Source organism: Orcinus orca, chromosome 11 (genome assembly GCF_937001465.1).
Source record: "Orcinus orca chromosome 11, mOrcOrc1.1, whole genome shotgun sequence".
NCBI classification, from domain to species: domain Eukaryota; kingdom Metazoa; phylum Chordata; class Mammalia; order Artiodactyla; family Delphinidae; genus Orcinus; species Orcinus orca.
This window is the reverse complement of record NC_064569.1, coordinates 55,105,477-55,220,999: the sequence shown is the minus strand read 5'-3', so window position 1 is coordinate 55,220,999 and position 115,523 is coordinate 55,105,477. Positions and strand designations below refer to the sequence as shown.

The 115,523-nt window shown below is 39.7% G+C and overlaps 3 protein-coding genes across 8 annotated transcripts; all 3 read right to left on the bottom strand.

Annotated features, from left to right (window-relative positions):
• Positions 1–18,488: 18,488 nt before the first annotated feature.
• SLC35E3 (solute carrier family 35 member E3) lies at positions 18,489–47,872 on the bottom strand. 3 transcript variants are annotated; one of them, XM_004286889.4, is made up of 5 exons: positions 47,238–47,872; positions 46,301–46,411; positions 42,230–42,388; positions 38,260–38,342; positions 31,090–33,530 (listed from the first exon to the last, which is right to left on the bottom strand). In XM_004286889.4, exons 1-5 carry the CDS (start codon positions 47,637–47,639, stop codon positions 33,344–33,346), a joined length of 942 nt encoding a protein of 313 aa, XP_004286937.2. In that variant the 5' UTR covers positions 47,640–47,872; the 3' UTR covers positions 31,090–33,343. The 3 variants fall into 3 exon arrangements, with proteins under 3 accessions (XP_049550969.1, XP_004286937.2, XP_033265468.1); XM_049695012.1 differs by lacking the exons at positions 31,090–33,530; positions 38,260–38,342 and adding an exon at positions 18,489–19,782 and having other exon boundaries at positions 47,238–47,829; XM_033409577.2 differs by lacking the exon at positions 46,301–46,411 and having other exon boundaries at positions 47,238–47,829.
• Positions 47,873–49,007: 1,135 nt separating this feature from the next.
• LOC101285742 (NPC intracellular cholesterol transporter 2-like) lies at positions 49,008–49,900 on the bottom strand. Its single transcript, XM_033409575.2, has one exon. It carries the CDS (start codon positions 49,873–49,875, stop codon positions 49,426–49,428), a length of 450 nt encoding a protein of 149 aa, XP_033265466.1. The 5' UTR covers positions 49,876–49,900; the 3' UTR covers positions 49,008–49,425.
• A 771-nt stretch (positions 49,901–50,671) lies between these two features.
• Positions 50,672–95,970, bottom strand: NUP107 (nucleoporin 107). Of its 4 annotated transcripts, none has more exons than XM_033409570.2 (28): positions 95,821–95,970; positions 93,986–94,077; positions 93,383–93,469; positions 92,607–92,725; positions 89,089–89,233; positions 83,989–84,092; positions 81,473–81,600; positions 80,723–80,771; positions 77,560–77,631; positions 76,804–76,892; positions 74,992–75,070; positions 73,019–73,132; positions 68,865–68,955; positions 68,652–68,728; positions 66,708–66,767; positions 65,510–65,655; positions 65,334–65,382; positions 62,205–62,274; positions 61,766–61,884; positions 61,024–61,062; positions 60,574–60,724; positions 60,137–60,249; positions 59,102–59,204; positions 58,481–58,641; positions 57,702–57,827; positions 57,201–57,314; positions 51,602–51,769; positions 50,672–51,233 (listed from the first exon to the last, which is right to left on the bottom strand). In XM_033409570.2, the coding sequence occupies exons 1-28, from the start codon at positions 95,826–95,828 to the stop codon at positions 51,126–51,128; spliced, it is 2,781 nt and encodes a 926-aa protein (XP_033265461.1). In that variant the 5' UTR covers positions 95,829–95,970; the 3' UTR covers positions 50,672–51,125. The 4 variants fall into 4 exon arrangements, with proteins under 4 accessions (XP_033265461.1, XP_004281921.1, XP_033265462.1 ...); XM_004281873.3 differs by having other exon boundaries at positions 92,607–92,722; XM_033409571.2 differs by having other exon boundaries at positions 95,754–95,907.
• Positions 95,971–115,523: the final 19,553 nt, after the last annotated feature.

Below are 115,523 nucleotides of genomic sequence, written 5' to 3'. Positions count from 1 at the left end.
GCCCTGTGTTCTGAAAAAATCCTCCTGGCAGAATTAGTAGAGCAGAAACAAAAGGGCAGAACTGATAGGATTAGTCTTTTTCTTCTAATGGAACCAAAAAAGAAGGGCAGAAATGAAGTGATAGGATTTGGAGTGTTGGGGGAAGACATGAATGAGGCAAGGAGTCTATCTTTCAAGGAATTGATACTGAAAATTTACCGAGTGTTACCAAGCACTCCCCAAGGCCCCTATTGGTGAACAAGATGGTCATATTACCTGCCATCATAGAACCTAGCAGGATGACTCTGAATTTACACCCAAAGAGAATAATGATATTGCTGACCGAAAGTCTAGAGGAAATGCAGTTGAGGAGTTGTTCGAGTTTTAGATGATGTACCACATAATGAAGAGTTCAGAAGCTCAGGCTGGAGACAGAGCTATCAAGGTGATGGTTGGCTCCACACTTAAGACCTGATGAGTTCCCCAAAGGAGAGAAGAGACTAGACTGGGATAAGGCAGCAGGAGAACAAACAGCAGAGAATGAGAGGAATGACCAGAAGGCCAACCAACACAGGACCATATGGTGGTGTCTCAAAACCACAGGAGCCAAGTAATGGTACTGAATACTGCAGAAGTCAAAGAAAATGAAGAATGAGAAAACACACTGGATCTGGTCACTCTAAAAACAGTTCCTGTTGTTTGTGACTTAACCGTTATGAAAAGATGCAGACCAGCTGCTGCTGTTGCCCTGCATTCCACTGCTGTCCTATGTCACTCTGCCCTTGCTGTGCTTCCTGGAGGCTTCTCTGGGGGCATCTTCTGCTTAATATTTCGTAGCATTGTTCTTGACACCCTCCTTTGTTCTAAGAGATGGAGATACCTTGAGCATCTTTATGTTCTTGGCACTTAAACTCTGCACAGTAGACTTTTATGCTGGTCCAAGAGCCATTTCATACTTTCATTTATTAATGACAACTGACTAATCTTTAAAGAATGGTAGAAAATAAACAAGATTTATCTCAGAAACAATGTTTAGAATGCTAAAAGTTTTGCAATATTTATGAGACCATCTAAAATTACAGAATTAGTTCAAATTCCTCATGTATTTGCAGACATCTGGAGATAGTGTCATTTAAAAAGCAAAAACCCAAAAGACACAGACCTACTAGAGAATGGACTTGAGGATATGGGGAGGGGGAAGGGTAAGCTGTGACAAAGCGAGAGAGTGGCATAGACATATATACACTACCAAGCGAAAAATAAATAGCTAGTGGGAAGCAGCCGCATAGCACAGGGAGATCAGCTCTGTGCTTTGTGACCACCTAGAAGGGTGGGATAGGGAGGCTGGGAGGGAGGGAGACGCAAGAGGGAAGAGATGGGAACATATGTATATGTATAACTGATTCACTTTGTTATAAAGCAGAAACTAACACACCATTGTAAAGCAATTATACTCCAATAAAGATGTAAATTAAAAAAAAAAAAAAGCAAAAACCTAGCAAATGTGGCTATAAATACAGGGTTTTTATTTCTATTTGGAGAATTAATCAACTAACTTTTTGTTTATTTTGGCAAGATTCAAGGATGCAGAAATATTCACAAAACAATTAATATCCAACGTAACCACTGCCTATAATACACATTTGTCATTTCTGCTTTGGATAGATTTAAAAAAGGGAACATAAAAAAAGTTGAAATTCCCCTATTCTCATTCCTAATCCCATTCCCCTCCCTCTCTTGAGACAATCATAATTATCAACTTGATGTTTATCTACTGAGTCCACGTTTTTATACATTGACTCTATAAACAGTAAGCACAATAGACCATATATACATACATATAAAAGGAATTGCTGAGCCATAGGGTATTAATCTTTATGGTAAGTTTCAATATCTAACAGGGAAAGCTGTCCTTATCTTTTTCACTATTGTTTTGGCTCTTCTTGAATGTCACTTTTAGAATCAGTTTGTCTAATTCATAAAAAAGAATCTTACTGGGATTTTGATTCAAATTGCATTGGATTAATAGATTAAATTGACATCTTTTCAGTTTGGATTCTTCCCAAATGAGAACATATCGTATTGTTCCTTTCTTTTCAGGTCTCCATTTTACATCCTTTAATAATGTTTTATCATTTTCTCCCTAGGTCTCTAGTATCTTTGGCTATTTTTTCTGAGGTAATTTATAATTTTTATTGCTATTATAAATTATATCTTTTTTCTGTTTTATTTCTAGTTGGTTATTTTTGACATATGGGACAATTATTGATTTTTGTATTTTGATCTTAGAGCCAGCAACACTGCTGCATTTTGTTTTATAAATGTAACTAGCTTTTCAGTAGATGCTTTTGAACTTTCTATGTAAATAATAATCTCATCTGTAAAAATCATCAATTTGTCTCTTCCTTTCTTATGTATATATATGTGTGTGTGTGTGTATATTATATATATATATATATATATATATATATATATATATATATATATGCAGTTGTTTTTTGTTTTGCCAGGCCGCGTGGCTTGCAGATCTTAGTTCCCCGACCAGGGATCAAACCTGGGCCCTGGGCAGTGAAAGCACGGAGTTCTAACCCCTGGACCGCCAGGGAATTCCCTTATTTTCTTGTCTTAAAATCATAAAAATTATTACTTCAGGGAATAGTAGCAATGATAGTGGGCATCCTTGTCTTATGCTGGACTTCAATAAAAAATGCTTTTAAAGTTTGATGTTTGCTGTAAGTTTTAGGTAGTTGCCCTTTATTACACTATAAAACTTTCCTTCTATTCACAGGTCTTTTAATTTTTAAAATATATGAATAAGTGTTCAGTTTTATCAAATACTTCTTTATGAATCTGGAGATGATCAAGTGTTTTTCTCCTTAATCTGTTAATATGGTAAGATTATAGTGATAGATCTGATAATACTGAATCATGCTTGTATTTACTCAGATAAACTCTACTTAGTTATTAGTTACTTAGGGCTTTTTGTCTCTTTTTTAAAGACACTGATGAATTAAATTTGTAACAAGAATTGTGCAACAGGATAATATGGAGCATAACTGATATCCTGTCCTCAGAGGTTACCAGAGGCTACAGTCCTTAGAGGATTTCAGTGGGGATATTGTCCTGTTGAGAATAGTTACTCAGTTCTCCAAGACTAAGTTCAAATTAGGCCCAGTTCTTGACTTGAGACTCTGGTTCCCACAGGGGCAATACAGGTTCAGCCAGTTTGATAACCTTTACCATTGAGAGTTTAAAGGGAGGATCATGAAAAAGAGCTCACCTTTTGGAGGAACAGAGAGTTTATAACATCCCATACCCCCAACTAAATCTGAAACTTGTGATCATATCTTGTCTGGAAGTTGATGAACCACTCAACTGGCAGAAGAGACATAGTGAGTTTGAGTAGCATCCTCTGCCTTGCTGTGGAAAGTTTGAAGGAGTTTCTCACAGGTCAGTGGTCCCTAAGAAGATGGCAGGGGTGTTAGGAGTTTTACTGGTAGCCCCTAAGATGGACACAGCCTTGTAATAGAACCCTGGCAGCAAAAGACTGTAGGATATGTATGGTGGAATGTGCTCAGTTGGGGCAAAAGAAATTGAACTTCGTTCAGATCCCCCCTGTCCAACTTCCCGCCAGGACCAAGCCATAGGACCCCTTTGGAGAACTAGCTTTTGGACACCTGCCACATGGAGGGAACTGATGTGATGCCAACTGGTATTAAACAGGAATCCAGGACAACCAACAGAAAGGGGACAGAAATGTCTCCATCATTTAGCTGGGATTGTTCATATAAAGGAACCATGATTATGTACAACTCATATAAGGGAAACAAACTTCAAGGGCAGTCATTTTCCCCTCCTTCCACCTTCCCAACCCAATACCAAAGGAGTAATGTAGTGGTTCTCTATTGCTGTGTAACAAATCACCACAAACAGAGTGGCTTAAAGTAACACAAGTGTATTAGCTCTCAGATCTATGTATCAGAAGTCCAAGTGAACTCAGCTGGGTTTCTGTGCTCCAGGTCTCACAAAGTCGAACTCAAGATTGGCCAGCTTGAGCTCTCATCTAGAGGCTCTAGAAAAGAACCTGCTCTCTAGTTCATTCAGATTTGGGCCCATATTCAGATTGTGTTGATTATAGAACCGCGGCCCCCTTTTCCTTGCTGATAGTGGGGGCCACTCTTGCTTCCTGAAGGCTGCCTGCATTCCTTGACACATGGCTCCCTTCATCTTAAAGGCGGCAACAGTATTTTGAGTCGCCCTTATAGAGGCATATCTCATTTTATTGTGCTTTGCTTTATTGCATTTCACAGATGTTGCCTGTTTTTTGGTTACAAATCAAAGGTTTGTGGCAATCCTGCATTGAGCAAGTCTATCAGCACCATTTTTCCCACAGCATTTGCTCACTTCATGTCTGGGTGTCATGTTTTGGTAATTCTGGCACTATTTCAAACTTTTTCATTATTATTATATATGTTATGGTGACCTGTGATCAGTAATCTTTGATGTTAATATTGTCATTGTTTTGGGGCGCCACGAACCGCACCCATATAAGAAGGCAAACTTAATCGATAAATGTTGTGTGTGTTTTGACTTCTCCACCAACCAGCCATCCTCCTTTCTCTCTCCCTCTCCTTGGGCCTCCCTATTTCCTGGGACACAACAGTATTGTAATTAGGGCAATTAATAACCCTACGATGGCCTCTAAGTGTTCCAATGAAAGGAAGAGTCACACATCTCTCACTTTAAATCAAATGCTAAGATTAAGATTAGTGAGGAAGGCGTGTCAAAAGCCAAGACAGGCCAAAAGCTAGACCTCTTGCACCAATCAGTTAGCCACGTTGTGAATGCAAAGTAAAAGTTCTCGAAGGAAATTAAAAGTGCTACTCCAGTGAACACACAAACAATAAGAAAGCAAAACAGCCTTATTGCTGATATGAAGAAAGTTGTAGTGGTCTAGATAGAAGATCAAACCAGGCCACAATATTCCCTTAAGCCAAAGACTAATCCAGAGCAAAGCCCTAACCCTCTTCAATTCTATGAAGGCTGAGAGAGGTAAAGAAGTTGCAGGAGAAAAGTCTGAGGCTGGCAGAGGTTGGTTCCTGAGGTTAAAGGAAAGAAGCTGTCTCCATAACATCAAAGTGCAAGGTGAAGCAGCAAATGCTGATGTAGATGCTGCAGCAAGTTATCTAGAAGATCTAACTAAGATCATTAATGAAAGTGGCTACACTAAACAACAGATTTTCAGTACAGATGAAACAGCCTTCTATTGGAAGAAGATGCCATCTAGGACTTTCATAGCTAAAGAGGAGAAGTCAATGCCTGGCTTCAGAGCTTCAAAGGACAGGCTGAATCTCTTGCTAGGAGTTAATGCAGCTGGTGACTTGAAGCCAGTGCTTATTTACCATTCTGAAAATCCTGGGGCCCTTCAGAATTATGCTAAATCTACTCTGCCTGTGCTCTATAAATGGAACAACAGTGCCTGGATGACAGCACATTTGTTTACAACATGGTTTACTGAATATTTTAAGCCCACTGCTGAGACCTGCTGCTCAGAAAAAAAGATTCCTTTCCAAACATTATCACCCACTGACAATGCACTTCATCACCAAAGAGCTCTGATGGAGATGTACAAGGAGATTCATGTTGTTTTCATGCTGCTAACCCAACATCCATTCTGCAGTCCATGGATCAAGGAGTCATTTTGACTTTCAAGTCTTATTATTTAAGAACTACATTTCATAAGGCTTTAGCTGCTATAGATAGTGATTCCTCACAATGAATCTGGGCAAAGCCAATTGAAAATCTTTTGGAAAGAATTCGCCATTCTGGATGCCATTAAGAACATTCATGATTCATGAGATAAGGTCAAAATACCAAAATTAACAGGAGTTTGAAAGAAGTTGATTCCAACTCTCATGGATGACCTTGAGGGGTTCAAGACTTCAGTGGAAGAAGTAACTGCAGATGTGGTGGAAAAAGCAAGAGAACTGGAATTAGAAGTGGGAGCCCGAAGATGTGACTGCATTGCTGCAGTCTCATGCTAAAACTTGAACAGGTGAGGAGTTGCTTCTTACGGATCAACAGAGAGTGGTTTCTTGAGATGGAATGAAGATGCTGTGAAGATCATTGAAATGACAACAAAGGATTTAGAAAATGCCATCAAACAGCATTATGTGCTGCAGAGAAATGGTTCATGAAGAGAAGAGTCACCAATGTGGTACCTCACTGTGGGCGTATTTTAAGAAACTGCCACAGCCATCCTAACCTTCAGCAACCTGACCCGTCAGCAGCCATCAACATCGAGTCAAGACCCTCCACCAGCAAAAAGACTACAAGTCACTGAAGTCTTACATGATGGTTAGCAGTTTTTAGGAATAAAGTATTTTTAAATTAAGGTTTGTACATTGATTTTTAGACATAATGCTACTGCACACAATACTCTACAGTATAGTGTAAACATAATGTTTACACTCAGTGGGAAACTAAAACATTTATGTGACTCATTTTAATGCAATATTCACTTTTCTGCAGTGCTCTGGAACTGAACCCACCATGTTTCCAAGGTATGCCTGTACTTTGAATCTCTGACTCACCCCTCTGCTACCAGCCAGAGAAAACTCTGAGCTTACAGGCCCCTATGGGACTTCCCTGGTGGCACAGTGGTTAAGAATCTGCCTGCCAATGCAGGGGACATGGGTTCAATCCCTGGTCCAGGAAGATGCCACATGCCGCGGAGCAACTAAGCTCATGCGCCACAACTACTGAGCCTGCGCTCTAGAACCCGCGAGCCACAACTACTGAGCCCACGTGCGGCAACTACTGAAGACTGCGCGCCTAGAGCCTGTGCTCGGCAACAAGAGAAGCCACTGCAATGAGAAACCTGAGCACCACAACAAAGAGTAGCCCCCACTCGCCGCAACTAGAGAAAGCCCACGCACAGCAACCCAACACAGCCAAAAATAAAATTAAATTTAAAAAAAAAGGCTCCTATGATTAGAATTGGCCAACCCAGACAATCTCTCTTTTGCCATGCGATGTAACATAATCATGGCCCTGCTGACAACTTGATTTCAGATCTGGCCTCCAGAACCCTGAGACAATAAATTTCTGTTGTGCTGAGACCATCTAATTTGTGGCACTTTGCTAAGACAGCCATAGCAAACTAATATAGTTAGTTTCCGAGACTTACCACTCAGAATTATGACTACTGTATTTTGTATTGAGTGAAAAATTATGGTACAACTCAGAACTGAAAAATCTGGCTTAGGCAGAGATAAGTGTCTTTGAATGACAGGTCCACACGGACTTCAAATTAAAATCTCATGAAAGTAGTACTGCCTTGCAGGACTGTGAAGTAGTCTTTGATGGCATTAAAATCATCCTCCCAGGGCAAGTTGGGGTGGTGGTTGCCATGCTCAGTGGATGCCTTGAGTGGGTCAGAGAATTCCTGCCCTGGAGGTCAGCAGTCTCTGCTTGACTACTCACTTTAAACTGTTGCTGGTTGCTGAGGTGTTTGCTATTGTCTCGCATCTACAACTGGCTCCAGATGATTCCACTGTTGATGCTCAAAGTGGTTAAAAAGACACTGTGCCTTCTCCATGAAGAGGAACTGCCTCATAGGCACATGGACCTTCAAGTTTTTCCTCATGTGGCCAAACCTAGAAGGGGAAGCCAACTTCTATTTGTCTAGCTCCTAATTCAGGTCACCCTAACACTTGTGGGCTTCTTTTTTTTTAATGCCATGATATTTTCTGTTTCTTGATTGTGAGCCAACACTATCACTTACACAGATTATGTCAAACATTTTGGGTCAAACTGTTCCCTAGAACCCAAAATAAACAGCAGAAAGTTAAACCAAAAAAGCACGAATGACCCACCTTGCAGTACATGCTCAACAGAGGATAGCTCAGGATACTCATTGGCTGAGAGTCTTGGCAGCATAGTACACTTACTCTCATTGGCTGGAGCAAACAGGACAACTGCCTTACCAGCTCTAATTGGCTGTGACCATAGACGGCACTGAAAGGATGAGGGAAATAGATCTGTAAACAATATTGTAATGGATTATTATATAACTAATGAGGTTGAAAATTTAACTCACCCCAGCTCAGACAGGCAAATAAAAAACAACACTTTAATTTTGCCTACAATTATTTCTGAGGCTGTACTTGGAATTTAATAGGAAAATTAATTAAATGTCCAATATTATTTAAATCTGGTTATTTAAATCATTTGAACAGTGTCCAGTCTCTTTTATTTTACTATTTTTAAAGGTAAGTCATAATTATTTTTTTTTATTCTTGAAGTATAGTTGATTTACAATGTTGTGTTAGTTTCAGGTGTGCAGCAAAAGTAATTCAGTTACACATACATATATATCTTTTTTTTCATATTCTTTTCCCTTATAGGTTATTACAAAATATTGAGTATGGTTCCCTGTGCTATACAGTAGGTCCTTGTTCGTTATCTCTTTTATATATAGTAGTGTGTAATCCCAAACTCCTCATTTATCCTCCCCCATTTCCCCTTTGGTAACCGTAAGTTTGTTTTCTATGTCTGTGGGTCTATTTCTGTTTTGTATATAAGTTCATTTATATATATATATTTTTTAGATTCCACATATAAGCGGTATCATATAATATTTGTCTTTGTCTGACTTACTTCACTTAATAAGATAATCTCTAGTTCCATCCATGTTGCTGCAGTGTCCAGTCTCTTTTAAATAGAAATGTTCATAGGAGCTTGTGGTATTTAACACATTTAATTTCAATGATTAGTCATGCAATAAATAGTCTGGTTTTAAAAAATAAATAGGTAGGTAGGTAGATAAATAGAAATGCTCATCTTTCTTTTAGATCTCCCTCATCCCTTGCTTTTCTAGGTTGGTATTCTAGTATTGGGGTGGGAGTGGAGGTGGTCCTGGCACGTGTTGTTCTGTCAATTCTGCTCACATCTGTTGCTTTCCAGCCGGCTGATGTCCTTTGACCACCTGGTTATTCCACAGTCTGTTAGTTTCTGATGCCACAATCTAGAGCTTATAGCCCCAACCCTACTAATAAAGTCTAACCCTATTCCCTTGCTCTGTGAGCCCCTTGGCTTTATCACTTACTCACTGCTTAGATTTGGGGGCTCCCTGTTTATTTCTGGTACAAAAGAAAACATCTCTTTCTTGATTTCAAGTTATGCTATATATGTACTTGTGTGTATTTAAATTTATATTTATATGATTTAAATTTTATTTGATGTTTTATGCAGCATCTCTAAGTGTTTGAAGGGAGTATACATATTTCATCTACAGCAGTTATTAATCAGAAAACAGACTAAATTTTGAAAAATAAAATTAAAATAAGTAATACACAAATTATCTTTGTTAAAAAAGGGGGCATCATTATAGATAAGATCAAATCCCCGTCAAGTCCCACCCACACTCCCGTCCCTCATAGAAATATATCTGTAACTTGCTTTTTTACCCAACTGCATGCTGTGGAGAGCTATCCAGGTTGGCGCAGACCTACCACACCCTTTAACTCAAACCACCACATACACAGTTTGAGTGTACACGTTATAAGCCATTCTTCTATTCATGATTCAGTGTTTCCTGTTTCTCCCTATGAGGAACTCTGCAATGGACATGCTTGTACATGTTTTCTTGTGCACAAGTGCCAGTGTTTTTCAAAAGTAGAGACTAATATCTGGAATGGCTGGCTCACAGCATATGTATATTTTTATTTTATTCAATATTGCCAAATTTCCCTGTTCAACATGGCTCTGTCAGTTTTATATTCCCATTAGCAGTGTGTATGTGTGTCTTTTCACACCCATGTCAACCCGTTTTATTAATGGCTTTAATTTTTGACAGTATAATGGTTGAAAATTATCTCAATATTCTAAATATAATCAAATTTTTTTGATAATTGGTGACATTCAGCTTCTTTTTATATGTCCATTGGCCAATTGTATTTATTTTTCTATAAGTAACTTATCCTATGATTTTTTTCCATGTTCCCCTTGGTTTATTTGAGTTTTCCATTTTTGTAGGTGTGTCTTATGGATCTAAAAACTAATCTTTTCTGCATTATATGTATGGCAAATATTATCTCCTAATCTGTTGCTTGTCTCTGAACTACACTTAAACATATTGGACATATTATTGAAGGCTTATGATGCCTTTTGTAGTAGAGAACTTTTACATGCTTTCAAATTTATCCGTCTTGATGCAGTCAAACATATCAATTTATTCCTTTACATCTTTTGCATTTAGGGCCTTCTAGCTTCCCAGCCATAAACATATTCTCCTACGTTTTCTTCTGATATATTTACGGTTTTGTTTCTTTACATTTGGGTCTTTAGTCCCTCTAGAATTTATTTTCCTGAATGGTGTTAGGCAGAGAACCTAACTTTAGCAAAACAAATGATCAACTGTCCCAAAGCCATCTACTGAGTTGTTAGAACTTCCCCACTGAAACTGACTCCATCTTTATTGTACATACCTCTCTAACTTGGGTGAAATAGCCATCTGCAGGCATAACCCACACTATGAAAAGGCTTACACGTCGACTGCTGAAACTAGGCAAATACACCAGACTTATTTAAGAGAGCAGGATGTATCCTTAAAATGAGAATAGTAACTTAGTTATTTCAGAGCCTCTCTGGAATAATACAGTTGTCCCTTGGAATCCACGGGGGATGGGTTCCAGGACAGCCCCACACCAAAATCCATGGATGCTCAAGTCCCTTATATAAAATTCTGTATTTGCATATTATCTATGTGCATCCTCCCACATAACTTTAAATCATCTCTATATTACTTGTAATACTTAATACAATATCAACTATGTGTAAACAGTTGTACATACAATCTGATTGCTATGTAAAAAGTTGCCAGTGCACGGCAAATTCAAGTTTTGCTGTTTGGAACTTTCTGGAATTGTTTTCCCCGAATATTTTCCATCTGAGGTTGGTTGAATCCCCGGATGCAGAACCTGTGAATACGGAGGGCCAACTCTATATAGTAAAGGAGGGTTACATTTATATACAGGAAGCATATAAAAAGGAGAAACAAATAGTAAGAATTTGATCAATTCACTAGAGAAATACATAAAATTTTCCAGGCCTTTCCATAGTTTGAAAGAAATAGCTTTCTACATTAGTCTACTCCTTTCTCTCTGATTATATGCCCATTAAACTTTCAACTAGCTTATCCAGTTTCATAGGTACCTTGATGCAAAAGGAGGGGATGCCCATAAAGAAGAAATGAGAAAATCTATCTTTCTGAACTGAAAAATTGATACTCTGTTGTACAAATCAGTCCTTTAAGAGACTTTAATCGTGTAGTTTAAACAGGTCAAGCCATACAGTTTTCTGGAATTCTAATTCTGTGGTTTTATCTCCAGTGTTTGCATAGTGCGTGGTATATAGAAAATACTCAGTACATTTTTTGAATGAATGGATGGCTAAAACCATCACTGTTGTTTGGTTAGGTTAACAGCTGAAATGCTATGACTCATAGTCGTTTCCCCCCCTAGTATTACCGTGTAAATGATTTCTTTCTGCAGTAGAATACAGGCCTGCAGCTTGAAGTAGAGCTCATCACATTCAAGGCAGACCGCAAATACCTCATTCATTTACTCACTCATACAATAAAAATTAACTAAGTACCCATTAACCACGGTGCTACGCTCTGGGGAATACAATTAAAAAAACAAAAACCACCACAGTTCTTGTATTTAACCAGAGTGGAAGGTAGAGGGAACTGCAATTGCAGGTAGTTGAAGTTCTAAGCAGCAGATTGAACACAGTGGGGAAACCAAGCTATCTGCACTCAGAAATGAGAGAAGACTAGCAGTCCTTAACTGGAGAGGACCATGGACCTCCAGGGTTCCACTCATTCAGCTTAGGTTCATGTGTCAAGTACAAAGTTAAAAACTCCAGGCCTTCCCAGAAGACTGGGGAATCACACAGATTAGCGGACCAAGAACTGTTGGACATTTAGGTGCTTTCCAATTTTTTGCTATTATCAATAGTTCTGTGATAAACTTCCCTAGACAAACATCCTTGTGCACATCTTAACTTCCTGCAAGTGGATTCTTTGGGTCAAAGAAAGGCTATGTCAATTTACAGTTTTATGAGCACTATAAGAGGGTACTTGTTTTCCCATACCCTTGATTACTAAATTTGGAAAGATACAGAGTTCTAGGTCTCTGTGAAAATGAAAACAAAATGTTTGCCAATTTTATATGTTGAAAATTTCCATTTACCTTTTCATTTCAGAACTATTTTCATCAGTTAAAAAAACTTGTATGGTGTTTATAGAAAAAGGAATTCACTTTACATTATATTACAATGATTGCTGGAGTCTTGTTTGTTTGTATTAAAATTCCTGAGTTGATGGGACTTCCCTGGCGGTCCAGTGGTTAAGACTTCATGCTTCCAATGCAGGGGGCGTGGGTTCAATCCCTGGTCAAGGAACTAAGATCCCACATGCCACTCGACCGGCCAAGAGAAAAAAAAAAAAAAAAAATTCCTGAGTCGAAGCAGAAGTGCGCTTTAACTTGTGGGTTTAAGGCAGAGGTGTCTTAGGAGGAAAAAAGATGGAAAAGGTTAAGACAAAAATGTAATACGATAAGAAATGGAGACAAAAAGAGCAAAAGTGAGAAAGGAAAATGATGGAGACATGAGAGGGCCTGACTCCTGCCACCATGTGCCCTGCTTGTACTTGCCCACTTTCTTGTGTAGTTGCCCTGTCTGATGTTTTCGGTTCAAACATTGAGCAACTACAGCTTTCTTTATCATTAGAGGAGGAAATGAAAGAGCAAGCATAATTACAGGCTGAGGAGTAATTACTGGAGCCAAAATGAGAAATCAGCACAGAATGTTTCTTTAAAGGGAAAATCCACATGTTGAGACTTGCTAAATCATCAGGATTCTAGGGCTCTGACCCTCTGACGTTAGTCATTCCTTCCTTTTCAACGGTTCCCTCCCTAGTTTTCTAACTGGTCGCTGTGTTGTTAATAAACACAGCAGGGCCCTTCAAATCTCTTTGAAAAGTCTGAGAATGAATTCAAATTCTAATAAGCAGCATTTCTGAACGTTGAAAAAGAAATCAGTTGACTACTTACTTTATTTCTTTCTTCCTCTTAGGATTTTCCCCCTTTAAGGGAATTCACTGAACTAAAATTTAAAACTTTGAAGAGGCTTTAGTTTTAAGATGACAGAAGAGGAAGTTTCTCTATAAATAAGTTTAAGGTTTAGAAAACCAACGGTAGCAATGGCTCCCTCTAACTACCAGAAAATGCTACAATCTAACCGTGGTTTTGTTTTCGACCTTAGAGGCTGTCATTTCTTTTAAAAATCTTGGTCAGGCTGTTTTCTATCTTTCATCACCTTACTTAAAGTGTCCTCATCACTTTTAAGTTATTTAGAGACATAAAACTAAATACGTCACATAAAAATAGGAACAGGGACTTCGCTGGTGGCACAGTAGTTAAGAATCTGCCTGCCAGTGCAGGGGACACAGGTTCGATCCCTGGTCTGGGAAGATCTCACATGCCGCGGAGCAACTAAGCCCACGAGCCACAACTACTGAAGCCCACGAGCCACAACTACTGAGCCCGTGCTTGGCAACAAGAGAAGCCACCACAATGAGAAGCCAGCGCACCACAAAGAAGAGAAGCCCCTGCTCGCCGCAACTAGAGAAAGCTCGCGCACAACAACGAAGACCCAACGCAGCCAAAATTAAATAAATAAAAAAATAATAAAAATAGGAACAAAAATTAATAGAGTAATTTCAAAAAGTACATTTCTGACTATTTTTTAAAGTAGGGCTGGGGTAGGGGGATTAGGGAGATGTTGGTCAAAGGGTAAAAACCTGCAGTTAGAAGATGAGTAGGTTCCGGGGATCTAATGCACAGCACTGTGATTATAGTTAACAATATTGTAGTATATATTTCAAAGCTGCTAAGAGACTGGATCATAAATGTTCTCACCACGAAAAAGAAATGATGATTATGTGAGGTGATGGAGGTATTAGCTAATGCTATGGTGGCAATCATACTGCAATATATGTATCAAATCACATGTTGTACCTTAAACTGACACAGTTTTATATGTCAATTATATCTCAATAAAAATAAAAAATAAAAGCAAGTTAAAAAAAAACCCAAAACAAAACAAAAAAAAATACAAGATAGACCAATGGATATCTATTTAACAGAGTATTCCATCACTGAAAACTTTCCAAACAATAAGTGCTGGAGAGGGTGTGGAGATAATGGAACCCTCCTGCACTGTTGGTGGTAATGTAAATTGGTACAACCACTATGGAGAACAGAATGGAGGTTCCTTAAAAAACTAAAAATAGTAGCAAGCCCACTCCTGGACATGTATCCGGAGAAAACCATAATTCGAAAAGATATACGCACCACAATGTTCCTTGCAGCACTATTTACAATAGCCAAGACATGGAAGCAACCTAAGTGTCCATCGACAGAGGAATGGATAAAGATGTGGTACATATATCTGTATACAATGGAATATTACTCAGCCATGAAACAAGAATGAAATGATGCCATTTACAGCAACAGGGATGGACCTAGAGATGATCATACTAAGTGAAGTAAGTCAGACAGAGAAAGACATACATCATATGATACCACTCATATGTGGAATCTAATTTTTTTAAAAAAGATACAAATGAACTTATTTACAAAACAGAAACAGACTCACAGACACAGAAAACAAACTTAACGGTTACCAAAGGGGAAAACGTTGTGGGGGTGATAAATCAGGAGCTGGGGATGAACACACGCACACTACCATATATAAGACACATAACCCACGAGGACCCATTGCATAGCACAGGGAACTCTGCTCAGTACTCTGTAATGACCTATGTGGGAAAAGAATCTGAAAAAGAATGAAAATATGTATGTGTAGAACTGAATCACTTTGCTGTACAACTGAAACTAACACAACATTGTAAATCAACTACACTCCGATAAAATTTATAAAGAAAGAGTATTGTAAACCTAAAGAAATAGGAATCCAGTTCAAGAGGCAAAGCGTCTATTCGGGATCAAAGAATTGCAATTTGGGGTACCCAGATTTAGACAGAAACCCAAATAGGGTCTTGATTGCTGGAGAAGGGCTCAGGGTTTTTACGGGGAAAAGAGAGGAAGATGAGGTAAGTTGTTTTTTAAGAGGAGTTCGTTGGTGTAAGATGAGGTAATCGATCAGGTGAAGTGTTCATTGGTAAAAGATGAGGAAAAGCTGGCGGTCTCTAGGTCAAAGTCCATTGATATGTCCTAGTCCTTTCAGCAGAATATTCTCGTTTCTTTGCTGACTTCTTGGATTGTTGGCAGTTTGGTCCAGTTCAGAAGTCAGAAAAACAGGACATGCAAGGCAGTTCCTCTGCAATACCTGCTCCAGATCTATTTTAAATGGCTCCACTTATGTCATCTTCCATGGTATCAATTTACTTGATTTGTGATACGTTTCTACATCAGTGGATGTTTAAAAACATTTATTTCTAAAATTTCAGTAAAGCCAATATGACTTCAATTGTGGAAACAAGTCCCTTAAAATTTAAACGCCAATTTTAAAAAAAGTAGAGTCCTTATCACAATTAAAAATAAATAAATAAGGTTAAAAAAATAAAAAGGAAAGTAGGATCTAGATCAGAACTGTGTCCAGCATAGCCATTTAGCAATAATGTGGAAAGGAAAGCGACCATGACCAGCTGTGTCAGGAGTCTCTTGCATTGCCACTGCAGCCCTCTCAGCCAGGCATCAAAATATTTTAAGCAGGAATTTGGCTGTGGTCCTTAACTCATTTTTTTTAAACAAATATTTATACAGTGCAAGATGTCTGAAAGACAGCCTGATCAAAACATACAAAGTCCCTGCCTTTTTGGAGCTTGCAGGGCAGTGAAGGAGAAAGGCTATAAACAAACAAGTAAATATATAATTGCAAATTGGGATGAAGATTTGGAAGGAAAAGAAATGGATTCTTAAAAGAGAGACTAACAGAGGGGCATCTGGATGTAGATGTAGACACAGCCTTCCTGAGATCTGCATTAGGGGAAGCTGTCTAAGCAGAGGGTGGGGAGAGCTTTGCAGGAGACAGAAAGAAACTCTGACAGAGACACCATGAGTAATGATCACTTGATTACTCAGAGAGCTGCAGCATTTGGGGACATGTTAATATTTTCTTCTTCATATATGTGTCACTGCACAACAGTTTAGTATTTTGCATAGGGCTATGTTCTCTGGCCTTTAGACTGACAGCTCTGCACAGTGTGCTGCATGCAAAGGACTCTTGACTCACGCTACCCACTGAATAAAGGACTATTTCTTTGAGGCTGCCTAGTTGGGAAAGTCCCCTTGGTTAGATTGCTTCACCCATGGATTTTGCATTCCTAGCATCTAACAGAGTGTCTGCCATAATCAGTGCTCAATAAATATTTGTGGAATAGTGAATAAAAGACCAAGTGGATGAATAAATTTTCTACTACATTCAAATGTCTATTTCCATGTGTCCAGTGAAACCACTCATTTAGTCATTCAGTCATTAAATGAATAATCAATGAACAGGGCGTGCCAGGCATTGTGCCAGGGCTGGGGGTACAAAAGTGAGCAGAAACAGACAAGACCTTGCCCTCGTGGAGCTTATAGTCTACATATTACAAAAGTCAGAGGTAGAAAATTAATCAAGCACATATTGTATTTTCTTTATTGTCAGGAGAGACTAGGCACAGTGTCACACGTGGATTTAGTCACATAATTTCCAGAAGCCCAGAGCAGGGCTCCTTGGTGAGTTGAAGCCAGAGTCTACTATTCAGGCTAAGGTACAGATGGTGAAACCCTAGACTGGGGTTGGCCTCTTATAAGAAACACGGTTCTGTTGCAATCCAGAGGACAGAGTGCCCACAACCAGGGAGTAAGTCTGATTTCAAGTGACAGCGACTTTTGGAGCCAGGTTCCACCCTTCGCCCAGTGCCTGCAGATTGGGGTGGCGATGAACTGAGAAGAAGCAAAGCAGAGAAGATTCCACAAAGAGAGGATTAGAGAGATGCCACGGGTCAGCACCAACATCTCAAGAATGTGCCATGGGTGGTCTCACTGCCCTTGTTTCCAGGAAGGTTGCCCTTTCCCATCAAAGTTGACAGTTAGGTCCCCTTACTGAGGGCTGGGGTGGAGGTGAGGGAGTGGAGGGGTATCTCAGGCCAGGTTTGCTCCTAGGAAGGCAATTACTTCCTGCTTCTCTGCATAGATTTGGCAGTAGGACACCATCCTTTTGTAACCTCCCTATCAGACAACCACGGAGGTTAGACTAGTCACTCAACAACCAATCTGCACAGAGGAACTTGTGCTGAGTAGACTGCTCAGCTTCAAAGCTCACTGCTCTTTGTTTATATCGCATTTAGAATAAAACAAAAGCTTCATAAAGAATCAATGTATCTCGGACTGCTCACATTGAGAGAGAAAAAAATTTTTTTAATAAATTTATTTTTGGCTGCGTTGGGACTTTGTTGCTGGGCACCGGCTCTCTCTAGTTGCGGTGAGCAGGGGCTGCTCTTCGTTGCGGTGTGCGGGCTTCTCATTGCGGTGGCTTCTCTTGTCGCGGAGCACGGGCTCTCTAGGCGTGCAGGCTCGGTAATTGTGGCTCGCAGGCTCTAGAGTGGAGGCTCAGTAGTTGTGGCGCATGGGCTTAGTTGCTCCGCGGCATGTGGGATCTTCCCGGACCAGGGCTCGAACCCGTGTCCTCTGCATTGGCAGGCGGATTCTTAACCACTGCGTCATCGGGGAAGTCCGAGAGAGAAATTTTTAGGAGAATTGTTCAGAGAAACTCCTTTCACTGAGCTGATGGCTACTGTTCCTTCCTCAAATGATAGATTCCTGTCTGTGACTTGATAGCTTCTAGTTCTCCAGACCCAAAGTAAAGAGGGATACATCAGATATACTACACACACACACACACACACACACACACACACACACACACACTATGCATTTATGTGCACTAACAAGAAAGTTTTACCTATTGAGTGATTGTTTTCTAAAAAAGAGGCTCTAAAGATTACAAGTATAGGTTCCATGGCCATACTGCCTGGTGTTCTAGCTCTGACACCAACTCTCCCATTCTCTGCATGCCTCAGTTTCCTCATCTATAGAATGGGGATAACAGGATTATTGCAAGGATTAAATAAGTTAATACATATACTGTTATTATTGTTTATGAAAATAACATGGGAATCCCCCCTAAAGGAATTTTAAGGGCCATAGAAAATAGTGCTGTTATCCAGTCCTGACTGCCTTCTTTCTTGTCTCTCTCAAATGCTAAGCTCTTTCTTGCCTCAGAACTTCGGCCCTTGCTGTATCATCTCAGAAACCTCTTCCCCAGTCTTGTGCATGGCAGACCCCCTTTCATCCTTGAGCTCCGGGCTCAGATGTCACCTCCTCAGAGGGGCCTTCTTAAAAGCAGCCCCTCCTCTATCCCTCGAGACTATCACATTCTCCTTTTTTTTTTTTAATTTGGCTGTACTGCACAGCATGCGAGATCTTAGTTTCCCAACAAGGGATCGAACCCGTGCTCCCCGGCAGTGGAAGCGCAGAGTCCTAACCACTGGACCGCCAGGGAAGTCCCCTACATTCTCCTTGTTTATGCTCTTCACAGAGTCGATCATGCTCTGAAGTCACCCCTGTTTACTTCTCTACTTGTCGATCGTCTTCCATCACTGGAACTTAAGCTCCACAGGGGCAGTGATGTTGTTGTCTTGTTTGCCATGACATCCTGAAGGCCTCGGGCAGTGGTTCTCAAAGTATGGTCCATGGACCCCCTGGAAGGGTCTTGTAAGGTCAAAAGTCTCTTCATAATAATAGTAAGACTTCCTTTGCTTTTTCACCGTGTTGACTTCTGCCCTGATGGTGCAAAGGCAATGGTGGGTAAAACTGTTGGCCCCTTGGCATGAAGTCAAGGCCACGGCACCAGCTTTACTAGCAGTCATTATATTCTTCTTCACCTCCATGTACTCACAGGAAAAAAAAAGCCAGTTTCACTTACAAGTCACTTAAGAATGTCCTCGAAGAAGCAGTCAAAATTATTTATTTTATTTAGTCATTACCCTTGAGTACGCGACTTTTCAGGATTCTGTATGATAAAATGGGAAGTACACATAAAACACTCTGGCTGTACACTGAAGTATGTACATTGGTTATTTTCAGGAAGAACTCACTCCTGATTGAGTTATGAGCTGGAGTAAAGTGCTTTTTTCATGGACATAATTTTCAGTGGAAAGAACAACAATATATCATGGACAGGAACACGGAACTAAAGATGTGGTTTTGAGAATTACCAGCTTAGAACTGATAGTGAAAGAGAATGTCTAATAAGTATCTGACACTGGTTTACCCACTGGCTGACAGACAAGTTTTCTGCTCTCAAGGAGCTTCCTTTTTGTTTTTTTAAATTTATTTTTAAATTCTTTTATTTTTGTCTGTGTTGGGTCTTGGTTGCTGCATGCGGGCTTTCTCTAGTTGTGGTGAGCGGGGGCTACTCTTTGTTGCGGTGCACGGGCTTCTCATTGCGGTGGCTTCTCTTGTCGCGGAGCACAGGCTCTAGGCGTGCGAGCTTCAGTAGTTGTGGCTCGCGGGTTCTAAGGCACAGGCTCAGTAGTTGTGGTGCACGGGCTTAGTTGCTCCGTGGCATGTGGGATCTTCCCAGACCAGGGCTCGAACCCGTGTCCCCTGCATTGGCAGGCGGATGCTTAACCACTGAGCCACCAGGGAAGCCCCTCTCAAGGAGCTTCTAAGAGAATAAAGAAAGAGTAGAGGTCAGGATTGAGGTTTGCTGAATATTCGAAGCTAGGAGCAAGGAAGAAAAAGAGAAGTCAACAGGAAACCACTTAGGAAATGCATTAGTTAAAGAAACATTTCTGCAAGCAGTATTGCTTATTATTAGCAAAGCAGAGCGGTTACGGGCTACACGCCAAAATGTTCAGACAATCCTCTTATAACTGTAACTGTAATGGTTTTATCCAGCAAAATGAGATTCTACTCACACTAATACTACTTTAAAGGATCTTGCTTTTCTTCCTTTAATAGAGAATCCTTGCTTGCCCAGAGAATTCTCAATACGAGAACATCCTGAATTAATGGGCAAGTGTCAATACCACAGGTATCCCTAATTATGAACACTTCGTCAGATTCACAATAAGAATGACAATTAATTTTTCATCCCTGTGTCACATACATCGTTGTATTCATTCCAAAAGTGACTTAAGTAGATGTACTTTGCTGTACAGCAGAAACTAACACAACATTGTAAATCAACTATACTCCAATAAAAGTGAATTTTTTAAAAAGTGACTTACATTTAGAGTGCAATCACAAACCTTAAACTTTTAAAAATAATCCTCTTAATAAACTCAACTTGCATTTTTCTTCCCCAAAGACACTGGCCACAACCAGAGTTTAAACAAGACTTTCTCCCGTCGTCCATGTTGTGACTGTGCATGCCTTCTGGGTTAGCCCAGAGTCTGAGGTTGTTGAGCCTGAATCAGTGCCCTATGAGGCAGATGCTGGAGAAAACAAGTCTCATTTTCATAGGCTGAGGGCAGCAAACTGCATTCCTTCAACCTCAAGTGTCATGGAGAAAACTCTTCCAATTAGAAAAGAAGGCTCCCGGAAAAGCATATGGAACATTTTTAATTTTATTTAAAATTTTAGAAATTATGCATTGAGATTTTAAAATAAAATTTTAGAACTAATTTAAATAGAAGGAGTAACAGATCTAGGACAACCAGCTGTTCCACATTAGGAATAATATTAGAAATTGGGGCCAGAGAAGTGGCCCAAAATGTCCCTCTTGGTCACTCCATGTTTAGCAGCAACCCCTATTTATTTATTAATCACATGTATGTATGTATGTATGTATTCATTCTTTTAATCTTCCTGAGAAGTTCTGTAAATGGCTTCACCATTTCCCTCCTCCTGAGCTGTTTTCCTCACGCTTTGCTTACATCTTTTCTGGTTCCAGACACATATCTTGGGTCAGAGAGTCCACTCCTAAGACTTCTAATCTCACCTGTAGTGACTTCCAAAGCCTCCTTGAAGCCACAAGATCACCTGGTTCAACACCTGTACCTTGAAATCTGATCATTCAAGATTCCAGTCCAGGGGGACTTCCCTGGTGGCACAGTGGTTAAGACTCTGTGCTTCCGAGATAAACCCACGCACATATGGTCACCTTATCTTTGATAAAGGAGGCAGGAATGTACAGTGGAGAAAGGACAGCCTCTTCAATAAGTGGTGCTGGGAAAACTGGACAGGTACATGTAAAAGTATGAGATTAGATCACTCCCTAACACCATACACAAAAATAAGCTCAAAATGGATTAAAGACCTAAATGTAAGGCCAGACACTATCAAACTCTTAGAGGAAAACATAGGCAGAACACTCTATGACATAAATCACAGCAAGATCCTTTTTGACCCACCTCCTAGAAAATGGAAATTAAAAAAAAATAAACAAATGGGACCTAATGAAACTTAAAAGCTTTTGCACAGCAAAGGAAACCATAAACAAGACCAAAAGACAACCCTCAGAATGGGGGAAAATATTTGCAAATGAAGCAACTGACAAAGCATTAATCTCCAAAATTTATAAGCAGCTCATGCAGCTCAATAACAGAAAAACAAACAACCCAATCCAAAAATGGGCAGAAGACCTAAATAGACATTTCTCCAAAGAAGATATACAGACTGCCAACAAACATATGAAAGAATGCTCAACATCATTAATCATTAGAGAAATGCAAATCAAAACTACAATGAGATATCATCTCACACCAGTCAGAATGGCCATCATCAAAAAATCTAGAAAGAATAAATGCTGGAGAGGGTGTGGAGAAAAGGGAACACTCTTGCACTGCTGGTGGGAATGTGAATTGGTACAGCCACTATGGAGAACAGTATGGAGGTTCCTTAAAAAACTACAAATAGAACTACCATATGACTCAGCAATCCCACTACTGGGCATATACCCTGAGAAAACCATAATTCAAAAAGAGTCATGTACCAAAATGTTCATTGCAGCTCTATTTACAATAGCCAGGACATGGAAGCAAACTAAGTGTCCATCGACAGATGAATGGATAAAGAAGATGTGGCACATATATACAATGGAATATTACTCAGCCATAAAAAGAAACGAAATTGAGCTATTTGTAATGAGGTGGATAGACCTAGAGTCTGTCATACAGAGTGAAGTAAGTCAGAAAGAGAAAGACAAATACCGTATGCTAACACATAAATATGGAATTTAAGAAAAAAAATGTCATGAAGAACCTAGGGGTAAGACAGGAATAAAGACACAGACCTACTAGAGAATGGACTTGAGGATATGGGGGGGGGAAGGGTGAGCTGTGACAAAGTGAGAGAGAGGCATGGACATATATACACTACCAAACGTAAGGTAGATAGCTAGTGGGAAGCAGCCGCATAGCACAGGGAGATCAGCTCGGTGCTTTGTGACCGCCTGGAGGGGTGGGATAGGGAGGGTGGGAGGGAGGGAGACGCAAGAGGGAAGAGATATGGGAACATATGTATATGTATAACTGATTCACTTTGTTATAAAGCAGAAAGCTAACACACCATTGTAAAGCAATTATATTCCAATAAAGATGTAAAAAAAAAAAAAAAAAGACTCTGTGCTCCCAATGCAGGGGGCCTGGTTAGGGAACTAAATCCCTGGTTAGGGAACTAGATCCCACATGCATGCCACAACTAAGAGTTCACACGGCACAACTAAGGAGCCCACGAGTGCAACTACGGAGCCTGCCTGCCAACAACTAACGAGCCCACGTGCCGCAACTAAGGAGCCTGTGAGCCGCAACTAAGACCTGGGGCAACCAAATAAATAAAATAAATATATAAAAAAAGATTCTAGTCCATTCTCAGCATTAAGTATCCCAAAACAATAAAAGATGGCTTAAATTGTTTGTTTGTTTATTTATTTTTAGGCCATGCAACGCGGCTTGTGGGATCTTGGTTTCCTGACCAGGGATTGAACCACTGGGCCACCAGGGAATTCCCTGTTTTTTTTATTTTAATAAATGCACACAAAACAAAAGGCTCTTCAACCTACCAACCATTTATAATACCATCTCTGTTAATCTTTACTGTTAAAAGTAAAGGTTCCACAAGCACTTGAAAAGAATGTGTGTCCTCTGCTTGTTGAGAAAAGGGTCCTCATGAAACCTATTAGACAACTTTACTCTCAGGCCACTTGCTCTATCCGCTTCTGATAGAGGTGTGTTAAAAATCTCGATTATCCTTTTAATTTTATTATTGCTTGTTATGTTGTTCATGATTGCTTTCTCTCTGTTACACTTTTTCTTTGCTTTTTTTTTCCCCCCTCTTTTCCAACTTTCTGTTGAAGAGATGCAAGGGAGGATCTGGATGCCTTGTTCCAAACTCCTGCTCTAATGGAAAAAAACCCAGTAACTTCTGGCACACATGTACTTTTTGAAAGTGGAGAAATAGATCTAGCCCCTCATGCACTCTCCTGCTTTGCCTACGTGAAGTCCAGAAGTTTGTCAAAGGATGATGAGTCCTCATCCTTCACCTGTCACCTCTGCGTTTCTGGCCCTTCCTGAATGGAAGAATGGAATACAGGAGCAATGAAAGACAGGGAGACTGGGAGGGTGAGGCAGAGCACAGGCAGCTCCTGTAGTTTTTAGTGGATAATTCAACCTTGGATTTTAGGGATAGCTCTTTTATTCCTCCTTCTCTCTCCCTCTCTCTGCTTTCCTTCCTCTAAAGTAACATTGAGGTTTAGGGGGAATTCTTCAGGGAATTAATAAAAGCTGCTGTAGGGAAATGCATTCATTCATCTGTCAAGTATTTAAGTCCCTGCATTTGTATATATCAATGAATAAAACAGATCCCTATCTTTGTGAAGCTTACACTCTGGTGTGGGGACGGACAGTAAACCATAAATATATGACTATGTTAAAATGGTACAGTATAAAGTTACAAGTTCTATGGAAAAAAGAAAAAAGTATAGGGCAGGGTAAGGAGAGTCCAGATTGCTGGGAGTAAGGGTGAGGTAGGCCTCATGGAAAACGTGAGGTTTTGAGGAAAGACTAGAAGGAAGTGAGTTAGCCACACAGACAACAAAGAAAGAGCTTCCCAGGCAGAGCTGGAGCAAACACCCCAAGCTGTGAGCACGCCTGCAGCGTGCAGGGACAGAGCGTGAGGGCCAATGGCGGGGGGCAGAGGAGGGGCTGAAGGGTGAGAGGAGATGAGGTCATATGCTACATAGCCCTGAGGCCGCTCCTTGGATTTGGATTTTTGAGTAAAATGGGGGCATCACTGCTGGGTTTCAAGCAAAGGGGTGACACGACAGGACCTCTCTGGCTGCTGTATTGTGAACTGTGGGGAGTTAGGGTAAAAGTGGGGAGATCCTTTAGGAGGCCATTGCAATATAAGTGGAAATGGATGAAGAGATTGGATTCTGGATCTGTTGGGAAGGTAGAGCCAACCAGTCTGCCAGACTGGGCAAGAAGGTAAGAAAAAGAGAAATGTCAAGAATGACTGAGATTTTTCATCCGAGCAAACGGTAAGGGAATGTTGCAGGAGTGGGTTTGGGGTGAGGGAAGATCAGTCTGGTTTTGGGTGTGTCGGTTTGAGATATCTATTGGACTGCCCGGCGGAGATGCTGAAGAGGTCATCAGACTAACGAGTTGTGTATGAGATGCTCCAAACTTTCCACCGCACATGCTCTTCTTGTCCCTCCACTAAACTCCAAGACTCTAGTGGGCAGGGGAGGTCTGGAAATTCAAAGCCCCTAAGAGAAGACCTGCGGTAAGCCAAGTAACCGAGAGGAGGCCAGGCTTTAATCACAAAGCTCCTCATAACCAACTCACCTCAGGGCCCAAACTCCGGCCATCTCCTTCGTATTCTCCCCACATGGGTGGAGGCAATCCTGCACGAACTGTTTGAAGACCAGCTTTTTACTTTCAGTCCACTGCAGAGTGATACTTTTGTAAAAGACAAAATCAAATGCCTGGCTATCATAGCAGTACCAAACTGCTATAGAAGTTTCTCAACACTTATTCTCAATTTCTTACTTACTTTGTTTGAACAGGTAACAAACTGCTCATGGGCTGGCACTGGTCCACAGACCATCCCTTGAATGGCACTGGCCTAGAGGACTTTTATGGCCCGCATGATCCAGGAGTAGTTCATAAACCCTGCGATGGTCATTCTTTGAGTGAACTTCCTTTCTAGCAGGTTCTAGATGTTCATCTTGACTTCCTGATTTCTCTGACCCCTTAGGGCAGGGAAATTCAGACTGTCCCACTTGGATGTGCATCTTCACACCGGGAAAAAGGGGGAGACCAAGGTTGGGTTAGAATGGAGATAAACATGACAACATTCAAGAACCCATGATGAGAGGCCATACTTCTCCAGAGCCACACAGTGCTGTGTCAGGGGAAAAGTGGACAGAAGTTTTAGCTCATAGTTTCCTTGGCAAAATCCCTGAGTTTCAGAACAGCACTGAGCTTTTTCGAGGTGTAAGAAATTCGCAGGCTTGACACCCCTGTGAGGAATGCTGTTTGAGTACAAGCGCTGCATGTCCTCAAGATGTTCTTTGATTACAGAAGAATGGTCCTCTGTTTGGCTGAATTCTCCATGACAATCATTCTGCGATAATAAGCAGACATTTCCTTTCAGCACAGAGGTTCTCACCAATGTCCATAGCCCTGTGTGTGGGCACTGGGAGACCCTCTAGCGAAGCTCCCTCTTCCTATGGTTTTATGGAGGTCCTGGACCATTATTAGAGTGAGTTTTTCCTAGGTCCTCTTATTGAATATCTGTAGAACCTTCAAATTGATGCCTGGCTCCAAGACCTAGGCATGACCTTGTAGTCATTGGTGATACTGCTTCCTTCATCTACCAACTCAACCTGAAGAACTGGGGGAAGTAGTGGGGATGAGGTAGTGACTGAAGAGGTGTAAGGTTGCTGGGGCAAGGGGAGCATTGGGTAATTGGGGATGACCACAGTCAGGGAACACAAAGAGGATGGTGGAGGGCAAGGTAGGCCACCTCCCACTTGGTTGGAAAGTTTGTTCCTGGTTGGAACTGGTTCACTCACCCTAAGCCAGCAATAGCCCCATGTTTGGACCCCATTCGTGAGTCCCCAGGTCCATCAGATCATTCCCTCTCTTCCATCCACCTCACTCGCTGGGGTTTGGTGCTCTATGGAATGCAAGGATGGCTGGCGTCAGGCTAGCCACTAGCCTATTTTCACTTTTAACCAGTTAACGTTTACTTATTGCTTCCTGGATTGTAAAATCTATCAGATAGATCAAGTCCTCCATTTTTACCCCTTTTTACCCTCAAAAGTTCACTGGCATACTTTTAGCTGCAAGTATCAATTAAAAGTGGCTTAAACAAATCAGGGTTTATTTCCATCTAGAATAAGAAGACTGGAGATAGGCAGCTGATGACATTGCTTAAGCAGCTCAGCACTTCTGGATCAGGTTCCTTCACCGCTCCTTTACCAATCAGCACAATTCTAGATATCCACGTTCTGTGGATGTGGCAACATGGTAATAAGAGAATTTAGCATGTCTAGCCTCTAGAGGGTAGGTGAACAAAAACAGGGATAGGTATTTGGTTAGGAAACCAACTGTGTCTTCCATAGCATTTTTGCTTATTTTTCTCCGTATAATGTTTTGGTAAATTGAATAAAGCATTCTGTTTCTAACAAATATGGCCATGGCGTCACTCCATAATTCTCTAAGAACTCCCGTCCCAAGGTTAGTCTTGCTTCCAAACTCCAGGCAGAGAAAAACCTGGAGAGTCTGCTCATTCCTGTGGTAAACTGCAGTTCTGGATATCCCAGGAGATCTCAACAGACTAGTTGATTTTGAGCCTCCCATCTCTTGGGTTAAGGCCCACCCATCACTCTCCTGCACGGAACTGCTGTCTCTAATTTTAAACTGAGAAAACAGGAATTGAGAAAACAGGAAACTGACTTTTTGCAGGGAGTGTAAGAACAAACAGGAAAAAAATGAAGACATTTGGTTGATACAGATCATTTGATTTTAAAAGGGAAAATAATCTCATGTAGGTAACAAAAAAATTCAAAATTTAGAAGTGAATATGAATCTAAAACTGCTCTTAAAAAATAAAGTCCTATTTATTTATTAAAAAAAATTTTTTTTGACCGTGCTGTGTGGTAATTGTGGTATTGGTATTTCCTAACCAAATACCTATTCCTGTTTTTGTTCCCTGACCAGGGATCGAACCCATGTCCCCTGCAGTGGAAGCATGGAGTCCTAACCACTAGATTGCCAGGGAATTCCGATAAAGTTCTTTTTAAAAAAGGCATAGTCCTGGTTGGTTAAATAAATATGCAGGCTTGTTCTTGTGGTATACCTAGTATTTATGAGATAGTTTTAGTTAAATAGAAAAATGTGAATTACTATGCTTTGGGCGATGTGCTGTTTGCCAAATTAAAAACAGTATAGCAAAAAACATCCTCCAAATACCCATAAATAATTAGTTGAATTGGCAATAATTCACCTCCTAGTGATTTCATGTGAAGTGTAAAGCAGACTGGATAAATCAAATGAAACCATGTCTTCTAATACAACAAATATGAAAATTAATGTTTTGCATAGACTTTTAAAAAACAATATATGAGTAATGAAGTGCATATGAACAAGAAAACAGTTCACATAAGGACCAAACAAAACCTTTCTCATTAATTTAATCTAACATGCTCTCAATGTAAGTGAATGAGAAATTACAATTTTTATCTGAAAAAGCAGATCAGGGGATTTTGAAGATGGAGGGTCCCTTGGAAATCACTTGGATCCAAACCCTCATTTTATAAATGAACAAACTGAGACCTAAGAGGCAAGGGAGTTGTCCAAAGCCAAAGGCCACCCTGGTCAAAAAGGCAGAGTCTGGACTGGAAGCCACGATCCTGATGTCTAAGCCAGCCCTGCTCCCAAACAGACTGGCCTTTCTCTTGGCAGGTTTCTTTCCCCTTTGTTAACCTCAGCAGTGACAGAGACAAGAAAATGCGTAACTAATCACCCGTTAGTGGGCTTGCAAGATTGTTTTTTTCAAAGTATGCTGGTGGTTCGCAAAAGTTAACTGTTGATTTTATTAATAGCAACCCACATTTCAAGTATATTCAGGAGCCAAAAACAAAACTCCTTTTCAGAGTAAAAGATCATCACTGTTACAGAAGTATGTGCACTTCCTCCAGGGTTACGCAGGGATATTTGGTGCTTTACAATTTTAATCCTATAATAATAAATTAGCATTATGAAAAAAGTCGTAGACTCACACACAAAAAGCCCCCATTCATGTCAAGCAACATTCAATATTGCTTGAAATATTGCAGTTCTGCAATAGCAACAGAATTGTCTATACCCTGGGATCCATTTCCTTAACTCTCACACACTGACCACTCAGCTTTCTCCAACCCACTTTTTGCCTCCATCACGCCACTGAAACAGCCTTACTAAGGTCCACAGTAAACTGTCAATAAATACAGTAGTTATTTTTCTGTGCATGTCTACCCTGACCTCTCAACAAAACTGTCACCTTTGGCTATCCTCTCTCCCATTATATCATCATCCTTGTTTTCCTCCTACCTCTTTGACTCTTCCTTTTCAGTTTCCTTTGCAGAATTACCTACCACTGCCAGTAAATGCTGGAGTTCCTGAAGGCTCAGTTGTAGACTTTTTGCATTATACTGTCTTCCTAGGTAAGCTCATCCTGGTCTATGCTTTCGTCCTCATCAGGCATACTCCAGTAACTACCCATTTATATCCACTGCAACCAAAACTCTCCTGTCCCCAAGAAGACATACAGATGGCTAATAGGCACATGAAAAGACGTTCAATATTGCTAATTATTAGAGAGATGCAAATCAAAACAACAATGAGATATCACCTCACACCTGTCAGAATAACCATCATTGAAAAGTCTACAAATAACAAGTATTGGTGAGGGTGTGAAGAAAAGGGAACCCTTGTGCACTGTTGATGGGACTGTAAGTTGGTGCAGCCATTATAGAAAACAGTATGGTTCCTCAAAAAACTAAAAATAGAACTCCCATAGGATCCAGCAATTCCACGCCTGGGTACATATCCAGAAAAAAATGAAAACTCTAATTTGAAAAGATCCACAAATCCCAATGTTCATAGCAGTACTATTTACAGTAGCCAAGATATGGAAGCAACCTAAGTGTCCATCAACAGATGAATGGATAAAGATGTGGTGCGTGTGTATACACACACACACACACACACACACACACAGAGACATACAGAAAATGGAATATTACTCAGCCATAAAAAAGAATGAAATTCTGCCATTTGTAGCAATGTGGATGGACCTAGAGAATATTATGCTTAGTGAAATAAGTCAGAAAAAAAAAGAATGTATACAGCAAAACAGAAACAGATCACGGATATAGAAAACAAACTAGTGTTTACCAGTGGGGAGAGGGAAGCGGGGAGGAGCTCCTTAGGGGTATGGGATTAAAAGAAAGAAACTACTACGTATAAAATAGACAAGCAACAAGGGTATATTGTATAGCACAGGGAATTATAGCTATAACCTTGTAATAACTTTTAATGGAATATAATCTGTAAAAATACTGAATCACCAAGCTGTAAACCTGAAACTAATATTGTAAATCAACTATACCTCAATTAAAAAGAAAACACTCCTGACTTCTAGACTTGTGTATTTGATTACTTGATTAATAATTGGATTTCTCAAAGATGCCTCAAAATCGAGATGGCTACGTAGGAACTCGGGCTCCACCCTCCCCACCCCAACCGTCTTCTCACGTTTCCTACCTCAGAGAGTGGCACCATCCTCTATCGAGCTGCCCAAATCAAACACGTGTGATTCTTGACTTCATCCCCTCCCATGCCCTCCATTTCCAATCCATCTCAAGTCTACTTGATCCCGTCTACTAAATCCTCTTGATCTACCCACTTCATCATCTCACCACCACCCCTTCAAGCTATCACGTCTCCTAGCATCTCTCTGGTTCTCTTCCAACTGTTTCAAAACAAAGGGGTCGACCGTGATGACGTTCAGAACACTCTCTTCTTGCTCTTACTGGATGCCTAGCAATGTCTACAAGGTATTCTATGGTCCGAGCCTGGCCTTCCTTTCCAGTCTCGTGTCATACCACACCTCCCCTTCCCTAAATGTAGCCGCTATGCTCCATCCTTTTTGCAGTTCTTTAAACTCATCATAAACTCCTCCAACCAATGGGCCTTTGTATGTGCTATTCCCTTTTATCAGAATGCAATCCCCCTCTTTGCTTAGCTAACTTCTATATGCCCATCAGATTTCAGTTGAGTTGTTCTTTCCTCGTGGACGCCTTTGCTGACAGCCAATCCTGGGCCAGATTCTTTTGTTACATGCTCCAGAGAACCACGTTCCTTTTACTATTTGAGTTTGTACTAATAAACTCACATTTTAATTTAATTAATGTCTATCTTTTCTGCTAGACCAATGTTTCTTAAGATCATAGGGAACACAGGAGTGTCTTTGCAGTGTCTAGCACAGTATTTGGCACAAAATATATGTTCAATAAAACTTGTTGAATGAATGAAATGATCATTGTATTCCTGATGTTAGCAAGTATAATCCAGTTCAAGTTTGGAAACAGAAATGCAAAACAGAATCTATCTAATAAATCTGGTCTTCATTCGTTTAATCAGACTTTCTCCTTTGGCCATTCTGCATATTCATTCACCCAACAACTACTCACCGATGGGGTCAATGTGGAGTGTCGATTAGTGCTGTCGCTTTTAAGTAGATTTTTTTAGAAAAGATGACCACTGATTTGAAACTAGCAAGATTTAAAAAGTATTTTTTAAAATGCAACAGGAAAAAGCTTGCTTCATTTCATAGAAAAAGATTTCTCCTTTATGTTATTTTAAAAGGGAGATGAGGATTTTGTTTCATTAGATGCTGCATATTTGGGGGCTGGACAGGCCACTGTTACCCCTGCATATACACAGATGCCATCCTTCTTCTGCCGGTCCTAACATGCGACTTGAAAGTAAAAACATCAGGTTCTCTTTATTTATAACAGGTAACAGCTGAAGTCCAGTCATCGCACATACAATAAAAAACAAATGCAGTTATATCCGTAACAAAAGGACAGCCAGCATGCTTTCTTCCATAGCACTGCATTTCTGGTTTGTCTCTATGGTTGGTCCTTATGGTCTGGTACATTTTTCCCCCAGGAATTTCCTTTTCAATGGGAAGATGGTCTTCAGGGCAAAAACTGTTTATCAGACTCTAGTTCCAGGAGTACATATTTTATTCACTTATAAATACGTACCCTCTCATGCTGTCTTGTTCCAACCTTCCTTGCATTCCTATTGACATCAGTCATTTATTATAACTCTCCCCCAACACTGATTATAAATCCCCTCCCCAAATTGTATTTACAGTTAAGAAGAATTTGTACATGGCACAAATCAACTCAGCTGTTAGTGCACAGAAGTCGCATAATCCTCTGAAATACTTTTCTCCAGCTTTGGGGAAATAATTATATGTTAATTTAAACATACACAGAGAACATTTCTTAGACAAACATAACTCCTGAGGTCCATCTGGCAAGACAATCTGCTTTGTATTTCTTAGCACAATAAAATGTATCTTTGGAAACAGAGAAGAACCAAAAGTATTTAAAACAAAAACAGAAAACCACACATAAAAATCACACAACAGATTGACTGATACATTGAAATTCTGTCAAAATAAGATTTTCAGTGAGGCTTTTCACTTCAAACAGGCCAGGAAAAAAATAATCCTAAACGGCATATTTTATACACGTGGCTCTTTGTCCTCCTACGTGTTGTGTTCTCACCTGAAGTTTCTAAACAATGTTTAGAAAAAGAATTATTTATTACAAGAGGGATTACCTGTTTCAGTCGATTTATGGTGAGAGGTTATCAACAACTGCTTTGAATTCTCAAATGTCAAAAGTTGGAAGGCACAAGTAGATTTTGCAATTAAATAGGTGGCACGATTATTTCCTTAAGTATCATGTATTTCCCCCATGACATTTTTTTAAATTATCCCTTTAAAAAACTCATGGAACTTGTTAAATATTGACTGTTTCTCTACTTCTCTCTCAAATCTTTCCTCGTATCTTCATCAAGCTTCTGCTTAGTCTTTGAGTACATTTGCCTTGACTTGCTGCTCAAGGATTTTCCTCAGCCCCCTTAGAAAGGCTGACATAGTTCACTCCAAATCCTTCAGTACCAAAGAAAGCTCCGCGGATGCCTCACACGTGGCGGGTAGGGAATGACAACAGGAAGGTAGTCTTAAGAAATTACCAACACAAAATGCTCAGAGGCCAGAAGAACAGTCACCAGGATAAGAAGAAACCTGCTCAATTCCTCCCGTAGTCCTTTCTTTGAGCCATTTAAACATGGAGCTGTTTTGTTTTTTAACTTCATGTATAGTTTCTAGAGTCCACCGAGAGCTCAAAACAAGAAAATACCTACAGAAACTGTAGTTTTTTGGATAACATCTAACTTCTTACATCAATTTTCTACTAGAGAAATGGTACTTTTAGCACCGGATTTTGGCTTATGGTCCCCTTTACTACACTTTGCTTTCTAGAAATGTTATTTCCTATCTATAAATGAAAAAAGCAGGAAGTTATACTAAAACAACGAAAATATCAATAGAAATGCTAGCTTTAAATTCTGACTTGAATACTTTGGCCTAAATTATAACTGGGCTCACATTGGGGACCACCTAAGAGCAAGTAGGGGAGTCCTACGTGCCCTTCCTTAAAAACCACTACACGTTTGTAGTACAGTGATCTGAATTCCTTTGTCACCATTACAGAACTTTAATTTCATGTACTTCATTTGATATAACCAAACATTCTGTGTACTTCATAGAATCATCTTTGAAACGAAGCATGAGCCATGTTTTAGAGAATTACGTTTTTTAAAAAAGGTACTGTAAAAGAGAAAGTCATATTTATTTTATTTTTACTTAAAATTTTTGGCTGTGCCACACGGCTTGTGTGATCTTAGTTCCCTGACCAGGGATCGAACCTGCACCCTTGGCAGTGGAAGCGTGGAGTCCCAACCACTGGACCACCAGGTAAGTCCCAAGAAAGTCATATTTATGAATAAAATTTCCTTTGCTTAACTTCTTTCAAACCATCATTTAATGTATTTTGCAATATAATTTTTGTTTCATCTTTGAAAGTAACTTGCACACTTAATACTTTTTTTTTATCTTCTTCAGGCGACTTTCTTTTCTCTATGAAAACCTAATTAAGGACGTTGCATCAATTTACTCTTACTTCCTTCCTGTTCACTGAGTTTAATATGGGTATAGGCAAGAATGCCAAATAGTGTACATAACATGCCAAGACCCTGATTAATGGACAATGGATCCTTAAATAAAACATATCCTCCAAATAAAGTAATGCAGAACTTGAAGTGTCCAAACATGTTATAGCTGAGGTTTTTGGATAAGGATAAAAAAGAACAAGCCAGATGTTATATTCACACACACATACACACACACACACACATACACACACACACACACACCCCACGAAGCAAAAGCTTCCTGTGCCTGGAGAGAAGTGCACGAAATGCAGACTAAACGGCGGCCCCACCCCTGCCCCCATCGCCCCGCCTCCCACCCCATCTAAAGAACAGGAACTTCAGTGAAGTGCTGGCTTGATCCTAGCTTCTTCAGGTAGGTTTTAGCAAGTAATCAGTGACAGAAGACTGCCTCAACTCTCCTTGTTGACCTCTGCAAAGAAGAGAAAAGGGGCTGCAGTACAAGGGTGGGGAAGGGATTCAGAACAAGGTACAGAGAAGGTCTTTTGTAGAGCAATTTGTGATGCTGTTTCATGGCACCATTTCTAAACTTCCCTTGGCAAATAAGGTGAGACGTGAAAGGTGCCAGATGGCTGACACAAGGTCAACACAGCCAGTGCGCTTAAGTTTAAGAGGGAATCGGGGACAGGGGATGGAACACCACTGAGCACCAATACATGCCAGGCACTACGCCAGGTGCATATATAACACCATTTCATTTAAGCATCACATTTCCCTTCACTGTGGTATCACTCCTCCCATCGACAACTGTAGAGGCTTGAGGATTTTAAGTAACTTAGATCACAGAGTTAGTAAGCAGCAGAGCCAGAGGCCAAACATAGATGGGTCTATCTAACTCCAAAGTCCATGTTTGAGATGAGCAGACTGCCAGTAACTTGCTGCTGGATTAGGGTGTTTCCAAATCACTGTTCATTTAAAAGACAAACTAAAGACACACAAATGGTTCCTTTATAAATTATTCTCTTCCTGTATTTTAGATAGTTTTTTATATATGGATTAGTACTTTATTGTTTTTCAGATGTCTGATACGTACCCATCTACTCTTCCCAAACACAGTACTAGGAAGAGCTGCCACTCTGCCTCAGCATCACTGTGAGGATTAACCAAGCTAATATACGCGAGGCTTCGAGCACCCAGGAAGCACCCTATGGGTCAGCTATCAACAGCAGCACTTACGCATAATAAACACCTGCCAGGTGCTGGACGCATTCTCTCAAGCACTCACCCAACTCTGTAGGTACCACAACCCCCGTTTCATAAGTGATATGAGTGAGACCCGAGATCCACAAGTCACGCAGGCCCACAGGCAGCGGCGGGGCCGGGATGGCACACCTGGACCTGTCCGACCTCAAAGCCCAGGCTCCCTCCTCTGTTCTGAGCCCAACTAAGCAGCTTGGAAGTTGCTTCCGAGCAGGAGAGCATGGGCTGAGTCACCGGGGTACCTGTGCTGGCCCGACTCGAGAAGGGTAATTTTCCTGCGGGATGGAGGACCTTCCCGAGGACGTTAATTGTAACCATAATAAAGCAGGCTTCATTTTCAATTGCGAGCTATCTTCAAGTGAACGGCTCCCGCACTTCAGCATTTCCTTACTCCTCAGCCTCGCTTTGAAGTGCTCATGATCTGTTTACAATATTTACATGAGAGGAAAGGCAAATTTAAAGAAATGCTTCAGTGAATCCTTTTGTAAATTAGAAAAATAACACAGAACAAAACAGGTGCAATCTATACCCGACATCTCCAATTCCTCTCTCTAATTCTCCACTCTGCTCCGGTCAGCTTCCACCTGGACACGCTGAAGTTCTCGTCAAAACCTCCACCTCACCACACCCCTTCCTCCATCCCTTTCCAGCCTTCCTCAAGCTTGACCTGTCAGCGGCCTTGGACACAGCTGACTCCTCTTCCTCCTCACTTGGCTTCTACACCCTGTCCTCCTTCCTTCCACCTTGATCACTCCTTCTCTGCCCCTTCTGCCTGGCTCCTGTCATCTCTCCAAACTCTAAACACCGAGGTGACCCAGGACTCGGTCTTTGGGCACCTCTTTTTCTTCCACTTGTTTGCTTGGTAATCTCAGCCAGGCTCACTGCTTCAAACCACAACTACACACTACTGACTCTCTCCGGAATACCTCCAACAGAGACCTCGACCTTGAACTCAGATTCTTTTTACCCAAAACTGAGCACTTGGTCTTCCTCCCCACCCCCAAGCCTCCTGGGGGCTGTCCTATTTCAGTCCATGGCAACTCCACCCTGCCAGGTGCTCAGGCCCAAACTGGGTGGCAACCATCTTTCCTCTCTCATTCTCCACATCCAGTCTGCCAATAAAACCTGCTGGCTCTACTTGAACATATATCCAGAACCCGATCACTTCTCACTATATCCACTGCGACTGTCCTGGTACCAAACCGCCATGGCTTCCTGATGGTTTCTCTTCTTCTCTTGCCACTTTCAGTACAGTGGTTTTCCCAACCGGGGGTGATTTTGTCACCTGGGCAAGGTCTGGACACAGTTTTGGTTTTCATAATTGGGGAAAGGGATGCTACTGGCGTCTAGTGGGTGGAGGCCAGAGATGCTGCTAAACGTGCTCCAGTGGACGGGACAGGCCTGTCCACTGGACCAAAAAGGCCAATAGCACTGAAGTTGAAAAGTCCCCCCCGCCCCGGGTCTGTTCTCAACACAGTAGCCCAGAAGGATCCTATCAGAACAGACAGAAAATCATGGCATTTCTCTGCTCAAAACTCCAACGCCGTCCCCTCTCACTTGGTGTAGGAGTCCTCGTGTGAAAGTTCTGCTCAGTCAGGCCCCCTGTTACTCTTCAGGGACAAAGAACCCATCCTTTGTTCTTCCCGCTCCAGCCACACAGGCTTCTTGTTCCTTCCAGCCTCTCACCTGCTGTCCCCTCTGCCTGGAACGCTACCCACCCTGCTCTGCACAGAGCAACCTCACTTCCTTCAGGTCTTTCCTCAAAAGTACCCGTCTTGCTGAGGCCTTCCCAACTACCCTCCGTAAAACTGCAACCCTGTCCCCAACATTTCACATCCCCTTTCCTGCTTAACCTTTTTCTCCTTATCACTTAACACAATCTAGCCCTGTATATGCCCATTTCTTATTTTTCTTGTTTATAGCCTGTCTTCCTCCCCAGAATTTAAGCCTGTGAGAGCAAAGGTTTTTGTCTCTTCGGTTCACTACTATATCTCCAGTGCCTGACAGACAGCAGATATTCAGTATGTGAATATTTATTAAGTCAAAGAACAGTTTATAGGGGGCATTCAATAAGTATTTGTTGACTGAATGAATGGATGCTCTTAATCAGGGCGCATACTTGGATGCCTTGACCCAGCAGCATGGTGCATAAATCCTGGGGCTAGACTACCTGGGCTCAAATCTGGACACCACACTTCTCAGCTGGGTAACTCCAAGTAAGTTATTCAACCTCTCTGTGCCTCTATTTCCTCTTCTGTAGAATAAAATGATAGAATTTATCTCTTCGAGCTGCTGTAAAAACTAAATGCTTAATATACACAAGATGTTTGGAACAGTGCCTGACACAAAATAAACATTTATTAAGTGTTGTTTATTTTTTAATTTTTAAAAAACGCTCTAGAGTCCGTGAGCCACAACTACTGAGCCCACGTGCCACAACTAATGAAGCCCGCACGCCTAGAGCCCGTGCTCCGCAACAAGAGAAGCCATCGCAATGAGAGGCCTGGGCACTGCAAGGAAGAGGAGCCCCCGCTCGCCGCAACTGGAAAAAAGAAAGCCCGTGTACAGCAACAGAGACCCAACGCAGCCAAAAATAACTAACTAACTAAATAAATTTTTTTTTTTTTTGCACAGGCTCCGGACGCACAGGCTCAGTGGCCATGGCTCATGGGCCCAGCCGCTCCGCGGCATGTGGGATCTTCCCAGACAGGGGCACAAACCCATGTCCCCTGCATCGGCAGGCGGACTCTCAACCACTGCGCCACCAGGGAAGCCCTAAATAAATAAATTTTTTTAAATTATTTATTTATTTGGTTGCGCCGGCTCCTTAGTTGCGGCATGTGGGCTCCTTAGTTGTGGCATGCAAACTCTTAGTTGTGGCATGTGGGACCTAGTTCCTGGACCAAGGATCGAACCCGGGCCCCCTGCATCGGGAGCAGAGTCATAACCAATGCGCCACCAGGGGAGTCCCCAGGTATTGTTTTTTAAAAAAAATTATCATTATTATCACTGTTATTTACTGATAGTGGGCAAATATGCTGCTTTTTTACTTTGTTGACATCTCGGTGTTCACTGATTAAAAGCAAAATGTTAAAAATGGGCAGTTGAGTTTGATTCAGACATTCAAGTCATGACTCCACTTCCTGATTTGAAGTAATATTGAGAAAAGCAGGCACACCTGTAGCGAGACAAGTACAAAAACAAGCTCAAAAGTCAGAGCAACTGGTCTGAAATTATTTTCTGTTATTTGGATTAACCACACCTTTACTTTATTATTATCGAACTATCGAGAACTGAAAAGTGATGGAAAACATAAGTATCCACCCCATTATTCAGTCAACAAATATTTATTTAACCCCACTATGCACAAGGAATGGTGCTCTATGTTAATTCTGATAAGGGAAAAGGTCACCTATTCAGAAAATTCAAAAGCATTTATCATACAGAAAGCTAACCCATTTCCCCAGTTCACAGTTCTTTAAATTTCCACAGACTCTAGTAAGAGACTAAAAATAACTCATTCTACTCAATTTAGGCCATGCAATAGAAAGTGTGAGACTCAAATAAGGAAATCAATGTGACAGAGTTTTGGAGAATATAAAAGACTACACATTTGTAAGTTGTTAGGAAAAGGATACGTGACTGGTGAAGTGTTCCCAATGATCCAATAAATCGATAAGTTCACCATGAAAGCTATTACTCCAGAGAGCAGGACCATCAGCTACAAATAAACCAGAAGAATCATTAATGCAAAGCAGCTGCAATCATTGCAATCATCAAGTGAAAATACACTTCATCAGGCACTTCTATCAACCATTAAAAACAAGATTTTTAAAAAGAGAGAATCAAGTTGGGAGATAGCAAGAACTGAGGGTTAAAGAGCAGAATGAGTAGTATTCACAAATGTAATTTTGTCTACAAAATGCAATGGAAAATTCTCCAACAATATCCTGCCTCTGAATGTAAATCTCCAGATTCATTTTTCTTACCTATCCAAAGAAAAATTATTTTGTAATAATTTCTTATTATAAAAGTAATATATATTCATTACAGAAAAATCAGACAATAAAGATGAGCAAGAATATAAAGAATTCTTTTTTTCTTCTAGTTTTATTGAGATATAATTGACATACAGCACTGCGTAAGTTTAAGGTGTACAGCATCATGATTTAATTTACACACATTATGAAATGATTACCACAGCAAGTTTAGAGAACATCCATCATCTCATGTGAATCCAAAATTAAATAATAGAAAAATAAATAGAAAAAAAGTTTTTTTCCTTGTGAAGAGAACTCATAAGGAATTCTTTAAATCTCAACCACTCACCACTATTAATACGTTGGTATATATCCTTCCAGATCTTTTTTCCATTGAATTGTTTATATTTATTCTTATTTAAATTCAATCAGTAGGCATTCATCAGGTATCTATAAAACTAGGCCAGGCCTTGTAAGGAACACAGTGGGTTCCTGCCCTCAAAGATCTTAGAAACTGCTTGAGCACATGATAAAAATCTTGATAATCATAGCTTATACTGATATAGTACTTATTACGCACCAAGAATTGTTCTAAATATTTTACATATATTAACTCATTTAATCATTGCAAACAGCCACGAGGGAGTAAAATATCTTCCCTTTTTACAGACAAGAAAACAGAGCACAGAGAGGTAAAGCAATTTGCCTATGACACACAGCCAGTAAGAAGGGCCAAGGTACTGGAGTCCCTGCTCCTAACCTGCTCTGCCATGCTACCTCTTAACCACATGAAAGAGAGAGTGCAATACAAGATGAACAGCTCAGGCAAGAAAAGAAAATGAGTCCTGAGCTCTACCTCGTTAATAGGCAAACAGACGATAGGTTTTGTAGGACTCTAGACAGGAGATGTCCTTCTGGGCTGTGATAGCAAGAACAGTCTTTGGATTTCAAATGCATGTTTTGATTAGAGAAAGAAATAACAGGGGCAGGAAACAGTATGGGTCAAAGCATGGAGGCGTGAAAGCCCAGGTGTGTGCATGGGATGGCGAGTTAACCGGCTGAGGCGGGGGACCAAAGCAGCTGTACCACTGTAGACACACACAACATTCTGGCTGTACCACTGTAGACACACACAACATTCTGTCCACACGTATCCCACAATTTCATTGTAAAAGTTATAAAAACATTTTCTATTTCTGAAATAAGAGAATCTAGAGAAAATATTAGTTACAATTTGAATTAGTAAGAAGTTTAAATTCCAAAGAAAATGTCATATTTGAAGATTCTTTCTGTCCCATGTGGGTTTTCTGTTTTTAAACCAGTGCAGTCAGAAGAAGCCCAGGCCAATTGGATTTGCAGCCTATTTAGGTAGAAATAGTAACACCTTACTTGTTTTACAACAGTGAGTTCCATTAAATTTTCAACTAAGAGAAACTTGCTCCTTAAAGATTTTAAAAACTGTTTCTAGAAATGTGTCCTTGTTAATTTTATTGAGTTCACAGAATGTCACATGCCTATTTCTTGATGACCTGGCACATCATTAACAACACAATTACATGCTCTACTTTGAGGCAATGATGCCCTCTAGGGACAAGAAGGAATGCAGGTGACTTTCCCTTATTCAATGGCCTCAGACTGGCTATGCTCTTGTTTCTTTGACCTTTTTTATGGCCTTTCTGCTGAGGTCCTCATTTTCAAATCTGTCAGAGGGCCAGTCACATAAAGCCTCTCCCCTCCTAGTCTAAGGTGCTCAAGCTGCAGTGGTTGATAGGCAAGATGACCAAGATGGGTAACTTTCGTAAAAGTAAGAGGAGATATTACCTGAGAGATGGTCCACTGATTTCTACCTTGGGAAAAAAGCGCAAATGCTAAAGTATATGAATTCGAAACAACTATCAATCTGCTCACAGGCAGCCTCGCAGGGTGGTTAAGAATGTGGACTTTGGATCTAGAATGCATGGATTCAAAGTCTGGCTCTGCTGTGGACCTTGAGTCAGTTACTTAACGCTTTGTCTCTCAGTTCCTTCATCAGTAAACACCTAATAAAGTTGTTATGAGGATCAAATAAGTTAATATTTGCAAAGAGCTTAGAATAGTGCCTGGAGCAGAGTAAGGGCTATGCAAGTTTGATAAATCAACACCACCAGCAAAAAAGATGTTCCCACTGACTGTGTTAAAAGTATGGGAAGCAGGAGTTCCTTTCCTAAATAGGGGGATTATACTTTCTAACTTTATTAAAAAAATGTCCCCAAAGTACAGGTCCCTTTGATCTGGCAATTCCACTCTAGGACTCTATCCCATAGAATAAAAAGTACCAGTACATGAGGACACATGTACAAGGATGTTTACTGTAATACTGTTCATAGTGGTTAAGAACTGGAACTATTATACAAGTACTGAAAGAATGATTTGAAGGGATTTTCATGGGACATTGTTAAGTGAGAAAAGCAAGATACAGAAAATCATGTGTAATATGATCCCACTTCTGTAAAAAAACCAATGTGCAATTTATGTGTACATACGTGCATGTGTGCCTATGTATGTTGTATGCGTTTACATGTGGGTATGCACAGCACGGAGAAAAACATGGAAGAACAAACACTAGAATGTTAACATGACTTATTTCAAGGGACAGGGGTGAGGTAATGGGATGTTGATGTGTGTATGGGTAGGAGGGCTGAGGAAAAGGAATCCATGATAAAAGCTGCATATATAGGGAATTCCCTGGCAGTCCAGTGGTTAGGACTCCACGCTTCCACTGCAGGGGGCACGGGTTCGATACCTGGTAGGGGAACTAGCATCCCACATGCCATGCGGCGCAGCCACAAAAAAACCTCCCAAAGGGCTTCCCTGGTGGCGCAGTGGTTGAGAGTTCGCCTGCCGATGCAGGGGACAGGGTTCGTGCCCCGGTCCGGGAAGATCCCACATGCCGCGGAGCGGCTAGGTCCGTGAGCCATGGCCGCTGAGCCTGCGCGTCCGGAGCCTGTGCTCCGCAACGGGAGAGGCCACAACAGTGAGAGGCCCGCGTACCGCAAAAAAAAAAAACAAAAAACCTCCCCAAAACCCAGCATATATAATACGGTTACATACATATGAAATTAAACATACACACACATGCGTGTGTCTGTGTATATGAAAGAGATCCATGAAATGATCATCACCAAAACAGTAAAGGTGTTTATCTTAGTGTGGCAGGATTTGGGGAGACCTTCACTTTATAATTTTATGTATGTTCAAAAATGCATACAATGAGCATGTACTACTTATACTATTACAAGAAAATCAACAAAGTTATATTTTCATTATTTAAGAAACAAAAAAAATGCCCAAAGTATTGGTGGGCAATAGCCTGGCGGGCTCAGCACAGTAACCAGACATCAGAAGACCTGAATTCTAGTCCTGGTTTGGCCACTGACTGGCAATTTAACCCTAAGCAAGTCCCTCAATCTTTCTGTGCCTCAGTTTCTTCATCTAATGAATAATCCTTACCTTGCCTCCCTTAAAGGGTGATTATAAAGACTAAATGTGAGAATGGATCTGAGCTAGTGCTCTGAAAACTAAAATTACATTAATAATGGAGAAATTATTATTATCTTGTTTCTTAGACACCAAAACAATTGTAACTTACCAAAGCAGAGACTGACCAGGGACCAAATATTCCTCCTTCTGCGAACACCGGCTCAAAGAAGGGCACGGCGACCAGCAACATGGCAGATGACATCGGGGCCTGGTAGTACAGCAGCTGCATCGAGTTTACTTGCAATTCATGCTGTTTGGCTCCTACCCACTGAAAATTAGGAGAGAGAACGAGTTAGGCAGAAAAAAACAGCATCACTCAACAAACAAAAGATGCAACTCTAGCCACAAACGTGGGAATGTGAGGCAGGGCGGGGGGAAGAGGAAATGCCTAATGAGTCTATAAGATTTCAAAGATCAATAATATATATGTATATTATATTAAGCTCCCTGGATGAAAGGAGCTTTATAAATTCAATGTCTGATAATCTATTTTCTTCTCAATTATAAAGGAGAAAAAAAATCCTCTCTTCCCTCCTGATCCGAGTAGATGGGGAAAGCCAATGCATACCGGGGCCCACAGGCATCAGCGATCTTGGGAAAATTAGGCAGGAATGGAAATTTCTAAGCAGGATAATATTTATAAGCAGGATAAGCAGGAATACAGATGCAGTGTCAGACTTCATTTCTTTCTAAAAATGGCCCCCAAAACGAAGACTGGGGGGCAGGGCGGACTCTAATTACAGACTGACAGAAACCTCAGTTATCCCAGGTGGCTGCCAATATGTGCGGCTAAAAAGGTACGTGAGGTCTTTTCATTCACTTCAGAAAACCCAATCGATGGTCGAAGGAACTTTCCTCTTTATGGCTGACGTTTCGGTGGGTAATCCCACACCAATACTCCTCAATAAACTAGATAATCACAAACTTTAAAAGACTATCCTTCGGTAGAACCAACACCCCAAAGCCTCAAATCCCATCAGTTCTCAAAATGCTTCACAAATATAACTGAAAAGGAGGCTTTAAAGAAAGCTTGATAGGACTGTCTGAATAAGATCTGGCAGGAACAGCCAGGCTTTTGAATAACTGCTCCTACATAATCCTCTTTCCTGTAGGTCCGGGTATCCTGTTACATAAACTCTAAGTCTATAGAAATTCACCAAGACAAAAATAGAAGAGCGAGAAATCTGAAGCATACTCCTGTCAGCCTTAATGAGAGTCTGCTGTGAACATGAAGGACAGAGAATTGATTCTTTTGCTTGGGACACCGCAGCAAGCAAAAATGAATGCAGAGGGGATGTGCACAGCCCTGTGTTGCTCCAGCAGCCTCTCTGGGCAGCTGTGTGTCTCTGACACAGGACAGACAGCCTGGAATGGTGGTGACTCTCAGGCCACCACCTGCCCTCCCTGCCATGCAGCCTGGCTTCTGCCCACCAACCCTCTCATGAAACTGCTCCCCAAAAGGGCACCTTCACCTCCAGTGGCCACATCGAAGGACTGCCCTCGGTCCCCTTCCGGCCGCAGCCCTCTGCAGAACCTGCAGATTTCTCTTGGAAGAACTTGACTGCTGGTTCGCGCTGCTTCCTCGCTCACCTGTTCCTTCACTTACTACCTGTAAGGGAGATGTCTGGCTTTCCTCTTTTTTCTCCCTCACTGATCTTTTACTATCCGCTGACATCTACAGCTCTGACCTCCTTCCCTGAGCATCCTTTAAGTCCCACCTTCAACAAACAGCTAACTAGCCATCTTCAGTTATATCACCTGAAGGAGCTTGTTTAAGATTAAGCGGATTAATTCCTTCTCCAAATTAGCTCCTCCTGTGTTGGTCCGATAATTAATGATATAATCTCCTCCAAGGATCAGACTCCTTATTTTCCTCATTCTCACATTCAGTCAGGTCCTACTAATTCTTTCTCCAAAAGGTCTCTGAAGTCTATTCTTTCCTTTCCACGTCCAGTACCACTGTCCTTGTTCAGGCCCTTCCTGTCTTCCCCTTAAACCATGGAGCACTTCCTGACTGCTCTGCCTGTCACCCTGTCGTCCCTCTTATTCATCCTTCACTGCCACCAGAGTGAAGTTTCTAAAACACAGGGAGTGATCAAGTCACTGCCCATCTGAACTCCTCTCCTGGTACCTGCAGGATAAAGGGCACACTTCCTCAGCATAACACTCAAAACTCTGCCATCTGGTCTCACCCACCCCTCAGCCTTGTCTTTCCACCACGCAACTACAGTCCAGTCCCACCAAACAAATCAAGTTCTCCAAAAATGCTCTGTACTTTCACACATCACTGCAAAGAAAGACCTCTGCTCTATTTCTTTGCTAAGCGAATTCCTGTGCATTCTTCAATTTAAATTGTTAACCTTCCCATAAAATCTTACCTCACTACCGCCCTCGTGCAGAACTACCCCTTCTTCCCTGGTGCTCCTCAGAACTTTCCTCATACTCTGAGCTATACCACTTGTTATCAGCTGTCTCCATGTGTTTCTGCAATGCTGGATTATAGCTGCCCTTTATCTTTGTATCAAGGTTGAGCATAAAGCAGAAGAAATGTCTTTTGAATGAATGAAGGAGTCAACCATCTTTCTACCACTAAAACTAATAGTTGGTCACTCATCTCTTAATTCCTTTTAATGCCCTAGCAGTATAAGAAGAAATAACTTAGAAATTATACCAGGTTACAATGGGAAAATACAACTTTCCTTAAAATGAATTTTGGGAGGGAATACACCTATTCTGTACCAGTACTTTTACCATTTACTGATAATCAAAAACTCTGCCCATGACTTAGTCTATAATCATTCCTTGGTCAATCTCATTTCAGATATCTACCTGAGAGATACAGAATCCTTTGATTCCACCCTATAGCCATTTTGAAACTTGTGTGAACAAAAACGGTCATATTGGCATGGGCAGTGAGTACTCTGAATTGAAGCGATGTGTAAGGAATACAAGAAATTCTAACGTTCAACAAATGAAATTTCTTGCTGTATCTAATAAATAATCCATACTGGGTCAAAAATAAAGTCCATTTAACAAAAAAGAGAAATACGAATATTCACTGACTGTATCTAATTAAAAAATTTAACTTTAAACTCACTGAAGTATGCCCAAATGCAATTTTCTTAAAGCACAAACCTGAGCTTCCTCTGATTTCTCTCTGCAGTAAAAGACAGAATATCTTGAGGCCAAGTGACAAGATTGAGCGGGTGCCCCACCCTCTCATGTCACTGCTCTCTTTCATTTAAACTGCTTCTCTGCCACTAAGAAATGTTTTCAACCCCAGAATTTTCACATAACAATGTTTCTGAAATGACCAGTACTAGAAAATTTAAGATGCTAAAGCTGTATTATTAAACTCCTAACATTCATAACAAGAATGCCTTAGTTTATAACCAGTGGACGTTTGTGAAAAAAGTAAAACTGGTCACACATTTTGGCTCTGATTCCCCATACGCAGGCACTGGAAACCACAATTTCCAGTTCCAAGTCCAGTCCAAGAGAAAACACTGTTTCACTGTACCCTTCGCCATTCACTATTCTTTCCTCCAGTATATAAGAAACAAACAAAAATACTTGTTGAGATTTTATGGTAATGAAGTAAGTGAATCCATGCACAAATGTCAAATAAATGGCTGTTACAGGCAAGTTACCGCGCTAGTGCAATTGGTGAAATACCCATTGCTATAAAATATTGACGGAGAAAAATGATTAGAATATACGAGCTGTAACAGCAGCATATCTTCTGAGGCAAAGATTTATAAATCTCAAATTTTCCTTTCCTGTTCAAATTTTTGCACCTGTACTCACTCCTTCACAGTAATGTCATAATTAAAGAGTAAATGCTAAATACAACCAATGGACTCAATCCTCAAGTAAAAAGTCTTACTATTCATTTTGTAAAGATTTCCCAGAAAATAATATACCATCATCCCAAACTCAGACTGTTAAGCATGGGTAATATACACTTACAAACAGGTAGGGAGGTACTTGGTGAGCATCATACACCCAAGTTTCTCTGTCTCCTTTCTTCTCTTCACCTTGAGTCAGACAATTTATGCAATTATGCTTTCTTCCCAACAGTCTATTGTCTCTATACTGTATTGTCTAAACCTTGGGGCACAGCTTCAAAATTTATGAAATCTGCTAAAAAGGGCACATAAAGAAAAAAAAAATTACCAACCACTTGATAAAGGGATGTAACTAAAACACCAAGAGCAGCAAACACCGTTCCAAGGAAATTAAACTTCACATCGTAATAAGAATTTAGGATTACACCTACAGTTATAGGAATCTGTAAAGAAAAAGAGGTAAACGTTGTTCAGATTAAATTTATGAGACATAAAATTAGTATTCCTTTCACAGTGTCTTGAAAGGTTAATCATAAAAACATCATTAGGAAACAATGAACCTCTATAAATATTTTTTCCATTTGAAAAAAAACGGACTGGTAATCCTATTTCTTCAAAATGAAATATGATAATTCTATATTTACGCTCACATTTAATTCTATTTAAAGTAAAATTCTGGGTAAAATGAGTCGATGCATTGCACTTTGCAAGAAAATACCACATGCGTGCACATAGTAGTAAATGGACCCCCAAACCAGTGTCTAAACAATATATAAACATATAACAAAAGCATTAAGATTTTAAATGCTGTAAGTTATGAAGTGCTAAAATTATTTTAGTCTTATTTAAAGACGCTGAAGCCTCTGCAGTATGTCGCCGCAAACATATCCTGAGACTTAACATTTTACGTTTATCATAAACGTTTTTCAGTTTGAGCTTTTGCACTTAATCCCATACAGATTTGCATCACCCAACACAGCTTTCTTTTCTTACCGATCATAGCATTTAAGGATTTCCATCAAACAGTAGTTATTAAAACTCACACAAGCACACTCTACTGGGCTAAAAGCCCAACAGAGCGCCAAGATGGCTTTTTTTCACCTTCCCCAAATAAGCCTGAAGTTCACTTGCTCACAAAGGACTCGAGTGGATTTCCAGATCACGGGAAAGAGCGTGGTGCAAGGTTAACCATTCAAATTTCCCAGCGAGAAAGACTGTCCAGGAGGTGGGTTGTTAAGAGGTGCGCCTCGCCCAGCTGAAGCTACTCACCAGCGTGAGCTGTATTTTGGTGGAGAAGGTTTTCTTATAGCAGAAGGTCTGGATGACTATGATCACCGGCGTGGTCATGGCCTTGGCCAGCTGATAGGTGCCTATGGTGTTGTTCTGCAGAGATAAGTTGGTGAAGACCACGAAGCCACAGAAGCTGAGGGCCAGGAGGAGAAGCTTGGAAGGCGGCAGACTTTTAGGGGCAAACATGTCCAGTTTCTGGCAGATGTACAAGCCCAGCCAAGTTACCACGAAGTGCACCAGGGTCAGGCTCATGTTGGGGAAGCCGTAGTGGACATAGATCCATTTGTTGAGGAACACGATGCAGATGGACACCAATAGGTTGAGCAGGAGCCCGGCGGCGATGCGCCCTCTGCCTCGTACTCTATCGGCCAGCGCTGCCATGACCCCCGCGGAGCCGGGGCCCTTCACCCTCGGAAAGGGGCGCCCGGCCTACCTCCAGCTGCCCTTTGCCTCCTCCTCCGCCGCCGCGTCCTCGCAGCCCCCGGCTTTACGGTCCGGCCGGGGAGAGGCATGCAACCTCTGGGTCCCTGGCAAGCTGCAGCCTCAGCGGATCACACATGCTCTGCCACCGCCCATTCAGCCGGCGACTACGCGGCAGCACGTCCCGCGCGCTCCGCCCCCTTCCGCCCTCGGTCACGTGACTCGGGGAGCCCGCGCTTCCGCCCTTGAACAGTTCAGGAAGCGGCCTCTACCTGCGCAGGCGCGTTGAGCTCTGGGTGCGGAGAGCTGCGTCCTTGGTCCACTACCTCCTGGGTTACCTAAACCTGGCTGCGCCAATCTGGGACCCCTTTCTTGTTTGGTATTTTCTGTGTCGGTTGAGTAGACTTGCTAGGTATTCTTGGTGCTGAGCAAATTTAGCCCTCGCCAAACAGGGGAAAGCATTACTTCTTGAAACCATATTTTTAGACATTTTATTTTAAAAATCCAAACATAGAGAAGAGTAGACAGTATGATGAACCCTCATATACTCATCATGGTTAGTAAACTATTAAGATTTTTTTTTTGAATAAATGTTTGGTTTTTCATCGTCCTAGAAGTGTCCATTTTACTTAGATGTTCTAATATACTTGGTCAGAGTTGTATATGGTATTCTACCATATTTTCAATTTATTTCATCTGTTGTCACATCACTTTACTTATTCTAAACATTATGCATTTGAGTGAAATTCCTGGGTTAAAGGGTAGATTGTTGTTTATAATATTTGAAAAGGTCAATAAAATAGACAGTTATCCACAAGAATAGAAATAGTCAAAACTTTCCCCAAAGATTGTACCATTTTACATTCCCCAGCAATATGTCCCAGTCACAGTTGCTCCACATCCTCCCAAACATTTGGTTGTTAGTCTTTGATTTTAGCCATTCTGATGGATGTATAGTGGTATCTCATGGTTTTAATTTGCATTCACCATTGACTTGAGCACTTTTCACAGGCACATGGTTAGGTATGTCTTCAAGAATCATCTGTTGTACTATTTTGTCCACTCTTTAAATTTTTTTTGGCCTTTTTATTATTATTTTTTTTGCTAATCAAGTGATGCATTTAATGAAAACCACCTAAGATAGTAAAGGAGACATGAGCTAACTGCAGAGAATTTCTGTTGTAGAATACTTCCCCTCCACTACCACGCTGGACACCACTGCAGAGCAAGTCATGGCCAGTGAAGCAGCGGAGCTGGATGTGAGGAAGCTCATTGGCCAGATGCACTGAACTCAACGAGGCACGTGGAGATGAGGAACTTGCAGATGTAATATCCCAGCTAGATGGATGTGGTTTGGAACCCGTGCTTTGCTGCAAGGGCTAGTAACCCTAGGGCAAGTTATCCAGTATCCCCCAAGCAGCCTCATTTGGATCATGTCTGGTTAGACCCTCCTTATTCCAAAAGCAAAACCAAACCAAACCAAACAACTCCCCCTGAAGACAAATCAATCCCTACAGTCTCACTTTCTCTTCCTTCCTTCAACCCTTTTACAAAGGATAATACAGGGGCGACAGTTCTGAGCTCTCAGGAAATAGGGTCTTAGATGCTTTTGGAGGTTGAGGCTAGAACGGCAGTCTAGAAATTCCTTTCATCTTATGGCACTGATTCAGTTTAGACTTGATCTCTCCTCCTCTCCCTCCACCCGTGCTCTCTCACCCCCAGACGGACATATTGGCATCAAATAGCTCTAGCTTTCAATCTGTACTGGGATTTGCCAGCAGAAGAGACGTTGGTCGTTGTCATCCGTAAGTTCCCACTCCACCACCAGTTTTATAGAGGGGTATTCACTCTTCACGGGTAGTTTATTCAAGTAGCTATAGGTCTTGTCTTTTTCAATGGGGCAGCTGATTCCACTCTTACAACCGTCAGGCTCAGGAATAGGAAAGGGAATGGCGAAACCCATCACAATGCCATGCACCACGGCTTTGCTACTTTGAGACTGAGTGCTACTGGTGAACATGACATTGACACTGTAAGACTGTCCTTTGTGCAGTTGGCAGGGTTGGGTGGAGTATGGATTCACATTCACTTCCTTTATAACTCCGACCCCAGAACCGCAGTCCTTGAAATGCACCAGCTCGGCCAGGGCAGAGGCACTGAGTGCCAGGAACAGGAACGCGGCGCCCAAGAAATGCATCGCAGCTAAGACTGCAAGCTCAAGGAAAAAAGCATAAGAGTTCTTTATATATGCTGGACACGAGTTTTTTTAGTCAGTTATCCTTCTGCAAATATTTTCTCCCAGTCTGTGGCTTACTTATTTTCTTAATGTCTTTGAAGAGCAGAGTTTTATATTTTGATGGTCTAAGTAATCAATTTTTTCCTTTATGGTAATTGCTTTCTGTCTCTTGTATAGGAAATCTTTACCTACCCTTGGGTCCCAAAGATATTCTCTATTTTTCTTAAAGGTTTTATGGTTTCAGCGTTTATATTCAGGTTTATAATCCATTTACATCATGTTTTCTCTTAGAGTCACATTCTCTCTTTTGGTCATCTCTCATTTATAAGTCCTACACTCTAGTCAATTCAACATAAATGCTGATTCATAAACATGCATTTACCATTTGTAGGCCTTGCTTATACTGATTTCCTAATCTGTAGTGCCCCACCCTTCTTGTGCTTGTATCTCTGTCTTTGCAAATTCAGTGCATTACCCAGACCCCAGCTCAAATGCTACTTCCTCAGAAACCTCTTAGCTGGAAATAGTTTCTCCCTGCTTGGATTACTTGTATTTTAAAATGGCATTTAAAAATATATTTATTGTATTTCCCCTACTGGAAGGGCTAGATGAGATCTTACTCACTGTGTATTCCCCAATTTATTCACTGCTTGCTGTGTGCCAGATACTATTCTAAGTCTGTACATGCTCTGACTTATTTTAGAGCAGGTTTGCTGAATGAGAGTTAATAAACTAGAAACGTCATCAAAATAAATAGCATAATATTATTTTAGAAAACATTCTTGCTATGTTCATCTAATTAACTGTAATATTTTAAAAACACCAAATTGTATGATGAGGACTTATACACCTGGCTTAAACATGTATCTACTTTCCAACCTCTTTAAAATTTCAGAGTACTTATGATCACAGGGAAAAAGGATAACAGGAAATTTAATTTCTTATTACATAATAGAGGGACGTTCCTGGAATTCATATGAACAGAAAATTTTAGTTTTTATATAGTTTTATTAATAAACACCAGGAATTATATAATACATTAAATTTTCAAAGTGTCACCATAATATTCTTAAAAGTACAAAAATGCCTAAATTTCATAAACATTTTCCCCATAAGGCAAAAGAAAAAACCCAGTAATTACAAGTATATATATTTTACAGAAAAACTTCCATTTATCATGGAAATTACTGAGATTACAAACAGCAGACGAATTATGACTGAATTTCATATCCTAATGGATCAAGTCCCTGGTCTAGGAGCATTAGAGAGGATTCTCTTAACTTCTGTAGCAATTTCCTTAGTTCTTCCTTAGAAAACACCTGATTTTTAAAAAAGAGAAAAATGTTAAGAATGAGAACAAAAAAGAGTGTGAATTTACAGTCACCTAATCAACCTGATTAGCTTAATGCAAGAAGAAATTCCTCTTTAAGGTTTATGTAGCCAGAGGCCAGTATATTAGGATAGCCCAGGACTTCAAAGCTACTTCTCTGGACAAGTCTATATACTTCAAACTGCTTAGAAATGTATACATATTTTGGATAAAAAAGCACAAACATTAAAACTGGATCCCTACTTTAAGAAAGTCTAAGAACATCTAAAGAATATAAACACATCTCACAAACCTAAATATTATTACAGAGGTTATCAAATCACTAAAATTTAAAAGTGCAAATGCTCTAGAACTTACCAGATACAGCTTGTGGCGCTCAGAGGATACCATATCCGCTAACTGCAGGCATTCCTGATACTGACCGGTACTATGCAATATGGTGTGAAGCAGAAAACACAACATTGGCAGACAAAGCTTTCTCAGTAAAACCATTTGATATGTTCTTTCATGGTCTTCCTCAGCATCCTACAGACAGACATCAAGTAGTCATTCTAACAACTTTAAGCTAAATACCCTTACAAAAAAGTCAATGAATCAAACCAAAAAGCAACAGGTAAAAGCTAAAGTGTTTCTGTAAAGCTTATCATGCTAACTAAAAATAAAACAAGGCAGGGTTTCTATCATGGTATCTTCAGAGGAGTCAGAAGTCTGAAAATGAAAACAGAATGCTTCTGAATTTGTACTTACTATGTTTTAAATAAAAACATGCATAAAAGGAAAAACAGAGACTAGAGCAAAAATCAGAACAGAAAATAATAACCATTGCCCTGGATATATACAGAAGGAAACACAGATACCAGGAGGACTGAGAGGGCTCTTCATACCACCAGCAGTGATTCCTGGTGGGAAGAAGCATCAGGATGAGGGGAGAGGTACACAGGGAGGACAACTTCATTGCACATATTTTGTTTCTTTAAACAGAGAATGAATTTATGATGTCTTTGTATAATTTATTAAAAATAGAAAAATTAAAAGAATCTGGGGGGCTTCCCTGGTGGCACAGTGGTTGAGAGTCCGCCTGCCGATGCAGGGGGCACGGGTTTGTGCCCCGGTCCGGGAAGATTCCACGTGCCGCGGAGCGGCTGGGCCCGTGAGCCATGGCCGCTGAGCCTGCGCGTCCGGAGCCTGTTGCTCCGCAACAGGAGAGGCCACAACAGTGAGAGGCCCGCGTACCGCAAAAAAAAAAAAAAAAGAATCTGAAGATTTGCATGGGACAGAACTAACAGATACATGAGGATAACACTGTAGAGAAAACAGTGAGCATTTCTTTATAAGTATACAGGGGTCTTTCTAAAAAATTTTGTGGGTACTAAGAGTGCAGAAAAAAGAACAGACTTTTTTTTTTTTTTTTTTTGGCGGTACTTGGGCCTCTCACTGTTGTGGTCTCTCCCATTGCGGAGCACAGGAGGAAATCCATAGGACTCATAGTGTAAAACAAAACAGAAAACAGGACAAGCAAAAATACCAACTGGTCCTTTGAAAAGCCTAATAAGACACCTAATTAATTAAAAATTTTTTCCTTATGACAATATTAATCACTAAAAATCTCTTCATGTGAGAGACTATAATATTAAATTGCTAAAACATTTTCAAAGGTAGATGTAAGTGGAGGTGTGAAGCAACAGAATGTAATCCGGAAATTATACCAAGGAATAATTGTACTAAATCTGACATAGGTCAGGTTTCCACACATATGAAAAATTAGTGTCAACCTTTTTGTCCTGTTTTGAGATATAGATACATAGAAGCAAATATTAAAACGCATGCTTTGTATGTTCTTAGCTTTAAAAGGGAAAGCACCTTCATTTATTTTCTCAAATAGGAACTTACTACCTTTGGAGGTGGATTTAAAACACCTCAAGGTCTTACTCATAATTCATATTAGTGAATCCTACTAGGGGCCTAGTAAGAATAAGAAGACTGCTTCTTTCTGGGTCACTCCATTTGTGCTCCAATGTACTCTTTCCCCCTATGTTAAAGAAGCAAAGTACCCCTGGCCCCTAGACTCCTTTCCACCTGCTTATTGATAACCTCGTTTCATAGGATGGATTCTGGCACCTGCCTCTCCGAAATCCTGTTGCTGCCAAATATCAGGGTATGATCTCTTCTGCTGACTATAGGCGATTTCCATACCAGTGGGTTGGCTGCTATCAACCGTCAACCAACCAGAATCATGCCTGATGGGCCCAGCAATTTGCCACAAGGAAAAGGGAATAAATTGCTCTGCTACAACCTATGATATTTTTCTCATCTGAATAAAAAATCCTGTAAATTTGAAAAATCCTGTAAATATATAAAACAAAAAGATTCTTTCCATCAGGGACATGTAGTGCTTTATATGTGAGAAAAGCTCATTAACTGATATGTGTTGATGTGTTTATGTACATATATGTGCATATATGTATATGTCCTATTTAGGATAGGGGGTTTGGGGGTGGGGCAGGGTCTCTAAAGAGAGATGACGCTGGAGCAGACTGCTGAAGGAAGGAAGCCATCCATGCAGATATCTGGGGGAAAAGAGCACTCTAGGCAGAAGAACAGCAAAGAGGCCAGAAGGCTAGAGCAAAGTGAGGGGAGAGCAGTACGATACAAGACTGGGGAGGCAGTCAGGGCCAGCGGATGTGTGATCTTGTAGGTCAAGAAAAGAACTCTGGGTTTTATTCAAAGTGTACCGAGAAGCCATCAGAAGGGTCTGAGTAGGAGAGTCATACCTCTTTGATTTTAAAAGGATTACTAGCTGATCTCTATGAGGAAGGGACTGCGTAAGGAAGAGTGGAAGCAAGGGAAAGACAGTTAAGGCTTCAACTAGAATGTGGTTGAGGCAGAGGTGGCGAAAAGTAGGTAAAGATGAGCTGCCTCCTCCATTCCCCCTGCCATCCCTGTGTGCCACCAGCCTTCAACACGAATGGGCCCGTTCTGCAGTTATGTAAAAAGTGAGGTACAGGTGTAAGAGTCAGCATACAAGGCCAGGGCTTTGTTGAACAGCTGTGCCTTGCACATGGTGCTAGCCAGGTGAGTGAGTGGGGGCTGAAATCTAATCCATGCTCCAGTCTACAGGTCATGTGCACTTGGCATGGAATCTATCTGTGTAAGAGAATGGATACCATTTCCTAATTTTTATACAAGTGATATAAGTGCTATCAGGAGCCCTGAATAATTTCCTGCTTTGCTGAGTATGTAAGAGTATTAAGCTAAACTCAACTCAAAATATCATTATTTATCATTTGATTGTTCAAGAAATCTCTTCTTGTTTGGATTAGATTTGAAGACATGACTGAGACTGAATATGGATTTTTAAATGTTCGGTAAAACAAAATGGTATCATTCATAGCCTTCCACTCCTACTCTATTTTTAAAACACTCCAGAGTGTCTGTTTTGTGACTTTCACTATCTTTTTTAAAAATTTATTTATTTGGTTGCTCCGGGTCTTAGTTGCAGCAGGCGGGCTCCTTAGTTGTGGCATGCGAACTCTTCGTTGTGGCATGCATGTGGGATCTAGTTCCCTGACCAGGGATCGAACCCAGGCCCCCTGCATTGGGAGCTTGGAGTCTTAACCACTGCACCACCAGGGAAGTCCCTAATCTAAGATTAATTAATACTTAGAATAACAAAGATTTATGTATAAATAAGGCATCAAGTCTTTTCAAACCTTAAATACCATTTAATTAGCATTTTGCAACACTAAAATTTTATCTTCGTGAGCAGCAGCATGAAATAGAAGAGAAAACCCAAGGAACCTGCTAAAGGTTCAAAACTATTTATGAAGTCAGCAGAGTTACTGTATCAGGAATAGTAGCAAATAGGGGCTCAAATCTAGTCTCCTGTCCCTAATGTTTTTGCTTCTGGTCAAAAAGGGAAGCCAGAGGAACTAGAAAAATGTAGTAGCAAAAACCAAAACAAAACAAACAATAAAAAAGGAGTGATGATCACTTCTCAACCTTTCGGCTAAGATCAAGTGTGAAAAAGGAGTGACTATACTAAGATTCAGGGAATGCAGAAGGGAAGATACCAAACATACTCCTGTGATTTTTCTGTTCAAAATAATATACCTAATATCCAAGAATCCAGCATTTACAATCCTTGGACAGATCATCAGGTCTGCAGAGGTAAAACTGAGTTACTCCATGTTTCTGTCATGCCCCATGAGCAAGCCTCAATGCCTTTCCCTCACACCATTATTACCTGCAGCATCCTTCCTTTCTCCCACCTCAGCTCATCCAAATTTACCCAATTCGTTCAAGATTCAGTCAAATGCTACACCTTTCAAGCATTCTGTCCAGATCTCTTCCAGGTAGAAGGAACCTTTTCTTTTCCTAAGCTCACAAAATTCTTCATCTGTGCTTTTCTTATGGTATTTATTACTTCTGTAACTGGTTTCTCAACCCAGGCTACACATTAAAGCTCTCCAGATAGGGCTTCCCTGGTGGCGCAGCGGTTGAGAGTCCGCCCGCCGATGCGGGCGACGCGGGTTCGTGCCCCGGTCCGGGAGGATCCCACATGCCGTGGAGCAGCTGGGCCTGTGGGCCGTGGCCGCTGGGCCTGCACATCTGGAGCCTGTGCTCCACAACGGGAGAGGCCACAGTAGTGAGAGGCCCATGTACCGCCAAAAAAAAAAAAAGCCAGCCAGCCCTATCTCAGACCAATTAACCCAGAATCTCTGGAAGTGGAACCCGGTATTTTTTTTTAGTATTTAAAAAGATATTTTATTTGAAAATCATTTCAAACAAACTAAATTACAACAATAGTACAAAGAATATCTCAATACCCTCACCCTTTGTTCAGTCTTTCCCCTGTTTGCTTTATGATTTGCATCTGTATGTGTATCTATAAATACACATTTTTTTAACCCTTTGAGGGCAAGCTGCATAATCATGTTCCCTCACCTCTAAATACTTCAGTGTTTACTTCCTAATAAAGAGAAGTTTCTCTAATATAATCACAATGCAGTTAATGATGTCAGGAAATTTAACAGTGATGTAATACCTTAACATCACTGACTCAACACTCTCCTTTATAGCATCTTTCTTCCTCCAATGCAGGAGCCAGTTTAGGATCACATACTACATTTAACTGTCATGTCTTTTCAGGACTCTTTAAAAGTTTTTTTTTTAATACAATTTTTAAAGGCAACATTCCATTTACAGATATTACAAAATACTGGCTATATTCCCCATACTGTACAGTATGTCCTTGTAGCCTATCTTACACCCAACAGTTCCTACCTCCCCCTCCACAACCCCTATGTTGCCCCTCCCTCCCCACTCCCCACTAGTGGTAACCACTAGTGGAACCAAACCAGTATTTTTTAAAAGTTCTCCAGATCATTTAAATGGACAGCTCAGAGAACCACTGCTTTATATATGTCTTACTCATTCTACTAGACTTATCTTCATATCCATAAATTGAGTTGAATACATATATAATTAATTTTTAGGTCCAGAACTTTAAAAAATTAGATTTGGGACTTCCCTGGTGGCACAGTGGTTAAGACTCCACGCTCCCAATACAGGGGGCCTGGGTTCGATTCCTGGTCAGGGAACTAGATCCCCCATGCATGCTGCAACTAGGAGTTCACATGCCACAACTAAGGAGCCCACTGGCTGCAACTAAGGAGCCCACCTGCTGCAACTAAGAACCAGCACAATCAAATACATAAATAAATATTTTTTTAAAAATCAGATTTTACTATCCTAAGTGAACATATTAAATATGGAAAAATAGTTTACCCAAGAGTCAAACATTCCTATATTCCCTAACTAGTATTTCAGGTTAAATTATGGGATGTTTAGTTATAAGTACAAAGGTTATATAGGATCTGTAGCTGCTCCTATTCAAAAAACTTTTAAAAAAAGACATTATTTTTGCTTTTAGCTATAAACAATGCACACAGCTTACCTCTCTAACATCCACCATCCACCCTCCATCAACAAACAACAAGACATTGTACATTTTCTCCTTCACATCAGCAGTTAGGGCATCCAAATGCCCTTTCCAAATACCATAATCCATCTGCAAAACAAACATAAGGCAGATATATAACAGACTATAATGTATCTATAAAGTACAGACAGGAATATACATATATGGAACATCACTCTAAAGAGTTGACATTCAGTAAGCCAAATATAAAAACAAACATCGACGGATCGCAGTTCAATAAAACGCTAAAATGTTAACCATGTAAATGAGCACTATTGTCACCTGAAGGTATGTTTCATGTTTGGTTAATTATCTACAGAAAAGTAACTAAAGGGATGGCTTTTTTTCAAAGTAGAACAGTAGTAAGGAAGATCACTTGTTATAATAGGAATATAACTGCTGAAAAAATGATCTCTTTAAATATATGACATGTATTTTTGAGATGCAATAGACATGTCTCATCTACATTCAACTTACTTCATATTTCTTTTCTTTGTGTTCATGAGCCACTTTCTCAGTAAAAGTTGCTTGAGGTGTCAAAGTAGGTTTTTGTGGAGCTGAATTCATATGCTTAAACCACTCATTAAAGGTTTCATGGGCTTCCTAAAATGCAAAATAAAAGAGAAATACAAAACAAAAAACTGTTCACATATGTTCAACAAAGTTTTTAAAAATTTGATTCTTAGAAATAATTTTTCAGTAGCAAGAAGTAAAATCGTTTAATATTTCTTTTTTATACAAAAAAAAATCATGGTGAATAAGTGTTTTGTTTGTGATGTTCACATATTTACTTGTCTGTCTTCTTGACGAGCCTATTAGCTTCTAGAGGGCAAGGATAGAAAGACATCCAGAATTAGTCCTAGAACCTAGCCAATCACTTCATTATTTGTTGAATGAATTTTGAATGAGTATGTTGTTTAGTCACAATACAGAATATCTTGCTTTTTTCAGTTATTGCCAAAAGCAGAAATGTTAAAGTTGAGAGAAGCATTCAAAGAATCTTAAGAAAACATACATTTCAGACATCACACACAATCTACCATGTGAAACGTTCTTAGTTGGTTAGCACTGATTAGAGGCTCTTGCAAATGAAGACCAGGTCTTGTCTTCAAAGTTCTTATGGATCAGTCAGTCCCACAGTCGCAAGGGAGCTAAGATAATGAGTCAATCACCACTTCTGGAAAAACAGTTCAAGGTCTGAGAGTGAATCAGGAAAGTCATCATAAAGAAAGGTTTTGTGGTTTTTACCATCTCACCAAGTAAGCTCTAATGCACAAGTGTTCTCGGATAGCGTTATCATCTTCAGCAGGAAGTGGGCTCTCCATTCCTTGTTCCTCCCACTGGTTATAGATTTCTGCTATTGAATCCTGAGGAATTTTCACAAATACTTCTTTTGCAGCTTCGTGCTTTTTTGATGCTGTGAAAAAGATATACAGTTTTTCAATACATATGGATTTCCGTGTAATGGTTTCTAAAGGAATCAAATTATTGGTTTGCAACTTTCACAGCTACCTGTAACCATTTCATGTCTCAAGGTACTTCTGTTAAAGGTCTGGGTGATCTCTCTACTTAATGGCTGGGCTTTTCCTTATCTCAATGTAACAGTCACAAAAGGATTCATTAAATGCAATTACTTTTACATACTTTTCTGTGTCTTAAAAAAAGGCAATTCAATTTTTTCAAAGCCTTGAGATTATATGCAAAATTGAGTAGGATATGAAAAGTCACTATTAAATATGTTTTGTTTCACAATACCAGCTGTAACAGTGGCAGTTTTGTACGTTACCCTACTGGAAGGGCTGGAAAAACAAACAACAAAGTTCTAGAACAGAACAAAAACTTAAAAAAAAAAAAAAGAATATAAAAATACAGCATACCCAAGAATTTCCTCATTATGGCATTGCCTTGTTTTAGTGCTTCCGCCCTCTGTGATGGGTCAAATACCAACCAGTCAATTACATCGATTTTTAAACGGTCCTCCTATTCATTTAATTGGAAAAAAGAAATGTCAACTGTGTTTTTTCTACGATATTCTACAAATTAGTAGAACCAGCTTATGTCTGTACTTCTAGTGAATATTTTCCCTCAGGTTATACAAAATAATGAAAGAAAATAGCTTTTCTTAGTTTATTTTCACATTTAATAGCTCTCTATTAAATTATAGAAAAAACTTACTGGACTGTGAATCTGGAATTATATATGTGATGTCCCACCAACTTAATCATGTAATTCCTTTAAGTGCTACTCTGAAATTTTTTTCTTTCCTAGATAAAACTTTCTATTCTTTTCTGAAAATAGGAATAAGTAAGCTACATAAAAGTTAGTGATTGATCGGGACTTCCCTGGTGGTCCAGTGGTAAAGAATCCACCTTCCAATGCAGGAAACTAAGATCCCACATGCTGCAGAGCAACTAAGCCCACGTGTCTCAATGAGAGAGCCCGTGTGCCGCAGACTACAGAGCCCATGCACTCTGGAGCCCACACGGCATAAACAGAGAGAGAAAACCCACATGTCACAACTAGAGAGAAGCCCACGCACCAAAACGAAGAGCCCACCCGCCCAACGAAAAGATGCCACAATGAAAAGATCCCAAGTGCCGCAACTAAGACCCGACTCAGCCAAAAAACAAAAAAAGTTAGTGACTGATCAAGTATCTAGAATAATCTGATGAGCAAAAATCCAATGCTCAGGTTTTTTCCATTAAAGAAACTTCCCTTAACATAATACTACTATTAAGCAATTCCTTACACAAGACCTTAAGTTTGCTGCCAATTTTTATAACTTGGCTGACAAAGAAAAATTCTTTAAAAAAGAAAGAAGCCAGAGTATTTTAAGGTAGAAGTTCACAAAAGCATAACATGAGGGATTATCAGGAGTTATATAACACACCTCTCTCTTCCCCTCACGTTACCTCAGTAGTGCCAGTATCTAGGGCTGGGGCCAGGTCATGATGACTGAATTCACCATTATCTTTCTTCCGAATATTCTCAACTACGGTTTTTGTTATAGTTGCAATATCCAAATCTAAAGAATTTTTTGAAGAAACAAAAACAAGAATTAATCGTTCACACTAATATCCTCTAAACAGTCACAATGATTTGGTAAATTTGGGATAACACTTCTTTAAAAATATGTAAAATATGAAAGACATTATAAAAGAAAATGCCAAAATTAAAACACGAGTTACAGTATAGGTTATTTCATTCCTAAAACAGAATTTCACTGAAAACCTCATTCCTTTTTCACCCCGTAAAAGAAATAGGATTTAAAACTAGAAGGCTAAATGTTACTAAAGCCAAAATGATAATCTGCCTACAAAGCCCAGAAGATGTTCTCAACCATTTTTACCTGCTTCTTTAGCCAGCTCCAGGCAATGGTGGCGCTGTTCAAATTCTGTAACACCTTCCAAAAATAATGCATACTGGGCAACAGCGAGGTCTTGAGGCAAATGACAGGTATAAAATGCTATGAGATTTGTATGTTTCTCATTTATTAAAAGCTAAAAAACAAAAAAAGGATCAAAGTATGTCAATAATTAAACAAGTTCTAGGATCAACAGTGCTTTTTAAAAAGTTCACTTCAAAATTTCAAATATATTTAGGAGAGATTCATACAGATATAGATTTGTGCTGCTAAACAGAATTTTAAATTCCAAAAGAAAGTATTTATGACAATTAAAAGACCTTTATGGATTTTGATGACTCTCCTGCCACTAGATATTAAAATATTATCATTCTGATTTTTGTTTTCATTAAAATGGTAAAAAAATATATATAATTGTGGTTTCTCAAAGTTTACCTGTATGTATGTCTTTAAAACCTCAATGGAAACTTCTTCCTTCATAGGAAAAAAGATATAATTATTAAATTATAAATACAACTGCTTATGTGTACCAGCAATATATCTAATAAAAATTCCGCTATAATGATTTAATGACTTTTAATACTTACCACTGAGCAATAACTACATGCAATAACTAAGTGCTTAGCAAAGTTCATGTATTGCCTTACCCTAACTCTTTGTGGATAGTTACTGTTATTGTTCACATTTTACAGAGGAAGAAACTAAGACCTAAGGAGATTTACCCAGAATTACACAGCTAGAAGCTGCTGAGTAAGAATATGAATCCAGGATTCTTACTCCAAAACCCAAGCTTTCAACTACTGCATCATTCTGCCTTCTACATGTACTCTGACCAAAGTGTTACCATTTAGGACAGAAGAAAAAGAAAAAAGAAAACAAAGGTTTAAGATCTCAGAGAACTTAGTCTGGCTCAGTTACCTTAGCTGGTTGATTTAGAGGTGGGTTCTGATGAGGATTAAAGTTATAAATTGTCCAAAACCCAGGTAACCACCAGCATTCTGCAGCCACAGATTAGAACCCTAACAAGTAACCTGCAGTGAATTATCATCGAGTGACCATATGAGACTATGGTCACCATTTCCAGAAAACAACAACCAAAAAGTAGCATGTTTTCCTGACAATAGGTGTATAAAGCATCAATCTTGCAGAGAAGGGTATACAGCTCATTTTTATTTACTTTGGTCTGTAGTCCCAGAGTGCGGAAAAACAAAATGAGGTGAGTCATGAAGCGAAGGAGGTGTCCAGGTAGATTGTTTCTGCTTTTGGAAAGCCATTTGCTAAATTCATCCATCAGACCTATAAGCAATCAAAGCAAAGATGTAACAATAGGGATAAAAATCAAAAGAAGAGATATAAACACTATCCAAGGACATTTACTGTATTCCTATACCACTACCAGTTCACTATCTCATTGTTAAGAACCATCATATAAAACAGACTCTGGATTAAATTCAAACTTTATTTTCTAAAAATTAAGTAAATAGTTGCATTCAGATATGTTGATATTTATAGAGATGACAAAATGTGGTAAGTCATATGCACTGTTTTGATAACTTTTTACAAAATTACTAAAGAAAACAAAGAACTCATACAAGGTGAAATAAAATATATCTTACCATCAATGTCTCCCAGGATAAGGAATTTTTGAACTATATGATAATGTTCTTGATTCTCTTCCAGAACTCTCTGAAAAAGTTTTTACATTTTCCATAAATCTACTATGGTCATTCTGCAGTATGTACTCATTGGTAAGCTAAAAATGCAACTTTTGAAGGAACATATACAAAGAAAAAGCTGGAGATGAAGGGTCTTAGGAGACCAAAATAAAGTAAAACATGAGAAAGATACTGCCCTTGGAAATATATACTCAAGGCTCAACGTTATCTTTGAAAGCAGAGAATTGCGATAAAACAATTTAATCTCTGTGAATGTTAAGAAACTTTTATTTTTTATATTTTACTATAGTTTTCCTTGGCAGTCCGTGGTGAACCAGAAAAGAAGGGCACATGTGACCAAATCAAAATAAACTGTAAGATTTCCTTCAACATAAACAGTGGTTCTTGAAAGCATTCTTTGGGTATTCTCTTCTGCAAATGGCACCAAAAGTAACAAAACCAATCAAAATAGTGATTAGGCACAGAGCAGACAAAATTTACAAGTAACCTGCTGTTGGATTTTTTTCTGAAGCAAATAATTCATATATTTTTGGTCAAATATATTTTGATTTTTATTTGTCTAAATTTTCTTCCAGTATTTTTTCTTTTTTACATTCAAATGTTTGCTCCCTCTGGAACTGATTTTAATACATGGCATGAAGCAGAGATCTAGCTTTGTTCTCTTCCAGATGGAAAGTCAATTATGTCCATACCATGTATGTAAATAAACCATCCCTCTTCCTCTGAAAGGAAACGTCATCTCTGTCATCTACAACTATTAAGTTCTCATATATATTTGGATCTAATATGGATTTTCATATTCCGATGATCTATTTATTCCTGTGACAATTCGATACTGTTTTATTGTATCTTTATATTGTTTTATTATTGAGGAAGGCAAATACCCTATTAATTATTGTTCTTTTCTCGCCATTCTCACTTATTCTTCTACTTGGAAATTTTCTGTTCAGAAATAATGCCCCAAAGCATTAGGTTTCAATGTTAATTTTGGAATGGCTGAGATTTATATCAAATCACCTCATCCAGGAATGTGGTATATCTATTTATTTGTGTCTTTCAATAGGATTCTATAGTTTTTATGAAGGTCCTCAAACCCTTGGTTAATTTTATTCCTGGGTATCTTATAGTTTTGGTCAATAATTTAAATGGGACTTTTGCAGGGAGCTAAATCCTTTTCTAACTAGCTGTAACAATTACAAAAAGGATATGATTTTTTTCATAACTTTGTCTTGAATGTAGATACTTTAAAAATTCTCTTATTAATTCTAGTAACTTACTGCATCTTTGAGTTTCTAGATTTACACTCTCATCATATGTAAATGCTCCCCTGTTTCTACATTTGTATCTATTCCTTGACTTTCTTGTTTTATTTTCGTTCATTGGAATCTCCAAAACAACAGGCTAGCAAAAAAACACTTGATAGAGAAAGCACTACATTTTTTTTTACTATACAAAGAACTCTTATACAATAATAAGGAAAAAATAAAATCCAACAGAAAAATAGGTGAAAGCTCTAAATAGGAAATTCAAAAATGGTCAATAAACAGGAAAATTTGCTCAGCCTTATGAATAGACAGGGAAATATGAGAAGAACAGTGAGTTTCTATTTCCCAGCTAATCTGATGGATTGGCAAAAAATAAAAAAAACTGTGATATCTGGGACTAGTGAGAATGCAGGGAAATGGCCACATTAATAAATTACTTGTAGGAGTATGAATTAATTGCTACAACAAGGAAATTAACTTAATATACATATACCCTTTAACCCAATATTCCTGCTTTCAGGAAACTTGTAAAGAAACAGGACTAGTAGATAAGCATAAAAAAATAAGAATAAATAAATAAGAATGTTCACTGCAGTGCTAGAAGCAACCTAAATATCACCAAAAGGGGAATGATTAAAAAAAAGGATACGTCATTCTACAGAACATTATATACCTATTAAAAATAATAAGTTAGGCTGTTAAATCTATATCCACTAACTCAAAGACAGTATCATTAAATGGGGGGAAAAAAAGCCATAGACTAATGTAGGTAGAATGATGTGAAAAACAACCTCAAAAACCAAAATCCTATACTGGAATATCTACATTATCTACATATATTTGTAAGATTATGGAGAAGGATATGTAGGATACATATCAATGTTTTATCATCTCAGTGAATGAGAATAACCATAAAGAGGTTGGGAGGAAGTTTTATAAAGGCCTTACTTATACATCTTTAGACTATTTTGTTTCAAGTACATACTTTGGTTATTTAAAAAAATTTTTAAGAATATTACTTTAGGGGCTTCCCTGGTGGTGCAGTGGTTGAGAGTCCGCCTGCTGATGCAGGGGACATGGGTTCGTGCCCCGTTCCGGGAAGATCCCACATGCCGTGGAGCGGCTGGGCCCGTGAGCCATGGCTGCTGAGCCTGTGCGTCCGGAGCCTGCGCTCCGCAACGGGAGAGGCCACAGCAGTGAGAGGCCTGCGTACCGCAAAAAAAAAAAAAAAAAAAGAATATTACTTTAGGGCTTCCCTGGTGGCACAGTGGTTGGGAGCCCGCCTGCCGATGCAGGGGACACGGGTTCATGCCCCGGTCCGGGAGGATCCCACATGCCGCGGAGCGGCTGGGCCCGTGAGCCATGGCCGCTGGGCCTGCGCGTCCGGAGCCTGTGCTCCGCAACAGGAGAGGCCACAGTGGTGAGAGGCCTGCATACACCCCCCCCCAAAAAAAAAATAATATTACTTTAAAAAATACTGGATTATTTTGAGATCTAGGAAAAGAAAGTCTTGCTAATTTGCCATTATATATTTTAATTTTTCAAAAAGAAAGGGATAAATTAGCTTACATGCATACCATATATTTAGATGAAACCAATCCTAAACCAAATAAACAGAAATGATGTATCATTTAAATATGCAGTTAAGTTTTTTCTTTTTAAAGAATATCTCTTATATGAATAAGAGGTGAGGAAACGAAAAGAGAATATAACAAGATTTCACATACTTTTGTGCCTTTCAGCTACAGTGCACAATGTAACATTTAGTTTCGTATTCCAGTTATCCTAAAATATTAATATTTACCTTTTTATCAGTAGCTTGAAGTTCTTCAAAAACCTTTTCTAAAGTCCAACTTTGAAAGAAAGAACAAGGAAAGGGATAAAATAATGCTAATAAATAATATGAACAAAGACTACAAAATGAAACTTCACAGAGAATACTACAAATCCTCATGATGAAAAACAAACCAACTCACTCACTTTGCCTCCAAATATTCTCTAGGGAGTTCTTCAGTTTCATCTAGAGTTATTACTGATGTCCGGATCTCCTGTTCTACCAGACTGTCCACCATCACCCGAAAGTAGGCCCACACTGTGTCTTCCCAGGTGTCACAGACAGGAAGCAGCTTTACCCCATTCCAAAACAGAAACATGCAGACACAGCCAACAAAAAAGAAAGGAAAAGCAGTTACACCCACTTATATGGACTATAAAGTCACTATAATGACATAAGACATTGTGTATTGTAAAATATCATACCAAAATAACCTCCTCTCTCCACCCCTCAAACCACATCTCCTTTTTTTTTTTGGCTGCACTGCACAGCATGAGGTGAGGGATATTAGTTCCCCAAGCAGGGATTGAACCCGTGCCCCCTGAAATGGAAGCTCAGAGTCTTAACCAATGGACCGCCAGGGAAGTCCCTCAAACCACATCTTCTAAGAAGTCTGAACTATTATGATTTTTTCCATGATGAGCACACAATAGCATCAATTTTCCATGCTGATATAAGATGGTGTTTCAGTGTTATGGTAACATTCCTCAAAACCGCTGTAAAATGTAGGGGGTAGTAGGAGTTGTGAGCAGCACACACACATGTGTGAGACAATTCAGTCATTGTGCCTTTGTGGAACACTTCTGGATAAAGCTATGGGAACCATAAGTCATCAATAAATGTGTATTGGAATTAAATTTACAATTCTTAGAAACTGAAATTTGATTTCATGTATCAGACCATCATTTGGGGGACTTCCCTAGTGGTCCAGTGGCTAAGACTCCACGCTCCCAATGCAGGGGCCTCAGGTTTGATCCCTGGTCAGGGAACTCCATAGATCCCACAAGCTGCAACTTAAGAGTTTGCATGCCGCAACTAAAGATCCCATATGCGGCAAAGAAGATCCCTCGTGCCACAACTAAGACCCAGTGAAGCCAAATAAATTAATTAATTTAAAAAAAAAAAGTAAGATTAAAATAAATAAATAAATAAAACATCATCTGGTGTATGAGATACATCAAACTAAGTACCTCAAGTTACTATTCTATTTCATGATTATCTCTATCATTGCTATTCTTAGTAGCTTAAGCTTATACAATTATTATATATGGTTATATATATGACATATATTATATATAATTTCATTCCATAGAAAAAAAAGAATTATTAAAATAAATCGCATACCTGCTTGAGATTCCCACTTAAAGCTGCATAAATTGCTCTCTCATATCTATTAAAAAGCTCCTGAAATATAATGAATATAAATAAAGTTGAACTACTGTTTTTCTTAGTATGTCAACTTTTTCATAATCTGGAAATCTGCAGTGTCTTCTAAAATGAACTTATTTACCCACCTGACAGTTTCTAAACTTTAGTAAAAGATCTAGTAGGGGAATAAGAAGGAAGGACCCCTTAGTTTGATATAGCCAATGCTGAAATCTTCCTGAGAAGTCAAATATCTAAATTTCAAATACAGAGTGAAAGCAGATTCAAATCTAATGGATACTTTGATTATTTATTATAGGCAAATTTTATTCCAGATAGACTCTGTATAGGTGTTTTCCCCTATGAAGTTTCTAAATACCTAATACTACCTGACAGTGACCTAAGAACAACATCCAAACAAGGCACACTTGGAGCCTGTCATGCATCAGTTTGCATCAAATTCCTAAGTAGAATTAATTATGTTCATCAAATTATCCCATTTTACTTCTGAATTCTATTAATGACATTCCTGTTTTCTCATCGTCCAAACAAGAGACTTCAGAGACTCTCACTATACAACTGAGTCCTCCTCTGCGTTGTTTCCAGTTTCTGGTCCTGACCATTTTTGTTCCGTTCTTTTGTACTCTCCATATTAACCCAGGGCAGGCCCTTATTACTTAGTGTCTGAATAACTCTGACAGCCTCCTAACTAGTTTCTCAGTCTTTAGTTCATTCAATTTTAAGCCTATTTTCCACTGCCATGCTAATTTTCTTAAAGCACTGCTGTCAAGTGCCCTCAAGGTTTTGATGGCTCACCACTATCTATGGTACAAAGTTCCCATTCCTTAGAGCAGCACTTGAGGACCACCACTGCCTGCTCTTAATTTACGTTTTTCAGTCATCTTCTCATTACATTCAGTTCTGCTACAATGCTTGTTTTGAAAATGTGAATTTGTTCCAATGCAATTGATTTATCAAGGAATGATTTGAACATAATATAAACTTCCCATTTCCTTATGCACAATTTTGTGCACAAGAAACATTAGCTGAATACTGAAAACACCTAAATGAACCAAGCCACTTGGAAATACACAAAACTGACACTCCTCAAACATCTACCAGCTACCTGGGCTCTCCAGGTGTATGATAAGCTAAATCCATCCACATCAACTGTTACAATTTTGTTTCATTTCAGATAACCTCCTTCTATCACCTCTCAATAACTCACAAGCTGTAACCCTCTGACACCTCATTCCACAAGCAAACTCCAGTTCTTTTTCAAGGTAAACTGCCATATTTGTTGCAGTATTTATGCGTTTATTTAACAGTGTGACACTGTGCTATTTTTATTAAGTTTTTAACTTTTTATGTGTCACTGGTGGTTTTTAAGTACTGTGCTCTTAATTCTATTTTCCCTAAAAGCCCTGTGGATTTTCTCCACAATTTGTCATGCTGTAGTGATTTTTAGGAATGCGTAGGTGGTGTCATGACAGAACTGACTATATTTCCTCTTGTGAGCCTTCTGCTCCAACCTGGTAAACCTACCTTCCCTTGACTTTTCCCAACCTAGGCATCCTACCGACAATTCCTTTCTCTGCTTTTCATGCCCAACAACTCAAATCCTAGTAATTTTTAAAAGATCGGTTCAATTCTCTTTGGAAGCCAGCCCAGTGCTTATTCTGTGACTTCATCTGCTACCTTTTTTTGTATTTTTGCCTTATTTCAGTGCTTAATTCTTAGTACTCAGTGTGTCTGAATAACTCTGATTCGTAAAGCCTGCCCTGTTCTTCAGTTTGATTGGAAGTTCTTCAAAAACAGGAACTTTAGTCTTAAACTACTCTCAACATTCCATAGCATCTTCAGCAGGCCTTCAGTGAATTATGAGTAAAAATCAGTATCAGTAAATATTTTATTATATCTTACATCTTCTGCCATTCTCCAACAACTTATTTTCCAAATGCATCTATATGGATTCCCTTCAACATGTTCTAATTCTGTTCCTATAAAACAGTAAAAGAAATAAAGTTTATAGCTTAAAATGAGATCTCCTAAGTTCAACAATTTCTAAAAACAAAAGCTATACTTCACAAAATTGCCATTTAGAGCTAACTCTCAGAATAAAATCAATTAAAATACCTCCGTTAACATTGGGGTCATGATAGAGCTTCCAGCCTTCAAGTGTTGCAGCTCTCCATGCCTGACCACAGCGTTTGCAGAGTCGTTGTGCCTTTAGAAACAAGAAACAGTGATTGGTCATGTAACCAATGCAGTACTAAAGAAGTACTTGTGCCTTATAGAAAAGTACAAGCAATTTATGAGGATTAGATAACTTATGGCATAGATGTGACAGAGGATGGTGTAGACAATCAGTAATGGCGTTTCACTTCAGCCATATGCATGTCTTTCTGTGGCCTCTGCCCGCCCGTGGGCCTGCCTGCTTGCCTGCCTTCCTGCCTCCCTCCCTCCCTCCCTCCCTCCGTCCCTCCATCCCTCCCTTCCTTCCTTTCTTTCTTTCCCTAATAATCCATTTGCTCTTTGATTCTGGGCTTACCACTAGGTGCCCACGGTGCCCACAGGCATGTAATTCTGCTAGAGACAAATGGGCTAAAGAGGCTGATGACCCTTGATTTATGTAAAAGTATTACAAAAACACTGTTAGTCTCTATAATGACAGGGTGCTATTGCTCATTCAGCCCATAAAGATGATATTTCTTCATGTTAAATGTGACCAATCAGATGAGCTTGATATACCAGTGAGATAGAAACATGTTTGTTGGTCCATCATCTCTTTAGGAACCATCTCTCCCCATTTAGTTCATATGGTTTGAATAGGTCATATGATTCCATCTCTGAACTCAAGGATTAGGCATGTGATGTAACAAGAATCACTCCCAGGACCCTGCCAGAGATATTGGGAAAGAGAGACACTCCTTTTGCTGGGGTTGCTAGCTTGCAGGAGGATGTAAGGCTGGAGCTGTTGGCGGCCATCACGGACACAAATGGCTTCTTGAGAATGAAGCCACAGAGAGGAGTGTCAAGAGCCTGGGAGAGACAGTATCCTAATGACATCTTCTAAGTCCCCGAATCCTGCTTTTATAACCAGATATAACCCTCTATACTTCTCTGTTCCATGAGACAATCAATCCCCGACCTGTAAGTAATTTGAGTTGGGCTTCTGTCATTTGAACCTACAGAATCTGATTAATACAACCAGTTAAGGGACTTCCCTAGTGGTCCAATGGTTAAGACTCCACGCTCGCAATGCAGGGGGCCAGGGTTTGATCCCTGGTCAGGGAACTAGATCCCGCATGCTGCAACTAAGAGCCCACATGCCACGACTAAAAGATCTCACACGCCACAACGAAGATCCCGCATGCCATGACTAAGATAAGGCACAGCCAAATAAATAAAAATAAATAAATAAATATTTAAAAAAAAATTGAATCAGTTAAAAAGTATCATACCCAAAACATCATTTTGGATTTATGACTTTTAAAAATTATGAAAGCTATGTAGCAACATGGAAAAATATTTTTAAAATATTTGATATGCTACCTAAAAAAGGCAAGAACAAAATCTGAATGCAAAACCTTAAAAACATTTTTCTAAGTGAAATTAGCCAGACACAAAAGAACAAATATTGTATGATTCCACTTACATGAAATAGCTAGAATAGGCAAATGCATAGAGACAGAAAGATTAGGTTACCAAATGCTGAGAGAAAGGGGAAATGGGGAATTACTGCATAATGGTTATGGAGTTTCTGCTTGGGGTGATGAAAAAGTTTTAGAAACATAGTGGTGATGGTTTCGCAACACTGTGAATTTAATTAATGTCACTGAAATTTACACTTGAAAATGGTTAAAATGACAAATTTTGTTATATATCTTTTATCACAATGAAAAAATCAATACTGTAATATACCAAAACTATTGACTTGGGCTTCCCTGGTGGCGCAGTGGTTGAGAGTCCGCCTGCCGATGCAGGGGACGCGGGTTCATGCCCCGGTCCGGGAAGATCCCACATGCCACGGAGCGGCTGGGCCCATGAGCCATGGCCGCTAAGCCTGCGCGTCCGGAGCCTGTGCTCCGCAATGGGAGAGGCCACAACAGTGAGAGGCTCGTGTAAAGTGAAAAAAAAAGATGTACCAAAAAAGGCTTGTAAGTAAATTTTAAAACCCCACTATCTGTGATTATGTAAAGGTAGTGGGACCTTGAGAGTTTTTATTTTTCAAGACTTTCAATAATGTGATCATATTTTTGTTTTGTTTTTAAAAATACATCCTTACTTGCCATTGTGATTCCTAGTATCCTGCACATCACCTGGCAGAGTGGCTGGGACTCAAATATTTTCTGAACAAATGAGTACGTGTTACTTCTTTTCTTTCTTTCTTTCCTTTTTTTTGGGTGGGGGGGGGCGCTGTGCCACCCACGTGGCTTACAGGATCTTAGTTCCCCAGTCAGAGATTGAACCCAAACCCTCAGCAGTGAAAGCTCAGAGGCCTAACTACTGGACCACCAGGGAATCCCCCTTCTTTTCTTAATTAAAAAATAAGAATGATGTTTAATAATCCAACACTTACTACTATAAAAATTACTTAATATATGCTAGTGGTTTGTAACACAGAAGAACAAACAACACTTTGAGCTAACATATTTCTATCTAAAGAACATTACCAAGAGTACAGCAAAACAGGTACAGCATAATATCTGAAGCTTGAAGCTCCTATGCATCAGACTACCTCATCTAAAAAGTCCACAGAGGGCTTCCCTGGGGGCGCAGTGGTTGAGACTCTGCCTGCTGATGCAGGGGACACGGGTTCGTGCCCCGGTCCGGGAAGATCCCACATGCCTCGGAGCGGCTAGGCTCGTGAGCCATGGCTGCTGAGCCTGCGCGTCTGGAACCTGTACTCCGCAACGGGAGAGGCCACAACAGTGAGAGGCCCATGTACCGCAAAAAAAAAAAAAAAAAAAAAGTCCACAGAGCCATCCAGTAAGCTGTCTGATCAGATACTTCACACCTTACACACAAGACCTTAACTATCACAAAGGAGGTTACTTTTTTTTTTTTGGGTACGCGGGCCTCTCACTGTTGTGGCCTCTCCTGTTGCAGAGCACAGGCTCTGGACGCGCAGGCTCAGCAGCCATGGCTCACGGGCCCAGCCGCTCCGTGGCATGTGGGATCTTCCCAGACCAGGGCACGAACCCGTGTCCCCTGCATTGGCAGGCGGACTCTCAACCACTGTGCCCCCAGGGAAGCCCCTACTTTTTTTTTTTAATAAATTTATTTATTTATTTGTTTTTATTTTTGGCTGTGTTGGGTCTTTGTTCTGTGCGCGGGCTTTCTCTAGTTGCAGTGAGTGGTGCGCAGGCTTCTCATTGTCGTGGCTTCTCGTTGCAGAGCACAGGCTCAGTAGTTGTGGCACATGGGCTTTGCAGCTCCGCGGCATGTGGGAATCTTCCCGGGCCAGGGATCAAACCCAGGTCCCCTGCATTGGCAGGCAGATTCCCACCCACTGTGCCACCAGGGAAGCCCAGGAGGTTACATATTAAAGAGGTGAAGTTAAAAGGAAGAAATTTGAGGGGACCATAGTCTTCAAATGCTAGACAGTATCAACTAGAAGAGCAATTAGGGTCAGACTTATTCTTAACTCTTAAAAATCCAAACTAGAAATAGGGGCTTCCCTAATGGCGCAGTGGTTAGGAATCCGCCAGCCAATGAAGGCGACACGGGTTTAAGCCCTGGTCCAGGAAGATCCCACATGCCGCGGAGCAACTAAGCCCATGCACCACAACTACCGAGCCCGCACGCCTAGAGCCCGTGCTCCACAACAAGAGAAGCCACTATAATGAGAAGCCCACGCACCGCAATGAAGAGTAGCCCCTACTCGCCACAACTAGAGAAAGCCCATGTGCGGCAATGAAGACCCAACGCAGCCATAAATAAATTTACTAAAAAAAAAAAAAAAAGTCTTCATTGAATTTGTTAAAAAAAAAAATCCAAACTAGAAATAATGGGGCTATGCCTAGGGTATGCAGTACACTAATGGGAAGGCAAAGTTGGACTTCTTACAAAGGATTTTCTACCAGAGTTGTGCAAACTGAAGTGCACTGCTTTCTGAAGCAATGTGTTCTTTATTACCAGAAATGTTGGAACAGGAGTTAGATCCAGAAATACTGTGAAAAAGATTACTGCATTGAGGAGGCATACTCAGTGGTCACAAAGATCCTTTCCAACTTACAGTCTGTGACTTTTTGATATTGGACAAGCAGGGTATATACATCATTTACCTCTTCTGTCATTCCAGCACGAATCAGAGTGAAAAGATATTTAAGTAATCTGACTTCATCTTCTCTATCCAGATCATCAAGGGGCATCTTCTGTCTTATGGGAGCATCAGGGTCCTACAAAAATTAATTAATTAATTAAATCATCAACTATAAATTCTTTATATGCACATACAATGTAAACATCAAGAGATGATAAATGTCTCCTGAATTACATACTGAAATAAATTCACTGAATTTACTCAAGTAACAAAGGGAACAAAGTGTCACAAGTGTCCCAGATAGCCACATAGCTGTCTGTTGCCCATTCAAAACAGACTCTGTTGGTCCACAAAGGTGCATACTTCAGTCAGGCAAGCTGGAAACAGCCCTAGTCCAGCCCAGCAGCTCTAGAAATTCTACTCATAATTCAAGCTGACTTGAGCTTTACCCTGTTGTAGCAACTACATGGCCCAGTTAATCCTAAACAGAATTAGGCCTAGATGGAGAGTGAGCAGAGGAGAAACTGCAGGAATCACAATGCACTCTGTGACTAGAAGGTGCTTAGCTGGTTCTTTCTGAGAACATACGAGAAGAGAGCCCAGTATGGGACTAATGCTATACAAAGCACACCAACACCCAACAAAAGAAATTTTAAAACAGATTTCTAATAAATACCTCCACCCTCAGTTATTCCTACCAACTACCTTTCAAGAATAAAAAGAAAACACTGGGGATAACATAGTGTCCTCATTTTTGTGGCAAAGAGCACACATGATCTACATCAGCGGTCCCCAACCTTTTTGGCATCAGGGACCGGTTTTGTGGAAGACAATTTTTCCACAGACGGCAGGGGGGGTGGCGGGGGGAAGGGGATGGTTCAGGCGGTAACGGGAGCGATGGGGAGCGACGGGGAGATGGGGAGCGACGGGGAGCGGCAGATGTAACTTCGCTCATTCACCTTCCGCTCACCTCCTGCTGCGTGGCCCGCTTCCTAACAGGCCGCGGACCGGTACCAGTCCACAGCCTGGGGGTTGGGGACCCCTGATCTACATGATGAATTTCAGATTAAAAGCTATTTTAATGTAACTTTAAAAGAGGAGTAATTCTTATTCCAAATGTTACTGAGTAATATGATTATCAATTCAAAAACTGGAAGGCATAATAGGTCAATTGGCTAGTTTCACAAATATTTTGCAGACAGATATAATCATTCAATTTTGGAACAAATAGTTTCTTTCTGGCAAAAGGAAATCACCACTTTCCAGATGTTAAGGGTAAATGATTTTTAGTTGCTTGCTACAGGGGTAATTTTGCTACAATTTATTACAAGAACTTTCAGTAGTTTCCAAATAATTTTCATCAAAACACACTTTTGTTACCAAATGGAATTTTACCTATTTTTTCGACTGTTACTTACTTCTCTCACTTTTCACTATAAACATTTAATTCACATGCCTCCACCTATCACAAAGTTCTGTTCCTTCATTTCTACAATAATTAGACTCCCGTTCTTTTCAAATCCACTATTACTCCTATAACTCATATCCTAGAATGACCCTTCTAACCTCAAGCTAATTCACAAAGCTTTATTTTTTTCCCCTGCTTTCTATATAAAAGAACTTTCATAGGTCACCACCTTACAGCTGCAGAGTCAAACCTTGCTATAAAGTCAAAATTAATTTGTTTTAATGCTGGCAAATCAAGAACACTTTCTATACTTCCTTTTACAATTTACAATCAAATTAATTTGTTTTAATGCTGGCAAATCAAGAACACTTTCTATACTTCCTTTAACAATTTACAATCTATAGGCCACAGATGGGTTCAAATATATGCCATCAAATTCAAACGCAACTTAGTAATTTTTAGAGTTAAACAGTATATGCAGTCCTTCTGGAAACTAAAACAAGGATCCAAGAAAATAAAAATTCTCAGCCTTTAGGAATAAAAATCACTTAACTCTGAAGGCAACTTCCATTTCAAAGAACACTTACCAATTCAGTGACAAGAGGACGGACACTTCCTATGTAAGAAGAGAGCTGCCGCTGTTTCAAGGTATGCAGAGTATTTTCCCTGAAAGAATAAGTACAACTTTTTTTTAAACGAGGAATTTTAATAGGTCTACTTAAAAAAATCAAGTCAAGGAAAGAGAGTACAAACTCAGAAAAAACATGCAAAACGTTAATATAAAAGGGCATTTTCGCTCAGATGACTAATGATGTTGAGCATTTTTTCATGCCTTATTGGCCATTCAACTATCTGCTTTTGTGAGGAATCTGTTCAAATCTTTGTCCTTTTTAATCTGGCTGTCTTCTTGCTACTGAGTTGTAGTTCTTTATGAACTACAGGTTCTTTACGTTTCTTCCAGTCTGCGGATTGCCACCAATTCCTTTTCTCAATGATGTCTTTTAATGAGGCTTTAATTTTGATGAAGTCAAATCAATCTCTTTCTCCTGATTACTGCTTTCTGTGACAATCACTTATTCGCCAAGTCACAAAAATGTCCTCTTATGTTTTCCTCTAAGAGCTTTACAGTTTTAGCTTATACATTGGGGATTATGATCCATCTTGAATTAACTGTTGGGTACAGTGTGAGGGAGGTATCAAGGCTAAGCTTTGTTCACATAGATATGCAGTTTTTTCCTGCACGGTTTGTTCAAAAGACATTGCTTTCCCCACTGGATTGCTTTGATGCCTCATTAAAAACCAAATGACCACAGAAGTGTGGCTCTGTTTTAAAAGGATTCTCTATTCTCTTCTATTGACTGGCAAGAAAAGGAGACTAACTCGTAAAAAACTTGTAAAAACCTTAACAGGACATATTAACTTAAAAAATTTTTTTTCTGAAAATGAAAATTTCTCTTTCTCTCAGAAAAACCACAACCAAGATTTAAGATTAAAAAAAAAATTTGGTAGCACTAATTTCCTAGTTAAGCAGAGAAAAAAACAATTGATTTATAGACTTGATACATATATAATGTTACTGAATTCAAAGGCAAACTGAACTTTTTCTTTAAGTCTTGAAATAAACTGTCCCTTTAACCTAGGGGTACTTGCTTTCTGGTTTCAAGGTCTTACAATAATTTAGAAGCACTGAAGGATGCAGGGAAAAGCAATTAAAAAACAAAAACACATACAAGTAGCTAGAAACATGGGAGAATTGTTTTCCTGATAATCAATTATGATTATTAAGAAAATATGGCAAAGTGATTGTTTGAAAACTTGAATCAGACCATGTCATTCTTTTATTCTCAAGGTCTCCCATCACATTTAAAATAAAGTCCCAAACCCTTACCTGGGCTACCTGTAAAAGTCCTATATGAGCTGGCTCTCTTCAATCTCATTTCCTACCATTCTTTTCTTTGCTGTGCTCACACTGGCCTCCTTGTGCAAATACTTTACCTTCTTAGAGTCTCTGTAGTTCCTGTTCTTGCCCTGAACACTTGTCCCTCAAATTTTTGCATGTCTGGCCTCCTTTATTTCTTAAAAACCTCTTACTCTTATTACCTGTTACTTCCTTAGAGAGGCCTTCCCGGGTCACCTCTTCTACTTAAAGTAACTCCCATTACCATCCTCTATCCATCAACTCTGATTCTTATTTTTCTTTCAAAGCTCTTAGCACCCAATAGGATATATATCTATTTGCTGTCTAACTCTCCTATACAATTATAAATTCCACAAAGGCAGAGTTTTTATCTGTTTTGCTCACAGACTGAGTTCAGTAAGAACTTAATAAATATTTGTTGAAAGATGAATAAACAAAACCAACATTAAATGACTTCAACAATAAAAGTTTAGTGACTTACCAATATACTGACTTTGCATAAAACTCAATATTATCCGAAAAATCTCCAATCTCATCTTTGGCAATGCTCTCCAACCAATCTACCACCAGCTAGGAAAGGAGGGGAAAAAGAGTATTAACTATAAAATCTGTAAGTATTTTATTTGAAGTAGTATTACTACTACCATTAATTTTAAAAAAAAAGGTTTCTAATTCAAAAATACCAAGTAACCATTTTTTCTATCACTGTTTTTACTTTTTAAAGATGTATAAATATTATGGCAAAAGGTATTTTCTATAGGAATAATACAGTTTTTAACAGGCTATTCCTGGAAATGGTGGGGCTATTATTTGAAAATAAAAAACAAGGTTCTTAATTCTTTTTAATTATAAATTAAAAGATCAAAAAGAAAAAAATTAAGAAAAAAGTTTGAGTTAAAAAACTTCAGGGCTTCCCTGGTGGTGCAGTGGTTGAGAGTCCACCTGCCGATGCAGGGGACGCGGGTTCACGCCCCGGTCCGGGAAGATCCCACATGCCGCGGAGCGGCTGGGCCCGTGAGCCATGGCCACTGAGCCTGCGCATCCGGAGCCTGTGCTCCGCAACAAGAAAGGCCCGCGTACCGCGTACTGCGTACCACGTACCAAAAAAAAAAAAAAAAGGCCCGCGTACCGCAGTGAGAGGCACGCGTACCACAAAAAAAAAAAAAAACTTCATTTCTTTTATGTCATTTACCTTTCTCCATATTTCACCAAAAAAATGTAAAAATTCTAGTCATACCTGACTTTGTCGGACAAGAGAATCTCTCTGAAATAATGCTTCCACAACTGCTTTTTCACTGGCATTAAGAACCTATAAAAAAAAAATGGTGGAAAGAAAGAGAAGAAGATCCTCAAGAACATTATTTCAACAGAAAGGTAAGAGAATCTGAAATAAGTATATTTAACCACCTACAACCATTTTAACATAGCAAATCTGTATATTCACCTTTGAAAAAATTTTATAAGTAAGTTTCAAACTGCTAGATCAATGTGCAGCTGCTCTTACTTGATATTTTAATTCTTGGTTATGCTTAAAATTTTTAAGTTCTATTTCCCCAGAGACGTTGTTTTTGGGAAAAATAAAATACAAAACAAAATGAAACAAATTATAATAAAGGGTAGGATGCAGTCATGGGGCATATTAGGAAATTAACATTTAAAAACTTTAGGACTTCCCTGGTAGCGTAGTGGTTAAGAATCCGCCTTCCAATGCAGGGGACATGGGTTCAAACCCTGGTCTAGGAAGATCCCACATGCTGTGGAGCGGCTAGGCCTGTGAGCCTGTTCACCACAACTATTGAGCCTGCGCTCTAGAGGCCACGAGCCACAACTACTGAGCCCACGTGCCATGACTACCGAAGCCCGCGCGCCTAGAGCCCGTGCTCCACAACAAAAGAAGCCACCGCAATGAGAAGCCCGCGCACGGCAACAAAGAGTAGCTCCCGCTCATCGCAATTAGAGAAAGCCTGCACACAGCAACGAAGACCCAATGCAACCAAAAATTAATTAATTAATTAAAAAAAAAAAAAACAAGGTACCTTCCTTCCAACTGGCAAAATCAAATGATTGATGGCAGAGTAAACATTTTCACACACTGTGAGAGTGTAAACTAGTACATTTCATTAGGAAGGCAACATGACAAACTCTATCAAACTTTGTCCCAACAATTCACTTCCAGAAATATAGGAAATACTCAAATATGTAGGTAAGTGTGAAGAATGTTCATTGCATTATAACTGTAGCAAATATACTGGAAACAAATATGTCCAGCAGAATGTCTGAAAAAAATTATGGCACATTTATACTTTGGCATACTATGAAAAAATAAGGTAAACGTATACAAATTGACATGAAAAAAACTAAGAAATACTGATGAATAATAAAAAACTCTCAGTATAAGGTATAAATGAAATCATACTATACAGTAAAAAAGAAAAAAACACCAAACCAACCCCACCACCACCCAAAACTACATATATGTATAGAGCAGGGAGACTAGATGAAGTTATTGCCATAATTCCTGCAAAAAATGATGAAGGCTTTGGCTTAAGTGGTGGCAAGAGGAACAGAGATGAGAGGTCAGAGTTGGAACAGAAGAGCTAAAGTGAGCAAGATCTGATGATGGACTAAATTTTGAGATGAGGCAGAGAGCAGGGTCTAAACCCTGGCTACTCAGAGTGTGGTTTACAGACCAACAGCATCAGCACCACCTGCGAGCCTCTTAAAAATGCAGAATCTGGGCTTCCCTGGTGGCGCAGTGGTTGAGAGTCCGCCTGCCGATGCAGGGGACGCGGGTTCGTGCCCCGGTCCGGGAGGATCCCACATGCCGCGGAGCATCTGGGCCCGTGAGCCGTGGCCACTGAGCCTGCACGTCTGGAGCCTGTGCTCCGCAACGGGAGAGGCCACAACAGTGAGAGGCCCGCGTACCTCAAAAAAAAAAAAAAAAAAAAAAAAAATGCAGAATCTTAGGCCCCTTCCCAGACCTACTGAATCACAATCTGTATTTTAACAAGATCCCCAGGTGACTCATGTGCACAGTAAAGTTTGAGAAGTGCTGGCTTAGGGAACATTCGGGTTCCTTGGAAAGTTGGCTATGGTGCCATCCACTGAAAGACAAAAGTGGGTTTGACTTTTGACAGGTTGGAGTTACAGTGCTTGAAAATTATTTTGCTTTAAAAGAAAGAAATACGGCTGACCCTTGAACAATGCAAGGGTTAGGGCACTGATCCTCCTTACAGTCGAAAATCCAAATGTAACTTTACAGTTAGCTCTCTGTACTGCTCATTCCTCTGTAACCGAGGTTCTGTACCTGAGGATTCAACCAACTGCAGATCATGTAGTACTGCAGCATGTATTTAGTGAAAAAAATCTGTGTGTTAAGTGGACCCACACAGTTCAAACCCGTGTTGTTCAAACGTTAACTGTAGAAGGTGCTGACTTTTGAAGGGGGGCAACATGGCTGAGTTCCCCTGGGTCTGCTGGGAGGAAAAGAAAAATATGTAAAGACCATTTACAGACTGAGACAGAGCTGGGGGACTCATTCCCTTCAGGCTCTATCTTCTCTCTGCTTGGAGTCTCTAGGAGAGAACAAAATATATTCTAGCACTGCAGAGAAGTTTGCACAATTTAACAACTTGACTAATACCTTTACTAGGACCCAAGTCACTGAATCCTGCAACATTTCACCCAGACTGCATTAAAAAAAGGCTTCTGCTGAATGGCCTGAGGGACAACTCCCTCAAATTACCTAGGAGGTCAATGTTTGATTTCGAGGATAATGAGGCATAGCCTTCATTGTCTTGGAGGATACTTTGTCTGAAGGAAGGCATCTCTAGAACACTGTGGTTGACCTTCTCAAGGTTTAACTAAACATTTCAAAATGACATTCTCAACTTGATCTTCAAAAAAAAACCCCACAGGGCTTCCCTGGTGGCGCAGTGGTTGAGAGTCCGCCTGCCGATGCAGGGGACACGGGTTCGTGCCCCGGTCTGGGAAGATCCCACATGCCGTGGAGCGGCTGGGCCAGTGAGCCATGGCCGCTGAGCCTGCGCGTCCGGAGCCTGTGCTCCACAACAGGAGAGGCCACAACAGTGAGAGGCCCGCGTACCAAAAAAAAAAAAAAAAAAAAACCCCACAAAATTGTATGTGTATATATGTATAAAGATGCAGAGAAAAATGTCTGGTAGAATATGTACTAAATTGTTAGACTGAACAGTATGAGGGATAAAAGAGAACTTTAACCTTTTACTCTATAATGTAAATCAATTTTGATTATTGTATCTTTACTTGTAAAATTTTTTAAATGAAGAAACTCTAGATGGAGGATCAAAAATCAAATTCTACTACTAAAAACATTTGAATTTTAAGCATTTATAAAGGAAAAAATTTAATATAAAACTTACAGTAATTACAAACATACTTTCATCTTCTAATGCAGACTGTATTCTGTCTCTGGGGAAAAATAACACAAAATGAAAAAGCCTTATTTCATATGAGTAAATGAAATCACCTTTTTAAGCTAGATACATGCAGAAACCTGCATTCCATCCACTGTAAACAAATGAGTTTCCAATTAACTTAGCCAACATGCTTTTAAAAGCAAAAATCAAGTAGTAAATGCCTTCTGAATCTAATACTGACATCTGAACAAAAATGATATTTACTGAAGAGACAAACTGCAAAGTCTTTAATGGCTACCTGCTAATTCATACACCTAACTTTTTAATATAATGTTTTCACAGGGCCCAAATGAAAAAATATAATTTTCTCTCAAGATTTTCTCATTAGGATGAGAAAGTAACAGAATGAGAGCCAAAACCAAGGAGCATCTGAGAGAAGAAAAATTTGGTTAACTTCTCTCAAACTTCTACATTACATAAAGTGTATCTGTCAGTTCTTTTTCTTAATCTATCCTCTTCTAAATATTGCCGTATTTTTAGCACTTTCCTTAAATCTTTACACGTATCCAATTTTTGGTAGCTACCAGCTTTATGATTAATATTCCCCTTTCCTCGTTAACTCACTTCTGACAACTAAGGCATCAGGAATGATAAGTATCACAAAATGGCAGAACCTATTTCCAAACACATCTTACTCTAACTTCCAAGTTAATCTGCCAGTTTATTTCTCTTTGAAGTCCTACACAACTTTACCTATACAAAGAAGCCAGCAGCCTCCATGTGACCATCTCCTGTTGAAGAAGCCAGAGCATACTGGCTGTTTTTGAAAACTTTTGAAGTCCAGGTGTTGCTCGGCTCACTATTTTACTCAGTATATTCACCTGAATTAAAAATACAAATGTAATAAGGTTTTCTATAATTTTGAGTCACAACTTTGTATTCTTCAAGTACGTAGTGCTAAAACTATTTATATATATTTTATATATGTACATATTTATATTATAAATTTTTCCTGTCTATTGTCTTTTTTAAATTGAGTGTAATATAACATTCCCACTAGAAATGGCCTTAATTTGAAGTAAGGTGTGTTTATGTGAGTATATATGTTTAACAGACTCTAGAGTTCAGATTCAACAATAACAGCCATGAGTGCGTTTTTCTCCTTGTACATCAACCCAGAAGATAAGCTAAATCTAACCTACACCCAACAAAATCATAACATGAACCAACAGAGCAGCAATGAAAATTAAAAATAAGGTATCTTCAAGTTTTATCTGAAAAATTTATACCATATAAAAAAATCAAGAAAAATATTTTCCTAAGACTGGTACCAAAACATTGTCATTTCTAACCAAACCTTAACCAAAATCCCTCCTTGCTGTAAAACAGTAGTTCTTAACCATTTGAGGACTTTTTGCAGAAGTCTAATGAAAGATATGGATGTTCTTCACAGAAACACACACCAAATTATTTAATAGGAGGTTTAAGGACCCAAGGTAAAAGAAACCTTTCTCAAAGGTTATGAATATTACCTCCTTATCAAGGGCAATTAAGAAACAGGATTGGTCTCATTCAGAAAATGAAGAATCACTACCAAAACAACAGGTTTCCCCACCCTTTAAAAAGTATTCACAAAATAATGTTACTTCTGTCTTAAGGCCAGTGTTTAATAAAAGTATTATCTGTATTTCTCATTCCTTTAATAAATTCTCTATTGGAATCCTAACTCCAGTGATTCACTAGGTGATTATTATTGTTTTTGTTATTTAATGAAGCTACTGCTTTTATAATGGAACAATTCATAAATTGATTATTGAACTAATATTAAATGCTCAAAAAATATTGGCTATTACTATTATTTCAATTATTCTTGAATGCAATAGTTTCTTGAAGTCCTTTCCTTTCCTTTAGAAGAGACTTAATTTTTTAAGCAGTTTTAGGTTCACAGCAAAACTGAGTAGGAAGTACAGCGAGTTCCCATTACTTTCTGCCCCCAAATACACACAACCTAACCCCCCACTATCAATATCCAGTACCAGAGTGGTACGCTTGTTACAGTCACTGAAGCTACATTGACATGTCATTACTACTGAAAGTCCATAGTTTACACAAGGGTTCACTCTTGGTGTTGTACATTCTATGGGTTTTGACAAATGTATAATGACATGTATCCCTCATAATAATATCACACAGAATAATATCACTCCAATAAAAAACCACTGTGCTCCACTTTCTATCCTTACCGCCCTTTGAACCCTGGCAACTGCTGATCTTTTTATTCTCTTTAAGTTTTCCCTTTTCCAGAATATCGTCTAGTTGCAATCACACCATATGTAGCCTTTGCATATTGGCTTCTTTCACTTAGTGATATGCATTTCGGGTTAATCCTCATCTCTTTATGGCTTGATAGCCCATTACTTTTAAGGGCTGTATAATATTCCACTGTCTGGATGAACCACAGTTGATTTACCCATTCACTTACTGAAGGACATCTTGACTGCTTCCATATTTAGGCTATTATGAATAAAGCTGCTATAAACATCTATGTGCAGGCTTTTGTGTGGACATATATTTTAAACTCTTTTGGGTAAATACCAAAGAGTATGAATGTTAGGTTACATGTTAAGAGTATGTTTAGTTTTGTAAGAAACTGAGACACTGTCTTCCAAAGTGGCTGTATCATTTTCCATTCCCACCAGCAATGAATGAGAATTCTTGTTCTACACCCTTGCCAGCATTTGGTTTTGTTAGTGTTTTGGATTTTGTTCATTCTAACAGGTGTATAGTGGCATCTTGTTGTTTTAATTTGCTATTTCCTAATGATATATGATGTGTTTTTTTAAAATTTTTATTTTATATTGGAGTATAGTTGATTTATAATGTTGTGTTGACATATGATGTTAAGCATCTTTTCCCATACTTATTTGCCATCTATAGATCTTCTCTGGTGATGTGTCTGTTTACATGTTTTGTCCATTTCTCAGTTAGATTGTTCATTTTCTTACTGTAGAGTTTTAAGTTCTTTGTATATTTTGGGTTTTCCTTTTTCAAAGATGCAGAATCCTTTTGTCCTTAAAAGAAATATTATATGGACTCTCAACATGTAAAAAGCAGAGGTGCTCTGGCCGACCTTCTAACCATGCCACACTTGTCACTACACCCCAAGACATCCTCCTTAAATATAGTATAGAAATTCACAAGTTGATGCTGTTCAAAAAAAACTTAAAGAGTACTGAAGTCTGACCAGCAATGCAGTGAAATTAACTTACCTGACTACTACAAATGTTTTCATACTCTTCCACAAGGTCAAAAACTGTAGTTGAAGAGTGCTTCAAAAAAGACTGCAGGAAATCAGAAAACATACTCATGGATGCTAGAACACATTAAAAAGAAAAGGAACAGAAAGAGTTAAATGACATACTTCTAGGTAATTCTGTTTGTTTTAAAAACTTAAAAACATAGCTACAAATCTTTTTTTTAAACTGCTATATTTTTAAAAATATATAATTGTGGTAAAATATACATAACAAAATTTACCATTTTAACCATTTTTAAGCGTACAGTTCAGTAGCAGTAAGTACATACACAGTGCTGTGCTACCATCACCACCATGGGACCACAGAACTCTGCATTTTGCAAAACTAAACTCAGGATAGCCAAGGCAATCCTGAAAAAAAACTAAGCAAGAGGCATCACACTTCCTGATTTCAAACTACACTACAAAGCTATAGCATTCAAAACAGTACTGGCATTAAAATAGACACATAAACCAATGGAAAAGAATGGAGAGTCCAGAAATAAACTCCTACATATATGGTGAATTAATATTTGACAAGGGAGCCAAGAATATTGAATGGGGAAAGGATAGTTTCTTTAATAAATGGTGCTGGAAAAACTGGATAATCGCATGCAGAAAAACAAACTCAGACCCCTATCTTACACCACTCATAAAAATGAACTTGAAATGAATTAAAAACTTAAATAAGACCTGAAACTGTAAAATTCCTAGAAAAAAAAAGTAGGGAAAAAGTTCCTTGACACTGGTCTTGGCAATACTTTTTGGATAAGATACCAAAAGCACAAGCAATGAAAGCAAAAAATCAACAAGTGGGACTATATCAAACTAAAAGGCTCTATACAACTAAACAAACAATCAACAAAATGAAATGGCAACCTATGGAATGAGAGAAAATATTTGCAAACTATATACCTGATAAGAAGTTAATCTCCAAAATATATAAAGAATTCATAAAATTCAAAAACAAACAATCCGATTTAAAAATAGGCAGAGGAGGGGCTTCCCTGGTGGTGCAGTGGTTGAGAGTCCGTCTGCCGATGCAGGGGACACAGGTTTGTGCCCCGGTCCAGGAAGATCCCACATGCCGCGGAGCGGCTGGGCCTGTGAGCCATGGCGGCTCAGCCTGTGCGTCCGGGGCCTGTGCTCTGCAACGGGAGAGGCCACGACAGTGAGAGGCCCGCGTACAGCAAAAAAAAATAGGCAGAGGAACTGAACAGACATTCCTCAAAAGACATACAAATGGCCAACAGGTACCTGAAAAGATGCTCAACATCGCTAATCATCAGGGAAATACAAATCAAAACTACAATGAGATATCACCTCACGTCTGTTAGAATGGCTATCATCAATAACACAAGAAATAACAAGTGTTGGTGAAGATGTGGAGAAAAGGGAACCTTTGTGCACTATTGATGAGAATGTAAACTGGTTCAGCCACTATGGAAAACAGTATGGAGGTTCCTCAAAAAATTAAAAATAGAACTACCATATGATCCAGCAATACCACTTCCGGGTATATATTCAAAGGAAATGAAAACAGGCTTTCAAAAAGGTATCTGTACTTCCACACTTACTGCAGCATTATTCATAACAGCCAAGACAGGGAAAAACCCTAAGTGTCCATCACCAGATAAATGGATAAAGAAGTGGTATATATACACAACAGAATATTATTCAGCCATGAGAAAGAAAGTGATCCTGCTATTTGTGACAGGACAGACCCTGGATAGACCCTGAAGGCATTAAGTAAGATAAATCTGACAGAGAGAGACAAATACTGTACTATATCACTCATGAGGAAATCTAAAAAAGCCAAACTCATAGAAACAGAGAGTGGAATGGTGGTTTCCAGGGACTAGAGAGTGGGGGAATTGAGAGATGTTGGTTAAAGGGTACAAATTTGCAGTTAGAAGATGAGTAAATTCTGGAAATCTAATGCACAGCATTGACTATAATCAATAAACCTGTATTAGTTGAAAGTTGCTAGGAGACTAGATCTTAAATGTTCTCACCACAGAAATTATGATTATGTGATGTGAAAGTACAATGGAGGTATCAGCTAACACTAATAATATGCAAGTGTATCAAAGCAATATGTTGTATACCTTAAACTTACAGAATGTTATGTCAATTACACCTCAAAAAAAAAAAAAGAAAAAAAAATCCTAAAACTATAACTCCCCATTCTCCCCTTTCCCTAGACCTTGGCAACCATTATTCTACTTTCTATGTCTATGAGTTTGACTACTCTAGGTGCCTCACATATGTGGAATCATACAGTATTTGTCCCTATGCCACTGGTTTATTTCATTTAGCATAATGTCCTCAAAGTACATTCACGTTGTAGCATGTGTCTGAATTATATGCCACTGTAAGTATATACCACATTTTATTTATCCTTCATCCATCAATGGACATTTGGGTTGCTTCTACCTTTTAGCCATTATGAATAATGGGGCTACAAATAAGGGAACACAAATCTCTTTAAAATCCTGTTTTCACTTCTTTTGGGTATATACCCAAAAGGCAGAATTTAGGTATATACCCAAGAGGCAGAATTGCTAAATCATATGGTAACTCTATTTTTAATTTTTTAAGGAAGCACCACTGTTTACCATTTTACATTCCCACCAACAATGTACAAGAGCTCCAATTTCTCCACATCCTTGACAACGTTTGTTATTTTCTGTTTGTTTGGGGTTTTTCTGTTTTTGTGGGGTTTTTTGACAGTAGCCATCCTAATGCGTTCAGGTGGTGTCTCGTGGTTTTGATTTGCATTTCCTTAACGCAAATTATTACTTAATAATGCAACATTACAGATGTTGAGCAAATTTTCATGTGCTTATTGGCTAGGTTTTTTTTTAAATTTATTTTTGGCTGTGTTGGGTCTTCCTTGTTGCACGCGGGCTTTCTCTAGCTGTGGCGAGTGGGGGCTGCTCTTCCTTGCAATGCACGGGTTTCTCATTGTGGTGGCTTCTCTTGTTGCGGAGCACGGGCTCCAGGCGCGCGGGCTTCCGTAGTTGTGGCATGCAGGCTCAGCAGTTGTGGCTTGTGGGCTCTAGAGTGCAGGCTCAGTTGTTGTGGCACATGGGCTTAGTTGGTCCGCAGCATGTGGGATCTTCCCCAACCAGGGCTCGAACCCATGTCCTCTGCCTTGGCAGGCGGATTCGTAACCACTGTGCCACCAGGGAAGCCCTATTGGCTAGTTTTATATCTTCTTTGGAGAAATGTCTATTCAAGTCCTCTGTCCATTTTTCAACTGAGTTGTTTGTTTTCTGTTATTGTTGAGTTGTAGGAGTTCTTTCTACATACTGAATATTAATCTCTTATGAGATATATGATTTGCAAATATATTCTCCCACTCTGTGGGCTGCCTTTTCACTCTATTGATTGTTCTTTTGACACATATTTTGATGTAGTCCAAGTTATTTTGTCTTTTGTTACCTACAAGTCTTTAAAGATTCCAAAATGTATTATTCAGTAGTCTGTTGACCATTACTACAAAACCATGAGCCAGATTTTGAAACATCTGAATTATATTTTAAGTACACCATAACAAAGTAGCTGAGAAAGTTACAATAGATACTAAAATGACATGTTTTACTCAGGGAAAATACATACACTCTACTACAATACTGTATAATATTTAAGGCCTCAGCCATGGTTCACACTAAAAATGAAATATTTTATAGATTAAGTACAAAGTACTTTTGAGTCACTCAATATTTGAGTACTTATAACTGGCAAATACTACAAAGAAGCAGTGGTCACCAGAGAGTTAAGAGAAGGGCTGTGGGACTTCCCTGGTGACGCAGTGGTTAAGAATATGCCTGCCAGTGCAGGGGACACAGGTTCGAGCCCTGGTCCGGAAGATCCCACGTGCTGCAGAGCCACTAAGCCCGTGCGCCACAACGACTGAGCCTGCACTCTAGAGCCCACAAGCCACAACTACTGAGCCCGCGTGCTGCAACTACTGAAGCCTGCACGCCTCGAGCCCGTGCTCCGCGACAAGAGAAGCTACCGCAATGAGAAGCCCGCGCACCGCAACGAAGAGTAGCCCCCGCTCGACGCGACCAGAGAAACCTGTGCGCAGCAACCAAGACCCAACACGGCCATAAATAAATAAATAAATAAATAAATTTATTCGGGAAAAGAGAGAGAGAGAGAGGGGCTCTGGAATCAAACTGCTTAGTTTCAAATCCTGGTGCCATCACTTCCTAGCCAGGTGAGCTCACACAGGTCACTTAATCCTTTTAAGCAGCAGTTTCCTTTCCCTGAAAATGGAAACAGTTACTGTATCTATTTAATGGACCATGAAAGGAGTTAGTGTTCATACAGTGGTAAGCATACTGACTAGCACTCATATATGTTAGCTTATAATAATAAAATGAAGAAGAACCTATGTCATAATGTGCAGGTACAGAGACACTAAAAGCAGATTTTTTTCCCAAAAGGGAATGGTGATAACCAACGTAAAGTTAGGATAGTCACGGTACTGTTTGAAGAAACAACACTAGCATCCAGGCCAAATAAAACACGTCAACAATGTCAGATAAAAATTAAACCAAAAGAAAAAGAGAAGCTCTTTCAACAGCACAAATATGGAAATAAAAATATTAGAGACTAGTCTAATAACCTAACAGGCTACTACTTATACTGAAAGATTAAACGGCAAAATGCCGCTCCAACTGAGAACTAACGTGAGGTTCTCAACCTCCTAGAGCTACATCAAATGTCGTAGCCATTACCATAACTCGTTGGCTTAACAAAAAAAATTTTTTTTTTTTGCGGTACGCGGGCCTCTCACTGCCGCGGCTTCTCCCGTTGCGGAGCACAGGCTCCGGACGTGCAGGCTCAGCGGCCATGGCTCACGGGCCCAGCCACTCCACGGTATATGGGATCTTCCCGGACGGGGAACGAACCCGTGTCCCCTGCATTGGCAGGCGGACTCGCAACCACCGCGCCACCAGGGAAGCCCCCAAAAATATTTTTTAATGATGTTCAGGAATAGGAGATAATTTCCTTGATCTTAGTAAAACGACAAGCTACTGTGTTACAAACGAAGTTTTACCAGCTTCTCCAGGATCGTCCTCCCGTAACATAACAGCACTGAGAGTTACATCCTCTGTTACACTGTGGGGCTCTGTGTTTGTGAAGAGCCCTGCACGCTGTGATGAGAATGCAGCAGCCCAATTACTGTCATCCAGATTAGTTACCTGAAAAAATAAAAGGAAGATACAGAAAAGTAATGTGGTTATTGCTGCTGAGTGAATGAAGACTTTAATACTATTAAAACCTTTTAAAGACCATAAGTATGTGTTTTTCACTTTTAAAAGACAGCCATGGGGCCATTTTATTAAGGAAATCATGGCTTTTTTTTTTTGGCCATGCCATGAGGCATGTGGGATCTTAGTTCCCCAACCAGGGATTGAACCTGCGCCCCCTGCGCTGGGAGCTTGGAGTCTTTACCACTGGACCGCCAAGGAAGTCCTGGTGCGTTTTTTTTTTTAAAAAAGGCAGTATATTCCTTCTTTTTAAAATTTATTTATTTATTTATTTTTGGCTGCGCTGGGTCTTCCTTGCTGCACACAGGCTTTCTGTAGTTGCGGTGAGCGGGGGCTACTCTTCGTTGCGGTGCGCGGGCTTCTCATTGTGGTGGCTTCTCTTGTTGCAGAGCACAGACTCTAGGCGTACGGCCTTCAGTAGTTGTGGCATGCGGGCTCAGTAGTTGTGGCTCGCGGGCTCAGTCGTTGTGGGCTCTAGAGCACACGCTCAGTAGTTGTGGTGCACGGACTTAGTTGCTCCACAGCATGTGGGATCTTCTGGAACCAGGGATCAAACCCATGTCCCCTGTATTGGCGGGCAGATTCTTAACCACTACGCCACCAGGGAAGTCCCAGTCCCAGCTTTTTAGTTTTCTTCTTTGTACTACTCCATACTTTAAAAAAAAAAGCCAATAAAGATTCCATTTTGTAATATTTAAGCTGATATTAATAAGTAAACTAATACCAGCTTTAGTTCTATTGCTCTAGGACTAGTTCAAATCAATTTTTTTAATTTTGGGAAATAGTACAGGATGAATGATCCAGTTTCTACAACAAATAAATGGTAAAGAAAAAAAGAATGATGGAGGAACTTATAGATTAAAATACTTAAGAGACATACCAAGCAAATGCAATGTGTTGAGCTTGTTTGGATTCTGATTTGAGCAAACTGACAACTGGGCTTCCCTGGTGGCGCAGTGGTTGAGAGTCTGCCTGCTGTTGCAGGGGACATGGGTTCGTGCCCCGGTCCGGGGGGGATCCCACATGCCACGGAGCGGCTGGGCCCAGGAGCCGTGGCCGCTGAGCCTGCACGTCCGGAGCCTGTGCTCCGCAATAGGAGAGGCCACAATTGTGAGAGGCCCGCGTACCGTAAAAAAAAAAAAAAATTGACACAACTGAAGAAGTATGAACACTTAATGAAATATGTATTGTAATGGAAAAAGTACACATAAAATGGCTATTTGAAATCATAAAGGAATTACTCTGTGTGTGTGTAGGGAGGGGTTAGATGTGTTAACAATATTGTACTTACGTTAAAGAAAGCATCCTTATGTTTCAGAGATACCTACTGAAGTATTTATGGATAAAATGGTATGAAATCTGGGAACTATAATGTGGGAGAAATGCTTGTGGGTATAGATGAAACAAGGTCAGCCGTATGCTGATAACTGTTGAAGGTGGGCAATAAATACATGGAGGCTTACTCTACTATTGTATTTTTGGACATATTAAAAAATAGTAATAAAAAGCTTTTTTAAATTTACTTAAAATCTAGGCATGAGCAACAATAAAAATGTACCTTTAAATCAGTCTCCCCAAGGAAAAATGCTAAAGATGGGTGCTGAGGCCCTATATATTAGTGAGGTAGTAACTATGGGCTGAGGAGAGCTTAGCTGCAGCTACTGAAGACTGATTGATAGTTTACTCCCTTCTGGATACTAATCATCATTATTATAAAGATCAAACTGAAAATCTTACACAGCAGTGATATCCTGCATTCAGAAAAATACTCTGGTCCATAACCAAATCTTGGCAGGTAGACACATGGTAAAATCAACATAGCAAATAACTGTACTTCCTTCAGGGCTATCTAAGACCACTTCTCACAGCTGATATTAAAATTGGCAAAACAGGGACTTCCCTGGTGGTCCAGTGGTAAAGAATCTGCCTTCCAATGCAGGGGATGTGGGTTTAATCCCTGGTCAGGGAGCTAAGATCCCACATGCCACAGGGCAACTAAGCCCATGCACCACAACTACTGAGCTCTCGCACCTCAACTAGACAGCCCGCACGCCACAACTACAGAGCCCACGCACCCTGGAGCCCACGCACCACAACTAGAGAGAGAAAACCAGTGTGCCACACCTAGAGAGAGAAAACCCGCACGCTGTAACAAAGAGACCACGCGCCGTAACGAAAAGATCCTGCATGCCTCAACAAAAATCCCGTGTGCCCCAATTAAGACCCAAAACAGCCAAAACAATAAGGAAAATAAATAAATATTCAAAAATAAAATAAAATAGGCAAAACAAATCAAGACAGTATCTTTGACTACAAAGTAATTTCCAAACATTTTGTAATAATCAATACATATTTACTCTATCCTGGCCTTTAAAAGAGTAACAATTTTACTATTAATCTTGCAGTTCTGAAGCAGTAAATAATAAAACTCATTTTCTTTTGCTTAAACACAGAAGCAGTCAATTCACTCATGTTTTTAAGAGGAATAAGAATAAACATTGTCAAAATAAACCAGTTTCATAAGCAAAGTAAAACTGTTCAATGACTAGATCACTGTTAGATATTAACACTCTAAAAATTCATAAGACTGTAATAAACATTGCTAAGATGGATTTAACCTTCTAAGACAAGGAGAGGTTTAACATGCAAAACCTCTTTTTAATAAGCACAGAGCCAAATAAAGAGCCATTTTTATCTTGTTTTGGGAACTAAATGGGCCATAATAGTCTACTACTCCAACAAAAGTCTTCCATTTTCTTCTTCTCAGTTAGACACAATTCTTTCTTTTTCTATAGGGTATTTTAAGCACCTAGGTCAAGTCATTCTGTATCACAGTTTATAAGACATTTCTTTTGCTATTATAAATATTGTACCATAGTGATTCATAAAGAGTGTCTCATCTACTTCTCCCAAAATTTTCTCGTCTTTCCTTTAATGCTTTGTCCTCCTTCCTTATGACAGTCTTCATTGATTACTCCTGGCTTCCTTCTCTTCTATGCTTCTTGGGCTCAGCTTTTATACCAATAGCAACCAATCGGAATTGATTTATTCTGATCAGCAAACTGTCAGATTAACACATTTTGTAGGCAACTAACTGCCGCTGGTGCCACAGCTTCCACCTATGACATGAGTATGCTTAAGGGTCTCAGTTTTCTGAAAGTCTTTCTAATCAAAACCTGATTTCAATTAACATAACCGAATTACTTTATGACAAATAAGACTTCAATTCTCATTAAAAGCTTTTAAGCTAAATATCTTACGTTAATAAAAAGGAAGAAAATTTCAGCTCCATCTTTCTACATACCATAGACAGATTTCCCAAGAACCTTGAAGACTGTGTAAGCCGAGGAGACCTCCCTCCAGTTCCAAGAATGCAGAAAACATCTGGCTGCCTTAGTAAGCTTCGGTTTGTTGGAGTAACTACTAGGAAGAGGTTAGTAAAAAGAATTCGAAATGCGTGAGCCTTGATCATGGAAGAAAACAAGCAAACAAACAATAAAGTATAATTTTCACTTTTCAATTATTTAGATTCTAACCAAATAAATACTTTCAATATTAACATTTCCATCATATGAAGATTCAACTTATTTTTCTAAACATGAATTTTTGGTACTACCGAGCCCACCAAGAAAAACTTTACTGCAAACAGAGATGCTTTCATTATAGCACAACTGAGCATAAAAAAAGGGACACGAATGAGTCCATGAATTTGCCAAATTCTAATTTTATAAAGCATACTATAGTATAGAGGACATGGGCCCTGGAGTAAGCAGATTATGGTTCGAATTTTGGTTCCATTACTTACATACTTACCTAGCTATGTTATCTGGGTTAATCAACTTCTCTAAGTCTCACATTCAGTCTTGGCAAAATAGAGATAATACCTATGTCATAGTTAGTATGCATTTATGTAAAGAACAGTGACTTACACATGGTAAGAGTTCAACAAATAGTAACTGCAATCATTATTATTTGTTCTTAATTAGAGATAATTTATAAAATATAATATATATTATGGTATTAGTTGCTATTATTGTTATCATTATTAAATGCTTTAAAAGCAAAAAAAAAAAATCTTACAAGGTTGTCTAAATGAACTGGGAGTTCGGGGGATAACCTGGTTTCTTGGTGTAGTATTAGCAAAAATTTCATCTTGGGATGCCCGAACTACAGGAAAAGTTAAGAAAAGTTTTTCATGTAGAAAAGACACCATCAAAGATAGAATGAACCATATTTACACTATACAAAATATGTGAATACATTTTTCAAGGGCAAAGTATCTTATGGCTACCACATTTTCTATGCAAAGAGTAAATAATTCCCTCTCGCCTTTAAATTCTCAGTTATCAGTCTTAGGTTACTACACATTGAACTAAAAGTTGTTAGTCAGATTTCAAATAATAAAAAAAATCTAATCTCAGCAGAAGCTAACCACCGTAAGATGGTTAGCAGTAAAATGGAACATCCTTATTTTCAGGGAAACATGAATCTCACTGAATTTCAGCATTATACTTACAAAATAACACATCTGGGAAGTTTAAAAAAAAACAAACCTAAAACTAATGTCCACAGCATTTTATTATTATAGCTAGTGTTTAATATCTCTCATAAAAAGAAAAGTCTATAATCCTGATTCCCAACATGTTGCAATTTTTATAATCATGCTTAAAATGCAAAGGATACTTAAAACTCTTTTTTGAGCACTCTGTTTTCGTGCAGTCCGAGTCACCTCTGCCTCCCGGATCACAGGAGATGCCATCTCTTCAAAGCCGCTCCTAAAATGGCATAATCAAGCTCATGTGAATGAAATGAGAATGTAGCATTTGCAAAAACATTTTATCATCATGATTGGACCAAAGGATCCTAAGTCAGTCAAGATGCAGATCATCCCAGTAGCCAAGTCTTTGATATTTTTGTTGCCAATGCCCCTATGGCTCCAAATCCTGCGTATCCCTCAAAGTCCTGCTCACATTTTACCTGCACAAAGACTTCTATGACTTTCTAATACTTACTTGTTATTTTCTCTTATGGAATTATTTTAACACGTGGAATCTAAATCTATATTATAACACTGTTTTAGATAACTGCTTCATGAAGGTAAACCTTTCCTCTTTGGATTGAGGTCCCTAAAACTGCAGGAACTCTTAAAAGGATCTTCTGTAGTTTCCGAAATACTTCAAACCATGGATACCACTATTTAAGCTGGTGACTTGGGAGGCTAAGTAAAAAAGAAATCTAGTAAATTGGAGAGAAATGATCCTTCAAGTTTTTTCTCCCCAGACTACACTAAGGGTGTCTCCTGTCTCAGCACTACTGTAGTCACAATGCCCTTGTCATTCTCTGCCCAAAGTCTGGAAAATAAATTGTGTGAATTAAGAGGTCTGTATCTTAAGACAAGAATCTAATATGCATTTCCTCCACTTGAAAATCTTCAGATAGCTATCTCTGGCCTACAGAATCAAGTCCAAATTTCCTAGCATGGTTTTTACAATCTGACCCCAGCTTACCAGTCCAGCCTTATATTCAGCCAAAACATCACTCCATACAAACATACACTGCATGTGACCATTCGGCTACGCTTTCGTATCCTTACACCTTTGTACATGTTGCTTCTTTTACAGAGGCCTACATTTGCCCCCTTGGTCTACCTGGTGAATACTTACTCATCAAACAGCCTCCTGGAGTCTAGAGACACACAGATCCAGGTTGGCAGCTTGGTTCTTCTATTTGTTAGCTTCCTAACTGACCAAGTTCCTTAACCTTTTTTAGCCCCAATGTTAGGTGTAAAAAGAGGATCACAGTAGCTATCCTCACAGGATTGTTAGAAAGATTACATTAGCTAATAATATATTTAAAGCGTTTAAGTTACTCAATGTAGGCTACTGCTACTATTCAAACACCAACTAGAAAGCATTCTCCTTTGAGAGGTCTTCCTGATACCTCCCATGACAGGGAGACTTCACTGCTCCCCATTTCTTTTCCCACAGAGCAGTACAAAATACTTATCACTCCGTACTGCTCGGCTGTCTCCTCCACTACACATTCCCCCGAGACCAAGAACCTTGAATAACTCATCTTTAACGCAGATGTCTGGCATAGTGCCAGGGTCATAGAAAGAACACAATAACTATCTGGTGCTGGAATCTGTAATCAGAAAGTCTGGGCTGAGATCCCTGTTCCATCACTGACTGGCTCTGTGGTCTAGGGCAGGTCACTCAGCATCTCGAATGCCGGGCCACCTCCTACCTCGCCCAACCCAGGAGCGAAAAATGTTGCGCGAAAGTGAGTAGATGGCAGAGCCGCCGTGGGAACCAGGAGATTATCATTAGCCGTATCCCTTCCCGACCCAAGCGGCCTTTCTCCCATCAGGTGCAGTCCCCCCAGCCCGGAAAAGGAGTCCTAGGGTCAGCACCCGGGCCCTCGTCGGCTTCCTCTGGGAGTCGGGTTTCACCTGTTTCGTTCCTCCAACACCCTGGAGGGACAAGTGTCCGGGCTCGGCCGTCACCACCAGAACTGACCTGTCCATGGCTATAGCCTTCTCCCACCGAGAACCTTGCAAACTCAGTCCCAGCTTAACCACCGCGTTTCAGCCTTCCCGCTCTCCGGAAGCAAACCCTTTGACCCGGAAGCACGTCCTCGCTAAGTCGCTGTAGAAAAAAGAAGCGAGAGGCGGGAGGGGAGAAGGAACAACTTCCCATCGGCGCATGCGCAACTTCTTCGGCCTGCCGCTGCTTGTCCGGTCTGCGCAGGCGCAAAGGTGTGCCGGCGGTTGACGTCACTGGGCGGGGCGGGGCAGGACCGGGGCGGGGCAGGGGGCGGGGCAGGAAGGAAAGTTTCGCCTCGCTGTGCGGCCGCCCCTTTGCTTGACTGGCATTTATGGGCGTGGTCCAGGCGCCGGGATTATCCTGCTGGGATACTTGACGTATATTGATAGTCTAGAAAAATGTGAAGTCATTTCCTGGTATTCTCTGTCAGAAACAGCCTGGACCTGGAATTCTGACGTGCAGTCTCTGCGCTACACCTCGGGGGTCCCTGTCTCTCTCTTACTGTACTCACCTTGTTTGAACTGTAGTGTAAACCCCCTACAGTTTTTGAAATTGTTTTCCATAATAGCTATTTGTTCTTTACTTGGTATTTTTCCCTATTAAGGAGAAAAGGATCACCTGTCTTAAAAAAGCATAAAAGATGTTGGTATTGCCCTCTATTGCAAAGTGCAGGATAGGCAAAAAGAATGTTCTGGCCCTGAAGGAATCAGTCGAAGTTTTGCCTTAGGCATTTACATTCCACTCTAATCCTGGGAAATGTCATTCTAGGAAGGCTTCTTCATAGCTAACTTCTGCTGAGACGACGTGGGGTTTTGAAGAAACGTGGCTTTGGGCTCCATCTAGGCTTGAAACCCCTGCGCTGCAGATTCCTCATCTGTAGAACAGAGGTAACGCCTTTATCGAAGAGTTGTTGGGAGGATTAAAACAAAATGTCAGGGCTTCCCTGCTGGCGCAGTGGTTGAGAGTCTGCCTACCGATGCAAGGAACACAGGTTCGTGCCCCGGTGCGGGAGGATCCCACATTCCGTGGAGTGGCTGGGCCCGTGAGCCATGGTTGCTGAGCCTGCGTGTCTGGAGCCTATGTGCTGCAACGAGAGAGGCCACAACAGTGAGAGGCCCACGTACCGCAAAAAATTTTTAAAAAACCGAGATGTCAGATGTGCACTGCACATAGCACTCATCGAAATGTTAATTTTCTCCTCCTCCAATCACTACTTGGGTCTCACCCTAGTGCTCTCTCATTTTTCCCATATCCTAATTTTCTTGTACAGAAGAACACTTTTCTCTTATGGAAAATGAAATGTGGTCTTAATGGTTTTTGTCAGTGCCAGAGGCAGGTTTATTCAAAGTATGAGCCAGTGTTTCAGGTTCTTGCATGTGTCCCCTGGCAAGTGAATTCCAATGCGTTTTATTCATGTAATGTACTTGAAGTGATTGACCTTAAGGCACACAATAAAAGTGAAGAGCAACTTTGGGCAAAGGATTAGCTTAGTGTTCAGTTCATATGCAAAGACGGAACACTTGTTAAAAAGTGCACTAGGGTTCACTTTTGAAACAATCGACTAGTAGGCATAAACACCATACTGAAACCGCACAACTCGGATGGGAGTCGAACCCAGCCAGAACTCAAACTGGGACTTGAACCCACTTTTTTTTTTTTTTTTTTCCCGGTATGCGGGCCTCTCACTGTTGTGGCCTCTCCCGTTGCGGAGCACAGGCTCCGGACGCGCAGGCCCAGCGGCCATGGCTCACGGGCCCAGCCGCTCCGCAGCATGTGGGATCCTCCTGGACCGGGGCACAAACTCGTGTCCCCTGCATCGGCAGGCGGACTCTCAACCACTGCGCCACCAGGGAAGCCCTTGAACCCACTTTTAATTGAAATCCGACACCTGGTCTCAGGACTTAATGAAGCTCAGGGTCTTTATGTCTCGTTACAGAAAGAATTCAGTGAGAGACAAAGTGATAGGTAAGGAGTGGATTTATTTAGAGAGAGACACATTCCATAGACAGAATGCAGTCCATCTCAAAAGGCGAGAGTGAGCCCCGAAATATGGGGTGGTTGGTTTATGACTGAGTAATTTCATAGGCTAACAAGTGGGAGGATTATTCCAACTATTTTGGGGAAGGGATGGGGATTTTCAGGAACTGGGCCACGGCCCACTTTTTGGCCTTTTATGGTAGGCCTGGAAACTGTCATGGCATCTGTGGGTGTGTCATTTAGATGCTAATGTATTACAATTACAATGAGTGTATAATGAGACTGGAGGTCTACTGGAAGTTGAATCTTCTGCCATCTTGGACCTAGTTGGTTCTAACCAGTTTATGTCTTGTCCTCAATGGTTAGGCATTCTTTTAATGTGCCCTGCCCCCTTCCTTTCTGTTTCAGTTTTATGCCACTACATTTTGGGGTGGCTTGTTATGTAGCAATAGATAACTGGAACAAGTGGGATCAGACTATAACACTGTTTTATAAATGCTTTTTCACTTAACAGTATGAACATTTTAATCATATCAAATATTTTTCATCTGCAACATTGTTAATTTAGCCAAATATTTTGAAGGAGGAAACTTTGTCTCTATTTACACTGACAATGCAACTTAACACAGTCTGACTTCAACCCTCACTGCTAAAAGAAAACTGCTCCAAACAAGGTCACCAATGCTCTCTTTGTCAGTAAAAGTTTGTGTTTCATCTCTCATCATCTTGGGTGCATTTGACACTGCAGACCACTCTCTTCTCTGCCACAGTCCTGTCCCTAGGTCTCATGACTTTCCTCATGAACTTTTTTAAGTCTTCTCTGGCGTCTCTTGACTAGTCTCCTATGTGGGCTTTTGAAATCTGCCTTTCCCTTAAATGTTAATTCATTTTCTCCAGAATTCTGACCTAAGCTCTCTTTTCTTCAACTCTGCACTATCCTCAGGCTTTAAACTACCAACTCTTTCCTCCCAGATTCCCAATCTATAGTTCTAGCCCATATCTTGCTTTTGTATTCCAGACTCATACATCCAATTGCTTACTGGGCATGTCCACTTTGAGGATACAGAGTATCTGAAATTTAACATGTTCGAATTCTAAAATAGCAGTTTTCTTCTTTGAGCTCAAAACATTGCAAACATGCTATTAAAATTTCATAATATTCTTTTTATCTAAAGAAGTAGAATTACAGTAAGATTAAGTAATTTACTTCAGGTCATGGACTTGAGCTAAATTGAATCACAAGCCAAAAGTTAGTAAATAACATGAATCATGAATTAAATACAAATACCAGTTTTTGGCTGAACCAAAACCACATGTAAGTTTTAAGACCTAGCTTGGCTCAGGAGACAATATTGCCTGGCCTGTTAAGAGCAGTCTTGGAAATCAGGTTTCCCAGGTTTAAATCTCAGTTCTGCAGTTTATCAGCTATTTAACTATTCTAAACCTCACCTCTATAAATGAAAATATTCTCTTAGGGTAATTGTGAGGACTAAATACAAAAATAGCAATAGAGCAAAGTGGTCAAAAGCTCAGACTTGAGAGTTGGATTGACTTGGGTTACATCCTAGCTCCACCACATACCAGCTACATGACCTTGGGTGCAAGTGTGTGCCTTAGTTTATTCTTTTTGTGTGTAATAATAGTATGAAATCATAAAGTTGTTAGGAGGATTTAGTGAGTTAATATGTGTAAAGCCTTAGAATAGTACCAGGCATTAAATGTGTGGCATATTATACACGTTCAAAAATTATCTTATTCTTACAATAATTATCAGTTCATTTTGCAACATCAAACTTAAGACATAGAGAAAGAGACATTAGTAACATAGATTGAACTAATTCCAATCCTTACTTTTCACCTCTGATGCAGAAGCATTTTTCCCTGTTTATATAAAGATCTCAAAATAACTAATACTTTATATTGATAAATATAAATATAATTGCAAAGTCTCCTTTTGTTCTCCATATAAAGTAGCTCAGTGGTTATAATCCTGAAGAATCCTTTATTCAACCATTCACAAATAATTATCAAGTGTCAATTATGTACCAGGCACTGTGCTTGTAGCTGAGAGATATTGACTGGGGAAAAGGACATTTGCTGATTAAAAAAAAATAAATCATGTAAACTTACCTATTCAAATATACATAATTGATCACAAACTTGGAATACATAAATATTTTAGATCACCATTATAGTCACCAAATAAAATTTGGCGTTTTTTTTTTCCTTTGGTCGTGCTGTGGCTTGTGAGATCTTAAGTCCCTGTGGAGTCAACCAATGGACCTCCAGGGAATTCCCTGGCCATTATTTTCTTAAAATATTCTTACTTAAAACCTGTTATGAGGTAAAACCGTTAGATCTCGTAAATTGATATCAGGGCTTGATTGGCAATGTTTTATTCTTTTTCTTTTCCTTTTTGATGTCGACCAGCTCTTTCAGCTCTTTATTTATTTTAAAAAATTGTGATGACATATATATCACATAAAATTTACCATTTTAGCCATTTCCACGTGTGCAGTTCAGTGGCATTAGGTACATTTCACATTATTGTGCAAGGAAATATTTTAGCCTTAAACATAGAAACCAAATTATAAACCAAAATAAATCCAAAATTATTTTTTATTTAATTTGGCTTCCTGCTCAAGATGCATCAGATCTTGGTAGTCAGGATAAAATGCTGACACACATTTCATGCATAAGTAGCAGTGATATTGTAAAGCAGTTATACATCAGTGATGGGAAGGAAAACAGAGCTTCGAATGGATTTTAGGGGGAATCTGCAAGATATGAGTTTGGTCCGGAGAGATCAGGGAGCAAAAAAGATAGAAAAAAATGTTAAATTTCAAGAAGAAGAAGCTCATGAATCAGGGGAGTAAAAAAATATTTAAGTGTGGAGCGTAAACCTTGTGTGCCCTCGAAGATTCAGATGTGTTATCGGAACCTCACATATAGGGGAAATGCTAATGGAAGGACTTCCTGAGACATTGATAGGAGTCTAGGAAAGGATGTGGTCGTGGTGGTGATAGCACGAAGCTATTGATTGAGTACATTATGTCTTTTCCGATATGACATTTTTTGCCGGGGGTGGGGTGGGGTTAGTATCTGGTTTGAAGGAAAATGCTTTCCCTTGAGGTCAAATGGGGTCAAAGTTTAAATATGGAGCCTAGTTGACCCTTGTGTGTCTATCTTGCCTGTAAAGCAGAGAGTGTAGTGTAGTGTAGTGTGGTGGGTAGGGTCTTGTCCGTTCATATTTGATGAGTTATTTCACCTCTTTACACTTCAGTTTCCTCTTCTGCAAAACTGAGATAAGAGTACTGTCCTCAGAAGTTTGTACTCGTGATTAAATATTATTTATGTAGCAAATTTTTATTTTTACATCTTTATTGGAGTATAATTATGTAGCAATTTGAGAGGTGGCACAGAACACAGACTCCTTGGGTTGAATCCTGGCTCCTCCACTTACTCAGTGGAGCCTTGAACAAACTACCTCTCTGTTTCTGTATAACATAAATGATAGTACTTACCTGAGAAATTTATCGCGAGGATTAAATGAGTTTACACAGACAAATCACTTAGAACAGCGTTTGGTCTATAATAATAAACATAGACTAATATTACAATGCACCATGTATAGTAAATATTTAGTATGTGTTTGCTCTTTTGTTCAGCTCCAAGAAGGCAGGGACCATATCTGTTTTTTTTGTTTTGTTTTGTTTTTTACGCGGGTCTCTCTCTGCTGTGGCCTCTCCAGCTGTGGAGCACAGGCTCCGGCCGCGCAGGGCCAGCGGCCATGGCTCGCGGGCCCAGCCGCTCGGCGGCACGCAGGATCCCCCCGGACCAGGGAACGAACCCGCGCCCCCCGCATCGGCAGGCGGACTCCCAACCACCGCGCCACCAGGGAAGCCCCAGACCATATCTGTTTTATTCATCTCTACCTTTTGTCACTTTGTAGGTGCTCAAATTTTTTTGAATGAGTGGGTCATTTCCAATCAATACAACTGCATTCAATTCCTCAACAAATATTCTAATAAGAATATCTACATTTATATAATCAGACTGAATTTATTTTCATTTATATTATATTCTATCATATATAGATACCTCACAGTACTCTCTACCACTTCAAAAGAGCTGTCATCTCAGTCTTGTGGAGCTTAAAAACAGGAAGAACTCTTGAATAATTTATATGTTATAGCTTCTCCTCTTAATCCTTTCAAATTTTGTTCAATGTGAAGAGGAAAACAGAATGGTGAAATGTAAAACTTCATAATTTCAAGTTACTCTGTTATTGCTAAATTGTGATTTCAACAGTGATGTCTGGGAGATTTTTTAACATGAAATCATAAATATGTTATTGCTTCTTAGAATTCTGACAGTAAGGGTGAGCTCAATACAGTTTTCACTGCAGCTTGTGCTTCTAGTGTTGAAAGCATAGAGCAGTCAGTGACATTTTTAAGGTGGTAGTGAATTTGCTGACAAAAAGTTTGCTGGACAAATAAATCAATTGCAGTGACTCTTTACAGACATCTTAGGCGTCATCAATAGTGAACATGATCTTGGGGGCGATCAAAAAACTAAAATCGTTAATCCCTGTTGATACAGGACATGCTCCAGCTAAACGAAACTATTATTGCAGCTTCTGCATTTTGCTTTGCTGTTTTCGCATACTTCTCTGCTCGGCATAGAAATTCTGTAAATCAAATACGCACTCGCATTCCTGATGAATGATTTCTTAGGGCCTTTGAGACAGCATTGCTTTGTTCTCTTTTCTCTAAATAGCATGATTTATACTCTATTTAGCTTTTAATATGAAGAGAAGGTAGCTAGCATGAACCTTACCCCATAAATTCGACTGGCTAAGGAAAGTCACATTAAAAATTGTTTTTCTTATAATGGTCTTACTTCTGACTGAGCCCTCATCCTCCCTGGTTTGGTGGGTTGAAGGCAGGAAATTCAACCTCACACATCACAGAGGGTCTTTCCTCTTCTCTAGGGTTTGCATAAGAATCCATGCGGTGGCTTCTATGGTGCTAAGAACACAGATAATGGCATTCAGCCTTCAGTCCACTTTACCAAATGCAGGTCATTGTCCAGGTCTCTGTGTCTGACAGTCAGAAAGATGCTGCATACCCAGTGAGTTGGAAGAGGGTAGGGAGGGGTTAAAAGAACACAGCAAAAACAAACACATCATTATCTAAATGAAAACCTTTTGAGAAACAATATAACAAGTAATTTAAAAACTTGAATGGATCCCATATATGTACAGTTATCTTTTTCTATAAGTAAATATCTTCTAATTAGATCATCTATGAAAATGTATGCTATAAATCTATTCTTTAACAACAACACAATTTTCAAGAGGTCATTTATTTATTTATTTATTGGCCATGCTGTGCGGCATGCGGAATCTTAGTTCCCCAACCAGGGGTCCAACCTGTGTCCCCTGCATTGGGAGTGCAGAGTCTTAACCACTGGACCGCCAGGGAAGTCCCAAGGGGTTATTTTAATGATTGAAAATGCAGTATATTTAGTTTGTAAATACTTTGAGGATATTTTGAGCTACAAACATATTGACATATAAGAGCCGACTATGCAGGTTCTATAAATAGAAGAGCATTTAAAAGCATAAAATGATATAATGTAAGTATTGGCAGTGCACTATAATGCCAAGAAAAACCTGCGTCTGTCTTGAACACTGCCCTTGAAACTTGTTAGGACGCTGGAGTCTGTGCCACGAAAGGGCATTAGGTACGTCTGTGCTTAGAAATCTGTCCTGGCTTCCTATTTGCAATTTTTAAAAGATTGAGTTTAATCTTCAGGAAACTGCCTGCCATCCTAGGGGAGTCCTTCTGCTTCTTTGTCCTTCACAAGATCAACTGAAGTTCTTCAGCTGTGTAAGAAGATTGAATTTCAGGTAACAGAAGAAAGTTAAACTCCTTTTGCTTTTTGAATGATGACTTATTTTTTTCTGATTTAGCTATGAAGTTATTACTTAATTTTTTAAAAAATTATTTTTTACTTAAATATAGCATAAGAATGTTAGGGAAAAAGAAATAATTCAAAAGTCATCCATATTACTATGGCTAGGACAGTTATTTTTGTTATAGCACATTATCCCCCATATGTTGATATTCATATTTTACATATAGCAATGAGATTCATACAGCTTTTAAAATTTATATTCCAGAAACTGTTATTTACTTGACACTGACAATGAGGAATTCTCTATGCCTTTGTGATCCTGTTTTGTTTTCCCACAGCTGTATTTTTGCTATTCTTCCCTTATCTACTCAGATCCCCCTAACTCTAACTTCCTCAACCCTCCCCTCCTCTAAAACCATGTTAACAACCTGGAATGTATTTTTCAGTACCTTTCCCAGGCTCATGTAACACACACACACAAACGTAACACAATCCTTCCATGTATTTTGCTTTGTTCACTTTAAATACCTCATAGAAATCCCTCTAAATCAACCATTAAAAATCAAACTTGGACTGCCCTGGTGGCGCAGCGGTTAACAATCGCCTGCCAGTGCAGGGGACACGGGTTCGAGCCCTCGTCTGGGAAGATCCCACATACCGCGGAGCAACTAAGCCTGTGCGCCACAACTACTGAGCCTGTGCTCTAGAGCCTGTAAGACACAACTACTGAGCCCGTGTGCCACAACTACTGAAGCCCGTGTGCCTAGAGCCCGTGCTCTGCAACAAGAGAAGCCAGTGCAATGAGAAGCCCTTGCACCGCAACAAAGAGTAGCCCCTGCTCGCAGCAACGAAGACCCAACGCAGCCAAAAATAAATAAATAATTAATTAAAAAAACAAATATCAAACTTTTTTTTTGCCTTGTAGGGTCTTAGTTTCCCGACCGGGGATTGAATTCTGGCCTTCCGCAGTGAGAGCGGCGAGTCAACCACGGGACTGCCAGGGAATCCCCTCAAACTCATTTTTAATGGCTGCATAATATTCTATGTTATGAATGCATCATAATTTATTTAATCATTCTTTTGATGGTCATTCACCCTATTTCTGTTTTTCTACTACACTGTAGCAGTAAAGTACATATATATATATATATATACTTTTATTTCTTTGGTGTAGCTATCAGGAGTAGGATATAGCTGGGTCAAATAAGCCTACTTTGACTTTCAATAGGTAATGGCAGATAGCAAATTAAAATTTTTGCTTACCAAAGGCTCTACAAGGCACATTTCCATCAGCAATATATGACTCCTTTCTTGCCCTCTAACCTCTCTTCTGGGCTTGTAGTGTTATCTCTTTGCAAATTTTCCCCGTGTGTTGGGTTCTTTGGTATATTGTTTTGCATCTCTCTGTCTACAAGTTAGTTTCAGCATTTTTTTTTTAATGTTTATGGGCCATTTGAATTTGCTCTCCTCGGAACTGCCTAGTAATATCTTTCGCCCATTTTTCTTTTGGATTGTTTCGTTTCAATTCTTAAGAACATTTTGTATTTTGTAGATATTAACCCTATATATTTTGTTATATTTTCCCACATGAACTCTGTAATATATTTTGTCAAATTTTAAATCTATAAATTCTTTAATTTCATTATCTTAATTTAAATATATAAAATATTTTTAGTATATTTATTTATTGGCTGCTTCAGGTCTTAGTTGCGGCATGCAGGATCTTTCGTTGTGGTGCGTGGGCTCTTTGTTGTGGTGCACGGGCTCCTCTCTAGTTGTGGTGTGCGGGCTTAGTTGCCCCCTGGCACGTGGGATCTTAGTTCCCCAACCAGGGATCGAACTGGCGTCCCCTGCATTACAAGATGGATTCTTAACCACTGGACCGACCACCAGGGAAGTCCCATAAATATATAAAATATTTTAATTAAAAAATAGCTTTTTAGTTTCTTAAATTGGCTAAGAAAGTCTCCCCTATCTCTCTCTAGACTACACTTCCAGTCTCTTAGATTTCTTTTTGTTTTACTTTATATTTAATTAAAAAAATTTAATATATCTGGAATTTGCTTTTTGTGCGATATAAGGGTTGCACTTTCATTTTCTTCAAATGGATAGCTAGTTGTGCCAGCATTTACTAAGAAACATTCTTTCTTACTGAAATACAACTTTGTCATATATTAATGTTATATACTAGAATCTACTTCTGGACTCAGTTCTACTCTACTAATTAATGTTATTTCTTTTTTAAAAATATTTATTTATTTTTGGCTGTGTTGGGTCTCAGTCATGGCAGGCAGGCTCTTAGTTGTGTGCAGGGCTTCTCTAGTTGTGTGCAGGCTCAGTAGTCCTGTGCTATGTGGGAGCTTAGCTCCCTGACCCGGGATCGAACCCGCATTTGCTGCATTGGAAGGCGGATTCTTTACCACTGGAGGGCCAGGGAAGTCCCTTAATGTTATTTCTTCTTTCACTTGAACTTTAAGATCATTTAGTTCAATTTCAAAACTTCACCAGTTGAAATTCAAATTGGAATCATATTACATTAAAATGTTAATTTGGGGCAATTGATATTTCATATTGTCTTCCCATTCAAGAATATAGTTTGTTCAGATCTTGATTTATGTTCTTTAATGACTTTTTAGTAGCTCTTTCTTGTTTACTTTATTCCTTGAGACATTTATAATTTTTGTCTGTTACAATATTTACCCTCATATCAACTTTTAAGTGCTTATTGTGAATATAGAAAAAAAAAGCTATTGATTTTTGGCATATTTATTTTGTATTCAGCTACCTTCCTAAGTTCCTGAATAATTCTAATTGACTTTTTGAGCTTTTCAAGTATTTATTTATAATAACTTCCTTTTCTAGTGTTTATGTTTTATTCTATTGATTTAAGGCATCCATTAGCACTAATTGGGGACACTAATATCCCCTATTTCATAGCATCGTTTTGAAGGCTAAATAAAAACCTGTAAAGTGCTTAGAGCAGTGGGTGGCACATGGTAGGGGTCCAAGAAATAACTAATATTGTTATTACTTCTAAACTATCAGAGTTGATGAGTTCTTGAATCCCAAGTTTCTCATCAAAACATCATGCCAAAGAACAAGAATTCAGCTATCACTTGCTGGTTTTTCTTATTCTTTCATCATTCTGCATTTAAATTGGTTTTGGGGAGCATGGGTAACAGGTTTCTTAAGCTTTTATTTGTGATTCTCTCACCTTGACAGGATGACAGGAAAAGAGAGCAGAGAAATAGTCTATGTTTGGGGATGATTCCATAGATTGTTATTATGTAATAACAGATTAAAAAAAATTATTACATAATTATTATAACAACAATTTCTGGAATCATTATCATTCTACAGGTTACCTTCCTTTGGAAAAGAGATGTTATAGTCAAACTAGGTTTAAGGCTAGATACTGAATATGTTTTGGTTTAACTCATGGGGTGGTTTTGAATTTATTGTGTGCAGGTCAAGGAGACCTGTCACAAAATCTTTTGCTTCCTAGAATTTGTTACCTTTCTTCCTCGAAGTGAGATAAAGCAGTTGAGCCAATTGTGACTAATTCTACTGCTCCTCTCAGTGAGTTTCACAAGCAACTGAGCCAAGAAAAAAGTACTTCCTTATGATGTAATAGCCTTGGGGAGATGAACTCTAGGGTAGCTATAGCTCTCTTCCGGCAGACAGTGGGGCAGGGAGGTGGCACTGTAAATTGTCTTCACTTTTCAGGGCTGACATGGTTTGACATTTTAGTTCTTATTTGGATGACAACCTGAGACCTGTCCTCTTTACCCTCCCTGAACAAGAACCTTGGCAGGGGGCCCAGGGCTAACTCTGTATCTGGATTAGCCACATCCTGCTATGGAGAGGATGTCCTGCCCATCAGAATATCCTGTACTGGTTCAGAATGGAAGGATGAAGGGAGGGGTGATGGGTGCCTCTTCCTTCTTTAGTGCCATCCTCTATGACAGCACTGGTGGAATGAAATTAATGGCATGGTGGTAGCTAGCTAGTATCATCTCTTTGTTTCTGAACAAGGTAAGAGCTAGCTGTTAGGTGTTTGACATAGTAATTACCAGCTGGTCTAGCTTCTGCAGGAGCCCAAGATGCATTTCAAGACTAATAAAATAGACTCTATGTCTCCAGTTAAAATCTTGCACAATCCAAGTCATGCTTTAGTGAAGCCAGAAAACCCAAAGGAATAAATGAACAAAGTGAGAACTTTTTCCAGAATAGTTCTGATAGAGAATGACTGAATCAACTTCTGGGAACTATAAGTTTGTATCTTAAACACATAAACCCCACAGATGGTTACTGTTCCCTTTTACCATTACTTCAAATAGTTACCAGAAATAACGAACAGATAAGGCCTATCTGGAGAAGGTTCAAATTCATTTTTGAGAAACCTCACAGAAACCTAATGCAGGATGTACTAAAAAATATAAAACCCCCAAATCCCACTGGGTTGAAGTAATCCCTTATTTGCTTGAGTGTTCAATGTACTTTATTCCAACCAAATGAATTTTTATCATTTAATTCTTGTGCCCATCCATTGCTCCCATTTCTAAAAACAAAGAAAGAAAGGCAGTAAATGAAACATGCAATTCAGTGCAGAGGTTGAATAAAATCTAAATCATGACACTGGTTTCAGAAGCACTCATTTTCTTCTAATATGAATCACGTATGTCTGACTGAAGGTGAGGGGGTGAGGTGGAGGCAAAACCCTTTTTGTTGTGTCTAGAAATGAAAAGCAGAGAAAATAAAGTTTACTATTTATCACTCCTAAAAGTAAGTCAGTAGAAGGGGGAAGTTTCTGTCATCGCTGAATATTATAAAATGTCGGGTAGACTGGATGTGTGCTAACCCAAGTGGAAGGTAATTCAGTGGGATAATGATTAACAGCATTTCCTGGACACTATATTGGTTCTGGAATTGTGGAACTAGCCCAGACTGGACCTCTTATTGATTCATGAAGGTCTCCTCTGACTTTAGGTTTCCCTTAGAAGGATCTCTGCAGAGTAGCTTAATTCTGGGGCTTTCCTAGGCGGCATCTTCCTAGGGAGACCCTTAGGTCGGCTGATTCAATTTGGCATGTTTCGGATTATCCTAGATAGACCCATGCTGGTCTTTGTTACTGCAAAATTAGTAAAACGCTGTGTAGTAGGTTGATAATGGCTTCCAAAGATATGTTCCCATCCTAATCCCCAAACCTGTGAATGTTACCTTCATTTGAAAAAAGGGTCTTTTCAGGTGTGATTAAGGATCTTGAGATTATCCTGGATTATCCGGCTGTGCCCTAAATGCCAACATAAATGTCCTTAAAAGACAGATGAGACACAGAGGCGATATGAAGATGGAGGCAGTTTGGAGTGATTGCGGCCTAATGCCCAGGAATGCTGGCAGCAAGGAATGACTTCTCTCTTAGAACCGCTAGAGGGAGCGAGGCCTCACCAACACTTTGATTTTGGACTTTTGGCCTCCAGAACCGTCACAGAAAGTTTGTTGCTTTAAGTCACCAAATTTGTGGTAGTTTGTTATAGTAGCCCTAGGAACTAACACATACTGCTTAGCTAGGACACCAATGTCTTTTTAGAAAACAACAGAAACAAGTCGACAACATATGAGAACCCACTTAATAAATAATAATTTACCACCCTAATGCATTTTTGTGGGTAAAACACCAAAGTGCCATTTAAGAAAGACAAGAGGAACAAACATGTTTATATCATTGGAAATGCAGGTGGAGAAATATTTCAATGACATGTATTTGAAAGATGCCTTGGGGATGTGGTACAGCTGAATTTGAAAAGAAGTTTGTCAATACTGGCTCTGAAACAGACTTTATACAGGCATACCTCACTTTATTACAATTAGCAGATTACTGTGTTTTTTACAAACTGAAAGTTTGTGGCAACCCTGCAGCAAGCAAGCCTACTGGCACCATTTTTCCTACAGCACTTGCTCACTTCGTGTCTCGGTGTCACATTTTGGTAGTTCTTGCAATATTTCAAACTTTTTCATTATTATATTTGTTATGGCAATCTGTGATCAGTGATCTTTGATGTTACTATTTTAATTGTTTGGGGTGCCACAAATCATGCCCATATAAGGCCTCGAACTTAATAAATGTTGTGTGTCTTCTGACTGTTCCACTGATTGGCCATTCCTGTCTTGCCCTTCCCATTCCCTGAGACATAACAGTATTGAAATTAGGCCAATTAATAACCCTACAATGGCCTCTAAGTGTTCAACTGAAAGAATGTGTTGCATGTCTCTCACTTTAAAAGCCAGAAATGATTAAGCTTAGCGAGGAAGACATGTCCAAAGCCTCCTGTACCAGATAGGCAAATTGTGAGTGCTAAGGAAATTAAAAGTGCTACTCCAACGAACACACAAATGATAAGAAAATTAAACAGCCTTATTGCTGATATGGAGAAAGTTGCAATGGTCTGGATACAAGATTAAACCAGCCACAACATGCCCTTGAAACAAAACCTAATCCAGAGCAAAGCTCTAACTCTCTTCAATTCTAAGACGGCTGAGAGACGTGAAGAAACTGCAGAAGAAAAGTTTGAAGCTGGCAAAGGTTGGTTCTTGAGATTTCAGAAGCCATCCACGTAACATAAAAGTGCAAGGTGAAGCAGCAAGTGCTAATGTAGAACCTGCAGCAAATTATCTAGAAGATCTAGCTAAGATAATTAATGAAGGTGGCTACACTGAACAATACATTTTCAATGTAAACAAAACAGTCTTCTACTGGAAGATGCCATCTAGGACTTTCATAGCTAGAGAGAAGTCAATGCTTGGCTTCAAAGCTTTAAAAGACAGGCTGACTCTCTCGTTAGGAGCTAATGCAGCTGGTGACTTGAAGTTGAAACCAATGCTTATTTACCATTCTGAAAATTCTAGGGCCCTTAAGAATTATGCTAAATCTACTCTGTGATCTATAAATAGAACAGTAAAGCCTGGATGACAGCACATCTGTTTACAACACGGTTCACTGAGTATTTTCAGCCCACTGTTGAGACCTACTGCTCAAAAAAAATATATGTTCCTTTCAAAATAGTACTGCTCATTGACAATGCACCTGGTCACCCAGGAGCTCTGATAGAGAGGTACAAGGTGATTCATGTTGTTTTCATGCCCACTAACACAACATCCATTCTGCAGCCCATGGATTAAGAAGTAATTTTGACTTTCAAGTCTTATTATTTAAGAAATATATTTCATAAGGCTATAGCTGCCATAGTGATTCCTCTGATGGATCTGGGTAATTTGAAAATCTTCTGGAAAGAATTCACCATTCTAGATGCTATTAAGAATATTCCTGGGCTTCCCTGGTGGCACAGTGGTTAAGAATCTGTCTGCCAATGCAGGGGACATGGGTTCGAGCCCTGGTCCGGGAAGATCCCACGTGCCGCGAAGCAACTAGGCCCGTGTGCCACAACTACTGAGTCTGCACTCTAGAGCCCGCAAGCCACAACTACTGAAGCCCACGCACCTAGAGCCCGTGCTCTGCAACAAGAGAAGCCACCGCGATGAGAAGCACACGCACGGCAATGAAGAGTAGCCCCCGCTTGCTGCAACCAGAGAAAGCCCACACAGCAACGAAGACCCGATGCAGCCAGAAATAATTAAATAAATATATTTTTTAAAAAAAAGAACATTCCTGATTCGAATGGCTATCATTAAAAAATCTACAAATAATAAATGCTGGCAAGGGTGTGGAGAAAGGGGAATGCTCCTACACTGTTGGTGGGAATGTAAATTGGTGCAGCCACTATGGAAAACAGTATGGAGGTTCCTTAAAAAACTAAAAACAGAGTTGCCATATGATCCAGCAATCCCACTAATGGATATATACCTGGACAAAACTATATCTGGAAAAGACACATGCACCCCTATGTTCACAGCAGCACTATTTACAATAGCCAAGACATGGAAGCAACCTAAATGTCCACTGACAGATGAATGGATAAAGAAGATGTGGCACATATAATACAATGGAATACTATTCAGCCATAAAAAAGCAATAATGCCATTTGCAGCAACATGGATGGACCCAGAGATTATCATACTAAGTGAAGTCAGAAAAAGACAAATACCATGTATCACTTATATTTGGAATCTAAAATATGACACAAATGAACTTATTTACGAAACAGAAACAGACTCACAGACATAGAAAACAGACTTGTGGTTGCCGGTAGGGGGCAGTGGGGAGCGTTGAATTGGGAGTTTGGGATTAGCAGATGCAAGTTATTATATACAGAATGGATAAACAACAAGGTCCTACTGTATACCAAAGGGAATTATAAACCATAATGGAAAAGCAAAAAGAAAGAACATTTCTGACTCAGGGAAAGAGGTCAAAATATCAACATTAACAGGAATCTGGAAGAAGTTGATTCCAGCTCTCATGGATGACTCTGAGGGGTTCAAGATTTCAGTATAGGAAGTAACTGCAGATGTGGTGGAAACAGCAAAAGAACTAGAACTAGATGTGGAGCCCAAAGATGTGACTGAATTGCTGCAATCTCATGATAAAACTTCAACGGTTGATAATTTGCTTCCTGTGGATCAAGAAAGAGTGGTTTCTTGAGATGGAATCTACTCCTGGTGAAGATGCTGTGAAGACTGTCGAAATGACAACAAAGAATTTTAAATATTACATAAACTTAGCTGATAATACAGCGGCAGGGTTTGAGAAGATTGACTTGAAGTTTCAAAGAAGTTCTACTGTGGGTAAAATGCTATCAAACAGCACTGCATGCCACAGAGAAATCGTTCATGAAGGGAAGAGTTGATCCATGTGGCAAACGTCATGGCTGTCTTATGTTAAGAAATGTCCACAGCCACCCCACCCTTCAGCAGCCATCACCACTGAGGCAAGACCCTCCACCAGCAAAAAGATTACACCTTGCCAAAGGCTCAGATGATGACTAGCATTTTTTTAAGCAATAAAATACTTTTAAATTAAGGTTTGTAGTTTGTTTTAGACATAATGCTACTGCACACTTAATAGACTACAGTATAGTATAACTTTTATATGCATTGGGAAACTAAAAAATTTGTGACTTGCATTATTGCAATATTCACTTTATTGCAGTGGTCTGGAACTAAACCTGCCATATCTCTGAGGTGTGCCTGTAGTTGCTGAACAGACATCCACAGACCTGGTACTAATCCGAGGATGGTATTTCTAAAACTATCCTATCATCTCCTTAGATTAGTAGCTAATTCCCCACCAGGAAGTATATAAAGAGACAGATAGAAATTATGATGCAACGAGAGAATGAACTACTGCTGGCCTTACCAGTGTAAACCAAGTAGAGGGGGACACTGTCTTGCCATTAAGAATGCTTTATTCTCTGGCTATAGAAGGCTTTTTGCTGCCTTCTATGCCCTTGTCTTTGTAACAGCAATCCTTTGTACTCCAACCTTTCTCCTCCCCATCCCACTGAGGCCAGGCTTTCTTATATTTCTTTCTCTATACTTAATCCTTATGAAAATAATTTCATTCACACTCATGGTTTCAGTTGCCTCCTGTATGTCAATGACTTCAAAGTCTAACTGTTAAAATCCACCTCTCCTCAGAAGATACCCTTTAAAACATTTCACTTAAAATAAACTTCATCATACCAAAAAGTTGTTTCGCTCATGCACTAAAAACCACGATTCCTTGTTGGCTTCTGTATTGTATCATCATTCGTTTCAATCCCTCTGGTTTGGCTCATATAACCCGGTATTTCACTCTTTCCTTCAGCTCCCACATCTAAGCCATTAAACAATTCTCCAGTTATTCCTTTTTAAAACTTTGTGGGCTCTCCTTCTCACCGCAGCTCCAACGCTATCACTTCATGCTTACACACCCAAGCAGCCTCCAAGCTGGCTGGGTTACCTCCAGCTCGACCATTTTACCTCCTGAGCTATCTTTCACACAGCTGTCAGAATCTGCTGATTAGTCATATTACTCCCACTCTATGCTGTAGCCATCTGATCTTGCTCCATTTCCAGTATGGAAAGACACTCATTTTTTTCTGCCAGCCATGTAGTTCTCCATCAGTGGCTGATTTGCTCAGAGAATCTAATTAACACTGACCTGAGTAAAACGCATAGAAATATAAATCAAATAGTCCATACAAGCAAAATACAATTTTTACTCTTAGTCACTTGGATTAGTGTGGATAATGGAGCATGAACTCTCTGTGGTTAGATATGAGGTACCAGATTTTTGCTTATGAGATACTTTCTGACTGGCCTTCCCCACCACTGATACATTAAGCACCTTGCCAGCAGTGACTGGGTTTATTCTCTCATTTACTTTTTCCTACTCCCCTCTCCTCCAAACACAGCACATTTCACGTCTGACAGAAATAGAGTTTCCTGTTCTGAACTTAGTGCTCCCAGGGGGCATAAACTACCACACTATAAATAGAAAGTTCAATGGGTAATAATGGTAGATGACAAAAACACTGAAGGCTTTGATCTCTGCCTATTTAAAAAACTGCTGTACCCTTTTGATTTAAGTGAATACTCTATTCACATTAAAACCTTGTATGATCTGTCTTGTTTAGTATTCAGGAAAAAACGTGCATTTTGACCCAAATGTTGAATATGGATAATTATTTAAGTCACTGTATCAGGAAAATCTGGTTAAACTAGGTTTGTAATATAACAAAACAGTAAAAATTCTCTCCACACCCTTTCAAATAAATCAGAATAGAGAAATTAACTGCCTACAAATGATAACATCTTTATACATATTAAAAACGATACCATGCTTTTCTAAAATCATTAAGTTGTCCCAAATAGAAAGTTCTGAGACAGTTTGTCTTACACCAATTGAGTTTTGCTCATTTGTTGACTCCCCTCCTCCCCCCAATAGAATGTAAGCTCCACGTGAGCAGAACATCCCTGCTGTATCCACACTAGCATAGTGAACAGTGCTTGAACCATGGTAAATATGCAATACTCAATGTGTTTGTTGGTTCTTAAGATACAAAAATCAGGTAGATATCCCTAATTCTGGAAAAAATCTTTAATTTTTAAGGTCAGTAATCTATAGGCCACACAAAGGGTGTTTTAAGGGAACAAGTTCAAAGTATGTGCAACATATGAATTACTTCTGTAGCATTTAGAAAACCGACCTATTCAGCAATAAGTATTTTATTTCTACCTTTCAAAGATAAATTAATGTCAAGCCTACAAACTTAGTTGCTCCATTAATAGGTTTAGAATTTTGACAAGTATCATCAATAGCATAAAAAGGACTCATACGTTCTTCTTTCAATGGTCAGTTAAGGGAACAGAAGTTTAGTTCTGTTTTCTATTTCACTTCTCTCATACATTCATAAAATACCAGATGTACTGACGCACTGTAACAAATTATAGAACAGCTTAAAAAATTTTTGAGTCTTATAAGTCACAATTTGTTAAGGCTCACTGCTAGTTTGAGAGATAAAGACTGCGAACACTGGGACTTCCCTGGTGGTGGTGCAGTGGATAAGAATCCGCCTGCCAATGCAGGGGACAAGGGTTTGATCCCTGGTCCAGGAGGACCCCACATGCTGCAGAGCAACTAAAACTAAGCCCATGCGTCACAACTACTGAGCCTGCGCACCACAACTACTGAGCCTGAGTGCCGCAGCTACTGAAGCCCGCGCGCCTAGAGCCCATGCTCCACAAGAGAAGCCACTGCGATGAGAAGCCCACGCACCACAATGAAGAGTAGCCCCCGCTCACCGCAACTAGAGAAAGCCCATGTGCAGCAACAAAGA

Coding starts and splice junctions, on each gene's coding strand:
- NUP107 (XM_033409570.2), bottom strand. Junction 89,234..92,606: donor TCTTGGGAAATCTGTCTATG/GTATGTAGAAAG, acceptor TTATTTTTTCAG/GTAACTAATCTGGATGACAG. Junction 59,205..60,136: donor TAGATACTGGCACTACTGAG/GTAACGTGAGGG, acceptor TTAAATGAATAG/GAGGACCGTTTAAAAATCGA.
- SLC35E3 (XM_004286889.4), bottom strand. CDS start 47,639: ATGGCAGCGCTGGCCGATAGAGTACGAGGCAGAGGGCGCATCGCCGCC. Junction 42,389..46,300: donor TTACATCCCTTTATCAAGTG/GTTGGTAATTTT, acceptor CCTAATTTTCAG/TGGGTAGGAGCCAAACAGCA. Junction 33,531..38,259: donor GGGAACACTTCACCAGTCAC/GTATCCTTTTCC, acceptor CAAAAACCTCAG/CTATAACATGTTTGGACACT.
- LOC101285742 (XM_033409575.2), bottom strand. CDS start 49,875: ATGCATTTCTTGGGCGCCGCGTTCCTGTTCCTGGCACTCAGTGCCTCT.